At 38.9% G+C, this 127,318-nt stretch overlaps 3 protein-coding genes across 3 annotated transcripts; 1 reads left to right on the plus strand and 2 right to left on the minus strand.

Annotated features, from left to right (window-relative positions):
• Positions 1–9,472: 9,472 nt before the first annotated feature.
• Positions 9,473–48,900, plus strand: LOC146331931 (protein phosphatase 1 regulatory subunit 1A-like). The gene is made up of 7 exons (XM_084745355.1): positions 9,473–9,886; positions 27,348–27,408; positions 37,867–37,904; positions 38,072–38,135; positions 40,506–40,688; positions 44,180–44,308; positions 47,483–48,900. The coding sequence occupies exons 1-7, from the start codon at positions 9,806–9,808 to the stop codon at positions 47,560–47,562; spliced, it is 636 nt and encodes a 211-aa protein (XP_084601481.1). The 5' UTR covers positions 9,473–9,805; the 3' UTR covers positions 47,563–48,900.
• Positions 48,901–54,721: 5,821 nt separating this feature from the next.
• On the minus strand, positions 54,722–81,741 carry LOC146331932 (dual specificity calcium/calmodulin-dependent 3',5'-cyclic nucleotide phosphodiesterase 1B-like). The gene is made up of 14 exons (XM_084736994.1): positions 81,530–81,741; positions 78,694–78,807; positions 75,539–75,721; positions 74,980–75,046; positions 74,730–74,846; positions 74,207–74,347; positions 73,045–73,145; positions 70,249–70,374; positions 66,516–66,617; positions 66,164–66,284; positions 58,321–58,402; positions 57,231–57,348; positions 55,421–55,557; positions 54,722–54,952 (listed from the first exon to the last, which is right to left on the minus strand). Exons 1-14 carry the CDS (start codon positions 81,580–81,582, stop codon positions 54,855–54,857), a joined length of 1,560 nt encoding a protein of 519 aa, XP_084593120.1. The 5' UTR covers positions 81,583–81,741; the 3' UTR covers positions 54,722–54,854.
• A 7,982-nt stretch (positions 81,742–89,723) lies between these two features.
• Positions 89,724–126,783, minus strand: nckap1l (NCK associated protein 1 like). The gene is made up of 31 exons (XM_084737004.1): positions 126,597–126,783; positions 124,382–124,492; positions 123,255–123,347; positions 122,560–122,616; positions 120,081–120,223; positions 119,288–119,378; positions 117,743–117,880; positions 116,874–116,922; positions 115,179–115,335; positions 113,570–113,626; positions 113,360–113,456; positions 112,962–113,071; positions 112,593–112,725; positions 111,616–111,697; positions 111,427–111,485; positions 111,178–111,323; positions 110,963–111,095; positions 109,959–110,078; positions 108,072–108,211; positions 107,186–107,317; positions 104,493–104,711; positions 102,524–102,654; positions 99,640–99,737; positions 97,643–97,736; positions 96,678–96,760; positions 95,064–95,144; positions 94,030–94,123; positions 92,934–93,050; positions 92,236–92,345; positions 91,194–91,283; positions 89,724–89,981 (listed from the first exon to the last, which is right to left on the minus strand). Exons 1-31 carry the CDS (start codon positions 126,684–126,686, stop codon positions 89,865–89,867), a joined length of 3,372 nt encoding a protein of 1,123 aa, XP_084593130.1. The 5' UTR covers positions 126,687–126,783; the 3' UTR covers positions 89,724–89,864.
• Between the last annotated feature and the right edge of the window lie 535 nt (positions 126,784–127,318).

Below are 127,318 nucleotides of genomic sequence, written 5' to 3' on the forward strand. Positions count from 1 at the left end.
GTATAGTGAAGGACAAACAAGAGGGGATATTGCAATTAATTTAAGAAACATAACCATGTTTAGAAAAATACATCATTAGACATAGGTTTCTTCACTTTCATCTCTACGGCCAACAGACAGCCGTGCGTGTGCAGGATTATATTTTATGAGACGTGGGTGGAACACGTTTTATCCAGCGATCATCTGTTGTAATGTAAAGTGATGCACCACAGACCAGCAGTGGCTGTTTGGTTTTGTGTGTGGTGAATTTACAGGCCACCTGGGGAAGCACTGTGCAATAAGCCTCAGCACTAATTAAAACACAGCAACATGCAATTACTCCACGCTTTCACGGTTTCCGCAGCCAATTACTGGGAAGGAAAGCACGTCAATCCCTCTTAGGAAGAGTCTTTTATTAGCCTGACCTCCCATTTCTCGTTATGAGTCCAGAAGACAAAATGAAGAATGACTATGGACACTATTGACAGACGACCTATTGATTTTTTACTTATGTAACTGCTAATCTGTATGTCTGTGTGGTTTGTTTTTCTGACCATTAACGGTTTAATCAAGGTACGTTGTTGCAACGTGTGCATCACTTTAACTTTTGTGTAATTTTAGAGTAATTTTTTGGGTAATTATCAGCAATTCAACATCTAGAGTACTTTTTACAGTTACAGCCTATAGTTCTTTTTACTGACATATCTTCATCATCATCACCACAAGAAGCAGGAGAAAACCATTTAATAAAATGAAAATATACACACACAATAACAACAAACATGCATACAATTTAATATTCCACATCCATCTACCAATAGGAGTTGAGTTGCACTATTTGTTGCATTGCTGTTTGTAAAGTGCTTTGTACATTTTTTTTAGCAGTTGCTAGTTAGTTTCACTGATTTACTAAATTGTGTTTCACTTTTAAAACGTATTAAATGTATTAGCTAAGACCGTAGTAATTTGTGAATCGGTTGCTAGGGAACATCTTTAATGCTGTTCAATCAAAGGAATCAACAATGTAAACAGGAAGTCACTGTACCTTCAAAGGCTAATATAACTTGCAAATATATTAGTTTTACAGAAGAAAAAAAAAATGTTTTAAAAGCAGAGCAGCTTCTCTGTGTGTGTTTAAGAGGTAGTAGTTTTCATGCAGTTCACAATAAGCGAGAAATAAACAATTATGCTAACATGCTCAACACCATTTGATCACATAGTGTGTTGTGTTTTTTGGGACAATCTTCTGTTTACATTATTGAACAGTATTTTAATCAGGTGTGCAGTCATATACTCGACCTTTTTTGCGACCATAGAACCAGGTCATTCTTCATTAACAAGCTAATGTTAGCTTTGGCAGTTGATTCAGCTAACTAAGCAACAGGGTGGTCTCTCAAGTGAACTCTGGACTCACTTCTAGTGTAAACACCTTGGAAACCAAGCACAGGAAGCATACCATTTTTTTGTGGTATTTTATTGGTTGAAAGATGTTTTCTCTTCTGTTGTGGTGACTGGTGAACTAGCAGCATGACTGCTATCAAAACACTGACTGGCAAGGGACAAACCTGGACTCATGAGATTTTCAGTGTTTCCCCTACCAAACATTTTATTATTTACCCCATGTAGGTGCATTTGTTTCATTTCAGCCCAGTGTGAGAGCAGTCAGTCACGTTTCTCTGTCCTCCTCTGTGTGAACGTAGCCAGACTGTTGACAACAAAACATTTTTAAAAGCTTTTGTGTGTTCAGCTCTCAGTACTTTTGTAGCTTCTAACTGAATCTCTGCAGTTAAAATTTAGTTTCTCTCCTGTGTTGTCATTTCTGCTTCAAAGGATCTGCTTTTTTTTTTTTTTTTTTTTTTTTTACTTTATTCCATGTTTGCTTTTAGCTGAAACGAGTTGTGTCAAATTACTGCTGTTGAAGACAACATTCCCTGTTTTGACTGTTTCATAATAAAAGATTTAAAATAACAAAACAAGCAGGACTCCTATTGTGAGGAATTTAGAGGAAATGAAACGTCCAACGTTTACGGCCGTTTGACAAGTGCTTCATGTATGGGTCAGTGTATGGGTTTACCATTTCTGGACAGTTTTGCTTTTGTGAATGCAAACTTGAGCAGTTGGAAAAATTTATTTATTTATTTATTTAAATTTATTTAGGAGGTGGACATTGAGGTATGAACCTGCCTTAGTCTAATTTTGGTAGGTTAACATTTATATCATAACTAATTTTGAATATCAGAGCAGGTCTAATCTGAAAATACCTGTGTGGGGAGGCAGACCTTTAATACATGATTACAGTCAGAGCTGTGTGTGCTGTGGTTATGGTTCCTAAGCAGCTAGTAAAGCTTAAATTCTTTCAGTGGTTACCATAGACTGTATCTATGGTAACGCTGTTACCAAGTGAAGTAGGAGTGAAGTACTAAACATAATTACCAAAATCAGTTGATAGTGAAGAACAAAATTTTAGCCAAGAAAATCAAATGTTAGAAAGATTATAGTTATAACCCTAAAATTCATAGGCATTATCAAGTACAGTCGCTTGGCTCAGTGTGACAGACAGAACAAAAAAGTGAAAGTTTGGGGGTTGCGGGCCTACTGTATTATATTGGAGAAATGGATGGATACAGAGTTAGCAGGCCAAAAAATAATGATGTGTTCAAATGGAGTCATGTGCATCGTTTTTACGAGATGATCTCATTTGACACAACATTGTGAACTGTAAGTTTTCTGTTAGCTCAGAGTTCACGACATTCAGTTCTGACTTCCATGTCGTAATTACAAGTTCATGACTTCCACTTGAACAGACCACAAGAATCACAGAAACCAAAAAGGTGCTAAAAATTGTTAACAGCCAGAGAAAATTTGTTTCAAAGGGTGTGTAAGAATGTCAAAAAAAGAATAAAAGGAATGGCACATAAATATCTTAATCTTAATCTCAATATATGTAAACAATATGATTTAGGCATACTTTAATAACTAAAAGTGAAAAAGGGAAAAGTTGGTAACTGTCACACTGAAGCATTGCTAATCTTACAAGGATTATTCACAGATTGAGTTCTTGTATGTGTATTTAAATTTGAAAACATATTTAAAGACTGATATGAATAGAGCACATCTACCATGGACATGTTTTAAAAGGTAAGGGTGGAAAAACAAGTAGGAATCAGGGTGAGCGAGCCTGCCATCACAAAGCTTGGCTGTCTAAAGCCCCATTTTAGAGCCAAATGGCCCCATAGAAAGGCTCGAGGAAGTGGCTGTGCGCTGCTCTTTAGTGGAGGTGGAGGTGGAGGTGGAGCACCTGAACTACATTTACCAAAACAACCATTAGCTTTCATCCTGAAAACCTGAAAAAAAGTTGTTTAAAAGCATTCCTGATAAAGCTTTAAGCTCAACTTTATCACTTGTTTAAGTTTATTTGTGCCGACTGGGTCCATTTTTGGTCCTTGTGGTCATTGGGGGGAAAAACTCCTACGCCAACAAGTACTTCCAGTTTTATCAGCAAAAAATAGGACCTCTGAATGTCTTGTTATATAGAACAACCTAACTGTCATTCAGGAAACACAAACATGTAAAATATATAAACAAAAAGAAATACCCAAAAGAAAATGATGACAAGGGAAACGCGTAATCCTTTGAGAGGGAGAGAAAGACGCTGTCAGCTAAAATATTCAAAGAGGGACGCCCCGCCTGGATGTCTGAGTGTGCTCTAGGTGCGTACTTAAAACAATACGATAAAATGCGCAGCAACAAGGACAATGACAGAGAGATATGAGAAATAAATATTTTGGTTACAAGAAACATCCTTGAGACAAAAAGATGAGACAAAGAGAGCGATGGGGGCGTGGGCGCCGTTGTCCACACAGCTGTAGCCTGTGATCTGACAGCTGAGTAAAAGAAAGACTCAACTCATCTGAATTTCATGAGTCTGCAGGGGGCTCAGGCTAAAAGTCTGTGTGTGCAGCAATTATAACACAGACACACCAACAGAGAGCAAGAGGGTGAGGGAGGAGAGAGAGAGAGAGATAAAGGTTGATACTGTTTTATTATTGTTTTACCTACTGAATGCAGTAACTTCACAAGCAAAAGAACTGCAATTACTTTCCAGATACTTAGTCCTTCTTTATCTATGGCTTGCTGACCTTTCCTCGACCCCCTCACTCCCATTTTCCCCCATGGTCATCATCTTGGAAGGCAGCCATCTTGAACGGCGGAGAGGGAGGTCTTAGCCATTATCGGCCATGGTCATGACACAGCACAATTTGTCACACACAACAGGCTTTAATGGCTACAGCGTGAATGAAGGACCTTGTTCAAAAAAAAAAAAAAAAAAAAAAAGCAATGTCAATGTCAGGGGTAAAATGCAGGGCTGTGCTCTTCTGAATGACTAAAAAGCATCAAGAGGTATTTTACTCTACAGCTAACCATTATGCAAATCATGCTGATGTGGATTTTTCCTACGAGTCCAGATAGGACTGGCTGTTTTCCGGTCGTATATTGTCGTGACAAAAAGGTCGATTAGCAGTGTGAAGTGAAGCCTCCAGTTATCAGTGGCAGAGCTGATTGAACAGTTCAGTTGTTGACCAAAAAACAAATCTGGCACGGTGGTTTGTATTGACTTAAAAGAAATCATGTTTTTGTCACTTTGCACCCCTTAAAATTGTGTTTTCCCACCGTATATGTTGCTATGACGATTTTACTACCACTTGGTCAGGTTGTATTTTACACTTTCCACAAGTAACTAATCTGTTGAGCTGCTGAGGAGCAAAATATCCCAGTCCTCCTGTGAGATGCTGAGCCAGCATTAGGATACAAAATATGATGGTATCGAATCAGGGCAGCCAATATTAAAGTTTTTGCTTATAGATTTTTTTTTTTTTTTAATTGCACAGCTTGAATTTGAAAAACATCTTATGTATACACAATTGTAAAACTTGCAAATGACTGGTACATATGTGTCTTTAAAGGACCAGTGTGTAAGATTAACCCTGGGGACAGACAGGATGTGTCGCCCATGCACTGTTCTCAACTCCAGTGATTTTTTAAAATTAAATGCTTATTCTTAGAGAGAGTGAGCAGACACACAGAAACAAGCCAGTGGCCCGCTTGTTATCCAGGAATGCACAAAAAGCTTTAAATGAATACGATTTTTATCTGTGTATGAGATTAGAAAAGAGCAGAAGAGCAGAGGAGCAGAAGTGGTTGTTGACCAGCACTGACAAACTGTGCTTTGCAGTATTCTCATCCTCTGTGCGTCCTTGATGTAAGGGGTATTTATTGGCAGAATATGGCAGGAATGTAATATAACATTCCTAAGAATGTTGAAAATAAGAATTATTGTGTTTTTGTTACCGTAGAATGAGCTGTTTAGATCTACAGCAGATGCAGGTCCTGTGTTTGCACCAACATCATGGTTTGGTCAGTAACCCTGATGCACGGCCATTTCAGAGGTCCTGGGATGTAAACGACAGAATAGAAATATTCAATTACAGCCAACTTCAGGGTAGCTAAGCCATGGAAAAGTTCAGGTAAATGTGTCAAAGCTACTAAAACTTCGAGGGATGGATTTAGTCAGTGGAAAAGGCCACAACATTTCGAGAAACTGGTTAACTGGCGGTGGAGAGCCATATGAGCTGAGTCCCTCTTCTTGCAATAAGAACCACAATATTTATATAATATCTATTTTCTGTCTCAACATAGTGGACTATCTTTTTTTTGTCAAGCCCAGTTTAGGAGCTTAAATGTTATATAGGTTTCATGGTGTGTGAATAATGAGAGAGGCTCAGTATCAACTCATCAGTGACGTGTATTGTAAAAGCCAAGGTAGGCGATCAACTGATCTTTAAGGTGTGGACATTTCATCAAATATCTAAATAAACTACTGAACTAAAATCTTTAACATCATAACAATCTTAAGTCTATGAGCCAAGCAGGAACTCGCAGGCAGAGGCAAAGGTGGAAACATCACTGCACTTATCCAGTGGGCCGTATAACCAGGAAGTAAAACCAGAAACATATATATATGTGTGTATATATATATATATATATATATATACCATAGTTTCTCCTACGTGCTTGAAAGGGGCATTCAGTTGGTTGTAATTTACAACCTCACCACTAGATGCCAATAAATCCTACACACTGATCCTTTAAGGGAGCAATGAAGAGCTTTACTTTTAAGGAGATAACTTAACCAAAACCTAATATTATGCAGCACACTGACATTTACTGTAAAATATAATTAATTGGATAAATAATGGCAGTTGGTATTAAAGATGCATGTACGTGGGCGGTTTAGTTTGATAAATCCAAGTAATATTTTGGTCTGGTTGTTGCTTTTTATTGTCTTCTCTCTGTGACTTGCAGTGATTAATACTTCAGCACAAAATAACACAGAAGATTGTGGTTCGGGTTCAAAATGAGAGAGGATATCATTGCTGCATGATATGATCTGATGGAAGTCTAATAAACCAGTGGCAGGGACTGTAAAAACATGTAATAATAAAACAATATGCAGCATTTTATTATTAGAAACAAACAGGACCTTTACCAATCTGTAGGAGACTTCATGCGTGTGCTGTGGGCTTCTTTCTTTGAAGTTTTCTCAACCAGAAACACCAACACTGTGCTGGTATTAGAGATAACAAAGACTGTATAATTTTACTACTGTTTCCCCTTCAGTCACTGTAAACATCATAGGCTGTATAGGAAAATATGCATCCAGCTGTTGTCAGCTCTTTCTCTCTCTTACACACACACACACACACACACACACACACACACACACACACACACACACACACACACACACGCACACAGCATGTGGTCTCTTATTAACACACTTTTCTGCTTTGATGACAAAGACATAATTTAGGCAAAGCTCTTATTACAGTGGCAGCGTTTTATTATCACTCGCACTCTTCCACACTGAACTACAAGAAAATGAAAATGTTTCTTGTGTGCGCGGACAGTTTGTGTGCAGTTCAGGCCGAGTTAAAAAGAGAAAAAAGGGTTCTGATGTTGTTTTCATTTATTCATAGGTGAATATAGAAGCAGTTTGTTTTTCAGGTCAGAGGACCTGGTGAGGGAAAATATAGCTCTTTATCCATCCTACTGTAGCTCATCCCATTCAGTTACTATAAAATGGGCAAAATAAAAACTGCCCCTTGACTTGAAAGACATAAATTTTGAGTCTCCCTGTGGACTTGTGGTCTGGGGCTCGTGCCATATGGTCACACTGTCCTTGGTTCAATTCCAGCTGGGGGATCTTTGTTGTTGGGGGACCCCTTATCCCCCCTTCTCTTCGCCTTTTCTCATATTTCCTGTCCGTCTCAACTGTGAACTAGCATACTAAAGGTCCAGTGTGTATGATTTAGTGGCAGAATAAGATAGAAATGGAATATAATAGTCTATGTTTTCATCAGTGTATGAAAATAAGAATTATTGCATTTTTTGTTTAGAACCAGAGGTGGTAAAAGTACATACATACATTCTTTACTCAAGTAGAGGTACGGAGTACAGTGTAAAAAAGACTAGTGTAAAAAGTACTAGAAGTAGTCCTCTGAGGGACATTTCTACCAGCTGCTTCTGTGATAAGCTAATTGAACCTGGCACCTATTTTCTACGGTCTTTCTACAGTCTCCTTTTATCTTGTTACATCTTACTTTCTTTTTTGTCTTGTTATGTTTGTCTTGTATGATATTCGCTGATGGATACCCCAAGGAATTTATCTTTTCTACACTGTAAAATTGTACAAGAATCAACTAATCATTTCTCATTAACTTAACTTAAATATATAAGATTTATTTGTTCAAGCAGTATTTATTTTCAACACTTCAGAACACAAAGCCCTTCTAGTCTGATGTCTTTTGACTTGAAATGATGTTGAATGAATAAGTTCAATCAACTTATTAAATTTAGTTTTTAAAGAAATATGATCTGTATATTATCTGACTTCCCAGCATGCATTTTTTGAGAGTCAAACTCTCCTGAGACCCTTTATTTTTTAAAACATATATGATGGAAACTTGCCATGTGGTTTGTTTTCACAACAATGAAAACCCTGCAAACAATTGTGGTTAGTATTTAATTGTTAAAACTGAATAAATTCACTGGGGGCTGTTTCACACACTGTCTTTATGCAAATGCTGTACCAAGGGCGCTCCAACAGGATCAGCTGACACTTCATACTGAGAACTTTTAAAGGAGAAAATCAAATTTGTTTGCAGTGTTTGTTAGTGTCACTGGGGAGCTGTGTGCAGTAATGTAAAACAAAAATAATAAATATAAATATCAAATGCATTAATGCAAAAGTCTGTTTTTAAAATGTGAGGAGCAGAAGCAGGTATTTGTGTCAAAATGTAGGTTGTAAAAGTAAAAAGTCATCAGAAAACGGCCTTTCATGTTTTGCGCAAATTTCATGGCCACCGTAGATTTTCTACATGTTCAGAAGGGGAGGGTGAGACGAGTTGTTTGCAATCTGCAAGTTGCTATTAAGTCCTACACACTGGTACTTTCAGGCAAAATGTCTTCAGAAGATGTTTGTTGTTGGCACAGTCACAGTGCATAATGGTCTAAATGAGAAGAAATCATCTCTTACAGTTTAATGTCTGGAGGAAACTGAGGAAATATCTGTTCGTCAATTTCCAAGATGAGTTCTAAGCTTTTTAATGAAATTACATTGAATTAAAACATACTTTAAAGTAACTACCATTCAAATACCATATGAAATGTGAACTTCAAGTTACAAGTTTGCTTGCAAAATGCTAATACTTCTGGGGATGTATTTTCCCAGATTATTTTTTACTACCCCCACAAAATATACTGCAAATCTGGAGCACCACAGCTCTCATATTCCTCCTGGCTGGTGTCAAATATCAGGGCCCAGTAGACGTGTGATGTAGGGACACTTAGGCTAAGAGGCGATCAATAAAGATTGTGCTGGCCAGGCGGCAGCAAGGACAAGCTTGGTCAGATATGGACAATGCTCAGAGGATCATTTCACAGCTTTATCTTCAGTTTGAGCTCAAAATGAGCCATTATGTGGCCTTTGTGTGAAATATACTGCAGTGATCTGGGAACAATAGCTGTTATTTAATAAAACATTTGTCTGTGACTCACAGATGAAATTTTACATATAACTTAAGCGTGAGATAGAAAGTCAACATGTATATGACTCATTCTGAGTGAGCCTCTTTGTATTTGAAATACCATGTAGGTTATATTTAAGCACGTGTGGGAAGGTGATTTTTTAAAAAAAAAACTTTCTCATAAACCAGAGGATCATGCATCTTTCCTACCCATCCAAGAGATAGATGGAGAGAGAGAGTATGTCTTTGTCATCCTCTCTCTGCCGTCTGTGCAGGGGCTGCTGCAGAACAGCCCAGATCTCAGACATCCAATACAGACAGAAAGAAATGTGACAGGAGGGCGGGACTTACGTGGAAGGGAGCTGGGCACAGCGAATGAGAGTGAAGGAGAGGTGTTCCTAGCCCAGAATGCCCTTGCCTCAGTGCTGAGAGCCGGGAGAGACGGAGAGGAAGGAGAGTGGAGCCTGGGAGGAGACACCAGAAGGTGCTGAAAAGAGAAAATAATTAGAAATTAGGTGCCAAAAAAGCTAGTTAATCAGGGAAAAGTGTGTTAAAAGATACAAGAAAAATAGTGAGAGAGGAACTATCATACAATCTTAGTTTTTCCTAAGCTGGAGCACACTTATTTTCTTTCTCAATCAGCCTCCTTTTCTCTACGGATTCTCCTTCCCTTGGATCATCCCCTCCTCCTCCTCCTCCTCCTCTTCGACCTGTCCTCCTCTTTGACAGACAGAGCCACCATGGAAACCGGGAGCCCCAGGAAGATACAGTTCACTGTCCCCCTGCTGGACACCCACCTGGACCCAGAGGCAGCCGAACAGGTGAGGAGGAGGGAGGAAGAGGAGGGGGTCTTGGTGATTCAAGGGTTTTTTTTATGCATCTGTGGAAAGAGCATTGTGGAAAATGTTTAAGAGAAAATCATGGTTTGTGCTTGTCACTTTGCAAAAAAATTAAACAAAAAAAATGGAAACATTTATTCTACTCATCCAAGCAAGCAGGTGCACACACAGCTGATCAACTCAAGAGGAATTAAAAAGCGCAGTGTGCTGTGTCTGAAACACTAGAGTACAGCCTGTCGACAAATCGCTGCTCTAAAGAAACCACATTTCCAGTTTATTATTTATTGCTCCCCTGCACCTGATTAACAAGCCATGTCTTTTGAATACAGTGCTTAAGTGATCACGATGAATTTAGGATTGATTTTTCCTCCTCCACTCAGAGACACAGTGTCTCAGCAGTGTTAGAAAGGAGTGTTGCAGTGTATGGATGTGTCTCCAGGGGGTTTGCTGTTGTTTTGGTTTCAGTTACTGGCTGCATGCACTGTACAGCAGTGAGATGTGGACAGAAGTATGGTCAGTCTGCTCTCTGTAATCTGATTATTTCTTCACGTCAACTGCAGATATCTTGCTGGATTGTAAAAACATGACTGACATGTTTTAAAGCAAATTGTCACAAGAGGGAGTTACATGCAAGAAGTATTTTAATCGCTTCTTTTTGGGCGTATAAAGTCAACATCACTTAAAGGCGAAATGGCACAGACTTCTCTTATTAGTGACTGAAAAAACCCAGAGGGTGCATTACATGTGCCTTAAGAGAATATAGTGAAAAGACGTGTCCCATTTTCTGGTTTTTATAAATATAACATGAACAGGACAGGTCATTCATAATGAATGAGCCTCGAGTAAAACCGGCAAAGATTTATGAGTCTAAGTCTCTCTCTCATTCTGCTGTTCACTTTTTTTCCCCACTGTGGCTGTAAGGCCTTAAAATGTCAGGAGTGTGAGTTTGCCCTTGTGAGGACCTTTTATTGGATAGTTAGAGGATATAAGGGTCAGGCTGAGTTGGAGCTACCGGTATGACCGAGATTTCTAACTTTGCAACACTCAGATGTGAGGAGCTGAACGTGAATCATCTGCATTGTGTTGGTGTGCACTGTGACAGCTTGGTGGGCGTCACATACATTTCTGTATTTTCAAGGTTTGAATGAACTAACACAAGTGATATACAGGTTATAAGACTTATACAAAGCCTGCAGACTTTTCATGTCTAAAATGCACTGAACCATAATGCTCCATAATGTCCTTTGATGCATAAAGCTCCACTCGGCTGGAGAAAATTACCTGTAAGTGAAATAACTTCCATCATACAGAAAGGAGAAGGAGAACATAGAAAGGAGAACCAGTTTCAATGCACGCATCATTTTTACATTGCATGTTAGTAGTTTTCAAACTGGGGTCCAGGGACAAAAAGAGGAATAAGTTTTACTACATTTTTTTGAAGGTGGGAGTTTCAGTTTTTCAAACCTAAAAATAAAATTTAAAAAAATACTTAAAGGGATTTCTTAAGACAAAATCCTCTAAATTTGGTGTTCGGTGGTTTAAAGTGCATCTACTGTGAGGGTCCTTGATATGAAAAAGTTTGGGAACCCCTCTTTTATGTCATGGTTTGTAATCTTTAGGTACAAACGACTTGATGTTAATTCAGTTTCTCTTGATACTTATTTTTTCCTCGTAACATCAAACAAGCTTGTTTTATGGTTTAACAAGACTGAATTAAAGATGAGTTAATGTGTTCTTTTTTGACACAGATCAACAACAGACACAACTTAAATTCAAAACAGGCAACAGATCTCTTCAAAGTGATAATAATCACATGATTGTTTGAATAAGTATTTAGCCCCTTTCAAAGGATAAATCTAAATCACTGGTGCAGCCATGAGGCCTTTTCCCTGCTATGACGTGCCAAAATGGGTGCCATGCCATTGGTCAGATGGCCCATTATTCCATCAAGCTGTTATTCCAAAAACATTCACCCATTGCTGTTGACCCCAAAAGACAGAGCCTGATATCTCTAACCTACTTATATAACTTGGTAGTAGTGACAGTGGTAGTTGCAGTGTAGCAGACGTAACCAAACTGCAACCATGTCACAACATTAACCACGTGTTTATCATAGTTACCATGATGACAAAGATCATCTGACAAAGGTCACATCACTTTGTCCTTTCCAGCACATCCAAATACACTAAAATATTAAGGGCAACAAAATCCAGGGCGTGTGTATTTTTTTAATAACAGGCCTTTAGGGCAGTGGGCTTGATAACAAGCTGTCAGATGAATGGGCTTTTCATCCAGTGAGACGTGTTTTGGACTATTAGGGTTTTGGAATAATGGGCAATTGGGAAAATGGACAATACCCCCAAAATGTTCACTGTGAAAAAGGTCAACTGCTATTAAAAGGCACATAATGGAATTAAAGAGAGATTGCCTGTGTGTAGTCAAAAGGTCCCAAGGCAACATTCCTCAGCTTATAACCTCCAACTATAATAACTGCAGTGTGGAGGGATGTCCTGTGCACTGTGCACTGTGAATACAGAAGAAATACACTTCTCACTACCCATGCAATGCTTCATTGTCATCAAAGACTTTCAATAGAGGAGAAACGTAACTCATCCTCTCATAAAAGGACTGACCAGTAGAAAACTGATCTCAAATATTCTGAAATGGAAAAATTTTCGTGGCTTAGCCCACTCATTCCCACAGACTGTGTCAGGACCCATAGGTGGGTCACAAGAGATTTTAAAATAAATATAGAAAATATATTTCCTATTTTATTATTATTTCTAAAATATTTAGCATGTGAATGTTTTTTAAAATGGCCATGAAAATGGCCAGGAATGGTTTGTGTTTTTTAAAAAGTGCCCCCCCCCAACAAAAGAAAAAAAAAAAAAAAAAAGGGAAACACTGGCATAGACATTGCTTTTGGCTAACAATCCCACAATGCAATGCTCCACATTTTACAGATGAAAATAACTATTGAGTGACTCTACAGCTGTCACGGATGGCACAAAATGATGATGACTGCTATTGTCCAAAATGTCCATTTAGTGCTCTGTATTGAGTTAACTACTCAGCGTATTTTATATAGGGAGTAGTGAAAGTGTGAATGAGGGAGTGATTTCAGGCACTTTGATAACGACCTCACTGTTCAGAGTCAGAGAGAGTCAGAATCAATTTGTTTGCCATTTGCAGTAGGTACTACATTGGAAATGGGGGTGCGAGAGCCTTTAAAACACAGGGAAAAAAACAATGCATCATGCAGATAGAATATAAAACCAAAAAAAAAAAAAATGAAATAAAAAACACTACATAAAAAACACAGCATAAAAGGAAAAAGAGAAACAAATGCAAATGCAACTCAACAAACAAACAAACCAACAAACAACCCAGCTCAGAAATAAAGTGCACAAATAGTGATGCACTAATCAAAGTACTTATGCTTATAAGTTGAAAAAACACACTAAACAGACAGCATAACAAGCAGCAACATCATCTTGATCTTGTTAGCTTTCACTCTGAGTTGTTACTGTTAATGGAAACCCAACATTTCACACTGCTGCTTCACATTATAACTACTGAGCTGGCAGAACACAAGTCAAGCAATCAAAGGAAATGATATGTATTTGTCAAATTTAATTACATTCCAGTTTGTACCATATCTGTTGTCGTGCACCAATATACAACAGCCAAGTAACTGTATGTGAAAACCTACCAAAACCAAAAATACTAGGACATCCTACTGCATACGGTTGCATTTTGCAGAATGCAAATTAGCATGCTTTTCTGGCTGTTCTGATTCACAATTCTCTGAGGAAGATACGTCACATTAATGGAGACGCCAAGAGAGCACAGGCAGATGACAACTCATTCATGTTGTGTTTCACATTGCATACCTTTTTTTCTTTTAAATTTCAGATGTCATGCTACAGATTGCACATGTGAGTGAAGGGTCAAAGTTTGAGGTGCAATGTTATGATGAAGTTGTATGTTCCAGTTGTAGGTAAACTGAATGCAACACTTTGTAAGAACAGCTGCATTATGTACTAAATGTAGCAACAGAGGTGCTCATGACGTGATGGAAAAAAAATGGTTTGTTTGGCTGCACTGTAAACAGATACACCTGCTATTGTATTACCTCTGCTGGTGTGTTTCTGACCACGTAGCTGCTCAAGAAGTGTTTTCTGCCCCCAGACTACTGCGACCTGTCGTGTCAAATCACACTCGTTGTTCCTATGGTAACCACAGGTGTTGTGAAAACAAGTGAAGGACTGAAAACTTCTGGTCTGTAACTTTAATGAAACTGCGGCAGATGAGCATGACACACTGGATGTTGTGATTATCCAGGCCAGAAACTTATTAGTTAGTGCTACTGTGGAGCTCATTATGTTTCTGTTTAACGAAGAATCATTATTATATGTGTAATTGGGCGACTGATATTAGAGACACTGCCTGTAAATTGATGCCCGTGGTAAATTTGCAAAAATGAATGTAGTTTGTTGTGTGAGTCTGTGTGTGCATCCATACAGTGCATTTATCTTACCTTTTGTTCTTCCGCTCATCTGAAAGGTCCAGATGTATGCTGTAATTAAAGTTGCTCAGGTCTGCCTGTCTCTTTTGTTTTTGTCTTGAGTCGTCTGTATTTATTTAGCCACACGTCCGATCTGCAGCCATTTAATAGAACCTTAAACACCTACAGCCTGGTGTTTACCGACTCATCTTCACCAGCCGACAGATCTCCTTTTAAGCTGTATACAAGAAAAAATCAGTTTACCCCTTCTGCAAAGACTCAAGAGAGTTCTTAGCTCTCAGTCTCAATAAACATGGCCAAAGCCTGGCTGATTGCCATTGAGACTTCACCCTTTTAGGCTATTTATTCTGTGACCACTGTGAGTGGTCACTGAGCCTGAATAGCCTGCTGGGCCTTAAGTGTGTGGTTTTATGTGTGTGTGCAAGAAAGACAGAGGACCCGGCCAGACAGCCCAACAGCTAAAACAGTCAGACATAAAGGAAAAAAAGGAAAGGAAATCTCAAGATGTGAAAAAACAAAAAGTATGTGCTTGTTTCCATGTTTGCAAGCACACTTATGAATGTCCCGCCAGGGGGCTTCACCCATGGTTCAGTAATCTCTGCAACCTGACACCTCCCAGCATGATGAATCAGCCTCCGTGGAGAACTGCACGTCAGTCAGAACAGCCTCCCTGAGGTCTGACCCTCACAACAGCACACACATACACACACACACACTCATCCTCTCTTATCCACACACACAGATACAGTGTGTGCCACCCTTGTCATAACCTCACATTAGAACTCACTGTGTACTCATGAGTACAAACTGACTGCACCTGATGAAGGCTGAGACCTGATAGTGTCAGTGGATGGCTAAAAGATATTATTTGCAGATTATTTTTCTTTTTTTTTCTGGAAATATTTTATTCTTCGCACTATTAGTTATTATTAGTTTCTAACAGGTTGTATTGTAGTTTGACAGTTTGATGGAGCAGTTTGACGTTTTGAGCAATATACTCGTTTTTTGCAGAGACCTTCAAGAGAAGATTAATACCAGTCTCATGCCTCCCCATTAAAGATGCAATATGTAAGAATATTAGTTTAAAACATTCAAAAACTAAAGTAAATAAAATTATTGACAGAATTTGAAGAAACTGAAGAAACAGTTTTGACAAATGACATTACACAAGCTCTGTTAGCTTTTTTTTTTAGTCTTATAAATGAACAAATCAAATATCAGAGAAGGAAATATTCTTAACCATATGACGCCTTCTGTATTCAAGTTTCTCTCTTTTACCAAATCAAGGCAAGTCTAAATGCCTTGTTTACTCATCTTAAAACAAAAATAAATCTCAGCAGCCTTTGGTTAATTGTTCTTTTGACTGTTCCATCAATCATCAACTCTGGTTTGGTTGAAATAAACCGTTAATTCACTGAATTATGTATTTCTGTCATTTCTGGAAGTCAGAGTTCTCGTCGGAGCAGTACATCACTTTGGTACCGGCCTCTGTCGATCTCAGAGGCTGTGTTTGGTCCCAGTCTGGCTGTGTTCACTGGGAGGCTGCTTAGTCTAGGTCTGTTGGCCACTCATGCAGCTCCGGCTCTGGTGCCCATTACAGTGTTATTCTTTGCTCAGGACCCCAAGCTTGAAAACCTCCTCCTCCTCTCCACAGTTCAGAGCTCCTGTGCACGCAGCGTAAACACCTGGACCTCTGCCTTCCTCATCCAGGCAGAGTCAGCCACATTACTACACTACTAGCACCACAAACACTACTAGCTGCACAGCCGACTCGCTCAGGCAGGCTAACTGTAGCTGCTGTTACTCTAGTGATATGCTGCCCTGGATTTGTTTTAAGTACGCATGTGACAGAATTCTGCAATTCGTACATATATAACCAATACATATGATCTATAGCTATAAACTATAACCTCCTGTAATCTAGGAGATTATAGTTCAGCATAAAAGGGGAAGTTAGTCTGTCTTTGCCCCCCGAAAGAACCCAAAACAAAGAGATGGTTGCCTGGTTGCCAAAGAAAAATTACTTTTTAACTTTGAGTGTCCTTGCAAGACTCCAGGAGGTTGCTGTGCCTGCCCATGAAGCAATCTGTATTTTTGTATGGATTAAACATATTAGAAAGAATATGATTTAACATGATCTTTAGAGGTGCTGTTATATTTAACCGACAGAGGTATCGATCTTCTCAAATAACTCACAGCATGAAAGCCTATGTCACAAAATGTCAAAGTATTCCTTTAACAATACACAACAGAGGCCAACAGAGGCTTGAAAAAGCTCGATGAACATGACAGGGCGCACCACCAAACAGCGAACTCCTGCTGAATTGTGCTTTGAAGGGTCCAGTCCAGTCCAGAACCAGTCAAGTGTATTGTCCCTGTTTCCAGTCTTTGTACCAAGCTAGGTTAACTGGCTGCTAGCTGTAGCATAAAAGTAGTAGCATGAAAGTCTCAGCAACAAAGTACATATGTATATTTTCCAAACTGTCAGGTCTACATTCAATTCAACATACACACACTAATGAATCCATTATTATGGGACTGAGGCAGTAGTCTGATTTACTAATAAAATGGAGGATGTAAATCATGATTAACACAGCTTGTTTAACCTCTCATGTCGACCCAAAATTTACCTTTATTTGCGTGCAGCTTTGAGTTACCATCAAAAAACACCGGCAGACACTTGAGATTGAAGTCCTATATTACATTACTATTATTAGGCACTGGCCTGAGAAAACCACATTCAGAGCTGAAGGAATTATTCTCCTCGCTGAGATGATGAATCGTGACATTTCGAGGTGATGTTCTTTTATTACAGACATTTCAGGGCTGACAGTGTCCTCACTAATATTCCCTTTGCTGATGTGTTGGACCATCTTTGTCCTTCACTGAGAACATAACAATTACTCTGTGTTGCCTCAGGGGGAACATTTTCCAAGAAGAACTTAGGAGTGCAGTAGATTTTATTTATTATCACAGTGTGCGTATCTTCTGCACATTAAACCAATTAAGACCCTTTAAACTGAAAATATACGATTTTATACAGGAGATAACTCATTACTGTTTTGTACAGTTAGAAACTATGGTTTTATTTTTAACTGCTGATGCTGTTTGACCCCTCCCCAGTAATTGTACAAGGCACGATGACAGCAAACCTGATGGGCTTTGGATTTCTTCACATGCCAAAGAAGCATCTTGCATGGGGATGTAATGAGCGTTATGTTTGGATGTTTTTTCCTTGTGTAAAGTAATGGATTAAAGGGATATCTATTAACATCAATTGCAAACATTAACATGTCTAACCCGCTAGCTGCCTACACTTGTAACCAAGTGTTATCCAACTTCCAAAGCCAAGGAGAATTAGCCATGTAGCTAACATTAACCCTGGTCATAACTACCATATAGATTGTGTGAAGTATTGAAGTATTTCTTCAATGTGTGGAAGATGGTCCTAGATTTCAGAGGTAGCTTGACTTACATGACTTGACTCATGTTGCAAATTTGAGGTGTTGACTTTGACTTGATTTTCATGACTTGAGACTTCACTTAGACTTGAAAGAGATAGCTTGAAATGAATTAATGAAATTAGCAACCTACTGAAATAGGACATACCAGCAGATGCCAACGCACAAGGTAGCCATCATGGAGGGAGTGAGTCCAAAAATACTAAAATTTGGTTTCAAGGATTATCTTGTCAGTGACTGTAGTGAGAAGAGAACAGCTCAAAAATCAGTGACGTGACCACCACAACTTCATCCACCAAAAAAGCAAAGAAAGTGAGGCTACTGGTTGGTCAAACATTAGCTAGAAAGCAAACAATAAATTTAAGCTATGTTGGACTTGACTTCAAATCAGTTACATTTTACTAAGAAGACTAATGTGTGTAAAAGACCACTGAGGGACTCAGTCAGGGCCATTTGACCAATAAACATATGCAGACATGTTACTAGCTAACTTGACTTAAGACTTGTCTTGCAGAGCAGGGACTTGACAGCAACTTGGTAGTGACTTGTTGTACCTAAGATGGATGTAATCAGAAAGTAGAGTGATGATCGCAGACCTGTGCTGCTCTTTACTTACAACCAGAGATGGAGTTTTTTAAATCAACTCACAGAGCTATTGCTGGCTTAATTAGCTAGTTAGCTACAGCTGATAAGATCTGGCAGCAAGGGTTTTTGATTCATAAAAACTGACAACTGCTGGAAGGAAATCAGAAACCTGCTTTTGTCTTCTTCTGTCTGAGCAGCCATTGATGCCAAAATGAATGATTTTCAGGTGGAAAATCTTCTGCCATTATTATTATATAATGCATATGCACATTGCAGCAATAGGAAGGCAGGGATTAGCAAAGAGACAGTTTCTATCTCCTTGACACATTTGGTCCTGTTTAGTCGGTCAAGGCACACATAGAGTGCAGGTTCACAGCTGCTGCAATAACAAGCCCGAGCAGATAAGTTCAAAGCTACAATCAACGAAAATATAAGGTTTAGCCCTCGTTGTCCCTAAGTTGTATTTTATGATAAAACTGCTGCGATTTACCTCTGTGATTTTCAACCAAATCGAAAATGTTCTTGGATCTATTACAGCTTGTGAACTGCATCTAACCCCTGCTCCCCTGTGAAGTGGCTGAGTGATATTCAGTGAGATAAGACGATAAAGAGGACTGTTACCGGAGGGGAAGACAAAGGATTGGTAGAAACTGAGAGGGAAGCAGAGGACTGAAGAAACTGAGATGAAAGTGGAAGTCGATGATCTGGGTTTTTATTGTTGTGTGAATGCAGTAATTCAGAGCCAAATGAGACCACAGTTGGAGAGTCTGTGAGGATTTCTAATGGCTGAGCGCTGATTTTAGCCTGAACAATACCAAGATCATATTTCAAATGACAGAATGGAGGAAGAGGAATCTCATCAATCTCGCCTGTCTGTGGATTGTACTGAATCTCTGACAGCTCAGTGCAGCCTCAGCCTACCCACTAACAAGGTGTTGGGAAAGTTTTCTCTAACCTTTATTTCTGCAGCAATTTACTGGGCGTGCCGTGGATGCCCTTTTTCTGAGGGCGCTGAGCGGCGCAAACACATTGTTCCCGTGAAGGGCACAGGGCAACTCTGAAAGTGCAGGAATCACAAAAAGTACCACAGATTTTCTCAAAGGCAATCACAGTTAGGATATAAATGCTTTATGACCTACTGCAGGATTTCCTAAAGTAGATTTTGAATCAAACACCTTTTTTTCTACCTCTGTCACCTCCATTAGTTATAAGTTTGGTTTTTCCATGATAAGAAACAGGTTCCCAAGCAATAAAACCTGAACAATGATTGTAGCTGTAGCTGGAATTGCAATGTGTTCATGTGACAGGACAGTGGGCATTCAATACATGGACAAAACCAGCAAAATACTAAATATCACCACTGAGGCAGCACCACATTAACAGTAATGCCATGTGTGGTGTCATGTAGATCCTCGTCCCTCTCTAACAGCTCAAAAAATACGCTTTACGTTGTTTTGTCAGCTTGATTTTGAAATGATGCCATACTTCACAGAAGCGATTTTTCAGGGAAAACTCTTAAGTTGTGGCTTAGATCAATAGCTGTAAATTATGTCCCAAATGGCTTTTTTATAGTGTTATTTATTTATTTGTTGCGTGTAGGGTCTATATTGTTTGCTGTGTGCATGAATGGATTAGGTGGTGAATGAGTTCCCCACAGAGGATTTATAAAGTTTTCTAATCTAATCTAAAATGGCACCTGAGCTCTGTTTATGGTGTCAGAGACGCCATATACCATATTGGTGTTGACAGCAGTTTTTACTTTGCATCAATCCCAAATTCTATATATGTCCATATGGATTTCTGCTATTAGAGTTTTATAACAGTCTGTTCATAAGAGGTCTAACTACACCCCAGTCTTGACTGCAAATGATGTGTCTTTTACTCAGACGTCTCACTCAACAGATATGCTCTCATTTTAATCTATGCAGCTGTCTGCCCCAGCTCTATTCAGGCTTGTGTGACAGCTTCATTGCATTGGCATAGAACTGCCACCTGAAGCATTTATTTAAGCTTCAAAACTCTGTTTTAATACTTTCATAACTATGAGGTTGATGCCCAAAGAAAAGGCACTGAATACATCTTTTTGTCTACATTTCTAACCTGTTCTCCCTCTCCTGTGACCTTGTCGTGGTCCTGGGTTATGCTGCAGGTGGGTCTGTGGCCCCTGGTAGATTTACCAGATTGGTCTCAAAAGAACTGTTACAGAAACCACAAACTCCATTTTGTAACCTGAACGTGCTCCTGAGTCAGAGAGCAGCTATCTCTGCTCCAGTATGAACTCCCAGACTCCTTTCACTTTACCAGCAGCTGGGAAGCCAGACACAGGAACATCTTGAATTTCTTCCATTGTGTTTATGCAAGGGCAAACTGTAACCTTCTCTGTACATTTACTGCCACTAGACATGCTCACTGCTAAACTTTCACTCTGCTCTGATGTCCAACACCTGTCTGCCTGCCTGCCAGTCTCTTTTTTTACTAAAACACACTCACTATGCACATACACACACACACTGCTGTGCCTTTGCCACAAACATATGCATCATGTTGATAGAAAAACTGATGAATATCAGTGGAAAACTGCACACTGTACAGAAGGTTTGGCTGCTTATGTTCTGCTGACGCTTTGAAATTCATGAACAGCAGGGAAGCAGTATAGACAGACACTTGTCACATGAGCACGTTACACCAAACATACAGTAAGAAAATTCACTATGCAGTATATGAAACAATTTCCTAATTTCTCTATACATTAGTTTTCTGCAAACAAAGGGAACATAGAAATGGAAACTTCCAAGTTCTGCTCCAGAAGTAAGAAAACTTCCTCTAGCCTTAGATGGTACAGAGCTTTTCTCAACAGTATGGTCTGTGCCTTTCTTCTTTTGTTAAGATAATGACGTAGTTCAATGAAAAAGGATATAATTTCCCATAACCTTCATGGGAAAAACATCAGAAAGACCCAGGCTGAATGAGAGACTGGACTGAGTTACAGATGTGAGTGAAACAGAAGCTACCCCAGACTTTGTCTCTACATTTGTATATGCACATATTCCTAATTTTGGGGTAAAATATGTTTTTCATGGTCCTTTGTTCAATCTCAGTTTATGGAAAAGTTAGGGTAATCACTTAAGTCTTTTCTACGTATTGGGTTTTTAATGAGGTCAGAGGAAAATAAGTAATATTTGAGGGAAAATAACTGGTTAATTTTGGAATTATTGTTCCTTTTTTGAACACACACCACTGTGGTCTGTGAGACCACAAACAATTATTAAGTGTAAAACCAATGTCAACAAAACACAAGGGTTAAATATGAAAGACTCTGACTCTGCTGTCTCTTGGCCTGACCTATATTTCCCAGCCAAGGGTGTTTTGTCCGCTGCCCCCACACAGCAGGAATATTAGGCATGCAGGCTTTTCCTGCCCACCCATCACTTTCGCAGGCTGTTTTTTGTTCATTGTTGTGAGAAGTGACAGAACTGCATTTTAAACGGACCGTGGGTTGAAAGGCAGGCATGGAGGTTCGAGGGGTGAGTCTGTCCAGTAAGCGGTGGTATTTGTGTGAGCGAAGGATCAGGGAGTTTGCTCTGCCGCCGGGTGAGGAGAATAACAATGACTCTGGGCATAATCAGTTCTACACAGCCATGGCTTGTTGTGTTTTAATGTGGGCTGGGTGTCGGATTTTCTGGAATGGCAACAAAACACACATACACACAAGGCCGAAAGATTTGTAGTACACACAAGAGTACTAAACAAAATTAGATTTTTTTTGAAATTTTTCAAAACCTGAGCCCCAAGGTGTTTTGCAGAAATATACAGAACAAATCAAACCAAACCTCAGCAAAAAAAAATCAGTAAAATGCCTTTAAAAAAACAGGACTTACAGTTTGATGTGATTTAAAACTTTCTCGCTTACCTAACCCACAGGGGGAGACTGTTCAATAAGCAAAACCATGTAGTCTTCAGCTTTCATTGTGATACAGTTTGGAGACTTTGCTCAGTGGATCAGTGGTACCACAGACGTAGGGAGCATGTAGCATGGAGCCTTATAGATTTTAAGTTGACTTGGCTTTTTTTGTAATCAAGAATTCATGAATACAAAGTGTGTTTTCTCAACCGTCAGACCCTTCTAAAGCTATAAGGAATGACGGTGTCGTGCGCTCAACAACAGGAAAATTCAGATCGTTATGTTTGTTTTTCAAGAAGAAAGTTTTGAATCAGTCACTGATTTCTGCAAGATATGTATGCAAATAACTCTTTCTCAAAAGTAATTAAAAGTAATTTTGTTCAGACTGTAGATTGCATGGTTCAGATCATCATTCATATCCACACTGAATCTAAATGAGTCTAAATTAACTGGCCTCAATTCACACCTGGTATCACAGTGTGACTCAAAAGGAACTTAAATGTTTGGATTTAGCTTCCCCTGGATTATGTTTCTTTGAGTGAAAGGAACACTGCATTTATTTACCACACTTTGGTCTCAGAGAGCTGGTGTGGGTGGACAGCGTGCACACGAAGAGCAGGACTGTGACACCAGAGTCCAGGGATTATGTCCAGACCCTGGTCTGTGGTCTTACCCAAAATGTCTTCTCCAACTCCATTACTGTTTTTCAAGTTGCTGATCAGACTGACCGGTGCACAGAAGTCCCAGATATCTGGACATTTGTTGGCTACACACTGTTTCTTCTATCTAAAATGACTGTGTATAGTTGTTGTAGCTTATGGCATGCTAACATTACCTGTGACTAAATTAGCATGGCTAATAGCTGGTAACGGTCTGGACCACTCTGTTTATGAAGGATGGTAGCAAGATATTGTGGCAGCGTTCACAAACAGGAAATTTTCCTCTGCAGCATGAACCAAGTGCACAATCTTCTAACTTTCGGGCTGCAACTTGAGCATCTAGCCTCTAGCATCTAGCCTCACACCTGGATTTGTTTGTGGTTATGCACCAATGGATCAGTATCAATGACACAAGACACAGTTTTATGCATAGAGAAAACTACCTGTACCTGTACTGTGTTCATGTCAGCTTAAACCCAGTGAGAACATATGAACATTCAAAACAGATGCAGAAAGGAAAAACAGTCAAATCATAAGCGCGACATGCATCTCAGGATATAAGGTCAGCAATTTTCTTGGAAAAGTGTAAAAAGCTGTCAAACATTTCTGCCTGCTATGCAAAGAAAAGAAAATTCACTCCAAGCCTCTTCTTATTCACCCTGCCTTCCTGTGCACCAGGGCTGTGATTTGAAAGGTGACAAAGATGAAACCTCTTCAACTCTAAATACCCCATTAGACTGTGACACCGACACACTACTGACTGCTCATTCTTCATTACTGCACATTATTACTGCAGTTACATCTGTATTCTGTGTCATTATAATGTAGAGCTAATTAATTTAGGTCTAACACAATTCAGAGAATGAACGGCAAATGTGTTTTTTGGAGTGTGTGTGTGTTCAGGGAGATATTGTACTAAGGTTTGCGGAAAAGGCTGCAGAAAAAGAGTCTGAAGTGATGTTTTGTGCCTCAAACCGTTTTGTGTTATTTTATAATTTCCTCACGCATTTTGCTCAGCACAGCAAAGCCTGAAAGCCAAACCTGCACCATCCAAAGGCAAAGATACAGTTCCTCACTCTCCTCAAATGTAACTTTGAATGCACCTGCAGAGAAAATCGTGCCCTATTTTTTTTTTGCTTTCATTTGTAGACTCACAGAGATGCTCTAAACTTTGGGGGTCAATTTTTACTCAAACTTTGATCTTTATTTCTTATCTTGATAGAAAAGATTGTAGCTGCTGGCTGATTTAAAATACTTTGTGATGCTGCAGTGTGTAGGCTGAGGTTAAAGCTACTCTGACTGACTGGAGTCAACTGCTCAGTTCTGTAAGTGCACAAGCAGCAGTTAGAAAATATGCAGGGAGGACTGGGGCTCACATGACTTCCAGCATTAGTCAGCAACTCCATCAGCTTCGTGTAAGGAGTGTATCTGTGTGTGTGTGTGTGCATGTGGTTGTGTCTGTGTGAATAATTGATTGTCTATTTAAGTTCCTATATCACAGCCTTTAAGGTTTATGGAGCAATAAAATGGAGGAGTAATGACCTGCTTCTGGAGGCGACTGAGAATTAATCACTGCGCTTTCCCCAAAAAAATCTTCGGTTGCACAGTTTTGGAGACATAATGCAGCACTGATTATTATTATTACCTCTGCCAAGGAGGTTATGTTTTCTGTGCCGTTTGTCTGTTTCTCTGTTTTTCACCGTGATTATGGAAAAACTCACTGGACAGATTTTCATCAAACTTGAAATGGTTTAACATGGGCCAAGGAAGAACCCGTTAGATCTTGGAGCAGATCCTAATCATTTGGCAAGATACACAAATTATTTTTCGCTTTCGTTAAAATTGTGAGACAGAACTTTTGGCCTTGGCGGAGGTCTGTGGTCTCAAAGTGCCCCTCTAGTTTCATTTGATATTTGCAGAACCATCCAGTACATCTTTCACTCTAAAAGTGTCCATCAGCCCTGGGATAAAAGACATATTTTTTTATCATGAGTGCATGGATTAAACTCCAGCAAGGTAATATAATAATAAGTGAAAAGCAGGTCTATTGTTTGGTCACCAAAGTGTGAAAAATTCTGGTTTCACCCAAAGAAGAATGTCTATTTTGCATCATTTTACCAAAAAAAGCAGTTGCACATTTGTTGAATATATACTGTCAGACTAATACTAAATCTCATGGTGGCACACCAGAGCAGTCTCATTTCAAAGTGTGTAATAGACCCACTGACCTACTAGATGGACATCGTTAGGATTTTATTAATACTACTACTACTCTTCTTGATACTGCTTATTGATCCGGTACTTTAACAGTACTCTTATGTTTTTTTAATTGGCAAATGATTGCTCTTAAAAACTAAACCATTTGAAAAGTAATTAATTCAGAACAGGATTAGAACTGAAGTTTTTAAATGTAATGAAATGTTATTTTGAGAACAGCAACAGAGACATCAGTCGGTAGGTCTCTCCTCCTCCCTCTGCCGCTGGTGTGATTCACTGCCTGCAGGTAGCGCTGTAGAAAGAGGAGGGGCTTCTTTGTCTCAACCAGCAGCTGAGGTTACAAGAATCTGATATTTTGTACGTGGCAAACTAAGCTAAACAGGCTACATACAGACAAGCTTGTGTGAAACGTAGCTGGTGGATGAAAGATTGTGAACAGGGCAGATTGAAATGTCACTTTCTACATGTTAAGGTGGCCTTTTGGCTGTTTACACTTATGGCTGTTTTATTGCTTTTGCATACAGAAAGAAGCTTAGCTGTTGTAAACTCAAGTAATTTTCAACTGGTCCACTTCAACGTCTGCACATCAGCATCTGTCTAATCCTAACCAAGTTGTAACTGTCATCACCAGATGGTGTATTTATATTATTGCTAACTTGACCCCAGAATGGGACATGCTTTGGTTTAGTCAAGGTTTGCATACATACAATTTTAACTGGAATTAATTGTTGTTGCTCACTATTAAAAGGGTGACTATTTATTTTCTCCCCTGGGGTTTGGTTGACAGTCATTTTACAAGTTTCTAGCACTAACACCATTCCAGTTCCAGCATGCATCAGGCTCAAAGGCAATCTCAAGCTCACTGGTTAAAAATAAGAAAGGTTGTACATTCTAACTCTAGCTTTTATATCTTCAGGCAGAGATTTCTCGCAGTTGCACTGGTGGTTTGGACTCAGTGAAATGTGCATGTTCTTTCATGTACTATCCCAGACTGCTCCATAGCTGCCACACACCACCAGCCATGAGCCAAGAAGCAAGTAGGTGGTGGCAGGCTGCCCTGCTGATCTGAGTGCACGCTGCACAGCACTGTGCGATCCAGCACTGCTCAGACATCTTCAAAGTGTTCGACAACCAAACCCAAAATATCTCTCATGCAGGCTGTGTTACGAGCTGCCATGAGAAACAGTGGATGCTGAGTTGGCCATATGACCTCAACTGAGGCAGCAGGGCTAGACTCTCTCTGATTGGCTGAGTGTGGAAATACGCAAATTTCAGTGCTCTGCTCAGCATGTTGATTAGTTGAGCCAATATAACCCAGTAGAGGTCCAAGAATGTGTGAAATTGCAGCCCAAAAGTGCTTCAGATTTATTAGTCAACATTTCAATATTTCCCATCAAATTCAAAGAGCCAGTCCACCCCAAAATCATGAAATACACATTTTTCCTTTGGCCAATAGTGCTATTTATCCAGCCTTACTGTTTTGGTGTGAGTTGCCTAGTTTCTGAGATATCGAGCTTTGAGATGTCAGCCTTCTCATCAGTGTAATGGAACTAGATGGCACTAGTCCTGTGCTGCCCCAAGTGCCAAAAAATACATTTGAAAAACTCAACAGCAATGTCTCTTTCCAGAAATTATGACTCAAAATAATCCACACTTCTTGTTGTGAGCAGTTTCATATAGGAACTACACTCTTCTTGAGAAACTGCTCAAGGTCTGTGAACTATCTTGAGTAACCAGTTCACGATTTTTGGAAAGAAACACCGGTTTTCAAATTTTCAAATGCATTTTTTGGTGCTTTGAGTGCCACGAGCTGAGTACCATTTAGTCACATTATACTGGATGGCAGACATCTCTATGTTGGATATCTCCAAAACTCTGCAACTCACACCAAAAACTGTAGATGGATAAACAGCACTTCAGCCCAGGGAAACAATCTTTTTTTTTGTGGTGAACTGTGCCTTTAAAGATCTTTGAGAACAGATGTTTAAGCAAAGGTTTTGAGATGTTTTTTAGATTCAAAAAGCTTTATAATGTGTCACACTACAAAATGTGTTTTTTTTCTCATTTTTGAATGAAACTGTTCTACTTTCAGATCAGAAGACGCAGACCCACACCTGCCACTTTAGTGGCATCCAGTGATCAATCATCACCTGGTAAGGCTCTTAACGCGCACACACACACACACACACACACACACACACACACACACACACACACACAGAGAGACTATTTTTATCACTTGTGAGGTCACTGTATTAATTCACATTCATTCTCTTGAGTCTCACCCTAAATTTAATAGATCATTCTGTTTTATTAAATCTTGTAGTTTTGGCTGTCAATATTTTTAATAACTGAACTCACTAAGTTAATCACTGAGATCTGTAGACGTGACATTAATCAAATGTGGGCAGATGATCAGAAGGGTTTAAAGCAAACCTCAGCCACTGTGTTTAAAAGGATGTAAAGAAATGTGTCGGTTGCTGCTTCACGTACAAATGAGACGTAGGGTGACCAGATCACAACAAACCAAATGGAACCAAATGGGACAAGTGTGTTTGTTAGGGACACATTATCAAGGCTAAGGTAGTATAGATTGTTGACATAAAAATGTCTATTCTATATCTGTTTTTATTCTCATCCTTAGCTTGTAACATCTCTGTGCTTTGCCCTCTAGTTGATTCAGTAGTACACAACAGAGAATAGATGAGCAGTTTCCCAGTTTTTGTTGTAGCTGACTTTCCTTTTCTTTGTGACAGTTCCCTTCATCTCCCGCCTAAATCTGCAGAGCTTGTGACTTTGTGGTGACTTGCAATTTTCCCCGTTAGTCTTAGGATAACAAAGATGATGACAGGTTAACCTCCACTTGACCCACGTGTGCACAGTTTGATTGACATCAAACACGATCCTGTGATGACAGTCTTCTCTGCTTTCAAAACAGCCTGAGTCCTGCAGTGGTCTCAATATGTGGGACATGGAACAAGGGATAAAAATCCTAAGCAGTCCTACATAAAGTGGGACACTTGATCATCTTAGAGAGACATAAAATACGATCCAGGAATTCCAATTTGAGTAGCAGTAGCAAGTAATATTACTCTGGAGAGTTGTCACATTGATAGCTAATTTATAAAAACATGTTAACAGTAGAAATCCGCTTTTCACATTACAAAGTATTCTATCGGAAATGTGCCCCAGCATGTTTCATTAGTCAACACAGCATCTTGCAGGATGATGTTGCGTTGCAGTCAGAAAAGGTTTTTCTAGGTTCAGCTTTTATTGCTGTAGCACTCTGCATTTGTACCCTTGTTGCTTCAGTGCCTCATTCAAATCAATGTGCTGCAAGTTTTTCATTCAGGGCAGGTCAGTCTGAATACAGCTGTAGCCAAACAGTCAGCTGTAAACAAACTAAATACTGGGAATGTGCACAATTAAGTCATTTACTCGATTAAAAGTTGCCAACCTTACTAGTCAGAAATACTAGGTTGGTTGGGGGATTTATTACTATTTTATTCATGTATAACACTGGTTGCCACTAAGATGTAACATAACCAATCACCACTAGACGGGGCTGCTGTCCCAGCAGACGGCAGAAACCCCTCTCGCTCATTAATGGCCGTGACCCAGTTATTGTTATCAGCAGAGTGGGACAGACATCTGACTTACATCTTGCAAACAGCGTGGTTCAGCAGTATTTTGTTCTACAAAATGAAAATAAGTTCATAGCTTCATCAGAATAAACTGACATAACCACTCGCAAATGCATGTGGATGTTAATTTGCAAGGACAGCAGGCTGTTGGTGCTAGCACTGCTAATGTTAGCAGCTACGTTACGATGTCATGGCATCGTTTACCTGCAGATGCTGTGATCCTGCTCATTCTGAAAAGTTGAAGCCTTTAGTGAGCTGTAGGATCATTTTCAGGGTTCATATTGCACTGTGCAAGTTCTACATTTCAAAAAGCATATAAAACACAGTTTGGTTGTTAAAGAATGCAATTAATGGCTATTCTTTTTCAGACAATGTTTAACATTATAAATTAATAATTTCTGCTCAACTTTAACTTTCAGACTCGTCAGCTAGTCTAAATTAACATTTGTGTTTAATCAACAGGGAAATTAGTCACTGAACACATCCCTAATTTAAACCTGGTTCATTTTAACTGTCTGTGCATGCAAACAGAAAAGTGAGGTCCATTTCTGTTTTTTCTTCAAAACAAAGTGGTTTAGATTATCTGGTTAAACTGCTGGCTGACTGCAACATGTCTGGTCATCAGACTGAACTTGCATTTCCTGCCCCATCTGACTTTGTTGCGGTAAAGGCAGCTCAGCTCGGTCCATCTAGCCTAAAACCTAAAAGTAAGTGTTAACACTGAAATTCACATTAAACCATGTGGGCACCAGCATTTTTTCCCCTACATGAAAGAGGATTCCCCACAATGTGACTAATGCAGGTACACAGCAGCCCACATGCTAACAAGTCACCGTAGTCTGAGTCAGTTCCTCTAGTTTCGTTTGCCATGATGTAGCATCTCAACTCCATTATGCACCAAATGAATCTTCCTGCCGCAGTAGAGCAACAAAAACAGCCGTGTGTGTGTCCTCTCGTGGGATCTTAATGATCAAACACAACAGAGCTCCTCGAGAGGGTTATCTTGTTCGATGACTCATCCATTGGCTCCCTGCTTCCCTCCCTGCCTCTGTGTGAGACTCCATAATGTGACCCAGTACAGAATTAAAAGATGATCAGCTGGGAATGTGGGGCGGCAAGAGTAATTTTCTCCAGGTGAGAACACAGTTGGTGGTATTCTCTGTTTGGAATGAATAAATAAAAGGTTGATGAGTCATTGAGGATATCAGCAGAGCCTGGCGGTGCTGCATTGTTTAAATCACAGCATTTCATCGCTGAGAGTTGACTTATTCAGTGTTTATATCTTCAGAACAGCTGTCTTTATAATTGGGTCTGATTAAAACTCAGAGCCTGTGATCTCTTTGCTTCGTGTTTGTCTCTCTTTGTGTGTGCGTACGTGTGATTTCGTGTGCATGTATCTGTGTTTGATTCAGTAATTGGACGCTGAGCATGTGGAGTGTCTCGGAGTCAACCTTGATCTCCGAATGAAAGTGCGGCGAAAACCCTCAACAGTCCTCCTACTTAGTGGATCAGAGGCAAGACGAGAGAAGAGAGAAAGACAAAACTTAAGAGGCCATCAAGTGGAGAAACAATTTGTGAAGTGAAGGAATGGGAATGTGGAACAAAACAACAAGTGGAAACTGAGATAAACCATGACAGATAATAGAAAAACAGGATTTGTGTTATTTATTAGATATTATTACAGAGTTCTCTGTTCTCTTGCAGTCATATTCATTTTACATGAATTATAAACTTTGGATTTGTTGGGTTTTAGGTTGTTTTGTTTTCATTTTATTGCCTTTTTTTAGGTGTATCACTTATGATTACCCTTTTCAGGTCTGGCTCTCTGACTGGCCATTTTAGAGCCCTAGGTGAGGTTAGGTTTTGGTTTCTTTCTGTTTTTATTATTATTTGTTCATTTGTCAGGCAAACAATGAAGAAGAAAGGCAGGGTGAAAATTCTTATTCATGTATTTTCTTTTTTACCAGCGCCCACCATGAGTTGGCGCCCTAGGCGTCTGCCGATATGGCCTATGCCTTTGGCTGGTGCTGGGCCGTTTATTACTTGGTCAACTGAACTCGCATTGTTATTTAATGGCTTGCAACCCTGTCTCCTAGGATTTCTGTCTATATGAAGGTAATTTTCCCAAATGCATTGTAATGGGAAACATAATTGCCTGGATTATGTTCACAGGCATTTTGACATGCTAGGCTTTATGGATGCCAATATCAAACAGTCCGTCTGTTGGTCCACCACTTTGGTCCGGACTGAAATATCTCAGCAACTACACGATGGACTGCAATGAAATTTGGTTCAGACTGTCATGGTCCCCAGAGGATAAATCCTGAGGACAGTGGTGAATCCCTAACTTTTCTCCTCATGCCACCAGCAGGTCATGTAAAATATGCTCGATGGATTGGTACAAATTTTGACACAGACATCCCATGTTTCCCAGATGATGGGGCTGATCCTCTGGGAACAATAAATTTCTGTATCAAAATTTGTGACTTTGGTGATCTGTGACTTTACCTTTCATAACTAGGCAGCGCTGCGCAGCTTGACACTTTTGTTGGACACCCTGTTTGTCTTTTCATCCACATTAAAATTACTGCAAAGCGGTCGATTCATGAAGTTAAAATGAGGAGTTATCCATATGATACCTAGTAGTGTCACTAGAAAAACCTAAATTAGGTTGCTATATAGCCATTTCAAGTAAACACATTTAAATCTAAGTTTCCCAGGATAAAACATGCATTTTTTTTCTGTTTCAAAAGAACAAATGTACAAAGACATCAAGTATTCAACCACCTTTTACTTGAGGGGTTAAAACTTTAGTCTGATCTTGGGCGCACGGCTGACAGAAATGTGGTTTGATTTAATGACAGAAGTGCATATTTAACAGATGCAGTGTGGACAGAGAGGGATCGATATTACACGATAGTCTGACGCTTGCATTCAGTTAGGATACATTGTGACAGATGTGTGGTTTTGAGTGAAATGTCTCAAAAACTACTGGATTGTTTGCCGTCCAGACATCCATGCCTCTCCATCCTGTTAGAATGGGTGTTAATAACTTTGGTCATCTCCTAACTTGTCTAAACTTTAATTTGTCCAATACTTTGCTTCCTGCAAAACAAATGACATTTCCATCAACCTCAGCTATACTTTGAGTTTAGTGACACATATCAAATATCAGCATGCTAACATGCTAATTTAAGCACTGCTTATTGTATTGCCTCACAAAGCTGTTAGTATGGCTGTAGATTCTTAATCTTATTTAATTTAGTGGCTAGTCTCCTCTGGAATTAAATTTTATCAAGTATAATCTAATCTATTGCCCTAATATTATTGGCTATCATGCCTTCATCACGGTGGTGACAATGTTTGGCAGATAAAGCATGTGTATTAGAGAATAGCCGTGCAACTTTGTTTAATTCTGATGGATTTGTATTTAATTTCACAGTAGGCTGCATCTTATCGCGCGTGTATGTGTGTGAGTGTGTGTACGTGTGTCTGTGTGTGTCCTCAAAATGAGAAATTATGAGAAAGAGACATGTCATAGAAGGACTTTAGACAGGAATTTTAAAAAGAGAAGACTTTGACAGAGGTTTTGACAGCAGAGGCAAAGACAGACGTCAAATCAGACAAAGAGAAACAATCAGAGCCCAAGACAGTTACAGTGTGTGTGTGTGTGTGTGTGTGTGTGTGTGTGTTGACAGTGCGATGTGAAGAAGAGGGGGATGGGGAGCAGTAGTTATGATGATGAGGGGAGAGGAGCTGTGCTGGTGCAGTAATGGTGTGCCCCACATCAGACAGAGCCTCCCTGCATTATTTAATGCTCTGCAGATTGCTCTGCCCTGTGCACTGTGAACCCCAGTAACACATGAGAGGAGCAGCAGCCACAGATGTTGAGACAATGACGGAGAAACAGGCTGTGGGCTAAATAATCAGGGAGCAGAAACTGTTATAAGAGTGTGCCTGATTTGAATCCTCCCTGCAGAAAAGGAGGCTTGTACTTTTTGGGAGAATTAATTGCTTTACTGATTCCTGGAGAGAGACAAGAAGACAACTTGAGTGAGACAAAATAAAGCTGAACAAGAGCAGAATATTGATTATTGTAGTACATAAAACTTAAAACAAATGCTTTTATTAACTTCTTTTTTTTTGTTTCCTGATAAGCTGCAAGCATTGTGTATGTCCTCTGAAGTACATACCCACAAAAATCTAATCAGTTACTGAATACAAATTGTATGGTAGTTTTTGTAACAGTAATATAATCCACTGGATTACAAAAAAATAAATAATCTAATATGAACACTTTTGGATTACAAACTACTTTAACAACTTAAAAAATATTGCACTTTATACCAAAAAACTGGATGCAGCCACAAAATTTTGAGTTCCACAAATAATCTTTTTTTCCTTTTTAAACATCTAAAAACATTTTTAATACAAGTAAAATGCATTTTTGCATAGGGCCTTTTTGGTGGGGAGGGGGGCAGTTGTCTGAGACATTAGTTCCCAGGTCAACAGGGTTAACCTCTGCTCTGAGGTGGTCAAAATTTGGAAAAAATGTAGAGTGTTATTGATAATCATGAGAAAAACTTTCATGGTTTTAAATGACCATATTTTAAAGATGTAATCAAAATGTAATCAAGTAATCCTTGACAATGTAACTGTGATGTAAACACACATCTTTAAAGTAATCTGTGCTGATTATTGTTACTTATTTTTTGTAATCTGATTACATAATCCCAATTACATATAATGCATTTCTAACCAACCCTGAAAACGATCATGTTACTGTGTGTAATGTCATTTAAATTAGATTCTTCATCTCAACAGAGTGTGTGCTGACACCTGGAACTCTTGTTCTTCTTGCAAATGTATGAAACCCTGAGCATGTGAAGAAAATATCTAAAAACATATACAGCAGATTGATTTATCTATTTATCAAGCCCTTTAATTAAACATACAAGCACACACATTACTTGCTGGGATGTTAGCAACAAAAACAGCAGCCCAGAAAATCATATTTTACAATATGTATACTAGTTTTCAAAAAATGATTCAGAAGTTTCAGTGATGAAAATAGGTTGGATTTTGTCATATTTCCAAATCTAGCACAAAATAAATGAAAATATTTATTTGACACTGAAAGCATGCTCTTCTATTTTTTAATCTAGAAATTGTACAGCCTTGTGTCATCTGATTGATGTGTTTTGAAATATATAATTTGTTCACTTTTTTTGTATTTGGGGGCATGCATGCTCCCACACACATTTTCTTCAGGAAATTATTTCTTTTTTCTGAGGAGATAATATTTGTTTGAATATAGTTGTTGGCTGGTTTGCTTCAACTCAAATAAGTGGGAGGTGAGGAGGAGGAACAATCTTTTCTTTGAAAAGGAGCTGCATGCAGCAGGGGAGACAGTCGTCTCTTCTCCTCCCCCACTTAATTTGCCCTTTGCCTCGAAACAGTAAACAACTGCAAAAAAGAACAAACATAAAACAGCCCTTTTAAATGCATGACAGACTCTGTGCAGACTTCTATTCCTTTTTCGTTTAAGTCCACTGGAGTTTTCTTGATTTGCTCGTTTTTCTTCATCAGATGCAGTACAGAAACTATACAGTAAATCAACACAAGCTGCAGTAGGCAGTTAAATTGGAGTGGCTCGGCTGAACAAAGTGGAGTCAGAAGAGTCGGCTCTGTCTCGTCTGGCTTTGTGTCAGACAGCCAGTCAGCAGGGAGTTGCAGTGATAGACTCATCACCGCCTCAACGGCTTTTTTTTAACTGGCTTTTTCTCCCATTCTGCAGCACAGATGGGGTCTATAATACACAGAGAAAATAATCTGGATATCAGCTGCATGAAAGACATATTTTATGTTCCTTGACCCAAATTATATTCAAACCATCACTACTACCACTGCTATTACTACGGATTTCAGCTTCAGTAAATCAATCATGTGCACCAATCTCAACTATATTTTAGTCTATCTTTAGTGTGCAACACAGTCTAATTATCAGCCCTGAAACTGCAGAATTTCACAGCTAATCTAAGTTCATCTTTTCATGGTCTAGACACTTTCAGCTTCTTTAATCAATGTATCTATTTTACCTCAAAAGACCAGTGAGGAGGTATCCTCACTTACAGTGTCAAGTTGTGTCATATGCCTCTCTAAACCAACCAAACTCCACTGGCAATAAAGTTTTATCATGCAGAACGCAGGAGGTGCTGGTCTACTGCTTCTTTGATCAGTTAGTTTGTGTTATTGTGTGAATTTAGTGTTTTAAAAGCTTAGTTTGTGTTCACCAAAGTTACTCAATAATAAAAACATACTAACAGATCAAGGCAGCAGTAGGAGGTAAAATGACTGATTTTGCTATTGGAGTTTGGTTGGTTTGGAGAGCCAATATTTGGCTACATTATCCCATCAGCTCATTGTTTAGCTTTCTATACTGGTACTCCTGCTGCTTCTCCAAACTGGGAAGACAATCTACTGTAGGTAATACACTGACTATAGATAAGCACCTCAGCACCACTTCAAAAAATCTGAAATATCCCTTTGATGTTTAAAACATTGGCCGACATATTCCATTAAGATCAAATTTACGCTGACAATCTTTCTATTGCTGCACAAACTCTAATCTCAAATTGTTTGACATGTCTGTCACATAGCAGTTTATAAATGTTAAGCTTTACGCTGCAACTTGAAAGACAGCCCGTGACTGGCTCATTTCCTGGGATTGATTTGAAACTAAATCCATAACGGTTGTATGAATCTCCTAAAACTCCCGGGAGATGCTAAAAATAAGAATCCGTTTCAAGCACGGCTGTAAACACGTGCAGCATACAGATGAATCCGCCTTGAAACGAAATTTACTGTTTTTCATGTCAGGTTTTTATACACCGCTGAGTTTGTGTTTGGAGCAGATTGAAACAGAGACAGCGATGATGAATAAAGAAACAAGCACATCACTGGTATTTTGAACAGCCTTGCATGTACTTTTAAGTAGGAATAACGTGCACATGCTCACTGGCATACACACACACACACACGGACACACACACAAAGTGCCTCCCTACTGCCTGGGGATGCATAGGTTGCCAAGCAACAAGGTGGTGTCCTAGAAAAAACTTCCAAGGAGGAAAATCAGAGTTGGATGAGGGTTCAACACCCTCACTATTGATCACAGTTAATGGTTTCACTGTACTCTAGTCAACTGATTTTCTTCTATTTCAGTCCTTTCATGTAGTGACCACAGAGTCGAGTTTCACATATTGACAGCAGATGATGTAAAGCTTTTCTTTATCCAGTGGGAGACACATGAGCTTCATGTGAGCGTAGTATCATGTTGGAGTTTCCTTGTTCTCCTGAGCAAATATAACCTCTACAGCTATTTATACACACATACTGTAGTATTTGTAAAAAAGACTTTCAAAATTTTTTTTTTGCATTCTGGTGACTTCATAGGATGAAAATAACAAAATTATAAGTACACTGCAAAAGTATTTTAATGTTGAATGATTTTACTTTTAATTTTAATTCTCAGGAAAGAACACAAAGCAATTAATTTTTGTTGTTTTTGAGCCTAAAAGAAAACTGATGCAGCAGATTTAAAAAAAAAAACAAGAGATTTTAAAACTGATTTTTTTTTTTTATGACAATGTTGGTCTTTTAAAGCTGTGTCCCAGATTCCCATCCGACCTGTCAGATTTTTACAGAAATATGATTTAATCAGGCATAAAAAGGTTTAGCTATACTGTACCATGAGGATCCCTGTCTCAAACACTGGTTTAAAAAAAATGTGTGAATGCTGCTCAAGCACTGCTAAACTGTCCATTTTTCGACAAATTAATTAAAAAAACATTGCTATCAGTTGTGTCTCAACCATGACCTGTCAACTCTGTTGCTCATATAAACCAAAGTGAACAAAGAATTATGATTTTGAGTTATGACTCTGCTGTGAAATGAAAAACTGTAACAGCATGTCAACTCCTTAAGACATTAGAATTTTTATTAAATGCAATGTCAGCTCCATCAGATATAAAAACTGATGGAGTTGACATCTGCATTTAATAAAAATTTAATCGCAGGGAGGTTGGCAAAGAGTTTGATCTTTTAAAATCTATTTTCCCAACCTAACTGAAGAGTAAAAATCTTAAAAATAGTTTTGTCCCAATTCTCAAGAGTGAGTGATCCTCAACAACTACATGTCTGCTGCAGATGCATTGCTTTCACTTTATTACTGCACTCAACCACAGAGGAGTGATTATTTTACATTAATGCAACAGTGTTAACTTTCTGACCATAGAATAAAGCCCTACCTGACGGCTGAATCAACACCTCTCTAAAACAAAAAGCCAAACATCATGAGATGAAGGGAAGATTTATTACAGGAATGTTGTATTGAAGTGCATCGATTTCAGCTAGATGTACATAATAAACCGGCGACTGTAAATCAATTCAGCTCCAGCCTGCACTTCAGTATGCTGCACACTCACCTCTCTTCAGGGGTTTTGGATGAACAGTGTTTGACTGTTTATCTATCATCAGCAGTTGGCTGTATGCGGTGCTCTACTAGAAGGATGATGAGAGTGGATTAGTTTCCCCTTTGCTTGCAAATAATCATCCAGAGAGTCTGTTTTTATCCAGGAGAATAAAAAATAAAATATTACCGCCCACCATGCTTCATAAAAATTGAACAAACACTTACTGCACTGGCTTGTAGTGTGTCAGATAACCATCTGGCTGGAGGTCACCTTATATCCACTCTGCTCTGCGCTGTGGAGACACAGCAGCACTCCAGCTACAGTACACTGAACACATCAGCTGCGCTATTGTGAATAATGTAAAAACTGCACCGTGTGTTGGACCAGTTTAATTTCTTATATGCATCTCTGCTCATTCTGTGTTTGCTTCAGATCAGTTATTTTTGTTGTTTTGTTGTGTACAGTATTTGAATGATCATTTTCTTTCTCACAGAAATAGATGAAGATCGTCTCCCAAACCAGTTGTACAAGGTAATCTAATTCATGCTCTGTGAAAGTTAATTTTATTGATATAAGATTACAGAAATAGAATTATGTGAATTCTGTTTTTCTGTTACATTAGCTCCATCTCTATGAAAATAATCTCCTCCATCTTCATGCTCTCTGCCCGGCTGATATGTGATGTTACTGCTTTACAGGCAGCCTTGTTGAACTCCCCTCGACAACGACGAAAAGGCCAAAAGGGAACGCCCACAATGAAAGGTAGTGTCGGTTATCAGACCTGTTATCAACCTGTGTGTGACGTTGGTGTTTCATGTGTTAGATCACACGGCTGACCCCCATCAAACAATTGTAAAAAAAATTTCTGCTTTCTGTACGGCAATATTTACTGCTACACTGTACACCTTGCATGTGGTCATTTTACCCCCCCCCCCCCCCCATGTTAGGTATGAGCTAACATGATCACACCAGACCAACTGAGGCTGTAGCAGTAAAACCATGAGAGCACTGAACTGAGTGAGGGTGCTTCCCTTTACTTATTAATTAAAGTGCCAATAGAGCTCAACAGTGATTGCCCACTTTTCAGGAGGTCTGGTTCTGGAAGTGAAATTCCTGTTCATTCACTCCACAGACGTTTCAGAAAATCCTTATAAGCCTGGAACCAAACCAACTAACTATGAGACTAATCATGAGCAGAAAATCATTTAATTCAGAGCAAAAAGGATTGGAAAAGGGCAAAGAGGCAAAGGTACAAGTCTGTGTAGAAGGGGGTCAGGACCCCCAGGCTGGGAACCATGATGTAGTGTATAATAATGTCTGTAGCCTACTCTTCTAGCCTTCACACACATTATAAGAGATCAACCACAACTGCACTGACAACACACCTGAAGAAAGAGACCTGCAGAAGCTAGTGCAGGAGCTGGGAGTATTTTAGACTGAAGAGTTGGAGAAACAGACATCCGTTTGATTGGTTGACTGCTAATGCATTAAAACATCAACGGCTAAAAACTTCTAAACTTCTACTCTGAGTGGTTTTTGAGAATAATACGTTGTACTTTTACTTAAGTAGTTTTCTAACACCAGTACTTTTACTTGTAATTGAGTAACATGTAAGTAATGTAACAGTACTTGTACATGAGTACAGATTTTCAGTTCTCTTTCCACCGCTGCTGGTTGCACATTGCATGACATGACAGGAAATACCTGCATCCTGACGTCATCACCTCCATGAGCTGCGTCTCACTATATGTGATTTGATTTGTACATCTGATGTTTCTTTCTCTCTCAGAGTTTTTTTTTCAGCTGATTTTTTGTAAAGTTGTTGGATCAAATGTCAGTTAAACATTTGGTCTCCTCTTCTACCCATCTGCTCATTTTGCCTTGGTTTTCTGGTTCTGATGATATCTTGCCAGAACTTCCTGTAATTGGTCCTAAACTCCAAACAATCAAAAAAAGAAAAAAAAAGTTTTCCCACTAAAAAAATATGTTTCAGTTTGTTCTAGTCTGAGACCCAAGTTTAGTTGTTTGGTCAGGGGAGGTTTCACACTGTAATGTTGGTAAGGGTCGCACTAAACGGTCTGAAAATCAGGAACAAATGGGGCAAAGCTAGTAGTATGTTCAGCAGAGTCCAGGGTGTCATGTGTCAGGTAAGTTGAACATACTGTCTGAAGTAGCTAAGCTAATGATAGAAGTTTGTTAAATCTCAAGTGTCCTATTTCAACCACGGAGCCAATCAGTCCTGAACTTGCCTCAGCGAGGACTCATTATCCCATGTTTTCTGACCAGAACTTCCCGCAATTTCCATTTTTGGAGCTAAGAAAGTGGGTCTATGCGAGATTAGGGCACTGCACCGCTTAAAGAAAGCCTAAAGAACAGAAGTGAAACATGCAAAGACTGAGCCTGAGATGCGCTCTAAATGTTGGCTGTTTTTGTCTCTGCAACGAAATGATTTCCAATTAAATACTAACACAGAATGCAAATGTTTCTATGCAGAGAAAACAGAGGATATAATTCAATAAAGAAACAAAAGCAAGGGGACAATAATAATGAGAATATAAGTGAAACTTGGTGCTCGAGGATGCTTGTTCTTCAATTAGTTTCACAGCTCAGAGAGTGATGAGTCACCTCTTCGAGGAAACCTGGGCAATAATCGGTGTGCTTTAGTTTCCCACTACAAGGAGATTAAGAGTAATAAAACCATGGATGAAGGAAGTTGAAGACTGCGATTAACCTAATCATCTCCCAGTTCTGGTGTACCTTGTACCCGCCTTCTCACTCCAAACACTGCTGCATGATAATTAAATCTTGTTAGTTTATTATACATGCTTAACCTACTATATTCCTTTGAAGTGCAGGATTTCTTGTTGGATCTCCACCTTCACTGTGTACTTTTCTCTCATTGGTTCCCCTCATCTCACACCACTTTTCCTCTCTTGCTTGTCCTCCTTCTCGCTACATTTCCCCGGTGACTTTGTGCTTTTCACTTTGCGCTGTTTCCTCCAATCCACTCCCCTCCCCTCTCATCTTTCTTCTCCATCTCCTGTGAACTCTTTTGCTCAAAACCAACTTTTCTCTAACACAATCCTTTTCATCTTCTCTTCCCTTCGTCTCTTTCACCTCCGCTCCTCCCAGAGCTGCAGTTTCTCGTGGAGCACCACCTGTACAGGCAGCAGCAGGGAGCCGGGGACGAGTGCTCCTCGGAGAGCTGCCTGTCGGACCGCCCCAGCCCCGACTCTGTTCCCGCCGGGGAGGAGCTCCCACATGACGATGAGGCCACTGCAGAGGCCTTTGAGAAACTGCGCTGCCAAATGGAGGGTATGTTGGGAGACTGTTACTATAAGAAGAGGGGTTTATTTGCATGCTTGCAACATTGTAAGCTGCCTTCTCAGCAGCTCACATCTCTTCCTTGAAAACCTACTACTGAGGAGAACATCATCACTCAAAAACTTAAAATGAGACTCTACCTGCATTGAGTTTCCAAGCGTATGTTCATTTGTTTTCTGCTAGGTAATCTAAACTGATCATTGGTGTGACATTTTGTCACCACCCCTCAGCAGTGGTTTCCAACCTAGAGGTTGGGTCCCTCCGAAGGGTCATAAGATTCATTTTGGGAGGGAACGAAGAAGCTCAGATACAAAAAAAGATTTTAAAAAATGATGTAAGACATCAGAGGGCTAAGCTACTAATTAAACTTAAACTTGCAGTGCACACGTTTTGTCTCCCCCTTCTGGCAGTGTGAGTAATCACACACACACACTGGCCCACACTTATGCCTCCAGGCAGTGGTGTTTGGTGAAGCGAAAACTGAACAAATCAGTTTGCAACTAATGAACATGAACGTTAGCTCCCTCTTCAGCTCCGGCACAAGAATGTTGCTGCAGACAACAGATTTAAAAACTATGGTATACTGCAAAATACAGAGAGAATTACCTGCCAGTGATAGGCTTAATTATGTGAACTCATTTGGAAAAGGAGGTTGATTTATGTGTAAAATCCTTAAAACAACAATGTGTTATCTTACAACTTTAGCAAATGCTTTTTGGGGGTAAAATCTTAATCTGAAAGGTAATTTGGAACTACAGCTGTAAAATACATTAAGCAAATGTTTATAAGTCCTCCCTTTTAAATGTAAAATGGGTTAGAAACACAAAATAGAAAATAGCAATACTAAAAATAAAATGATAACAAAAAGAAAGAGGAGAAAAAGTGTTGGAAAAGAAGGAAAGCATGGACAAAAAAGGATATGAGGATGTTGGAGTGAAGGAGGAACGAGTGATGATAAGAAGGTCAGCGCCGTGGATGGCGTGGCTCCACGAGTGGAGAGGAAGATGATACTGAGGAATAATACTATAAAACTTATTTACATGAGGGAAGGGTGTAGCATTAGGATTTATAGCTTAGTGTGGAGGAGGGATAAAAGTAAAGCACAGAAAAAGGTAGGAAGCGTGAAAATGGCTGGAGGGGATTTATGTAAATGCATTACGGTGTTATGAAGAAAGAGGAGAATTAAATGAAGTGAAACAAAGGCATAGGGAGCGAAAGGGGAAATGGAAAGCAATACTTAAAGGAATAGTTTTACATTTTGGGATTATGATTATTGGCTTTCTTGCAGAGGGTTAGATGAGAAGATCAATACCACTCTCATGTCTAGAAGTACTGTGTATAGCTTGAGCCAGCAGCTAATTAGCTTAGCATTAAGATTGGTCCAAAAGTAACAAAATCCGCCTACCGAGTGTAATAATGAAAATTCACTTCATGCTAAGCTAAGATAACTGGCTGTTGGCTGTTGCTTCACTTATAGCGAGTGGTATCGACTTTCTCATCCAACTGCCTGTGAGAAAGTGAGTAACTGAACTCTTCCTTTGATGAAAACACTTACGTGGTTCAAAGCTCCACCTTGGCAGATACTGTCTCCTTCCTGTGCCAAGTACTTCACATCTGATGACAAAAACCAGAGGTCAGCTTTTCAGCACAGGCCGGATAATTTACTTTAATGGCAGGTGAGTAGCTGGTTTCAGGGTACAGCACATGCAGTACACACATTTAGTAATTGACCAGCACTAATGCACCACATGCGGACGGGGCTGCTTGTTCTTCTCTGTTGAAAATAATTTTTAATTCACTGAGACGTGTAATTTTTGAGGTGTAAAAGCCTGAAAACATACTCTAATGTAACAGGATGTGCATGATTTTTTATGGATTGCTCACATGTTCTGGGGGAGCTGCAAATCAAGTTCTCAGTCCAGACGAAACGACAAAAGAAGGAAGCCGAGGAGAACAAATCAATGACCATTAACACCAGTCCTTTGAATTCATTCAGCATGACTAAATAAAACTCTTAATGTCAGGTGGTATTGATTGATGAGACAAGGTGGTCAAGCTCTGTACTCATAAGTTAACAGAAAATGTAGGAGCAGAACACTGTATCCACTCTTCTATATGATGGAAGGTTTGTTTTTTCTTCTCTGTCTGGCAGTGGAGGAATAATGACTTTTACTTAAGTGATGCACTTAAGTACAAAATCGACCTACTTGTATTTTCTTCTCATGGCACTTTTCTACTCCACTATTATGCTTTTTACTCCATTACAATCATCGGGCAGCTTTACTTTACAAATTAAACCCACAGTATGGAACTTTTTTGTCTCCCCCTTCTGGCAGGGAGAGTAATTACACAAACGTGGTTGACGTATGCCTACAGTTTTACACCATGGGCTCCTCTGTGCTGTAGCCGTAGACTACTAACGTGATAATGACCATAATACCAGAATCAAGGCTTCAAAACGGCAGTCTACAGACTAATGGATGGTGTCACGGTGGGATTATATTTGACTGTAGCCCACACCTTCGCTATGCCCCCCCCACCCCTTCCACTTTGGCAAACCAGTCATTGCCTTGGTTGACATAAAGCATGTCATGACTGGTGCATCAGACATTTAAAAACTCGGTACACAGTGAAATACAGAGAGGTTTATCTGATAGTCATAGGCCTAGTTAGCATTGTGTGAACTTATGTGGCAAGACCTCGAATGTATTCCCACAGTGCAGGTTTACACTTATTTGATTCATTCAGTTGACAGAAAATTAAATATCAAGTGTTTTGATATTTAGTTGTTTTACAAACAAATATACCAGCTTCCCAAATATAAGGAGTTTTCTTTTCCTTTTTATTAAGTTTGTACTAAACAAGCATTATGAGTGAGTTACTTTGGGCTATGAGTAATTATAGCAGAATTTATCACTATATTCTGAATTTTCAGAAATCAAACAATGAACTAATTGAGAAAATATTAACAGATTAATCCATAATGAAAACTATTATTAGTTGTAGTTCCATGCAAAACAGTTTTTCAATAATAACTTCTATATAGCACATGTTAACATAGGTACAAACCGATTTGTAAATATTAGGCCTGCATACAGTTAAAACATTAAAATATTAAAAGAAAGCTAGATTACACAAAGCATTGGTAACAGCAAAGAGTTGTGGAAAAGTGAAATTAAAATACAAATAAAAACAGAAATAAAACAAAGTAAATGTAATGTTCACTAAAACAAGGATTTTCTACCAAAACAACTTATTAGACAAAATGTAAAAGAGGACAGCCTGAGGTGCTCCGTAAATGAGGGGTCCTTATCACAAAAGCCCTGTCACCTGAACCGACGAAAGGGTCCCAGACGAGGTTCTCAATCATGGACAGGCTTATAGGGGACAAGTAAGTCAGTTATATCTGGTGTCTGGTTAGTTCCGTATATCTCCCTGAACTTTTCTTCATCCTCGCGTCCTCTGTTCGTCTCTCTTTGCAGAGTTCTCCAGGGAGAGTCTATTAGAAGCTGCAGGTGGACTCGAGTGTCCCCTCTCCAAGGAGAAAGAGGAGCGTTCAGGCGTTGCCAATGTAGCAGATCCCTCGTCGCAACAAAACAACGCACAAGCAGGTACATGATGAGAGTGAACAGAGGCTTCATGGTTACACAGAATCCTTCCCCCCTCAGGGGACTCTTCATCATCCGTTCACTGGGCAGGGTTTATTTAGATATGTTAAACAGTTCAACTACAGGCCTGGCTTGGTGTCATGTAATCATGGCTTGTCAACAAACATCTGTGAAGCAGCTTTGATCCACACTTCACAGAGCTCAGCTACCCTGGGAGGCAGCTACATACGGAAGTGGAAAAATTTGTTAGGATGGCCGATGGGGCTGAGCTGATACTGTGGGTGTTCTGTCATTAATATAGATTTTTGTTTAGATTTTTCTGAATTTATCACTATATTTCTTTCTTGTCTCTCTAACCTATTCATTAAGCTGTAACAATTTATCGGTTAACACATAAAACACTGGCATTACGTATCTAAAGAGCTGCTATAAACCTTCATTATGAATGATCATGCCTTACTTTGTGTTTGGACCGAACAAAAAACTAATTTTAGAGGCAGCACCACAGGGGTACTGCCCATTGTTCCAAAAACTCCAAAGGCCCATTTGTCTGACAGCCTTTTATCCCAAAACAAACACCCATTGCTCTGAAAATACACACACTCCCTGCAGTTGTTAGGTTTAGTGTGTTACCCCTGGGACATTTTTCAGACTATTGGGGTTTCAGAATAATGGGCCACTGGAACAATTGCATGGCACCGAAACTGGATAAAAAGGTAATAGAATGACTCAGACTCTCTTTATTGCCAACCTATCCGTATACAAGTATGGATTAAATACCGTTTCCCAGGAGCGGTGCAGCTGTTTAACAGGTAAAGACTAGACAGCGAGAGACATAAATTTGTGGAATTTAAAATGTAAGGACATAAACTGAGCAAATCTGTGCATAAGATAAATATTGCAAGAGACTATACCTGTGCGTGGTGGCCACCTTGCCGATTGGATGCAGCTAGCATGCCTGACAGCATTTCTGCTGCAGCGTTGTTGTATCCAGTAAACAGCGTGAATGTTTTTCCCTCATTCAGAGAGAGAGAGGGAGGGAGGCAAAGACAAAAAGGAAACAGAGAAAGCAGAACCAGAAAAATACTGCCTTTCACATGATTTTTTCATGTCTGTTTCATACCTTATACATGCAGGCACTGGGCCTCATTCACTACTATCTTTTAAAGTTTTTTGTTAAATTTGTTCTTAAGAAAGGTTAAGAAAGGTTCAGATTCATGAAGGTGTTCTTAAACTATAGAATTGTTTGCACCTTCTTCCTTATGATGCTGAATCCTTGTCTTTGTAAGTGCCGACTGTTCCTAATTACAAACACCCCAACAATCTCCATATATGATTATCCTATAACATTATACAACTGTTGAACCGAAGAAAATGCAATAATAATAATTATTATTTTGCACAAACATGTCACCGCTAAATGTGCCCAAGTGTAAGTGGGTTACAGGTGGATTTTTGACATAGAAATTTCTTCTTTAGAGTGGTTGGCGAATGAGGCCAATGGAAAATGTAGTGAGAGGTGTCATGTGCTGGTATGATGTCAACATGACTATCAGCAGATCATTTCCACTGTGTATTTTCGTCAAGATGACATGAAGACATGGGCTGTGTGGCTGCTCTGGCCTGCTAATGTGGGTGCCAAAATAAAAAACTGTCCCCCACGCACACATGCTGCTCATGTAGCTAGTGTCAAGTCAAGTCAAGTAAAATTTTACTTGTGAAGTCCAGTATCACAATTTTCTTCAGGGAGCTTTACAACCAGTGCAGCACCCCCTGTCCTGTAGACCCTCAGACACATAAAAAAAAAGCCTCCCAAAAAAAAAGTTTTAACAGGAAAAAAATGGAAGAAACCTCAGGGAAAGCCACATCCATCCCCCATCTGAGACTCGACAGATGGTGTAAGGCTGTGAAATATATTGAATTATCAATACTTTATGGATACTTCATGTCGAAGTTTAAAATTCTGGTGACAACTCTACAAGGCGAGTATGACAAAGACAATGGGCCTCATGCAAGAACCACTGGTATGAACAAATTTGTTCTTAGGTGGTGTGTACGAGTGGTTTAGGGGAACTTGGCGCTTTCACCAGTTTTCTCATATTTTGAGATTTCTTTCACAGACGAACACAATTTCTGAGTGGTCTGGACTGGTCATAGACTCATGTGCCATCAGCCTGCTGTTATCCAAAAAAAAAACTTTTTCATTAACGACTGTATATCTCATTAGTTTCAGTTTGAAAAATAAAGTACACTTCATAATTATGTCAAGATTATCCTATTTGATTGAATTACAAATTATAATATAATTGTAAATTTACATGTAAAGCTTATCTTCATTAATTTGATGATGCATAATTACTTACTTTCAGGCGTACTGGTTGTTCATATTCACAAGCAAGTTTATGAGGTTCCTGTCCAGGGGAACTTATGCTGTCCTCTAGCTCTATGATGGAAACTTCCCTTGACCCCCTCCCCCTGTTGCAGTCATCAATCGCTCCTCGCTGTGGCAAGGCGTTTTTTGTTGTTGTTGTTTTAGACAGCCCAACCCTCAGGTAGCACGGCATCATCATTCATTTTTCCTGTTTCTTGGCTTTAGTAGGTCCCTTAATTCCACTGTTGATGCTGTTAAAATGACAGATTTTCCTTTCTGGATCTCTGAAAGCTCGATGTCAAACTCTGAACTCATAAAATTCTTATTTTTACTCCTTGATGCCATTTTCATGAATGAACATGGAGCAGGAAGTGTAGCCTTATATGGTACTAGTGGGGAGTTAATTATGCTAATTTATATATCTTATGCATGTGCACTCAAATATGCACAGGTGCATCTTTTACACAGTTATCTGACCTTACGAGCATTTGTTGAATCTGACATGGCGTTTAATATCAGCCCTTTGTATGAAAAAAGTCAGAGAATTTAAGATAAGAATACAAAAAAGTTCTTGCATGAGGCCCAATGTAACTATAAATAAGCAAACAGTGCAAAACAAGACAACAGTGCAAAGATGAGATTGGAAGCAAATGTTTCAAGATGATTTGTGAGGATTAATAAAAAGTGTTGCCAAATATTTATTTGTTGTTTGGCTTAAGCAAGAGTCAATTAAAATCCCCACAGTCAGCCTCCTCTCTCTTTCTCTTGTTGTTTCTCAGTCTTTCATGTTTGTCTATATTTTGCAGACACAAAAGCAGCAGGACCCAGTGCGAGTAAGCCAGCAGAGGAGAAGACAAAGAAAAGCAGCGTGGAGAAAGAGAAGTAGAGTGGTCTTCTGTACAACACAACGCTGCTCATGTCTGCTCAGACCAGCCCAACACAATGACAGAAGATTGTGTCTGCAGATCCACGTTTTAGATACATCAGGGCATCTACGTTCCTCTACAGTCAGGCCTTAGTTACCATCCTGAGAACAAGAACAAAGGTTTCTACAAAGACCCTGTGTAAAGGGACAGTTATTTAATTATAATATATTTGTTTTCTATAGCTTCCCCTGCACTAAAGTGAAACTAGCTTAATGTATGTATGAAACAAACTGGGAGTAAATGGAGAGTTTTTTTCCTGTCTCAGTCACACATTCATTATCATAAACCACCACAACTCACGTGTATTATGTCCCCTTTAATGTTCAAAGGCAACAAATATTCTGTTTGCAATCCATTTAGACAGTTTCTGTCATTAAATATGTGCCATGACGTCTGCATTTATTGTTCCATCTCAAAGCAATAAAAATATATTTGTACCTCATGAATAACTGGGACCGAAACCATCACTTTTAAATTCAAATGTCATCATTTAGTCCCAGTGAGTTAGATGCTGGATCTTAAATTAGAGGACAGCACATCTGAATTGACTGACAGTTTAAATTACAAAAATATATTTACATGTTTACACTGTGGGACTGGACTTGTACTAATATGTTCAATAAGTCCAACTGAAATCAAATTGCAATTTTCTTTTCTGCTAGAAGATAAAGAGCTACAACGACTAGTTAATTGATTGATTGGTCAATCTACAAAAAATTAAACAGCAACTTTTTTGATAAGTGATTAATTGCTTTTATTCATCTTTTGACATGCTATAATCTCTAGTTCCAGCTTCTCCAGTGTGTACTATTTGCTGATTGTCTTATACAATTGTAAACAAAATATTTTTGAGTTTTGGACAGAAAAAAACAAGACACTTTAAGACATCATCTTGGCATTTTATAGGCAAAGAGATTAAATGAGAAAATAATCAGCTGATTCATTAGCAAAAATAATCATAAGTTGCAGCCCTAACAGCATACAATAACTATCTCCTCCATATACCAATTTTCCTGTGTTCTCCTTTGGGGAAAAAAATGAAAAACCAAAAGGGAGAAATTTATATTTTATATTTTTTGGTTTCATGATTTGTCCCATAGTTTTGAGTGGATGGAGCCAATCAAATCACTTCATTTTACACCATAAACATTTACCAGCAGCATTCAACAGTTAGACTGACTAACAGTCAGACAGCAGCTACACAAGAGCCACAGCCTGTGAACAACAACCCACATTATAGCTTTCCTGTTAAAGTCTCCTCCTTATTTAACTTACTAACACAAACACACGTCTTGTCCTGCGCCGAACGAGCGACCGAACAAACACACACCAGAGGAAAGTCAGCTGCTCAGCTAGAGCACATTAAACATCATGTAAATGTACCTGAGCTGCTGGTTTACTTTGTCTCTTCCTGTCCAGAGGTCAGTCTGCAATTAAACACACACAGCTGCTAAGATGAAAAGAAGCATTTCTGACATTTCCACAAATATTATTTTCCTTGAGCGATAATAAAAACTGTTAACAATGATGTTCATGGGGTACAGACCCACTTCATTTCTGACAGAAGGGCGGGAGTCAGAGAAATGGCCCTGACCCTTCCTAATTCCCACCCCAGAGCAAAACTCTGTGCTCCAATAACACTTGAGCAAGTTTCATAACCGGCATAACTTTGGTCAGCTTTTTCCTTTCTTGTTTACTGTACTTAGATATATGTACTATGCTCGTTCATGTTGAAAAGAAAACCAAATTTTCGTCTTTATAATGGAAAAGAGCTCACTTGTTTGTCCACTCTGCCCTTGCAGCAGTAAACAAACTGCCCTGCTGACATGTAGTCTGCTGGGACGTATGGATGTATTTATGGTGACTCTATTGTTTTTACCTGTATGTTGATGTGTTTAATATGTTATATCTGTGTATTTCTGTGTTGAACGGGCTGTGAAAACAAATCTCCCTGTAGGATAATAAAGTCTAATCTAGCATTACGTCAGCTAATGTTGTCAAAATGCTGGCTAACTAGCCAGCTAAGCTAGTGTTACATCATTCTTTAGCTAGTGAGTTGAATCTGATAGGTAATGTAAGCTAGCTTACACTAGCTAACTAGCTAGCTAATTGACATAAATAATTAGCTGGCTAGTTATCCGGGGTTTGATGTCTAAACGTGACTGTACAGTATAGGTGTTGCTTTTACTGGTCCCCCAGCAACATCTTTTAACCATCTTCAACATTTGATTTTCTTTTCATATCCTACCACAGAGGATATCTGAGTAGATACAGGGAACAGGAAAGGAGAGTGTTGACCACTAGGCTTGCTCAGCTGTTAAGGACCATCCACATAAAGAACGTTAACTATGACAACAGTCTAATCTAAATATGTTGTTTTACAAATTGTTATAACTCAAGTGGATGGCCACACCACAACATGTAGTCCACACTCCACCATCCACTTGAGTTATAACAATACGTTTCTAGTTATAGTTATAGTTATACAGTTTTTGGTGTGAACAGACCTTTATTGTAGTAGAGAAGGGTGGGAAGGATCACAAATCCATCTGCTATTTTAGCACCATGGACATGGATTTAACAGACCACTGTAAGACTGATATTTCAGAGCCATGGTCGGGGCCATAGATTCTCCCTCCATCGTCCGTAACTGCTTATCCTTGATGGGTTGCGGGGGGAACTAGGGCCTATCCCAGGTGACACTGGGCGAGAGACGGGATACACACTGGACAAGTCGCCAGTTCATCACAGCTGACACATAAACAAACAAGATAAAAAAAAAAAACACTCAAGCTCGCATTCACACCTACGGGCGATTTAGAGTTATCAATTAACATATTCTGTTGCATGTCTTTGGACTGTGGGCGGAAGCCGAAGTACCCCGAGAGAACCCACGCAGACACGAGGAGAACATGCAAACTCCGCACAGAAAGACCTTGCCTTTGCTACAAACTCCCCAACCCCCTAGCCAGTCGGGAAATTCAAACTCAGAACCTTCTTGCTGTGAGGCGACAGTGCTAACCGCTGCACCACTGTGTCGCCGGCCATAGATTCTGAGTTGTACAACCTCACTGAGACAAAGGATCAATGAGTCAGGCAGACTAGACTAATATATTCAACGAAACAACCCCTCCACTCCTGCACTCTCTCTGCTACTTGGCGATAGAGAGGAGGGGTGGCAGAGTAACAAGGGGGGATACATTTTGGCCAATTTGCTAACAAGGGGGATGCCCTCAAATCGCCTGAAGAAGTAATTACTTGTAATATCCCAATTAACAACGATACTATGTCTTTTTACAGGCATACACTGATAACCAGCCTAACTGTGTCGCTGTAAATCTCCAGTAGTTAAGAAGCAGGGTACATGTTTGCAGATGCATTTGCATATTTTCATTTAACAAGGGAAAACCCTATCTCCAGTGAGCAAATTGCACCCTCATATTTGACACTTGAATGCTTTCTGGCAATCTCAGTTCTGGTCATCAACCACCTTCCTGCATGGCACTGAATGTACAGTGACCTCTTTGTCTAAGCCAAGGTATTAATTGTGCATCATTTTGTACAGGAACTAATTTAAAAAGCCAATCAAACTTTTTAAATACTGGACACAAATTGTAATTACTGACATTCCCTTTTAATTCTACGGTAGTTTTGTATGAATCAAGGACATTAAAACATCATCACCACACCATTAAATAGTACTTCATCTGTTATTTGTATCACTTAAGTGGCATTATTATGTAGATTATGTGACAATCCTTCCATAACCTTCACATTATACTTATCATGTCTGAAAGAAACAAAACAAACAAGCCACCGTAGTATTGATGTCACTTGAGCAGATTAATCAGCCACAGTATGAGCAGTTTATTTCCCAGCTGCTGACAATGACCACTCCATCCACAATGAACAAGAAAGACAGTAAAACATTCCTGCGCAAGCTTTTATTTTCTCCTCTGCAGTGTATTTATGGACCATGTAATGTTTGTTCTGTTTTTGAATGGTAATAGTGTACTTTGAATTAAATCTGGGGAGTTTTGTTCCAGTTTTACTTGAATTGATTGATGATTACATCTGTAATCTAAATTTGTTTGATACAATAAAATGTTTAAATTGGTGATTGGCTGTTTTTTTTTTCTTTCACATGTGCTCAGGCACGTTAACTTTGCTCTCAGTCAAGTTAAAAGCATGTTTGACAATCAGAGTCAGCCTGATGTCCGTTCTCACCTATTTTTAGAGCTCTTGAATGTCCAAAGCACATAAACCAGGATCTGCTTCCCCATTAAAATGTCAAAAGAGAGGTATGTTAAGGGGAAAGTATCCAAAAACTTCATTGCATCACTGGTCATGTGTTTAGTAGAGGTTGGCTTTGACTATATCCTAAAAATAGGCACCCTGCCAATAAATAATTCAATGTACTCGGAGCCGGGAGCATAAAAACACATACATTTTTCATACACAGGACTGGTTCTCACAAATATATTTTGTACTGTAATGCTGCAGCAATTTAAGCTGCATGTGATATCCTCACAGAAAATTCAACTTCCAGTTGCCGTTAAAGGCACCCTGAGTGAGACTGATCACTTCTATTGCAGGTTTTTGCTTTGAAAGCACGTTGCAGTCATCACTGGAGGTAGAAGTGTGCAGGAGTTCTTGAGAGTAAAAGCCCAAAGTTTCAGTTATGATTGATTTTCTACATCCGGGTGAGAGACAAAGACAAAGAAGTTTTTAAATTGGCTTGAAGAGAGAATCTACACCTTAAGAAATGTAGGATATCATGCTGTAAATATACGCTTATTTGGCTTTTGATGCTGAAAATAGATCATTCACAATATGAGCATGTGTAAAGTACAACTTTTTTTTGTATATTGCACTTCAATAGCTATGGCTGTTTATTTCTGTTTGAGTTGGGGGTTCAGATTATGCACATTTAACAGTAACAGAAGTACAGTGAGTAAGAAGGTAACAGAATTTACAGAGACCCAGTTGGCTTGAATGTAGAATAGTCTTATTTGTCCTGATTGTCCTGAAAATGCACCGACAAACTGGCAGCTGTTAAAATATGAAACTGGTGTTTGGAGCTGAACTCTTAAGGTAAACCTGCAGCCACTTCTCTCACTTTGTTCTACAGCTCCTCCAGCTGGGAGAGCAGAGAACTGAAATCATGGGCCTACCAGCCATTAGACAGATTATTAAGGGGTATTTGACTTTAACCGGGTCTGTTAAAGTGTAAGGAGGGTGTAACAAAATATGCTTTTTTAGTTGCAGTGTGGGAAGTGTGGGATCAAGGTTTTGGATTGATCTGGTACTTCCATGTTCAGTTATTGTTAAGACTTCTCTGTCTAGCTCAGGTGTACTTTAACAGGACAGGACACTTTGGCTTTTGGTGGGTAAACATGGCCTGACAGCTTCAAAGAAGGCTCCACTTTCTTTCTTTCTTCTTTTTTTTTTCACTCCAAGAGCAACGTACTATGCAATGCATGCAGTTCTAACAAGAATCCTCCACTAAATCTGGCTTTAATGAAAAAATTCAGATTTTTTTAACCACCTTTTAAACATCCATTTATCAACACACTTTCATTTTGCCTGCACCCAGAGCTCCCTGCTCATTTGTCGGCAAAAATTGCTGGCTTTGTGTTGTATGACTACAGACTGTACTTCTGCATATTTCGTATGCCAGTCAGATCAAGAGAGGGGGCAGCTCCTCACTGATCTACAGTCAGAACATCCTGCCCAAAAGCAACTGGCTAGAACAACTACTGGAAGACCCTGGCAGAGGGCTATGTTCCAGTATGTATGGATGAAAACAATTGCGTGATGTTGGAATTAGACATTATACTTATATACACTACCAGAGCCAGAAAATAATGAGCCAGAATATGACATATGGAGGAGGAAAGGGCTGCCACATGTGAAAGTTGGGTGAGGGATGAGGATGGTGCGGATAGCGGTGCAGAGCTGCCCCATGCCAGGGACAACTGGAAACAGAAGTGAAGTCATAAATTTCACCGAGGTCTGTTTCCTTTGGATGAAGGTGCTGAATCTACAGAGGAAGGACGCTTTGGGTCATAAATGGACGAGGCGAGGGCTTGAAACATACTTGAGGATCCCAATAAGAAACGAAAGAAAGCCAGCAGGATGAAACATCTGAGCCAAAGTGTTTCTTTACCAACACGACGACATTATAGTGTGAAAACATACAATACACAATCTTTATGAGGCCCATTCAAAATGAGCTTCGCATATAAACTGCCCCAGTTTGTTACCAGGCAAAGTTATCAGAGTTTAGCCCAGTGAATTCTGGTTGTTGTAGGATTTCTACCTTTCGAGCAAAAGAAAATACTCCAGCTCTTTCCTTCTGTTTTCTCTGGTTGTGTAGCACTAATTCCAAAAATATTTGTGTCCATCTATTGTATAGACAGCCCAGTTTTGTCTAAAGACCATCTTTTCAGCCGTGAAATTCCCCTTTAATAGATCCAAAAAGGGTGAAAAAATTTGCACATTACAAACCTAATTTCTTATCATCAAACATAAACTACTTAAAGGAACAGCAAGTGGTTTTAACAGGGGTTACATATCAAGAAAAAGAGGGAACGTCTCACTTTAGTTAATTAATCTTTGTGCAGAACATTATCTGCTCATCATTTACAGTTACTGGTTTGCTAAAAAAAAAAAAAAAAGCTACTGAATGTGCTGGAGCTTCTTTTGCAGACTTGGAACTGAATTAAATAATATTAGTCATTTAAGCAGGCGGTACAGCTGAATCCTTGAAATATTTTAGCTAACAACAACAACAATATCCCAGAAGGCTGGACTCACAATGAATCAACACCAAACTTCATATACAAACACTGACATATTCTCAACATTTATTGCATGGTTAAATGATTTGTGTACAGTTCAAACTATTAAAGATAAAATGTTCTTTACAAGTGTTTAGGTGACAAATTAAATTAATAACATGCACTATACTGTATAACATGACCAGCATGTACACTTTGCATTTAAATTATCATAGTATGCTACACCTAAAATAAGACATGAGGACGTTTCTGTGAATATATACTGCATCTTACCTTGGGAAGATGATGTTAACCTTAAACCACCCCTCCCTCCTCTTCCTCCACCTCCTCCAACTCCCTCAGTCATTGTACAAGAAGGCATTGTGGTTTTGTTACACACAGTGACTCAACATTAACCTCATTTTGTAGATATTGAAATCAAGCACATTATATCATAAATGAAGTCCTGTCTATGGTTTTGTGTCTGTAGTGGGGCCTTGCAGGGATTTTTCTGACAGCTCTTCTTGCCTGGATCGCAGCTCTTTTGTCACGCCGGGGTCTGAAAATCCTGCAGGATATAAGAGATTGGAAGAGGCATTGGAAAATGTTGTTAAGCTGAAAGGGAAACAATATCTGTATCTGTTGATCTCCTCATGAGATCACTGCAAAATGAATGTAGATAACAAATCAAATCAGGGAGACTGAGCACATTCATGGAGCAGAGAGGCTTTGTCTCTGCCAAAAAAAAATCAGTCACGTATCTAGAAAAAATATCTTGTATTCTGAGCTCGTCAGACTTTCCACAGGTGATCGTTTTAATTCTGAATTGTTGCAGAAGATAAATGTAGAAAAGTATAACTATTTCTCAAGATTTTTAAGTTGCTACAATAATTAAATTGGGATACATCTTACTTTTATTTACTTATTCAATATTTATTTTATTTAACGTCATATTTATGACTTTACGCAGCAGATGCAGTACATTCATAATATGAATGAATGAATGAATGAATGAATGGATGGATGAATGACGTACCATTGGATCCACTTTCCTTCCATTTGAGCTTGTTGTCTTCAGTGTGTCGTGTCCAAGTGGAGCGAAAACTCACCAGCTCAGCTGTGATATGAGCGAGACTCCACTGCAGACCTCTGGAGCTCTCCTTCCACACATTACTGTAGAGAAATAACAGGGCTGTCACAACAGCACTTTGTCTGCCTGTTTAACTCTCATCCACCTTTCTTTCTTTTGTGCATGGTTTTGATCTCCTTTGAAACGTAACACTCTGAAGTTTTTTCAGTCAGAATCACTCTAAGTGCAGCTGACACTGAGTAATAGAAGTCTGAACACAGTGAAGTAGAAGAACTTTATCTCCACCTGTCTTTTTTGCAGAAACATGTCTGCTGATGACCTATAGCTGTCCTAGTGGGACCACAGTTTTTAGCCTTACCTAGTCCCAGTAAAAATCCCACAGAAAATGAACATTCACACATGTTTTTGTATGGGTATGTCTGGGTGTTTTCAAAAAAGACTTTTATTGTCAGAATATTGTTGATGTGTGGATTACAGGAAGTCTTCAATGGTGGCTCCATTTTGTATTTTGTTTGGGTTTTTTTTGGCTGGTTTGTAAGACAGATTGCACCTACAGTTGTGATTGTTTCTTAAAATGGTTGGCTCCAATCAAACACAAGAATCTCAGCTTTCTAACTGTATGTTGCATGAGTATACATGTTACATGGTACTTGTGTACTTTGACCACCTCTCCAATTAACGGTGCAGGCTGTCGAAGCTCAGGGAGGTAAAAGAATAGTTTTACATTTAGGGAAATATTCGCATTTGCTGTCTAATACGATCAATGCCACTCACATGCCTGTTTTATTAGTAAGATGCTACTGCCTTTAGCCAGCTAAGTTAGCTTAGCCTAGCATAAAAACTGGAAGCAGGTGGACACAGCTAGCCTGCCTCAGACCAAAGATGATAGACATGCTGACCAGGACGTCACTGTCCCTGTCCAAGAAATGCTGTAACCCTCTGAAAACTGTAACTTGTTTTTTAACATAGTTTTTGTACGGATAGAAAAGATTTTTGTTTAAAGTTTGGACAGAGCACGGCTAGCTTTTTACTCTTGTATCCAGCATGTATTTATTTTAAGAACTGGGTACTGGAGTTGTTGGTGATGCCTATTCATTTCAACAAAAAATGCTTCCTGAAAGGTTTTTTACAGGTTTGCCTTCACATTGTGCAGCCCACTACACATCTGTGTTTCTCCCACTGGTCCTGTAGGGCTGCTTGGCCCAAAGACTTTACAATGTTTGCAGGCTGAGGTGTCCTGTTAACAGTTTGACAGAGGTCTCTTTTATAATGGTAGACCGTGGAGACAATGCTTTTGGAACCATAGGGAGCTTTTCATTGCAATAATTGCACGATGACTGGTGGTGCCTTTCAGCACTCTTAAAATCTATTTTCCAACTTGCACCCTATTCTCTCATGTTTTTGTGTCTAAGTGACTAATGGGGGAAACAATTTTTGAAATTGGTCCACTACTGAGCAAGTCCGCTGCAGCCGTAAATCATGAAACCGGCTGCAAAGTAATCCTCAGTCTACGTCCGCTAAAACTGGACCAATTTCAAAAATTGTCACTTAGACACGAAAACATGAGAAAATCCAAGTCCAAACTGAAAAGTACAGATTTTTATCCTTTAATAAAACGACTAAAAATTTTCAACAAAATCAAACAAATGTCCAATGAAAAGTTGTAGCACAGTGTACACTTCGAACAAGTACAAGCCTTGTGTGTGTGTGTGTGTGTGTGTGTGTGTGTGTGTGTGTGTGTGTGTGTGTGTGTTACCTGTGTCTGTTGCAGGGGTCTGGTTGACCCGGGTTCTCCTCCACCAAAGGAATAACAATCTTCTCTGCCATGTCCGTCAGCAGAGAGAATGTAGGATACACAATGAAGTCTATGAAACCTGCATGAGCAAATATCTCCATATTAACATGTGAAAATTAAATGTTTCTGAGCTGTAATAATGTGATTGTCTTTTTGTTTGTTTTTACACCAGTAAAGTAATTCAAATGTAATTCAGTGACTGGATGTAAAATGCAATTAAGTGTAAAATGTCATATATTGCAGTGCTGACTGGTTAAAAATCAGCATAAAGAAGGCACTGACTGATTTGTTGTGCCTGTGAAAAAAGACAAAAAAAAAAAAAAAAGGATGATTTTTAGTTGGTGGGTTCTACATAGCACCTTTGGAATATAAATGGGGTGGTTGGTAGAGCCACCTGAGTGTGTTCTAGATGAAACTTTTGGGATATAAAAGGGTTCTCTGTAGAACCTCTTGGGTGGGTTCTTTTTAGTACCCTTAGAAGGTTTAAGGGTTCTGGATAGAACTCTCAGGGTGGAGTCTAAATGAAACCTTTGGGATATAAAAAGGTTCTTGGGTGGGTTCTAGATAAGACCCTTGGAATATAAAAGGGGTGCTTGGTAGAACCACCTGGGTGAAAGGGTTCTAGGAACCCTTGACCAAGGAACTTTGGCCAGGTTCTTGTTAGCAGGTTAGAGGTTTTGGCTAGAACCCACAGAGGGGATTCTAGGTGGGACCATTATGCCATGTAACGGTTCTCTGTTGATGGTATAACCTTTTATGTTGGGTTCTAGGTAGGACTCTCTGAAGTGATTCAAAGTGGAACCGTTAAAAAGGTTCTACCGGGGTCCAACAAGGGGTTCTCCTATGGGGACAAACTGAAGAACCATTTATGGCTCTAATTAGCACTTTTATTTCTAGGAGTGTGTGGGAACACCTTTATATGTGTTGTTTCACAGCAGCTTCATGACTTCACCAACCAGAGGTGTGAGCGTGAACCAGATGTCTTTTGTGGAATATGAGAAGAGGACGGAGTGAAAGAAAGAGGTTTTTGAAAGAGTTCTGTGAGACATACCAATCTGGGACTCGGCTACCAGGGTACTTTTTCGATCACACAGCGGAGAGAAGGGCAGGCCGAGCTCCGCCTCTCTATCACCCTCACAAAGATAGAAAGAGACAGAGAAGATATCTTAAAGGGCATCCCACACAGCGCCTGAAAATAACTTTTAAAGGTTATTTGACTCCAACACTCGCCGCCTGAGACGGTTCAACAATACGAGTGCTTTTGATTTTTTTTACAGTAACATAACAAACATTAAAGAGCTTTTACAGAGAAAGATTTCTCACATTTTCTTTTCAAAGACAGTGGGGCTGCCCAACACCTCCTCTGTTCTATTTCCTCTACAAGTCCAGGCAGTGAAGACAGAGGAAAGAGGATGACAGCACATAGCAATTTATTGTTTCATTTACTGGAAATCCACCCAGCATCTGGCAGGGCTCAGTAGGACTTTGCTTGGAAATAATGGCATTTTAAGCAGTTTGTAAGAGTGCAAGATTGACAGTTTCCTTATTATAGTAACTCAGATGTCAACACTTTCTATACCTGATTGAATTTTGTTGAGCAGTCACTGCTCTGAGAAATCAGGCCAACAGGTCTGAAAATGCTGCCAAATGTATCCTGAGCAATAAACCAAAATTAGCTTTGAAGTGAGTATCAGGGGAATTCATTTGATATCTATAACACTTAATCTAAACGAGCTGTCAAACTATCGCTCCTCAAGGTCCAGTTAGTAGTTGCTCTGGTGTTTTACCACATAATCCTTATCAGAAGATGGAGTTTGAAACTGTAGATTTTAAAATACTTACTTCTTTTCTCATCAGTGTTGGATGTAAAAGTATGTACATAGTAACCGCATCTAATTCCATGACGGCTCGATGTGTTGATAAAGGTCATGTCGTATTATCGTAACCGCAAAAGCAGCTACTAAATGGACCATGGAGTGAGTGTTCTTTTTCTATTGCCAATAATTCACGACTTCCAAAGAAGTGTGAAGATCAGTTCATCTGGTTTTGATGGTTTATTAACATCCAGTTCCCTTCAGGTTTTCAGTTTCCATCCAAAAGTTAAATTTCCCTGTGGCTTCTCTCGAAAGAGAAACATTTGAAAACACTTAACCTGCTATTTCATGTTGTCATTCAGTATATTATAATGTCAAAAACCTTTTTTGTTCCACTCTTAGTTGAATTTCTTGTAAACTATTAAAGTTGGTTGGCCTGGGAACCAGACAAATCTGTGAGCTCATGTTTTGTTTGCTCTGGCAGGGACGTTTCGCCGTCCTCACATTCAGACAGACCTCCACCATCCTTGGATCTCTTCACACCAATCACAACCATTTATTTTAAATGGGATGATTTGATACAATGACTGACAATGCGCCAAGCTCACAAAACTAACATGAACCATTATTACATCTCAAATGTTATCAGGGACACTTTTTTGTGTATTGTGTTTTGTGTTTAGCTGTAATTTGCAGAATGTTTGCAACCAGGCCACCATTTTTTTCCTGCTTGAAAATGGACAAAGCACCACCGCAAATTGCATTTGTCAGTGCACAGCCACGCATGCTTGGATTTCTTTGCTTTACATGGACTTTGGTGCACTACAGTACTTTGGTGAACTCTGACTGCCAAAGTCTGAACCTCAACCAACAGCAAACATGTGTCTGAGTCTGTCCCCTGAATTTGCACATGTCACCATGCCATCACTAGAGCTGACTATCAGTACTCAATACCTTTAAGGGAAAGAGGACAGTTTTTTACACCCAGCCTTATAGCCATCACACATGCAAAGATGCAAATTCATGCATGTGTGATTCTACAGTCTATGGTGTGCCCTCACTCAGTACTACACTCATTTTATTGCTCTGATTGGTTGTACATCTATCCGGTTGCATCCAGAGGCAGTACACTCTCCTGGTTAATGACGGCCCTTGTGAATCAAAAATGAACTGAGAGATACCAGACTAATTTGCATTTGTGAATTTGTCTGTTGATGCCAGGCTAGAAGTTCTTAAGATGAACTGCAGGTTTACCACTGTAGTGCTGCAGGTTATCTCATTAACTTTAATTCTCAGTACACCAGATTGTCAGAACATGAACCCACTGTCCAAACATCAAATTTAAAATTTTCACCATAACAATAAACAGTTATCATGATAATTCAATTCTTATTCATTTAGAACACTGTGCACATAATAACAAACCCAACTATATTATTTGTAGTCAATTGTAGCTTGTTGTAAGATTGTTTTGCCAAAAAAATCAAAGAGCTTAAATTATCTTGTTACACATATTGTTCCCAGAGGTTAAGAATGAACTTCTAGGCTCAGTGTTTTGTGAGGTTTGAAAGGCAACATCACCATTTCGACAAGATCAAATGGTTTGCTACATATCTGACTGTATTGATTCTCAGGGAGTTTCTCCAGACTTAAATCTGCTATAAAAATCTGAGCTTGTAAAATGCAGTGTGGCTGCAAAGTAAGTGTTCAAAACCAAGTTTCAAGGAGACTCTCTGACGGTCTCTGCTTCATACCTGAAGGGCTATTTATGTCGTTTTCTTTAGCTCTGACGTAATAAACCTCTTTGAAGGTTTCCCAGTCTCCCTCTCAGACTCCGATGAGTCATTTACAAAACTGTTGGGCTGTTATTACGTGTCTAAGCTTTTGACTCATCAATCATGCTAAGATAATAACAGATCAAACCACGCAGATAAGAACAGAAGAAGTACGTGAAAGAACAACAGAGGAAAGAATTGAAATGATCTGAGTGTATGTGAAGGGAATTCTTCTCTTTAAAGTACTTCAGTGGAAATGTTACATGTCAATTCTCACAGTGAGACTTGACAATACAAACAAACCACACAGAGATAAAAACAACACTATAACTTCAGCGCCTTCCTAGTTTAACTGGACCGTTAACGCCAAAATCAAAAATACACATATTTTTCCCTGGCCTTTAGTGCTGTTTATCCATCTAGATTGTCTTCTGTCTTTCCAAAAATCAGTGACCTGGTTACTCAAGATAATCCACACACCTTGTTGTGAGCAGTTTCATGTAGGAACAACTTTCTCTTTAACAGAAAGAAAGTAGTTCTGCTAGATTCTAAATGAGTTCTAGTATATTCTATTACAGAAATAAAATAGTTTTCTACATAAAACTGCTCACAACAAGGTGTCTGGATTATCTTGAGTCATTTGGACGTTATACTGAAGAGAAGTTAGACAAATCTACGGCCAATATCTCCAAAACTCAGCAACTCAAACTAAGAAAATCTAGATGAAATAGCACTATAGGCCAGGGGGAAAACCTATTATTGATTTTGGGGTGAGCTGTCCCTTTAAAAGCTAGCTCTACACTATATTACACACTCTTATATTTATATAACTTTTAGGACATTTATGCCCCAACATGAAGTTTTTTTTTAAGTCAATTCAGAAATTAGCTGTTCCAGAAAGAAAATAACAATCATGATTACTGTGTTGTCTTTTTGCCCCAAGCAAAATGGGTTAAAACACTTTTCTGGTTCTAGCTTCTACAATGTGAATATTTTCTAGCTGCCTTTATTATGTGTAAATAAATACACAATAAATACATAAACTTTAACAATAAAAATGATTTTACCCACTTTCTGTGGTCAGATTAATGTTCCCATTGCTGTAAGATTCATGACTTATTGGCAGAATATGGCAGAAATTGAATATAATATTAAGAACTATGCTTTCATTAGTGTATAATTACATGAAAATAACACTCAATGTGTTTTCATTATGAGCCCTTTATATCTACAAAGGCCGCCATGTTGCACAGCCATGTTTCTACAGCATCCCAGAACAGACAAACCAAACATTAGCTCTAGATATGGCCTTTCACATTTTTCATGAGTTTTGCAGCCCCCACAGGTTCTCAGTGTAGATGGTTGCAATCTACAACTGCTAGATGCCACTAAATTCTATACACGGTTCCTTTAAGTATCTCTGGGTTCTACTTACTGATGATATCTCATATAAAACACAGTAATGCATCTCTTTAGACTTAAAGTAACAGTTTGACAATTTGGGAACTATGCTTATTTGTTTCCTTGCTGAGAGTTCGATGAGAAGATTGAAACCACTAACATATCTGTAGGCCACTCTAAATATAAAGCTGCCACCAGCAGTCAGTTAGCATAAAGACAGGAAACGGGGAAACAGCTGGCACGGCTCTGTTGGAAAACAACTAAAACAGTCTGGCACACTCTGCTTTTATGCGTAAGTTGCTTGACTTTATAGTTCATTTCAAGATAGACAAGATAATTTCATTAATTAACATTATATAATTAACATTAATTAATATTATATCTCTTCTGTTTACTCTTGGTGCTCATCCAATCAGGGGGCTTCCTTTTTGTTGGCTCATCCAATGAATAGCAGTCAATAAGTACTGTTTAAATGACAGTAACAATCAAGGTTGGGAAGGTTACTTTAAAAATGCACTCTGATACAGTTGCAGTTAGCAGTTAGTGGTTGGTATGACCTGTAAATGTTTCTTTTAAATTAGATGTTGAGTTCTTGGATGATGATAGCATTGTCACTGCTGAAGGCAGAATGGTCAGTGTACTGTGGTGTTGTGCCTCTTTTCTGATTTCAAGACAAAATAATGTCGAAATTTCCACCCAGTTAAGCATTTTTTTCATTAGAGCCCATGATAATACATTGACAGCTGTGATGAGCTGTGGTTTCACTGAGACCAGAGTGGTGTTGTGAGACTGGTGAAATGTTGTAATGTGTGCGCACTGCGTGTGAAATGTTTTGAAATGCCTCTGTAATCTGATTACATCTTTTTTTCAGTTACCTCAATTTTGTATACTAATTACCTAATCCTGATACATGTAATCCGTTACTCCTCAAGCTAGATAAAATAAAACAATTTGTTTACCATCTGATGATGATAGGTCAGATTTTTTTTGAGTGTCAGTGAATGTAGCAAACGTGACAAATTGCGCGACAGCGTCTCTCATTCAGTACACAGCACGCGCAGTGCATACAGGGGAATAGAGGCCTACGTTTTGTTAGCTAGCTGCTTTTCATGCAAAGTCATGGAGAAACAAAGCAATTTGCTGACGTTTGTCACAGAAAGACGTCGTGAGGAGCAGGAGGAAGAAAACCATCATTCTCAACCGAGACAAGAACTCCTGCGACAGTTTCTCCTCAACAGGTGATACGTTCAGGTTTATAAGAGCTGCTGCTGCTGCTGCTGCTGCTGCTTTCTTTTCTCAGTCAAACACATTTGTCGACAAAGCATTAATGCAGCCACAGCAGCCAACACACTTTTCCATGAGAAGAGAAAGTTCACAGCCGGGCTGCAGGGCCTGCCATCACTTGTTGAGGTGCTCTAGCGACTGCATTTCCCAAAATGAATCTTCTCCTAAGGGCCTTCGTCACCCGCCATAACAAGATGTACTGTTGAAAGGCTTTTTTTCAACTGGCAGCTGGATTAAAAACTGGCATCAGAGCATCAGTGATGACTGAAATCATTGTCCCTGCTTTTCTTTGAAAGAGAACTGACTGGACTAATGGAATAATTTAAAGGCCCATCGTCTCATCAAAAGTAAGCTAACCTAACTTACAATTCCTTACTGTTGTTGTCTATTGCCCATTTCAGTATTGTTCTTTATTGGTTATAGTTTTGTTGGGTGTACAATTAATGTGTGCTGGGGGGTATACCATCATTGTGGATAAAAGGAAGAGCTTGGCTTATTTTGATAAGTCTGGCTAATTTAAGTGAGAGATCCTCTCCATTGCTGTGAGAAACTAGCTTGCTGCATGGCAGGCTAACTGTCAAGATCAAGCATGAATTTATGTTTACTTTTGTTCCATAGAAAAAATTCTAAAAACAAGTGACACAAGAGTGAATCTTTTTATTTAAAAAGTTAACATTTCTAATTTAAGAAGAAAAGTGTGCCAAAGTTGTTTGGTCAAGCTGTGGGACAATCAACCGTTCATGCACACAGTGCATGCGTATTTAAGCCTGGCTTAAATTAGCGTTGACTATAGCCTAAATTTTGTTAGTGGAATAGCTTAAGCCTTGAGTGGAAGTCGACGTTAATTCAATCCAGGCTTTTTCACTTAAGCTTAGATTTATGCATCATCCTTGATGGAATACCCCCCTGATGTTGCTGTGTCTGCCAGCAGCATGTTTGTTTGTTTGGTGTTAATGTAGCCGCTGTGCCAGATATATTCAGGTGACATTTTTAACATTACTATGCATGTTAGTGCTGGAATGTCTTTCTGTTGAGTTTTTCAGCTGTGTGTGTGTGTGTGTGTGTGTGTGTGTGTGTTATGGTTAAGTGTTATTTTTGAGATTACTGAGCATGTTGGTGCTGGTGTGTCTCTATCCATATGCTTGATTAATGATGCTGTTGCGTTTTTTAGCTGTGTGAGTTACTTGGCGGCCGTGCCATGCTATTAATGTTGGTCTTGGTGCCTGTTTTGTAAGAGTTGTAATGGCATATTTTGTTTAACATATGTGTTTCAGAACCCATTGAGTATGATTGGACTTGGATGAGTTGGGCCCACCTGGTTTTCTCTGTGCCCACCCACACTGACATTTCTGCCTATGCTTCTAGTTTAATCCATACAAAAAACAAAGTTTGAAACTCCAAGTTGTTGTTTTACGGGGATTGTGTGTCAAACAGTATCTGTTTGGTAGGCAGATTTCATTACCTTTGGGAGGAGCCAGGCTTTTAGCTACATTGTCAACTTGTTACACTTCATCTCCACATTCAGAGAAACAGTGAACTTGATGGAGTGAGCAGATTTGAAGGTCTGGACTCAGGCAACCAGGCTAGGTGTTTTCCCTTGTTTCTAGCCGTAATGCTAAGCTAAGCGAAGCTAACTAACAATTGCATGCAGCTACCCCTTCCAGATTTGAGAGTGGTATTGATCTTCCCATCTAACTCTCAGAAAGAAACCAAATAAACATATTTCTTAAAATGTTGAACTTTTCCTTTAACCAAGATGAAGTTTTTTTTGCATTGCATCATTCTAGCTTGTTTTCTGTTTCGAACATATTAATGTACAACAATCTAAGCATGATAACTCTGACTTTTATTTCCTCCTGAATAAATTATTTTCTTTATTTGCAGTTATCACATAATAACAGAGACTTCATTTAACTGTCATGTTTAATCTAGGGCTGCAACATCTATAAAATGTCAGAAAATAATGAAAAAATGTCCATCCCATCCAAGGTGATCTTTAAATGTCTTGTTTTGGCAGTCCAAAACCAAATGATATTCAGTTTAATATGATAATAAACAGAGAGGAGCAGCAAATATCCATATTTGGGGGGCTGAAAATGCATTTCTGCCATTTTGCTTGAAATGTTACTATAATCATTAAATACTTATTTATTTAGTTTTTTACCACTTGCTTGGTTGGGAAAATGAGTTTGTAGATATACTATCCAGAGATGACATTTTACTTAACCTGGGCAAGTTGGCAATCCTTCTTTTTGAGCCCCTCAGTGTGTAGGATTTAGTGGTATGTGTGCAGATTGCAAAAACCTTGCCCAACTCCATCCAAGTGTGTAGCAGAACCGTGTAGAGCGGCCATGTAACTCACGCAAACTGTGAAATTCAATATCTAGAGCCTGTGGGTCCATGTTCTCTATAAACATAAATCATCATTCTAAGGTAACAAAAAAAGCTATATTTCAGATGATTATACACTAATGAAAACATAATTATGAATATTATATTCAATTTCTGCCATATTTTGTCAATAAATCCCCATAAATGTTACACTCTGGACCCTTCAGAAAAAGAGAAAAGAAGAAAAGACACAGTCACTTTGTGAGTTCAGGTCTATTAGAGTTCCTACCTGCCTGAAAAACTCCTCCATCAGGGCTTTGGTCCAGCGAGAGTGCAGCGCCCAGGGCTTGGATGGATGGCTTATGTCAGCCGTGTGCAGTAACAGAGACAGCGCTTTGGGCTTGTCAATCCTGTTGAAGAAAAAAAACATGATGCACTTTGTTGTTTTGTTGTAGCTGTGCTGTGCATCTCAGACATGCATCCTAAAAAGCAGACTTGACAACAGCAGCCAGCACGACACTAATGTGCCTGTCTGCCTCTGTGTGTGCGGTACATTTTAATCAGCTGAATCTGCTCTGAACATTCATACGATGACCTCTTGATTACGCAGCACAGTGGGCACAGCAGTCCATTAGAGTTACCTTTCTTGTTGTTGTAGACAGGCCTTCATCGCTTTGACTTGGAGTAGGTGGGAGGACATGTCTGTGGACAACACCATCTCTATAACAAGTGACCGCAGCTCCCTGTAAACAAAAACGCACACAGTTTACTAGTTGACCTTGGAATTATGGGAAGGATCTGTTTGGAGTACAAACGGTTGGCAGGAGGACTCGATAGGGTTGTACCCTTTTTAGATTTCCTGATGGATTTTCTTGTTCCCATGGTAACACTGACTGCTAGAGAAACCTGTTACAGTATGCTGCTGGTGGTGTTTATCTTTGGTGATATCTGCAGAGCTCTCCCATGAATAACACAGTCACATGTGATATATGAAGCCTTCATGAATATTAAAAACTGTTTATTTGATTTTCACAAACTGTTCAAATGCAGAAATGGGTTATATATGGGGAGAAAGTGAGCAGATGCCAATTTAGTTTTGGTCAATCCATCCACCATATTGACTTTATTTTTAGTTTTAAATGTTTAAGTACATTTCATATTATTTAAGTTAACATGAAACAACTAGCAGAATGCTCATTGCTTACGTTTTTCATGTAAAACTGGCAGTTAGCGAGGGAGTTACTGCAGACATTGATTGGTGTTTACAGTAGTCCATAGTGCTGTGTGTTAGGAGGCCAGTTGATGACGGGGAATAGACTACAGTACAGAGGTTTTCTTGCTGGGTTTGGCTCCCAGCACCCTGGAGCTGAATCAAGGCTAACGAAGCTGACAGCAGTTAGCAGTTGGCTAACTTAATTTGCAACAAGTAAATGTATTTTTCCATCAGGAAACTCAGCACTGTATTCCCCGTCAGTCTCGGAGGCTGATGAGCCCAGTTTTTGCAGCTCACTAACAGCAATTATCAGTTATGCATAATAACTTTAGTAACAAGTAAGCTAAAGTCAAGCTATCTGTCCTTTAGGAAACTGCATAAATGACCTTGGTACTGTATTCCTGCCAGTCTTGGAGGCTGTGTTTGTTGGGAGGCTGCTGAGCCCAGTTCTGTTACCTGGTATCAGTGCTAACAGTTGCAGTTAGTGACTGTAAAAAAAAAAAAAAAAAAAAAGCATCTGGAGGACATCAGAGGGGAAAATATTTTCTCTATAAAATATGATCCACTTTCACCCAAATCAATAAATTATGTTATGAAGTTGCGGTTTTTGTACAGTGAGACGTGGCCTCCAGAAAGACAGTCTGCTCTGGTGGACAGATGTATTCTTCTCCCATACTCTGCTGTGTCATAGGCCAGAATAACCACAAATTCATTTTTTTTGTAATTCTTGGACCAGATACTGGCTTATAAGTGATTTTTAGGGCAATGCAAAAACACTTAAATATCCATTTTAACTTAATGGGAACTTAAAAGTTAATGATAATATGATAATTTTAGCTCACTGACCACATCTCTGAGTGTTAGTCAGTAGTGACTCATTCTCTGTTTGGCTGCAGATTAGTGAATGAGTCATTAAACATTAATAGTAACGTGATCTTTTATTGATGCCTAAAGGACAAATTTTATCTGAAGAAGTCAGAGGTCAGGGATGAAGTTGGTCAGGACTCAAAGTCTTATTCATGCTGGTCATATAATTGCCCTCTGGGGTCTTTGTCCTCTTCTGTCTCCCTTCTGTCAATACAGTATGTCACCCTAATAATACTAATTTGCCTGTCTGCACATGGGTTTTTTGAAAACCCAGTTTAAGTAGCCATTTTAAGTCCACCAACATGATTACACCACTCTGTTATTTATATTTCAAATGATAAGGCTGGAATTATTCAGTATTTTTCTCATCGTCAAGCCTTCCCTACACACAGCCCCAATTTGAACAATTTGATTTTTTTTAAAGGCTAAATAATTTAATAAAATAACTAGGCACTGTAGTTTGTAGAAAGAAAAAACTCAAACAGGAATAAATTGTTCATTTGTTAGGAACTGTTGTAGAGTATTATGCAGCAGCAGGACGGTGTTTGTGGGACTGATTCATAATAAAATTCAGTGTCTATGGTACTGAAGGAACATGAGTTTTGCAGTTTTTGACAGAAAGCACAAAATCAGGAGTGTAATAATGTATTTGTTATGGGCTTTTTTCAGTTGTTGATTAGTAAACATTAATGAGTATTTATGACAGCAGGACAATGAATGTGGTACTGACTAAAAATAAATTACAGTGATGGTGATTAAGGGATGTAGCTCATCAATGTGTTCAGTTTTTTGGACAACGGAGGTCAGTGGCCCAAAGGAATCAGCAATATTAAGCTTCAGCTACACAGACAATACATGCTAATAGAAACAATTCGTTGTCTTTTGTCTTTTCATAGGCTTTGTTGACAACATGAAAAATGCAGAATATTGCGTTGTCCTTTGAAAATAATGTTCTTGGATTCTGGTGAATATCTTCCATTGAGCTCACTGCAGAAAGTCTTACAGTTAAACTGGTTGTTATAAGAACCTTGAGAACATTTCCGATCTCTTTCTATTTCAGTAAGTGAGCCCTCAGATTGTCTTTTGACTAAAAGTGACAGTTGAGAACTCTTAACATTCAGCTGTGTAGTTATGTAGGTGGAGAGCAGTACTGCAGGGTTTTTCCCAGAAAAAGAGCTCTATATGCCATTTGTTCAAAATGTATCCTCGTCTAATATTAGCTTTATTATCTCTGCAAGAAAGTCTGCATTGGGCAATATCAATATTATATTGATATTGTGATGTGAGGCTAGATGTAATCTTAGATTTTGGATATCTCTATATTGTATATATATACAAATATATTGTTATTGTCTATATTTTGACTTTTATTGGTTTTAAAGTTTTAAACTTACCAGGCTGTTTTATCTGGTCTATCATTTTCCTTTACCCACTTAGTCATTATATCCCAATGACTGATGATTTTTTATCAAAAATCTAATTGTGCTAATTTTTTGTGAAAGCACCAATAGTCCTACACTCAGTATTGTTGCAGAATTAATATTGAGGTATTTGGAAGAAAATGTGATTTTTGATTTTGTGCATATCGCCCAGCCCTATTTGAGAATTTACAGTGTGTTATTTTAGAGAAAATGTGTATATCAAGTCACACAGACTTTAACACAGGAGATCAGTCAGAGTTTGATTCCTGTGTGACACCAATCATCAAAGTTGATTTGTTTTTAGGAAGCAGTTACTTTAACTCCAACCATCATGTTTGCCTAAACCTAACCAAATACTTTTGTTGCCTAAACCAACCCCAACTGCAACCATCAACTGAAATGTTTCTCGTCCAAGCTTTAGTTTGAAAGTCTAACCAATGTATTCAGTATGTGTTGACCGCAGAATGAGAACATGTTTACTTTTCACACCTCTGCCACACCATTGCCTTGTTGAGCAGTGTGTCCATTACACACTTAGGCATGATGCTTGGTTGCTTATTCACAGCTGTGCCACAGCCGACTAGTCACATACAATTGTACGTAGGTATGCAGTGCAGCCATTATAACTTTCTTGAAACTACTCTACTCTACTGATACTCTCATGCCAAGACTGTTTTAGTGGTGCGGCTCTCACCCAGCCTCCCCCTTATATGCAGAGTTTTGTATAATTTTGAGTTAACTAAGATTTAATGTTCATGTATGTGTTTATTAGGGCGGTGTTTAGGTCTGCCAGCAGAGTCCGTGTTGTTGTCTCTCTATCTGAAACAACAATATGCAACACAATTTTAGATGGTAAAAATGTTGCTGTCTTACATCCATTCCTCTCTCGTCAAATTAGTGAAGATGTTCATTTGGTCGTCCTGCAGCAGGCGAAACGCTGCACTCAGGTGATGACTCTCCTGTACCGACCGATCGTTGTAGATCAATGCAAACTCTGACCTGCCAGACAGAAAAGCAAGAGTGTGAGTAAAAATGTAGCTGTGTAGTTTTGTCGTGGTGCAGGGAGGAGGAGGTGAAAATGAGATAAAACAAGAGTCCTCAGGGAATAATTTAAGCACTATGACCGTAGGTCTGTAATGATGAATTTAAAGTGCTGAGGAACTGAAGGAGTGGGGTGTGATAAAAACTGGCACCATTTGGGTATTAATGACTCAGTATAGCAAGTTAATTAACTAATTTCTCAATCAAGCATCCTGTGTCCACTCATTTGCATAATCTGCTTTATTAGACTGTTAAAATGGGTAACAAAGTATGCTGAGGAAACTTTTCCAATTACTGATTATTTTGAAGCTTCCACCAACCCATCACAGTTAAACCAAACATAAAACAGAACACATGTGAAAGTGTCTCAGAGACAACATTCAGTTGTTGGTTAAAGTAGTCCTTTGGGGGCTCTAAAATGTTTGTAGTCTCATCCTTCACAGAGAATGTGGCCACAGCTTGAATTCATGATGGTCACATTAGTTTTTATTAGCATCAACATTTCGGAAGGTATCATTCACTCTGCCGAGAAAGAGATTGGCTGCAATCTGCCATCCTTCCAGGACCTGTATGCTTCCAGGATGCTGAGGTGTGTAGGATGGAGGATTGTGCACGACCACCAGACACAATTTCTTTGAGTCACTCTCCGCTGGTAGGAGGCTGCACCACACACCACAAGAACAGGTTTTTCCCCCTGACTGCAGCTGGCCTCATCAAAAAGGCCAGTGACCCTCCAGCATGGACATGACAACATTTGATTAACATGAAGTCTGTGCCATCTAAATAAATGTTTAACATTAACACACATATTTGTCTTTGGATTATTACAAACCCCAATTTCAAAAAGTTGAGATGTAAAACATAAAGTGTAAAACAATTAAAAACAAATCCTTCGTTCAGTTGAATGCAGTGCAAAGACAGGATATTTAATGCTCAAACTTAACTTTGTTGTTTTTTGTAAAGATACACTCAGTTCGAATTTGAATTTTGAATTTTGATGTGAACTCTTTTACTATGAAGCCAGGCTGTTGTAACATGCAGAAAGCGTCTTGGCATTGTCTTGCTGAAATAAGCAAAGACATTGTCTGGATAACAGCATATGTTGCTGCACCACAGATTCAAATATTTTTATACTTAACACTGTGAACGTTTACACATTTCTGAATACTTTTCAAATTCTTGCACAAAATCTGTGTAGCTCTTTCTGATCTCTTTGATATTTTTTTCATATTTAATTTTCTATTTGAGCTTCTTGACTTGTAGTACTTGCCTCTTATCTTTCTTTAATATTTTCTACTTGCCATGCATCAAAACACTGAGGCAAATTTGTACTTGACATTTGTACTTTCCACTTCTACTGCCTCTTCTTACTCTAATGAGGAAACGCTTTGAGTCAAAACTGTTGCACCTTCTTAGAATTAAAAAGCTTTGAATATAACAGCAAGCTCCATATCTCATCTTAACAGGTCCAGTTTACAATTGTTTGTTGAGTTTAGAAGGCGTTGTTTATTTCCAGAGGAATATAAACCAAAAGAAGTATTAATTATTTATTTGTTTTTGGAAACTTTATTCTTCTTTTTTGAGAAATTGCTTGCCTGTAGACAAATTTAACATGATTGCCAGTTCAGCTGAGTTGCTGTGCACTGACTAAAAGATTTACGCTAGCAATTATTTGTAATTAATGAGTTCATTGGAAGTGTACCAATTGAACACTGTTTCCTTTAAGCCTATAATTACCATGAAATTACAGGTTGATTTTACTCATATGAATTCACAGTCGCATATCAATCTGTGGGAATTTATAGGAGACTATGGCACCAATAAAATTAAGCATAAAAAACAGGCATGAAAAGCACTAATCATGAAGGCTTTTTTGACTTTTTTGGAAATTAGTTCTTCATTTTGGTTTTCATACATAGAAATTTCAAATGCTATCCAGTCTAATCCCACAGCAGCGTTATTCACAGCCTCAATCAGAGCTTCAAAGCTTTGAGACCCATGACGCTGCACAACATGAAGCCGTTTATTTAGTAATTTTTTGGCAAAATGTTGAGTGTTTGGACATTGTTAATACTCTTTCATCGGGAAAACTTGGAATAACCACTGGAATCAGTTGAAGCCAGCATGAATGCAAGCTGATCCGTAGCCAGTGTTCTTCTTCGTGAAGTAAGAAACAACAAAGATATAAAAGCCAGCATCTCCAGCCTACAGGAGGTGAGTGTTTGACACTCAGAAGATATATTTTGGGTGGAGTACAACTTTAAGGTTGATACTGTTTAGTTTCTGTAACTAAGACATGTTCTCTTATTGTGGACAATCATTATTCCCAGCAAACAGCATGATGATGATGATGATGGGTGCCAAGAGACTGCGTTCTTCAGCCCTCCTATGTGGAAAATCAACGTCTAAAAATACTGTGTTCCCTCCATGAAGATGTGTTTGTTTTAGAGAGCTCCCTCTCTGTTTGTCTCTCTTTCTAAAATGGCACAAAGGCCTTTAAGACACACCACCTTACTATTTCTACATTCCCTGACATCTTGTACTATTTTATAATGTCACAACAGGATGCAGCATATACATAGCTTGACAGGGTTAATAATAAAACACGTTTTCAGAAACAGGGCTTACTTTGTGTGGATGTGAAAGTTGTTTGTGGTTCCTGTGTGTTCATAGTCATGGATGGCTGCAGCAAATAGTGACGCCATCACCTCGAGCTCTGTCAGCCAGTGCTTGATAGACACAAGAGACAAAACAACCCAGTATATAAACATACAGCATGTGTAGCAGGCTGCACATTCTGTACCGTGAGAGGAACAGCTTGTACAGCCATATCAAATAATGTCAGTATACTGACAGGGGAATATAATTTATATATAGTAACAACAGCTCAATGTCATGATATTCATGAGAACAAGCAAGTCATTCTTCCCCTATGTGTAAAAACAGTTTTACAAGGCTTATTTTTTCTTACGGTCACTAGATCCTATGAACAGGCCACAGCCAGTAAAGAACTGATCCAACAAGTGTTACCTGCACAGCCAAAGCCTGATATAGCTTATTTTCATTGGTATGGTATGGTCAGAGCGCAGTGGAAAGATGCTCTGTCACTCTTTTCTCCGAGTGAGGAAATCGAATATTTGCATCCCACATAATCTGTTTGATCTGTTTTTAAACAGTTGAAGATCAGTCACTCAAGAACATGTCATGAAAGAGAGCCAATAACAACAAATGCAATGGTTAAATTTGTCACTGACATTTAAGGTGTGATTGATTCACGTCGATTCATGCATTGAATAACATGACAAAACATTCCACCTTAAAACTTATTTTTTTCTCTAGTCTATAGTTGGCTAATGTTAACTAGTCAAGATACAAAGGCCGCAAAATATTCCTTCATTCAACAGTCACTCTTTTGTCGGTTTCTTTATGTATAGAGGTTCTATAGATATTATTTTTATGAGCACACTCCACATGTTGTTTGAGTTTCTACTGCATTATATATGTTTAAAATGAAGACCTTAATGTATGTATCATATGTTTTATAATGCTGTCAGAGAATATCCAATATTTTGCTGTGGAAATAAGCTTTGATTGATATGGAAAAAACACATTTGGTATTGTTTGGTATGTGAAAAATCTTTTAAGTAATAAAGATTGATTGTTAATGTTAACAATGATCAATTAAGGAGTTTGCAAGATCATTGGTTTTGGTATTTGTTGGCAACTGGAACAATATAGAACATCTAGCCTTATACTTTAAAATGTGAGTATTCAGGTGAGCTCAATTTACCACCAGTCCAGACCGCAGCAGCAGGCAGTGCAGCGTCTGAGTCACATCAGCAGCATGGACGTGGCTGTGGTAGGGGTTGTTGTGTTTGCAGTATCCTCTCTCGAGTGCAGACAGGAACTCGGTCAGGCACGAGATGGGGATCTGCAAAGTGCATTACATAATCACTAAAATAAAAGTTGTGCTTAAAAACCCCACAGTTCTCAAAGTTTGTGTCAACAATAACTTGAATGTTGTAATAAAGTTGTGGTTAGGATTGACACAGTGTGATGAATGTGATTTGCACACATAATTTGGCAAACCATTGTTCCTTCAACAACCACAAATTGATAATAAAACCCATATGCCTGATTATAGTTACAAAACACATTTCCCACAAAAGTTTAGTCTATGAGGGCAGTAATGATCACAGTATTGTAATATTGTTTTATCCAAAGCAAAGCAAATAGATTCTTTAATTTCTGTGGTAAGATTGTACGCAAAGTGCACTGTATCTACTATGCAATGAAATCCAAAGATAAAAGACCTTAAAACGGCTGTTGAGTCCATATCTGGTGATCAGCTCAAAGAACAGAGTTTGTAGCGCGTGATCGGAGCTGGCCGAGTTCAGAGCAAACACGTCAAAACTCCAGCGGTCAACATCCTGAAGAGAAAGAGAGGAAAGTGACTGCGTTATTGATGCGTACTTGTGCTGTGTATACGATCGCTTTTGTGATGTCCAATTTATTGCACAAACACACGACGCACAGTGAGATTTACGACAAGTGGAGGCTTACCCTGAGGCAGTTTACGACCGCCGCAGGTTGGTCTGGCATGGCTGCCGTGTAGGCCCTCTTGAACATCCTGGAATAATGCAATGTTTATGTTGAGTTCAGTTAAAGTTCAGATGTTGACACTGTGCAGCGAACTGGTCTCAGGAGCTGTTTATATAAATCCTCCAAAGTCCCTGTCCCCTTTGGAAGGATGTTTTAAAGAGAAAAGGAGGCTAATGTTTCACAGCCCAGTGCAGCTGTCTGTGTTTTCAGTGCCTATGATTGTAACAACAATATATATATATATATATTACAGGCATTGAAATCAGTCATTTACAATGAGAATTTTATTGTATGTGATTATCGTTACCTTATTTTATTGGATTTAAGTCTCATAAATATAATATATAGTTGTCTGACTTCCTGTATGGCATTTCTGCACCGGCTGCATTGTTACGGACAAGAATCAAACATCTTGATGAATCATACAGGCCACGTTGAGTAACCATCCAAAATAACACTGCGAGATAAAATGAGAAATAAAAATAGAATAGAGAGAAAATATAAACATGTATCATTTTACCTCTCCACAAATATCCCAGCCTGCACTGCGTGCACAATGCTGCGGAACTTGGGTTTCTCATCGGAGCGTCGCACAGGCCGCCGAACCCTCTGGGTAAAGGTGGACGCCAGCCAATCAGTGACCTCTGAAGGCACGCCATCTGACTGGAGCTGCTGGAGGTCATCCTCAGAGTCCAGACACTGCCTGAGAGAAACAACACACATACGCACAGATTCACACAAACAGGCATTAACAGAGAGATGGTGTGAAAACAGAGAGTGATTGACCAAAACTGGATTAAAGCACCACAGGATCAGTCTGTGTCCAAAACCACTTCCTGTTTATTAGAGCACTTAAGTTATTTTTAGTTTGTTTTTTGCACTAAACTTAATGTCAATTTATTTGAGAGTTAGACTTTGTGCAGACATTCACACCATAATCTACCCCACAATAAAAAGTAGTGTCCAGTCCATTACGTGACAATTATAAAGGGAGTAGTGATGTAGTTCTAATGTAGTGTATTAGCCCTCTTCAGTAGAACATGTCTCGGTGGTCATGTCCTCAGTGTTGTTTTCTGGGAATTTGGGGAATTTTAACAACATAAGCAATTATTTATATTATCCACACATTGTGTCTTTTAAAGGCTGATTATGAGATTTAGTTTAGACTCAGTATCTTTAAATTTGACAGTCCCACACTTCAAAAAGAAAAATTGTTGAGTCATTTGAAGTATTTTCTAAAATCAAGGTCAAGTTTTCTTAACTGTCACAGAAAAATCTACATTATCCTTTCTTTCTTAAAGATACAGACACAAATTTGGGGGAAATTCTAGAGAAAAGTTATGCCTTTTTCAGCTCAGTTTAGAAATGAATTACTTCATAATGTGATTTTTTTGTGGACAAACAAATACATAAATGTTTTTTTTTTTAAGGACATAAAGGCTTTAGACTATTTTTTAGGCTAACAATTTTTTAGGGAAACTATAATTTAAAGACAGTTAAATTAGTTATTAATTATGAAAGAATTTATAATCATCAGAAGCTTTTAAAAAATCTATTTTGGTCAAAAAAGGGAAATGTGGGCTCCTGGCTTCAGTGTATCAAACATCATGACAACAGTCCTCCTCTGTATGATGACTTAACCAGAGGTCATCATCAAACTGTATTTCTGAGGTCCAGTGATTTTTAAAGGGACAATAAAAAATTAAAAAACAATAATCACAGAAATATAAATTTTTTAAATCCTCTCTTATCTCTAAAGATACATAGCTGAAATCCTCGGAAACTAAAACTAAGCTGTAGAAAGATTGTACCATTAACACTGATCACCATATGAATGACGTTTCCTAACAAAACGATCATGTAACACAAATCCTCTCTGGTTACAGTGATTACATGTGTGATCACATTAGCATCACAAGGTTGTGCTAATTAAAGAGCGACTCCATCTCTGTTCTTTTCTGGGTTTTTAAAATGGAGACTACCAATCAGCCGTTGGCAAAAAGCAGTGATGTAGGTTACAGCACTGAAGATGCCCTCCCCTCCTTCAAGCTCAGGGATTTATACTGTGTGTAGCAACGTCATCATGTAGAAACCTACTTAAACCTAAATTTGATTGCTCAAAATCGAATGCATCGGGAACAACACTGGGAAGTTGCAGAATGATATAAAGACCTCAATAAATGATGCAAAAAATAATGGCCTCACCCTTTAATGCTCATCAAACAGCAGAATAGTCAAATTTCATTGGGGCTGTTTTCTTGAACTCCAAAAAGTGACTTATTTTAACAGTTTATAGTTTGCGGGCCCCCAGACAAAGAAGAGCAGCCCTTAATTGCTTTTACTTTTCACTATATATGTGTTTTCAAAAAAAAAAATTAAAGGTAAGGTAAGTGAGTTTGGTGTGGTGCATCGTCTCACAAACATCTGCATGACTCCCCTCCCACAGTCCAAAAATATGCAGGTAAGGTCGACTGGAGACTCTAAATTGCTCGAGTGTGAACATGAGAGTGAATGGTCTGTTTATGTGTTAATCCTGTGACCAGCACACTGTGTGTGACCTGGGATCGGCTTCAGCCCTCCCTGCAAATGATGGCTGGGTCTAGATACAGTACTGGAGAGGACATAAAAAATTAAAATGGAAATTAATTTAATTATTTTAAATTAATGAGTTATATGTGAGAAGTTTAGTTTAATGCAGCAGGAAAGAGAAGTGGGAGGCGGGCCTCTCCAGGGGGCTCTAAACAGCTTTGGGCGAGGCTCAATGAATGGAAGTGGAAAATATTACAGTAGTTATCAAAAGGAGATCACACAGGAGAAAAATGTGTGACTTGGTTAAAGAGATAGTCCAGAGATGCAGTAGTGTTGGGGAATTTCACAGTTTTTTCCACTTTCACAGGGTCAGAAACTAATAAACACCTTTGGACCGACTTTTTTATGTATTTGATGTAGTTTGAAGTTTTATAAAACAGCAACATTAGGATATCTTGACTCAGTAACATAGTTATGATCCAGACATCCAGGAATTGAGCGACACTAAGCAAGTAAGCCTTGACGTCTTCTTTAAAACCCCGGTTTTGAAACATTAGGAACTGACTAAAATTATCAACAGAATGTGAAAAAATAACAGTTTTTACATTATGTTTTGCAGATATCTACTGAACTTAGCATGTTAGCCAGCTAGCCTCAGTCCTCCATGTCTCATTATACCAGCTGGCACCTCAAGAAGCAATACTGAGTCACTGTAGCATCCGAGCTATCCAGTCAATCTACCCAATCAGTGGCTACGAAAGAAATGACAGAAATGGAAGCAAAACAAGAGTTAACTTTACCGTTGGCAAGTAAAGAGATTAAGCTGAACTCGCACTGTTTCTTGTGGACTGGTAAATAGGCAGCTTTTAATGCTAACATTAGCTTAAGGTAGCTGAGTGTATAGCCTAACATTACTGACCGTCTTAATATCAAGTTAACAGTTTGTTGAAAGACAGAAAGACTTAAGGGAGCAACTGTGTATTTTCTTGTTTGTCGCGATAGGAGTGGACACCCTAACTTACTTGTGATATACTGCCCCAAATTTATTTAGAGTATGAATTCAACTCTTACATATAGCTCCTTAAACTCAGCAGAAAATGTCAAAATATTATCTTTTCAAAATCATATTATTCTACTGTATTCTACCTTGTTCCATCGAGGTAAACGGCCTCTAGCAGCGACGCTGTGAAATCCAGATTCTTTTTGATTTCTTCAAAGTCAATGTCTTTCTCCTCCAGCTGCTTCAGCATGCTCCTCAGCCTGCGAGGAAACACACAAGCATTTATTTGGATGTGATCACAACAAAATAAAATGGTCGATGCCCTTTCAAAAAAAAAAAAAAAAAAGAAAAGTACTGGAACTGCTGTTTCACCTCTCAAAGCAGCAATCACTGAGCGGGAATAGGGGTGTGAAAATGGATGAAGGTTACAGCTGTTTGGCATCAAAGCGTTCACATTAAATCACACTAGGCACAGCAATAAAAGTTATAGCTGCAGAAGAAAGGTCATTTTGAACATAATGGAGACTTTGTGTGATACAAGATTTTAAAGCGCAGCTCTATAAATAAATTGACAGCACGTGTCATGGACTTGAGTGAATAAAACAAGGTCGGAGGCTACAACAGGTTGAGAAATCCACAGGAAAGGAAAGAGTTCATTTCAAAGTGATTTAAATGCCAGAGAAAGCCAGTGGCAAAAGGGCATCATTAGTGCCAAATTTTCCATGAGAGGAAAACTTCCCATGGTCAAGGTCTTACGTAACCCACACTGAAAAAATCATGTTTTGAGTTTTTAAGTGTTGGCCACATTCTGATCTCGTCTGAGAACATGTTGCTCATTCTTGGTTTTGAAACTTTTAATCAAATTATGGTAGAGAGCTGGTGGAAATGCGTTAATCTCCTGTGGTGTAATAAAAAGCAAATGCTTGGAGCTTGTGTCACCTACAGTGTAACCCACCTGCAGTGTGCTAATGTAATCTCATCTCAAGAGCTTTCGTAGCACAATAAAGCTCTGATAGAACTTGAATCTTTATTTTCTCTGTGGTCTTTTTCAAAGAAAGGCTTATTTGATTTAATAACACATTCCTGTCTGAGATAATTTCTCTAAAACATTTCGGTGGGCTGCCCGTATGGTGCTGCGACCAGAACGATTGTGTTCAAACTGCGCCAGGCCACACCGTGGAGCCAACTCCTGGGGATGAGACGCTCACAGCTTTTCAAGTGTTTATCACGCTGGCAAGGGCTTTCAAAAGCTGTTGAGTCATAAAAATAGCATGCATCTGAATGCCACCGCTCACTTTCAATCTCAAGTAATCTTTCGTGATAACAGTCTTTTTTGCTTCGACTGTTCGCAGTAGAAGGAGAGCTTCTGATGGGACGTTTACAGGAAATTACTCGTCAAGTGCACTCGTGAAACTTTGTTTATAGAGAGAAATGACAAATCTTCCTCTGGCTCAGACTTTGTTGAACCTACACACTACACACATAGTGTCATTCTTACTAGGTGCAAATCAGCACAGCAGGGTAGAGGAGTTTGAATGGTATCAGCTTTGTCAGCACAAATCTTAAAATATGTTCTGGATTCTATGTTTTATTGAGAAAAAGAGGAGAAAAAAACGTCAGATCACCATAAAAGTGCTACACTGTAAAAAGTGTATTTCATGTCATGTTTTCAAGAAGTCTCATTCAGCTTTCTGCTTTAGTGAGGACAGTCTACACTTGTGGATTATAACAACTTGACATTACACCCCATACTCGTAAAGTGCCGTTTTTATTTCTGTAAAAGTGCGTCCATTGGGTTTCTGTTAGTCTTGTGTCTGACATCTTTTCCTAATTTTTAACGTCTCCAGTTGAGCCTACATTTTCTCTCGATGACTCTAAAAGAAGTCTAGTGCAAGACAAATTATGTTTTGTGATCAAGTAATATGTTATATTAGATATATGATCCACCTGAAGAAATTGTTGTTTAATGTTTCCTTAACTCGATGAACCAAACTAACTACTGTAAAATCAAGCTACTGTTAAGTTGTGCCAATAATTATATTTTACAAACTAAAACATCACACTAAAAACAGGAAAAGTATTTTACTTTTGGGTAAAGCAAAAAATTGTGTTGGAAAACTGGAATAGACTTGCCCTAAATTTGAATTATATTAATGCAAACTGCTGACTTATAAGCAATCACATTATTAAGTCCATATGACTGAAAGCAGGTGTTTTCATCTCACTTGGTAATGTGACTTTAATAAACTTAATTCGTTGAGGTAATTTATGAAGTTGGTCCACTAAATCTTTTTTCTCTGGATGAACTGTCACCTACATGTTGATTATTGTGACATCAGAAATGTGCAACTTTATGTCAAAAAATAACCCAAAAAACACCTGACAAGTTTTTGAGCTGTGAACCCTGTAGACACTTAATACATCAGTGTGTTAACCAAAACAAAACCACATGACCCATCACCTCTGCAGCACATTTTCCTCCCACAGCTAAAGCATGAGTAAGATGAGTGTTCACACAACCACTTCGAGTGACAAGTGTCGGCTCCCTATGCTGCTAAGTATAGGAAATCTTGATGAAAGGGTAAAATATTTCAAATCCCCTGTAAAGTTCAAAAATAAGAGGGAGAATTCTCTTTTTAAAAGTATACATTTTAAGGTAAGGATAAACATCTCATTGTTTGCTTTGCAATCATTGCAGTCTGCAGACAGAAAATGTGTCAAAAAAAAAAAAAAAAAAAAATACCACTGAGGGTTGCTGTTATCTGTCATCGGTGTATTTTTGACTCACATATTTCCACTGCTGCAAAACAAGAAAACTCCAGACAGCCTTACTGCACCAAACAGTCATTAATCATGTTAATTTTAAAGATGTAGCAAGTTTATTAAAGTCATTCAGCCTTATTTCTGCAGACAAAGAAACACTAGGTAGTTTAGGTAACTAACTATGATATAATCAACAATGATTGTAGCCCCCTGTCTTACCTAGAGATGGGGATCTGCAGCCGTTTCTTACGGATTCGCACCAGTTCAGCCATTCCACACTCAAGCTGTGCGCTAATGGACCCCAGAGTTCAATAAAAAAAACAGTAACAGGATGAAAAAGTAAAATTATTGCAGAGAAGTAGTAAGCAGAAAAGTTCTCCAAACCACCAACGCAAAACTTTGTGTGTCCTGAGACAGACTTCTGTTTCAACAGCTCTCCCACCCACTTCTGGGGGGACCTACTCCACTTCACTCTGATTGGTTAGGCAGACCCAAACTGTGTCAGTGTGTGCATGTATCTCTCTGTGTGTGTGTGTGTGTGTGTGTGTGTGTGTGTGAGTGTGTGTGTGTGAGTGAGTGAGTGTTTGTGTATATGTGTACACCCGTTGTGTGAAGTGTGAGTGAGTTGACCTCACTCACTGATGAAGTGTTGACTGCGAGGCTTTCAAGCCGTGTGTACTCAAATCCCAAATGAGAATTTTCCACCGCAGCCGCAAATTAGGGAACTACACAGAGAGTCTTTCAGTGAAACCCACCAGAGTCACCCAAACCAAAATACATAAACAAAGCTTGTCCTCGAAAGCCACCCACAACAGCCCGATAGGTTAACTGCTGCCCTCCATAGAACTGCCATGCACAGAAAATTTGAGAGGCCGAAAAAAGGGCACTCTTACAGTTAAAATAATATTTCTTGATGCCTATTTTTTCACTCCTCTGTTTTAGCTGAATATTATTGTCCACAAAATTGACCCTCCCTAAATCCTTACCCGTTTGGAACTTCTTTGAACTTTCTCCTTTCCTCCCTGTGGGCTACTTAAATATGCTATGCACTAGGCTCGTCTATGTTGCTGGAAAGCAAATTTTGGAGACGGTTAAAAGATATTGTTGAAGAACATGTAAAAGAAACATTTACACGATAAACAGCTCAATAGTGACTTCCCACTTTTTGAACGGCTCTTGTTTTCCGGAAGTGAGTTTCGCATTCATTCACTCTTTCGACGTTAACAAAAATCCTTATATAAAGAGTTTTAAGCCTGGAACCAAGCCAACCAACAACGAGATGAATTGTAACGATAAAACATTTGATTTGAGAAGAACGTAAAGGTACAAGGTAGTGGAGTATGTATATATTATATACATGCTTTACAACCACTCCATGTCATGATTTGGTTAGCTAATGTTAGCTACCGAAGTGGCCAACCTGCAGAAAGGGTAGCAGAAATACCCAGTCACAGGCACAGTAATTGTTTGTATGGTAACAACGAGGCCAGCCAATCAGAGACGTTGCTGTAAGACTTTAGGATTGTGGGTAGTGTAGGACTTGTCCATGATATGAATAAAACATGCTTTTCTTAAAACAAAGTCGCTATCACATGGAAGTGTGGTGTCTGGAGGAGAATATACCATCACTTTATGATTGTATATGGTATGGTATTTGTGTATATTTAACTTCAATTGTGAGATAGTTAGTTAGCTAGCATTTTGCTAACATTAGTTATATCTGACTAGATATATGTTACTTTTACAGGTCCCCCAGTCTTTTAACCATCTTCAAAATTTGGTTTTCTTTTCACCACAGACGACCCTAAATAGCACATCTAAGTACAGGAAAACAGGAAAGGATAAAGTTGACCAAGGTTCCATCGGGTATGCATTTTTTTCCCAGGGTGAAAAACTCTTGTCCTTCCCAACACTGACTCTGATTGGCTAGTATCCGTTGCCTTCGTTGGTTCAGGTCATGGGTAGGTTGTGATTAGGTTTTGGCATGAGGAGTGTTATTGGATAGGGTTACGCTAAGAATATCAGGGTTAGCCAATCAGGGGTAGGGTGGGGCGGGACATTCCTTTCGCCTTCTTGGGGAAAAAAATTTTTGCAAGGAATTCCAAGCTTGCTTTACCTTTACTGGTGCACAGAGTAAAAAGAAAAGGGCGGGACACAGAAAGGGTCACTTCGCCATGCACAAAGAAAATCGGTACATTCACCAACGTTTTTACAAGATACAAATGCTGCAGTGACAGATATAGCAGCTTCAGTCAATAGCACAGGCATTCAAAACATAATTAAGATCAGTATTTTAACAAGTCAAAATATTTATACTGAAAATGCCACATCAGTAAATGTCAGCTGAGTGTTTTCTGAGGAGTAATAAGAGTAGAAGACAATACCGATAAGAGCACACAAACGTACAAAATCAGACAAGACAATCATCATTTCGAAGCACTTGTACAGATCTAAGGTCCTAAACGCATTTACTAGTCTTTATTTATAGAGTATTGTGAGAGCTGTGCAACAACGTGGCTTGGGAAAACCCCTTCCTGCAGTCTGCCTCCCTCCTTGCTTGTCCTGCTTTGGCTGCTGGGTCAGACTGACTCTCATGCTCCCATGCTCTTTGACATGGCACAGCATATTGCAAAAAGTGACGAGAAGTAATGTAACGACATATGATTCTCCGTCTCTTGTGTCACTTTGAGCTGTTTTAATTTCATCTAAAACAATGTTGAATATCATGGAGACAGAGAATCAGCATGTAGGAGTAAACAATGCTCCTCATAGATGCTCATGTTCATACTGTAATGTATCTACTGTCACTTATAATCCTTAAAAAACTTCTTTCTCTTTGTGTGCTTGCCAGTCTTTTGCTTAATACTATTTTGTTTTCCTCCATTCGTTCGTCATCCTCTCAGTCTCCCTCTGATGATGACGAATGTACACCCTCTGATCTCTCTCTGTCCACCCATAGAGCTGAGCCAATTATTACTCAAAGGCAGCTCTACACTTCAGAGAGAGAAATCTGACTTTGTGGCACCATAAATCACATCTAAATGTTGCATGTGTCTGCATGGGAACTAGATGTTCAAGAGACTGAGGGTGCTGAGGGGCACAGAGAGTGGTCATTTTTGTTTTTACAACCATGGAATCAAATAGATTCAAAGAGTCAAAGACTGACTGATGCAATGGTCAGAGGGTCAAAAGTTTATTATCTCAAGTTTCTTTGGTCTCCAGGATGAACCTCACACCCAATCCACCATCTGGGTTTGATTATTAAAGGGTTGGCTCATCCCAATTCCAAAAAGCGTATTGTCTCCCTTGTGGTATTTAGCCATGCAAATAGTTTTGGTTTATTTTGTTTTCTGCCACCACCCTAATACAAAGTATGCGGATGGAATTTTGTTTTTGTGGTGCTCACAGCAATGAGAAATCACATTTTAACTTTCAGTGTAATCTAGGCTGACCATATTTTGAACCCACCAAGCCAGTGTGATTAAATGTACAATATATAAATTCTGCCACAAGGGGTCTCTCACACATTAAAACAATAAAAAAGACTAAGTTTGATGGCAATGTGAAATAGCTTGGGATTGTTATTTTCATTGTTAAACAACCATTGTTTCTGATGAAAATCTGGCGTGACCAGTTTGTCCTCACCAGAAAATTATTATTTATATAAATTATTATTCCAACTGATGTCTATTGTTTTTAGGCGGCGAGCCCTAGTGGATGTAATAAGTATGACAGCAGAGGTATAAGGAGCGGGAAAGTCTTCATATGGAGGAGGTGGGGTGCGTGGATGTTCAAACACGTACAGGACTGGCACCCAGGAGACCGGGGTTCATGTCCTGTGTGGAACGAAAAGTAAACATTGAGTTACTTAAATTGTCCTTATCGATATGATTTCTGTCCGGTGACTTCCGTTGTGTGCTTGACATCACTTCCTTCAGTTAACATACGTAATGTAGTTATTTTAACCTGAACCATGATTTTTCCTCACCCTAACCAAGCGGTTTTATCGCCTAAACTTAACCCAAACTGTGGCCATTTTACAACATAAAACACACGTGTAATGTCACGTGACTTGCTGTCGCTGCCTGTACTCTCCGCTGGTAATATATGATGTTTTTGGGGTAACTGGTTGTCAACCTACTCTGTCGTGTAGGTGGAAGGATGTGTTGGACATGACTCAGACAGATATTGTTTACCGATGGGGTCACATATTTTTTATTAACGTCACCCTCACCCACATTTTCTGACTTTCTTACTCACTTGCTGACATGATATGATGTGTCATGTGTTTTCCTGGAAGTAGCGACTAGCAGGAAACAATAAATGACCTTAATTGCACAGAATGTGATTTACCTTGAATAAATTTTGGATGGGTTGGAACATCATTGGAAACATAACTTTAATGCACACCTGCATGTATGTGTTTGTGCATATACCATGGGCGTTTTCATCAGGATGAGGGACAATTATTGCAGTGCTCAGCACACCTACAGAGTGCACCTCTCAACACCATGGACACCATGAACGCAGCATTTTTGTTGCCAGGTAATTTACAAAGAGGAGTAAGTAAGCCTTGTGGGGCTCTTTAGAAAAGATCGACTTCGTCTTTGACATGAGAGCTAACGGTTACTGACAGGTTCTGTAGGAGCCGCAAGATGCTCGCATATGACTCAGGTTAGCAACACCACTGACAATTACAGCTGCAACTAACAATTTTTCTCATAGTTGATTAATCTGTCGATCACTTTCTTGATTAATTTATAGGTTGGTTGGTTTATAATGTGTCAGAACATTGTGAAAAATGTTGATTAGTGTTTCTCAAAAGTCAAGGTAAGGTCATCAAATGTCTTGTTCTGTCCACAACACAAATATATTTTGTTTACTGTCATCGAGAGGGAAAGAAACTGACTTTGATGATCCACTGATTTTTCCTTTACTGCCACCCTAAAGTTGACACTTTTGGTTTTAGTAAAATGTCTCAGCAACTCATATTGTGTGTATAAACCTGAGCTGTTCTAAGTTTCTGGTTTGTTTGTTTTTATTATTGAGACACATTTTTTGAATCCTTCTCATTTCATTTCATAATAAATTCATATTCTACTTGTTGCAAAGGTGAAAGCTAAAAAATATAGCCAAATGCCGAAGAAATTTCGCAGCATCTAGGCTATTAGTTGGACTTACATGAAATTTGGGACAGATATTCTTGCTTCCCTCAGAATAAACCTTGTAACTTTAAATCGAGTGCCATCATCAGCTCAAAATGTTTATTTGTCCAATACTTTGGTATAAGATGAAACACCAGCAAATTTCTGTCAGTCTCAGTTGTACTTTTTGTGTTAATTAGCAAATGTTAGCATTCTAAACTAAGCCAGTAATCATGTTAAACATTTTACCTGCTAGCTAAACATCATGTTAACTGTCATCATTGTAAACACATCAGCATCCTGACTTTAGCGTTTACAGCCTCACAGAGCAGATTCTTAGTTTTGTTAATAGTTTTTAAGATGAACTGTTGTAACTTTGGCGATGCGGTGAGTTTTCCTCGAAGCCATCAGCAGGTCAAAATTTTTGTTTGTCCAAAATGCTAACACGCTAAGATAAGAGAACATGATAAACGTTTGTCAGTATGTTACAATGCTATGAGAAAATCTGTTTGCTGTTTCATTTTAAATTGGGAGAAAAAAAACAACTTAAAGATCATTGAATTGGCTGTGAAAAAAACAACAACTTTGCAACTTTTTTTTTGCAACACGCAGACAAACTTTGTCTGCGTGTTGCAAAAGAAAATACGGTGACACCTCACCGCACAACACACCATTCACTGAATAAACAGTTCAAACCTTTCTTGAGTTTTTATGGCCCACAACAGCCCAAGAATGTTACTGAAAACTGTCCAAGCAGCAGATTTACAGAAATGATGATTGCTTTATGTCGTACGTAATTTAATGCAAGAAGTGCAGAGTAAGAAAAATAAACCATGAAAGGCAGTCTTACCGTTCCAGTGTGGTCCTCCATGTCACGAGACTGAGATGTCTATCAGCTGCTCTGTGTATCTTGCAAGTTGGTGTCATGACCTCTGAACGCCGCTAAAGACCACGTGTGTGTGTGACTGAAAGCTTGTGCCTGTGTGCGTTACTATAAATCCAGCATGTGTGATTGTCTTCTGTTTGAATGTGTGTATATAGTGCAGTAGTTTATGTTAATCTATGCTGCTCTGTGTTTACACTCTCAGATACGTCTAGTAATGTATTTATACTGTAATTTGCAGTGTGTGTATAGTACGTGTGAGTGTATGTGTGTGTTCATAATCCTCAGTGTCAGCAGGAGAGGAGCTCTGTGTCACCAACACAATCAGCAGAGTCTTTATATCAGGACCAGAGTTTCCACCATTAACTGTCCTCAGTGTCTCGGGACAGGATCCACTGAGCTGCGAGGGAATAGTTCATGTTGCATGCAAAGCCTTAAAACACAGACACATATAATACAATTTATCACTTCTTCTACTACCACTAATATGAATACTATAATATTATTTGTATATGTAATTATTTTACTTCAACACACACTATATAGGTATAGTTTCTCATATTACAGCTAAACAGTGCACTAAAATACGTTTCTGAACACATTTTAGACGAAAAATAGGCGACGTAGGAACAGAATCTTCAGCCATCTTTGATCAACACTGCCTAGTTTGACAGTTGTCGGAGGGCAGAGACAAAAGGACGGTCGCCTGAGTACAATATTCCTTGTATTGCACCTCAGCGTTACTGTAAAATATTTTTGGGAAAACATTTTAGGAAAGAAATAGCCAATGTAGTAACATTATCTTCATCCATATTTGATCAGCACTGCCTAGTTTGACAATTTCATCTGAGTTTTGCACTTACAATATTTTATTGTTTTACAGCAGAACAGTGCACTGAAATATGTCATGAATGCAATGCAGTAAATGAAGCGTTTGCATTTATTTTGGGTCTGAGATGCTGATGCTCAACTGTGACCTCTAGATGAAGTAAATGTAGCATACAGCACCTTTTAAGTATTTGACCATGTATAATATTTGCCAACAACTGTAACTTCTCTTATGAAGACATAATTTATATTATTATAACTGTGTTTTGCCATATTATTATCTGTTTATACACCAGTCTCTATTTATGGGTGCTGCCTTTAGCCAGTTAAATCTGCTTACAATTACATTAGTGTGTTAAAAACATTTATTAAATTTATACTGCTTATAAATTCTAAATAGTGAGCAGAAAATTTCCCATTAAATCTTTAACAGTTAAGAAAAAATGAAAGAAACATTAAGGATCTCACAAGACAGGGGCAGCTTGAAAGTCTGTAATGGAAATGATGATGAAATAGCAATGAGCAAACCTCCCAACTGATATCTGGCTGTTTCCTTTGCACATAACAAACTTTATAGATGAAACAAAATTTCAATTTAATTTTCAAATTGGACCTTTTCTCTACATCTTTTTGTAGTTTTAGACATTATTGGCTGTAAATCTGTTTATTTTTTTCTTTTAATGGCACATTTTATACTTAAATATCTCAATAAGTATTTTTTTTTTAGTTTGTCTGACATTAATCTTTTATAAACAAGCACACACTCACTCATACGGTTTTACTGTATTTGTGATTACGCATTAATTATGTGATCTGATGATGTGCTGTTTTTAGACTCTGTCATTTGTTTATGCATGAATGCTCATGTGTGTATTCACATAAGTGTTGCCTGCAGTGGGAATTGAACCTCTTGTGCTCTTGTGAGAAGGCACACACACGCACGCTGTACGCAAACGGATGTGAGCATCCATATCTCCAGTGTGGCAACCAAGCAGATCGAGCTGCAAGGTATGCTGAATAGGGAAGAGAGGGAAGAAAAAGGAAGAAGAGGAAGAAAAGGACAGTACTGGTTGCAAAATAAAATCACTAAAGAGGGCGTCTAAAATTAGCAGCGAGCACTTTGGGTTCTGCAGAACTGGAGTGCATCATTTAAATTGTACATGAAAAATGAAGAGGACAAGACTCTCATCCAGGGAGGAAGGATGGGAGGGTATTGAGGGTGGAGGACAGACTGGAAATAGACAGGGACACTTGTTGAATATAGACCAAAAAGAAAACAAATAGTTTATTATTATCATCTTTATTCGTGGAAAATGTTTTACACACACATTAATACAACAGTCTGTTAAAAATATTCATAAACATGGTTTAAAACAGGTTTTCCTTATGGCACTCATGGTGTCCAGCATTTGTGTAAAATATAAAAGGTATGTTAGATAATATACCTGATTTGCATTTGAATTATTGAAGCTGATATTAGTAAAAAACACATCAGTTGTAAATCTACACTATAATTACTGTAGACTATCATTAGACTACCATTATCAACACTAACTGGGATGAAATATATCCAGGGTCATGGTTAACCTGGTGTGAACCTACATGTATGAATAAGAGGTTAAAAAAGAAAAACACTGATGCACGTTAAAATAATCTCTCGGATAAATAAAGGTTAAATTAAAAGTGTTGAGCCAAGTCTTCAGCCCAGAGTGACGATGAAGGACCGGTACACCTCTCTGTAGGCGTTTCGGAGCAGAACGTACGGGAAGCAGCTCTCCAGCATGTCTTGGCTCAGAAACGGAGATTCCTCCACGATCTGAGTGAATCAGTGTTAAAAGTGTTAAAAGATAAAACTGGGATTATTTTCTGGTTTCTTATTGTTAACAAATCACATTGAAAGACAAAAACAAGCCTGCTCAAAGCCCATTCAACTTTACTGATGATTTAATCTTTAAAAATCACTCATATACTGTTTAATTTAAAGACTAAAATTACTACCTCGTGGTTTTATGCCTCCACTGACCAGTCAGTTGCAGTTTACATCCATGTCTGTCCAGACTTATATAATAAAGGTAGTGAAGAAATTTTGGTAGTGTGAAATTTTGTTATAATTAAGATATCAATTCTTGAGTTATGGCCAAAAATGTGTTTTGTGAGGTGTGTGTGAGGAGAAAATAGTGTGCTTGTTGGGGACTATTTTCAGCCATATTGTAATTATTCTTCGAAAGACTGCAGTTGCAATATGATTCATGATGTGTGGAAAGATCATTTTTGTGTTACGATTTTCAATTTCACTGATGAAATCTATTACAATCATGATGATGTGACCTTTTGTTGGGGTCCGTTTTCTTACATCTGGAGAACATTTGTAGGCCAGAACATCTCTGCAGCACTACAGTACTTCATTAAAATGCTGGTTTGTCACACATTTTATCTTCATCGAAAAAATGTGCAGCCCTAGTTTTTAATTGCTTTTGGACAAAGGTCTATTGCACAGATCTTATCAATAGTTCTTCAGTTCCTTGCTAGTTTTGGTATTTTCATGGGACTTGTTAACAATATAGAAATACTGAAAAACACCACTCATGTATTTTAAACACATTTTCACAGTAATGATTTTCCAAAACAAAAAAATACCTTAATGTCTGTTGTTTTGATAAGGTTGTTGATTAATTCCATTTATTCTGCACCTGTACTTTAATGTGGGCTCAGATCTGTTTATTCTTGATGTTGGAAAAACCCTCCACATTCATTTGAAATGTCAGTTCCACTTTAAAATTTGCCCACTCATTATAAAGGGTTTATAGGATGTCCTTAATGACTTTATTGTTAATGATCCATTTAGTAGCGCTCTAAAGATAAGGAATAAGCCATTACAGAAGACCCCGCAGGCGTGATGGCTTACTGCAAAGAGAAAAACCTCAATTAATGTAGGGTCAGAGGTTTTTCCATCAGTCAGTTTATAAACCCACTTATGCCTTATTGTAAATCTGAAAATACATGATTAATATTGTGCTGTCAGGCCTACCATGTGTAGGAGCAGGTAGATGGACTCTCGGTTTTTGCTCTCAATTCTTTCCACGTTTTGTCCCAACTGCAGAAGAGTGGAAGAGGCCAGCTGTGCAACAACACAAAGAAAAAAAAAAAAAAGAGGCAGATCAAACAACTGGAACGTTTTTTCACTGGTGGACTCGACCTCAACTGGGGCAAAGGTTGGCAGAGTCTTGAGAAAGCTCTTAAACTGAAATATTGTCAGAGTAGTTTGCCCAAGAAACTATTCATCTTTTGTCAAGATCCTCCTATTACATGTATAGCTTTTCTAAAATTCTTTGCACCCAGCTACAGTCATCTGTGTTTTCTGTCAAACTCTTTATTCAATCAGTACTCTTCAACCTTTCTGCTTGCTCCACAATACAAAGCCACGTCTACTTTAGTCCCCATGTCAAAGGCACAGTTCAGTTGAAGATTGATTTTCCTTTTTAAGGCTTCTTTTTCAATTTTTAGAAGCCTGAAAAGGTAAAGCTATTAAGTATTTCACACAAAAAAGGAAAGATTAGAGAAAATTCTGAAATATGAAACACAATATAAAGGCAGATATTCTCATTTCTGACTAAGGTTCATCATGTGACCCCTAGTCTGGACTGTCTACCTTTTCAGTTTGGTTAGTTTTTCTGTTAGCAGGATTACAGAAAAATGAATGTCCTGAAACTTGGTGGAGAAGTGAAGCATGGACCTCTCCACCAATGGCTTCAAATGCTTCAAATGGCTCATAATACACATTTTTCAACAATGTTTTTAAATGCTAATATAAATTGTGCCCACTGAGTTTTCTCTTACTTTTAGACTAGTCGACTAGCCTAAATTAAAATATCTGTTTAGTCGACAGGGAAGTGAGTTGCCAGGAACATTCATAACAGTTGCATCATTTGAATCTGACCAATCTATTTTGTGTGTAAAAGGGGCAGGAATGAGGCGTTAGAAGTTATTGTGAGCTGGGATAATTAGACTTGAGTGCCCTCTAGTTTTCACATTTAAATGGTAAGAAGCTTAATAAAATATTTGCCACTCACCAGGAGGAACTCTTTGAGGTGCTGCTCGATGTTCTTGCCCTGAACAGTGAACATGGCAGCAGCCAGCTGGTTGATGGCTGTAGCTAAACAGTGGATGTTGTTGTTGTGGCCTGAGAAAATAAAAACAGTGAAAAATAGACTGAATAGAATAGCATGTCCTGTAACTTTAGCCACAGAGAGGATGTTTCCGTGGTCTGACAATTAGAAAAAATCTACTTAATGATCCGTAACTGCTCACGGGGTTAATCTATTTCAAAACATGCCAATGGAAAATAGAGACAAAGAAAATAATCTGAGACAAACGCCACCCTGCGCTTTGATAGAAATCTGGTCTATTTGCTGCTCTTAATGTTGCAGTCCAGGCTTGGAGCCAAGTGGTTAGGGTCAGCAGGGCCACATGCCAAGAGTAACTGTATCGATGCACGTCAGCTGAAGTTATCTGTAAACAAAAGTCTCTCAACAGAAACGTGTTTCTCATTAACCAACATACTTTGCTTCAAACCACGTCAGTCAGACTGGAAAGTATGATACACAGAGATGCTAATAAGCCTCTTGTTTCAGGGTGGAGTACCTATTTTAGACACTATCAGCAGCTGGTAACTAATGGCTGGAAGAAGCAGTGATTAGTATTTGGTTGAGGGCCGTCTGGAGACTAATTACTGTTTGTAGCAGCTGGAAATGAATGAATGAATATGCACCTCCATGCTCTCGGCTGTAGAAGGAGTTGGGGTCCATGGCTAGGGTCGGCAGGGACACAGCGATGTAGACCAGCAGCAAACAGGACAGCTTGTACTCCTCATCAATTGATGTGTTATCTATGAAGAAGACATTAAGAATGGGTTGCATCGACAAGGATTCATTTCAAACCTGATTAAATCATGGCTTAAAGTGATAGTTCAACCAAAAATGAAATTTCGCTCAATATCTACTCACCCCTGTACTCACTGCTGAACCATCACGAGTAAGCTAACTAGGTGAACTGACTTTTTTGCGAGCTAGCAAACAATTATAACTTTTTTCTTTGTAGCTATCTAACAAACATATATGATATTCAGTCAACTGTTTTAGCTAGGAAGCAAACAATATAACATTTTTTTCTTTTACTTTTTAGCTAATATACAATATACCATTTAGGTAACTTTGCTAGATCGCTAGCAAACAATATAATGTCAACTTATTTATAACATGTAGTTGTAATTTTTTAGCTAGCAAACAAATAACATCATGTTTAGTTAACTTTAGTTTGGTACAAACAGTTTAACTTTGAAAGATATTTTAGGTAAAGTTTAGTTAACTTTTTAGCATGTTAGCAAACAGTGTAACTTAAAAAAAAGCTGGCTACTAAGAAATTCAATGTTTTGATAACATTTAGCCAGCAAACAATGTGACATTTTGTTAACGTTGTAGCTAGACATTAAAAAAATTCAACATTTAGTTAAGGAATACAGAGCAGCTGAAAGTTAACTTTTCCTGCCAGTTTTCCTCTTTTATACTTACTGGGTCACCACAGCACTCAATTTTATTTTCTGTAAATTTATTAATGTGGGTAAGCAAGCATCTCCATATTTACTAAACTCTATTTAATTTTGGTTTACATAACAAAATTTGGATTTCCAAAGCTGTAATCAGTTTCAAATTGAGAAAAAAAGCTCTGTTTAATTTAAAATCTGGATTTACTTTGAATAGCACTGAGGTTAAATTAATCTTTGTTGGTTCAGCCCAGTCTAAGACATGAAAGAACATTCTGATGACTAAGCCTGTCTACAAAAGTGGCACTAATGGATTTAGTGTTACCTGTTTGCATGCTGCCAATAGCTGTGACGAGGGCCGGATCAATATCGCATGCCAACCCTGCAGCAGAAGCCAGCTCAAAAACATTCAGAGTCACCTGTAAGATCAGAAAGCATTAAAGGAAGTGCAGCTAAAACAGTTTCTGCATCGAGGGGTTGCATAATGCCAACATGAAGTGCAATTTAAATTTAATGCACCATTTAAATTTTCATCATCTTGTTGCCTTTTATTGCCCCATGCTGAGAAACAAGCACAGCCAGTGGGGCGCTGATCTGTGCTTTGGATTTTACTAGCAGCCTCAAAAGTGACATACTGTATGTTCTCTGAGGAGTGACACTAAATCAGTGGTGGGTGTCTTTGTCTTGACACAGAGGTTCTGATCTTGCCCTATTTCTGGTTTCATGCATGGTTGGCCTGTCTGGGCAGAATGTTTCCACTGATGTGGTTTATAGTGCAGAGCTGCAGCAGTGATCACAGTCTCTCTCACGGAGGCATGAGCTGGCTGCTGACGTCTTTGGGGTTATCCTGGCCCCGGCTGTGGCACGGCTGTCATGCCTCACTCAGGGGCCAGACGTAAGGAAAGGAGGGGGGAGTTCATGAGTCACACAGATTGCTCCAGAGGGAGATAAGGAATTTAATTTGGTTGGTACTAGAGAGTATAAAAAAATGTGTTTCTCTGGAACTCTCCCACTCAGATCCACTGTTGCACACACTGTCTTATTATCTAAATAAATTATATTCTGCCACAAACTGTGCTACAGTATATTCTGCATTCTTAACCTCTGATCGGCCAACTCCTCAAAGTCTCAAATGTAAATACAATAATATGCTGTCAACCTAAGTTCTCCCACAATAAGCTGGCCCTGTGAAAATAAGCTGTTAATATACTGTTGATAAACTGTGATGGGATGATTCATGCACAGCGGAGGCTGATTATTGCACTTCAGTTCCTCTGTGGGATCTCAACATATGGATGTCTTTTTTCTTTTTTTTTTACAGTGTATCTGTCATAGAGTGGTATAAGAGCTGTGTTTTACCTTGATGTCATCTTCAGGAGAGATGAAGTCTCTCAGGCACTCGAGGGGTCCCATCAGGTACGGACAATGCTTCATCAGGATCTAGATTACAGGAATAAATAGCACAATATTACTGAGGAACATGTTTATATATCGGCAGGTCAAGGGTGATTTTCTTCCAGCTTCATACAGTAGAATTAGACATTAGCAGTGAACAGAACCATGATTCACCTGTCATGTATTATTCTTTCTTATTCAAACATTATATAATATAATGTTCTATAATATTATATATTGAGACGGAGGATAAACGAGGACACCAGAGAGTAAAACTAGTTTTAACTTTTTCAAAGTAACTAACTCAAGGTCCATTTACTAACTTTTTTCAAGAGCTTTTAACATTATAGCATAGAAATAGCTCATTTGTCATCCCACGACTCAGGGAAGGAACTTAAATGGTTGTATATAACTACTGTATATAAACTAACTATACGTTATATTAAATAATGGATGGGCCTTCCAGGTCTGAAAACTGAAGTCAGTGTGTAAACACCTGAAACTTATATTCTTGCATTGCTGCTCCACTGATGGCAAAAAGAAGTCAGATTGTATGTACTCTTATGGAAAAATTAGCCTTCTTCTGTCTTGATTTATTTCCTCAGTGAACAGTTTCCTAGTGAGTTTGTGTCGCAATTACTAGTTTACAGTCTTCTTCAATACAGGAAGATGTTCATTTTATAAATTATAGTTCTATTAAGAGTAAAATAGACAGTAAAACAGGGTTAACCATGTGATTGGCAAATCATTGTCAATGAGTCTGTTGAGTGTAACGCACAGGGCTCATGACACTCAGATCAGAATGTCAAACTATGCAGTGTTGATCAAATATGGATCAAGATTCTGTCATTACATTGCTTATTTCTTGCCTTACAACGTATTTTAGTGACTGTTTAGTTGTAATATGTGAAAGATGGAGACCAGGCTGGCTGCCATTGTTTCCTGCTGAACAGATGAGCCAAAACCACACAACGCCCAAGTCGCAGTACGTCACCCACAGCTCTGCGCTCTTATCAGTACTGCACACGCTCTGGTTGCATAAAATCAAGGTGACAACCCCAATAATGCAAAACTCGAGTCTCGAAATCGTAGCCCACAAACCAGTGGGTGACATCATGGATGTTTCACACTATAACTTCCTGTGTATGATAATGAAAAAACTCCAACCGCTGATGAAGACTGTGAGTTGCAGTTGAAAGCTTTTGGAAAGCTACTAATACCTCTTTTCTATCAATATGGAACCAGTTTCATTCCCGTTCCCGCACCTTATTTAGAACCGTTCATCCTTGAGTACAATGATTCTGCTTAAAAGTAGTGGAAATATGGGCTGGTTGTCTAGATTGTACAAAGGTTCCAAGAGCCTTTAAGAACCAAAGCTACTTTTGTGGAAGAGGGGTATGAGTGAACCTCAAGCTACAAGGTCAAGAATGAACTTTCACTCTTAATTTCAACTTCTCTATTTTCTAAAGAATCCCTCCCTCTTCTTTGTTGTACCTATACACTGTGTTACAAGTGTGTTCATCAGCATGTCAGACATCTAAGAGTTTCATATTATCATAAAATCTTGTTGGACGTTACATTTTTCAGACAATCCTGTGCCATTGATCTGAAGGACAGGATCACCCCGATGATGGTCATCCTCTTCAGCACATTCTCTCCACCTACAGGTTCATATGAAACACATCAAGAGTAAATTAGAGTACTGTTCTAAAGAATGTGGCAAAGTAATGAGGTTTTACATTATCATTCATTTTTTCTGAGCTTTGTAAGCTAAGAGATCTAGAAAAATGTTTGATTATATGCTCTACAATATGTCCATAAGATACATCCATTCATTTACTTATCTAGGATTTGCATGTCTCTTCTTACATATTTTTTTAAAATTAACAGTTACATTCAGAGACATTTTGGACTCTGCCAACTTCAGCATCCTCACAGACTGTTGCTAATGCAGACAAAAGTATGAAGCAAATTTGTGACTGTAAAGTCAATGGACTTTAGCTCCTGACTGACAAAGGATTTTAAGAGATTTGATATGAAGACAATGAGTAGAGCCTGTTTCCTCCTTTGTTTTACTTAATTTGTTTGTTTTGCACAGGCCGTGGTGGCTGCAAGTGCTGAGAGGATTTCCCTCAGACTGTCTTTACCGCATTTTAAAATGACCATAATTAACTCAATTTTATGCCTGTCTCTATATTAAAAACCTCACAGAATTGTCAAGATCCAGATCAGTTTTCATTTCTCTACAATAAATGTCTTAAATTAAGGAGAAATAATAAGATCATTTAGTACTAATATCATCTTACCCTTCAAAATAAAATAACTGTCATGAAAAGAACAGGGTCCTGCTGGTCTCCTGGTGAATTTAAGATATGTGTTTGTCAGTCAGTATGGAAATTATCTATAGTAGGCCTGCTCCTCCTTTGTTTCTTGTTATCACTTGTCTTCTACTGTCACATTTTTCACTTTGTATCTGATCTCCTCCTGTCCCCTGCAGATCTCCTCCTCTTACATCTTCCCACATTCCCCTCTCCACTTCTCACCTGTCAGCCTCTTTTTAAGACTGACCATTTCCTCCGGCTTATCAAAGTTGCTCTTCATCTGTACCAGGATGTCCATGTTCTCGATCACCAGTTTCTAGCAGAAGAGAGGGAAGTGAAATAAGTGTTAAAAGTATCCTCGGGTGGGAGTTATGATGGAGAGAGGTCATAGCTGTGACAGATCTGTCTCTCAGCAAGTTCAGAGCTCCTCACTTCAATCGTAAGTGTCAAAGTGGGGAGTCTGTCTGACACTGTACAGCCTGAGCTAACTGGTGCCTTATGAGGATCAACTAATTTTAAGAGATAGACAAGAAAATAAAGGAAAAATCAGGAATTGTGTAAATTCACTAGGCTACACTAGACTTACTGATGCTTTACTACTTGTGCTCATGAATTTGACTATTGGTTTGTAAACACAGTAATTACTTAAAGTGACTTTTTGACACATGCAGGTTGTTTTAGTTGACAAAAAATATGTGATAGAAATGTATAATATAGAAATAAGTGTGCAAAATGTATAATGTTGTGTTCACTCTGGCTTGGTAATTTGTATGCTAGAGAAACTACTGCCACTAACACGCTTTCTGCCACAGAGAAACAGCAAACACAACAGCGCTAACAGAAACGTGAGCATGTTAGATAGCCAGGGCTAGCCTTTACTAAAACTATATCTACTTTCAGATTTTTCTCCAGCTGTTATCTGTAAATGGAGAATATCAGTTTTGATCACTTTACACCTTTATTATCCAATTTGTCATAACTAAAACAAAAGGGTAAATCCAACACGATTTGAGAAAATAATCTAGCTAAACTCCTGCTAAAGCTAATTAGCTGGGTGGCTATCACCTCAGCTTTTGACTGTATGGAATTCCAATGCTTTTTGTGGTTAAGCTACCTTTAAATCAAATGTTTAAATGTATTACATTGTACATTTATTTGTTATGTTGATTTCTGTGTAAACGTCAATAGCAGGCAAAAACATACAATACAGCAAACAACTCAGTTTGTTATAACTAAGACATGGTGCTTAATCCAATCGTGACTGAGAAACTCCTGCTATTAAAGCTAATGAGCTTCATCTCAGCTTTTGACTTTAATGAAATTTGCTTAAGCTATATTTAAATAATGTATTTAACGTACTGAATTGTAAAATAATTTGCAATTTTAATTTCAGTCTACACATCAATAGCAGAAAAAACAGCAAACCACAATTCATAAGCTATAGATTGAAAATAATAAAAATAAAGTTGTTAACTTTATCTGAAACTAGTTAAATGAAAGCTGAAAAGAACACAAACTAGATAAATGATAATTCCCCATGCATTAATTTAAGACTATCCAAAGACAAAGTGCAGTAGCAACTCTGCATAATTTAGGCATTATGTATGTTATATGGCAATGATTTTTTGGGGTCATAAAATAGTCAGTGTCTGTTTGAATCTGAGTTTGCACGTGAGTAATACTCACATGGCTTTGGCTTTATACCCCCAGCTCCCACGCTTAGCTTTTAAGAGTGAGTCCTTGTAGGGGAGAGGTTGAGGTGGTCGGTTGATCAAACACAAGACTTTCACTTAGGAAACTGGGGTTTTAGTCCCGTGTGAAGCAGTTCTTGTTTTTATTATTTTCAGCTTTCAGTCGCAGTTTTGTTCGCTCTAAACAACAAAACTACATGATTAGATTCAGGAAAGGATCATCATTTGTCTCTGTCATGCAGGTGTTTTAGACACACTGGCTTTTCCACCCTGGGTGCATTGTTGCATGCATTGCCGGCTTCTGACACCTGGGTGCTAATAGCATCTGCCTAAAATAATCAGGGCATAAAATGAATACATCACAAGTGTTTTTTCTCAGTAACTCTTCTTCTGATGTTACTACACCTTTGTAGGACAGTAAAGTCTCCCTACCACAGACAAGTAATACTTTGATCAAAGTTTATTTCATCACAGTTACCCAGATAATTCAGCAGGCAACTGATCTTCGTCCTTTGCATCATACTGTACCTTCAGCTCACTGACTTGAGAGGTGATGTGCCACATCAGGTTCTCACTCAGAAACTTCAGGCCATATGGACCAATTAGCTCCGCCAGGGCCTGCAACTCTGTTGAAAGGGTGACATGAATAATTTACAGATCAAGATTGGAGAGAGATGAGGGATCAACAGAAGCTAAAATTGATGTTGATGGTAATCAACGTGTTTATAAAAATGCCCGACAGGAACCAGGCTCAGGTGGAGAGGTGTTGTTTCCAGGGCAGTGGTTTTACATGAACCTGGCACACGAAGCTTGACTCTGTACCAGTGACAAAAATACAAAAGGACACTGATTAAATTAGATTTGTGTGTGTAGCTAAATCAATGAAAGAGAGACCACTGCAGCTATTAGACCTTTCACTCAGCTCAACAGCTCTCTGTGAATATGGATGGATCAGGTCATGTGTGGTTAAAATAGTAGGTGGTTAATGGATGGGCGGGTGAGTCACAGTGAGGCAAGCGGATACCTCACTATGGAGTAAATATAGACAACGAGGATGACGTTGTGAGGGGGCGTCTATTGAAGTGCAGTGGTCTCCAAGGTACTGTGTGTGTGCGTGCCTCATGAATGCATCTCTGAGTGTAGGTTTGTATAATGTTCACGTTTGCTTGTGTGTGTGTGAGCCTACGTTTGTAGTGGAGTGAATGTACCCTTAAAGGGATAGTATGGATTATTTGAAGTGGGGTTGTAGGAGATACTTATTGACAGTCAGTGTATAATCTACAGTAGATATTCGTCGAGATGCCCCCAGTTTGGAGTAGTGGCAGGAGTACCGGTGTAACAAGCTAAGCGATGTACTGCTGTGGACAGGGTCACCAGCAAAACATATTTTAGCCACCTAAAAAAGACCCCCACAAAAACCTATATCAGTTTAAGTGTACGCTATATTTAGAATATTTTCATCATTTTATATTGCAGTTAGACAAGAAACTGCCTTTATATTCCTGTCTCCAAAGCCACCAGACTCCATTGGGGAAAAAAGCAGTAATTTTACTGCACAAAAAAATGGAGTTGTTGGTCTATCGCTGCCTCCATTGGTTTGTTTGTGTATTATTGTGTGGCATCTGTGTTTTAAAAGGTTAATTCAGATACACTGAAGTCACAAAATATCACAAATAAAGTAACAGATGGAAGCAATGATGGACTAGGAATTCCTGTGCTCTGCAAGGTGAAATGAGAATGTTATTCCATTTGGGTCTGGCTGGTTTGGACAGAGTGATATTTGGCTTATATAACTGCATTTTCATGTGAGAAAAGGCTGTTTGATAGTGTCCACTTGAACTGATGACTTCTTTTTTAGGTGGGTTGTGTTTTTTGGCTAAATTTCATTTTGCTGCTGAGTTAAACTGTGCCACACTGATTTGGATTTCCATGACCACTTTTAACACACCAAGCTGTGCTAAGATTGCACCTGAGATTGACCATCTCTGGAGTGGAGCCAAAGCGAGCCCGACCCGCCTGAAATAAGGATGTGTCGTGACTCAGCTCATGTTTGCAGGAGAGCAGAGAGACTTTTTAAAGTCTGTGTGTTCAGCTTTCAGTAGCTTGGCTGAATCTCTGTGGTTTGAAGCTTAGTTTCGTTCCTGCAGCACTGTCTTTACTATATCTGCTTTATTTTCTGGTTTCATGTCACATTCAGCTGTAGGAGTTGTGCTAAGTTGCTGCTGATGAAAACACAACATTTCCTGGTTTTGGTGCTTCATAAAAACAGCTTTTAAACAACAAAATTACCAAGGACGTTTATTGAGAAGAAATGATTGAAAATGAAGTGTTTATCCACTGGTATACAGTTGCTTGACCACAGCTAAGATCACCTTCAGTCAAATACATGCCTTCAGGCAGGTAGGTCCGGCTATAATGCAGATGTAAATCCCTGACACACTTGACTGGCGTGCTGAATCCAACTGACTCGAGCCAAGCCAGCACGAGTGTATGGAAAAAGGATAACTGGTTATGGATAAGTACCTCATACAACCCCACTTCAAATAATCCAAACTATCCGTTTAATATAGTCACAAGGTGGATTCTGCTCCTACAAGGTATTGAGGAAGCTGTGTGTCGGGGAGACAAGTGATGCTGGACTAGATCTAAGACAGGGACAGATGACCGTGGGAGATGATAAGTAATACTGAACTTTACATTAGCCAGGCAGTGTCAGAATAAACTACATCATGACAGGCGGTGTGAAAGAAAACACCGCACACCAACACGATAACAAGCTCCACATCCTCTTGAGCAATAATTCTCCTCTGCATGTGGTGCCAGAGGAGTGAACAAGATCTGCAAGTTGTGGCTCTCAAAAAAGTGAGTCATCTCTTTTGGATCTGTGGGGCTGTGATCATTAAAAACTTAGAGTACAGGGGAACTTTAAGATTCTGTCAAGGGGAAGACCATGTGTGAAAATGGAGACCTTTCTGTCTCACTCATGCATTTTTTTTTTGCACTTGTCATACAAACATTCTCATAGAAGAAAATGTGTTGGCAAACTTTTCTTCAGATTACACCCACGCAAACAAAATTCTCTGCACTTTGCAGGAGCATAAATACATGAATTTAGTGTACAGCTTGGACAAGTTCATAGTTAACCTCTACCAAAAGTTAAACTTGTTACTATGGATACTAAGCTCTGCATGTCACTAATGATGATGCAACATGCAATAAAAGCTTTGTATTATTTGTCCCCCACTTCCTTTATCTCCTTCTTAGTGAAACACAGAGGTGATAATACAAAAATGTGTGAAAAGTGGCACCTCTAACTTTGTTATTAGAGATGTGAGCATTCATCCAGATGAAATGAGAGATGCACCTTAAGGTCCTACACATTAAATGGCTGTAATTACACTCTGGGGCTGACCTGATATATCCGAAAACTCCTCTGCTCTGAAACTCGGGTCGTTGTCAGTTGTCTGGTTGACAAAGCAGAGCATTGTGGGACAGTGAACGATGAGGGAGTTGCTGGCCTGACGTAGGAGACTCTCCAGGTACCTGAGGTGCCAAAAAAAAGAAAACAAAACATCAGCTTTTACACAACAGATGTTTGAATTAAATAGAGAGAAAATGTGAGACAGAGACAGGAAGCAAGGCAAAGAGACAGAGAAACCAAGAGGATGCACTTGTGAGTGCTACTTGCTGTACTGCATGCACGACGCTTCCTGTGTCCTACTGTGTATGATGGTTGTGCTACATGTCAATAAAGCAACAGTATATTTGGATATGGATATATGAGTGTACCACAGGGTTCTGTATTAGGTCCACTTTTATTCAGTATTTATAAGGGGTTACACGATTCTCCAAATCCACAATATTACTTTGGATTTTTGATTTCGATTTGAATTTTCATTTAAACATTTTTGAATGCCATCGTTGGACTATCAGGTTTTGATTTGCAGAGATCAACAGAGCACTAGTTTTATGCCTCGACTACTGTCATTTACATTTTCAAATTCTTCTTTAAAAAGAGACTCTGTATAGAATCAAGTGTGATATAACAGCCAGTAAGCTACGCTGTGTCGTCTTTGAAGTGTTGTTTTTTCTTCACGCACGTGTTGGATGCAGCAAGTAGGTAAGGTTGGAGAGAAAAACAAATACACTATTGGAAGAATTGCTGGTTCTGCCTGTCAGTTCTTGAAATCTGAAATGGATTTTTGATTTTATAATGAAATCTTGACCCCCTAACTATTTATATAAATAATCTGGGTCAAAACGTGCCAGAGGCTAATTTTGATTTTTATGCCGATGACGCTGTTATAAGCTGCTGTGTGGCAACAGGCTACTGAATACTTATGAAATGCTTTTATTTTTGTTCAGAATACCCTGCTTGAGCTTAAACTGATTCGAAATACAGATAAAACCAAGCATATGTTTTTTTTAAGTGATATTTTTAATTTGCATACCTCTGCTCAGTATCCTCATATGGGTGATACATCTTACAATGCGTCCTCGAGGTTCATTACGAATGATAAAGCTCTGACTCACCACTGACCTTTGACCACCTGTAGGTTCTCACATCTGTACACCTTTATATCAAAAGAAATTGTTGATCTGCTCCTATACTACTTACACGTCTTTATCCCGAAAAAAAAACAAAAAAAACACTGCTGACTTCTTTATGCTCTGTAGCCCAAACATTAGGACAGAAATTGCAAAAATGGCTTTTGGGTATTCTGCTCCCTCTGCGTGGAATTAGTTGCAGAATGACTTGAATCTCAAAGAATTGATCTTGTTAAATGCTTTAAACTGAAAGAATTAGAGGCAGATTTCTGAGGATGTCAGTGTTTTTAATTAACCTGGTTATGCAACTCATCCCTTGATATTCCTCTTTTTGAAATGTGAGTTTTAGTTTTGGATTGCCTTGGCTGTATTTGCCTTGAAAAAGAGATTCTTAATTTCAGCAGGACCCATGGTCAAATAAAAGTCAAATACAAGATAATGAAGATAAAAGCTACTACTTTTGTTGATTTTGGTGGTCCCTGTGGAAAAAGTCAGTAGCATTTCCACCATAATGACCACAAAATGTCCCGTCAAAAAAGAAAGAAAAATCTCCTGCTGACTTAATGTATTACTTTGCCTGGGAAAATGTAAACACAGACTTGTTTCATCTGATTTCATTTCCGGTTGAGTCCTTAACAATAACTAGGCCTATATAGGAATATCCAGTCTTTTCGCTCATAGTCTTGTTATCTTATGTAGATCATATAGAGGCATCAGTATTAAATTAAGTCTGTATCATAAACACTTAAAAACTCCCTGTTGTAGCTTTAAATAATCTGTTTAAATGGACCCTTGCATGTAGCATTTGGTAAATACACCATTATATTACACACCAGTTTGTGTAGAGGGTTGTGATGGTCTGCCCTCCTCGTGAGTCCAGTGGCTGCGTCTGCTGCAGCAGGGCGTTCTTCACCAGCCGGGTGACGTCGACATTGATGTAGCTAGAGAGGCTTTGCAGGCTGGTTGTATAGGCTCTCACCGCCGCCAGGAGGTCCGAGGGCCGGGATATCTCCTGGGTGGTCTGGTTGTAATTGGCCATTCGCACGATGATCCTGGAGAAACATGTTTAACCAACATCAGTTATCACCAGGCCAGAGTGGACAGATGGGGCCTTAAAACTGGTTAAACGAGCCATGGCGGCATGGTACTACACTCTCATTAGGTCAGCACATTCACTGCTGCAGGGCTTCAGTCCAGTTTTATTTATTTTTTGTCAGGTCCCTGCACCATCTCTCCTTCCTTCTCTGACTGGACTTTATTTACAATTTTGGCCATGGAAGGACCAGTTGGTGTGAGCGTGCTGCTACTGAAAGGCCGCTAATTTTAGGGTGACAGGGGAGATAATCATCAGTTCAGACAGGGAGACTAAGCAGAGCATATACACAGAAACATCAGGTTGCCCTGGTACCAATCCCTAATCTAAATAACAGTTAGCACTGAAATGACACAGAGCGAGGGAGTGACCTGATGGATCACTTCTTAGATTTTTAAGCGGGTGCAACACTGCCTGACACGGAGGATTCAGATAGTAAAAACAGAGCTCATTATAGTGATGGAGGAGACATTTCACAAGAGACAACTGCCAAACACTTCGCAATTGTCAGGAGAAGCCTGTCCAAAACTGGAAATGGGTGACAATTTGGAGAAAATACAGCTTGAGATACTTCTGAGTTTTTTCCAAGTGTTCAGGTTTTAATTCTCTTGACTCCCAGATTTCCCCGAGGGGATGTATAAAGTATCTATCTCTGGAAATTTGGCTTGAAACTGTAAAAATACATATATGATATCAAAGTTGAGTTCCCATTAATCATTCACAAAAATCTTAGAGAAAATAAGCATTCATAACTATAAGAAAAAAAAAGTTAAAAAGTTTCAACCACTCATAAAGCCTGTACAGGTATGGTATCTCCCTCAGGGGTACTGGTCTAGGAAACTAAGCAAAGTACTGCTGTGGAGTTGGCAGCTGCAAAACATTTTACCACTTGAAAAAGGCCCACCTAAAATAATTTTTTAAAAAATTGCTTTAAGTGTACGTTATATTTGGAACTGCTTTACTTTTCTGTCAGACAGTCTTCTCTGACAAGAAACGGAAGCCACGTTTCACAGGTTTGGTTTTGTGTCTCGTCATTTCTTGTTTCCTTTATGTGTTTGTTTACTTAACGTCCTGTTTCCTGGATAGAGTCACCTGTGTCTCACCAGTTAATTAGTGCTTTGTCTCTTTAGTCAGTGTGTGTTCCCTCTTTCAGTTGTCTGTTCATCTTCATCCTTTGTCAGCTGACTCTAGCTTCCAGTTGCTCATAGTGCTTGTCTTCGTTATTGGCTTTGATCTTTTCCCTGCTGAACACTGTGACGTCACCATTGACCTTACAACACACGAGTTGGTGGTCTACCGCTGCCTTTATTGGTTAGTTTGTTCGTGTCATTGTGAGTCTTTAATGTTACATTAGTTCAGGTCCAGGTTACTTGCTGAGGATCAAGCAGGAGTGGAGAGGATTTGTTGCACTTGTTTGGAGGTGACAACTGATGTGTTTTTTTGTTGTTGTTGTTGTTTGTTTTTTTATGATTGGTTCATGTCTCAACTGGCTTTGGCCAACTGTAGATGCCTATATGTAATGTTTTACAGAACATCATACATCCTGTAGTGAAATAAACACACAGTGAACATGATTATGTGCATTGGTCTAATTTAAGGGTCAACTTATCTGTCATATTGGCAGAAATGCTCATTCTTGGGCTGAAGCTGATGTCTAATTTTAAGGCTTTATCAGCTGATACGGATGATGTGCCAATATTATTGCGCGTTCCTCTTGTTCACCTTTTTTTTCCCCAAGTTTTTTCCTTTATTTCTATATCCTAATATTTCATTGTTTTTCATTACTCGGTCCTGTTTGTACTTACTAAAAAGTTTTCTTGCATAATCACATCCAATTCAAACCCAATTTCAGGAAAGTGTACAAAAACTTAAATGACAATATTTCCAATTTGGATTAAAGCTGATTTCTATTTTTTTTTTTATTGCCTACTATTATGTACATAAGAGCCCAAATTACATAGTTGGAAGTTCTGATGTGGATTTGGTTTTCCAGTGGCTTTAACATTTCTACAGCTCCTGTTCAAGATGGAGGTCAATCTATTGGACTGTATATATGTGAGCATTCAAGCAAGTCCAGCTATATAAAAACAGTGAAATGACGGCATTATGTTAACACACTGAAGAAATATTGTACAGCCCATTTGCACACTGGCAAACAGTACAACATGGACAAAAGGTTCCTTTCACAATGAATGTGGGCGCTCACGTCAGTAATTAGCATATTTCTGACAGTAATTATGGAGCTGCTGAAGTGACACATGAAAAAAAAAATCCAAACCCTTCTGGTGCACATGAGTTTCTAGTGAGCACAGAAGCCTTTAGAGGATGATGCAAATGTCACCTCAGGGACTGTTTATACACCTTCAGGACTCATTACATAATTTATTAAGACAAATTGTATGACAAAAAATGCCCCATCCCCATACAGCATACTCAGAGAGGCGTGTCTCCAGATGAGAGAGGAGGAACTCTGTGGGAACAACGATGTGGTCAAAGACAATGAAGTCGGTGCAGAGGCTGTAGCAGGAGCAGAGCTCTGTCAGCATCAGATGCATCTTGTCCACACTACAGCAGGAGACAAGGGAGACAGAGGGAGAGAGAGAAGGGAGGATGCAAGTCTTTAGGAACTTAAAGACAAATATTTTGACAATGACTGTGGTATGGATGTGCTGTTCTCAGACAAATAAGGTAATAGACATGTTGGAGGATTGTAAAACATCTCCAAACTGAGGAGGCAGCAGGGAGGAAAACTGAGAGGAGGGAGAGAAACAGAATTACAACTCCTCAGACTTAATTAGTGGGCTTTCTGCTGTAGCTATGATTGAAACTATGAAAATGCCAGAATAAAATGTGTTGCCAGTAAAAGTGTCTTTTTTTTAATATGCTAAGGCGTTTTGTTTCTTATTTTTAATAGCTTGATTTAGTACCCGTCAACTCTGACTGCTTCAACTCGAAGGGTAATAAAGTTCAGACAAAATAATGCCTCGTAGGCGAGAGCCTTTTAATCCCGTCTTCCTGATAACTGAAGGCAAGAAATATGTCACAGGGTGAAGGAAATCATTTGAAAATGTCAGAAGATATTAAAATATTTCTACTAACATCAACTGCATTTACCTAATTTTCACCTTTGCAAATCAGAATCACACACTGAATGTTTATTTAACTGTCCTTTGACCTGAACAAGTGCTGATAATGCTGTACGTCTTCAGAATTCAAGGTGTATTGATTACGCTCACTTTTCTAAACTTCTGTCAAGTCAGTATAATTTCTGAAGGACACAACGGTGTAATAAGGAGAGGTGAAAAAAAGAAAAGCTGACTTGGTGGCGACTGTCCGGTCTTTCCTCAGGCTTTCAGCGCCTGGCTTCTCTTTCTGGACCTCTCCTTTCTTTGGCAGTGGCTTCTTTTGCTTTCTGTGGCGAGCTGCGCTGATGGTCTCGGCACAGTGCTTGGGCTGCAACTAAGGGTTTACCAAGTGAAAAGAGATGGATGGAGAAGGACAGAAGAAGGGGGGAAAAAAGAGGAAGAGAAGAATTGAGCCCAGCAAATAATGGGTAACATGCACAAACACAGGACTTTTGCATTCACATTAGAAGCACTCAGCCTCGCCCTGAATTAGACACTCCTCCAGCACTCCTTGCAACAATTCACACAAGTTCAACCAATGCTCATACACAACCTTGCAATTATGTCCAATCACTGCAACTTTTCCACAAATCTTGAAAATCATTGTAGCTTCCAGCAATGCATTATCTATAAATTGCAACTTTCTTTTGTAATTTTCACTTGCTCCTGCAATTTCATGCAAAAATACATCTAAAATGATTGTAACACGCATCACTTTTTTTTTTTTTTTTTTTTTTTTTTTTTTTAAACAAAAGCTGGTGTTAAATCAGGCATTTGGGGCTGCAACTGTCCCCAAAAAAGCCTGCAAAATTCTGGAGAGACTGACTAGAAGAGTTGAAACTAGAGATGTACTGATTGCAGTTTTCTTCCTCTTCTTCAAGTTTTTATGGGTCTGACCTGTCGATTCCATCAGATTCTCATTATCAGTTTTTCTAAGACCTATAATTGACAGAATACACAAACATTTTTGTAACTTTTCTTTAATGTAAAAGTATTTCCTCTGAAATTGCTCTAGGTTACAGCCAAGCCTTTTTCTATCATTATATTAAGATTACGTACCAGAGGGGAGCACAATCTCGCGAGAGAGAGATCTCGTAAGAAATGTGATTTCTTGTGATCTCGCGTTAGCAGATTTGAACAAACCGGAGAGACTTGTTCGGCGCAGCAGTTTTCTGTCCTAAAACTTTGCAGTGAGTGAACATTAGCCTGAAGAGCTAGAAAGTTCACTGTTGTTTGATGACTCCATCTGCTGCTCAGCTCCTTAGCTGCCGTTTCCCTGTAGACTGCCTGTCCTCACGCAAGCGTTTGTCTGAGTATGTATGACTGTGACTAGCGCTGTCATGGCTGTGATGTTACTGTCTGTGTTGCTGCACGCGTGATCTAATCATTGTGCGTGTGTGTGTTAATTTGACAGAATTGGATGTATGACGCTGACCGGCCAGTCACCGATCAGGGCTGGTCATGCTGAAAACCAGCCAGTTCTGGTCTCTGGCCAGTCGATCGGTGCATCCCTAGTTAAATCAACAAAAGAGCGAATAGAATGCTTAATACAAACAGAGAATTATCATCTAAAGGTTTCCTAAAAATATCAGTATGCATAAAATCATCCACCTCATTTGTTTTACACTTCCTGCAGTTATTGCGTTCACTGTTTATTCACTTTTGTTATTGTGTATGCATTGAATATAATATGAAATATCCATAAAATATCACTTTGTCAGGGGTTGTCAGTTTACTCAATGAGAGAAAGAGGGAGGAAGAATTCAGCCCAGCAGATATTGGGTAACATGCTCAAAGACAAACACTGGGGCTTTGCATCCACATCGCAAGCACTCAAAAAGTAAACACGTTCGTCATATTTTCCTCCAGGGATTAGAGAAACAACAGAGCATTAATCAACTGCAGAGTTTAGACCTGTCTTATCATTTTTACCCAAATTCTCCAGTCCTGTCCTCGGCCTGCGGCTAAATCCACTGATGCCAAGTTGTGACAAGTCTGATTATATTTGGATATTGAGTTTGGCAAAATCAATCTGCACAAGATAATTTGTTTATTTTTTGAAAACCAGGAATAGACTTCACCTGGTCGTTGAGGTTGCACTGCTCAGCACATATCTCTAACACCACACTGCTGGTCAGCTTGGCTATCTGCTCCAGGAAGGTCACACACAGACGCAGACTCCTCTTCTCCATCGCCTCCATCTACACAAACAAACAGGTACAGTGTGTATGAGTGTGCATATACAGTATATACAACCACAGAGGACACAGTTAACAGTTTTTTCTCCTCTGGCCTGTAGTGCTATTGATCCATCCATCTAGATTGTTTTGGTGTGAGTCACTGAGTTTTGGAGATATCAGCAGTAGAGATGTCTGCCTTCTCTCCTAGGTAATGGAACCTGAAAGAACTCGGCTTGTGGTGCTCAAAGTGCCAAAAAAAAGAAATTTGAAAAACTCAACAGCAATGTGTCTCTTTCCAGAAATTACAATATTTGCTGTTGTGTTATGTCACGCCTCTTTTGATTCTGCAGTGCCGGTGTGCTGTGTTAAAGGACACACCGAGAGGGCAGCTTTATGCTGGTGCTGCTTGGTTCAGTGTAAAAACACAAAGCTGGTTTAAATGTGAACCCTTGTTGCGGTGATAGAGCGGGATTTTTGTGTAAAAAGGGCTTTAGACAAGCGGACTAGTCTAAATGTAAATTTCCCTTTAATTAACAGGAAAATAATCACGAGGAACGTCCCTACTGACAACAAGATCTGTGGATTGTCTTGAGTAACAGGGTCATGACTTCTGAAAAGAGATGTTGCTTTTGAATTCTTCCAACATATTTTCGGGGGCTTTGAGAACCACATCTGCCATTTAGTTCCATTACATCTGACAGAAGGCTGCCTTACTTGGCTGTGATTTACCAGCAAATAATATCTCAGTTTCTCAGAGTATTAAGTCAAAAAAAAAGGTGTCAGGAATTAAGAAAATGATACGCAGCTGGTGATATACAGGTGTAAAAAATAAAACTTTGTGGAGAGTGTAAACGGTGTATTTATCATCAGTGCTTCTGATGGTCAGCAAATGACTGAACACTGACCTCTTCTGGGCAGAGAGGGTGCCCACACTGACTGAAGAGGGAACAGACGGTCGGGAAGGCCATGAGGTAACGCTTCATTGTCACCTCCTCACTGCTCTGGCAAAACATCTTCTCAAAGATTCGTGGGTAGAAGCTAGAAAACAAAACAGAAAAGAATTTAACCAAGGAGTAGAGGAGAGGCAGGGAGAAGAGAGGAGAGGAGGAGAGAGACTTACCTGAATATGGTCGCCTCAGACGTCTCGTACAGGAGCTCTTCCACACTGTCCACCATCCTGGTGTGAAACTGAATCATGTTCATCACCTTTGCCAAGTCAATGTAGTCCTTTAATGGAAGCGGGGCCTTGTTGACACTTGTGTAAGCCTAAAACAGGAGACAAAGAAAACCTGAGGGTGGCATTCACTGAGTTATACAATGGGAATTGAATATCGAGTAATATCTGATATGTTCCAGCAAATGTTCTTACCTGCAGTCTCAACCAGTCCAATCTCAGTGCTCTAAAATCAAACTCCTCTTTGTTTTCCACTGCAGAGTAAAATTGAGTGCATCATTATTCAAATCAAATTCCTTGTGCTGCATCCTAAACAAACAAACACACAAAAAGACACTGGGAGTACACAAGCTAAGATAATCTGCAGCATTGTGTTGTGATTACCTTGTTTGATTGACAGAGCAGACAGGGTGGAGACAAATGAACTCATCAGTACAGACTCCTCCTCAGGACAGACATACATGTTCTGCAGAGGAGAAAAATGTTTTTAAGTGTACGTCAAAGGAGAAAAGGAATGTAGTCAGTGATTAAAAACGTTGTTAGTTTTCGTCTTTCGAACGCTTTATGTGCCTCAGTTTCTGAGCAGTGCCCAGGTGCATGAACCACCTTAAGTGTCAAACTACAGTTTGTCCCTTCAGCAAAATATTTCCCTCAGCTAAGGGGTCCACCTAGACCTGTTGCATTTGGCCTCTTCAGTTGTATCCTCGCCTAAATGTATAGACTAAGGCTTTTACAGCAGTTACTGTCATAATACAGCACATGTAACTTCAGTTGCCATGGTTACATTTTGTCAGTAGAGATGAACCAGAATGAAAATTTTATATCAAAATTGAAATGGCATCGTGTCCTTCGTGATGTCAGTGTTTTCACAATGCAAAACAAACCCACAATGCATGCTGCACCTGCACCGGCGAGATTGTTGCTGACTGTTGCTGTATGATGCAGGTCAGCATTTACTGTGAGTTTTTCAAGGCATATTCAAACATTGTAATCAGGATGAATAAAATTTGAAATGGTAATTATCATGAAACTGATTAGCATGTCATCCCTAATTGTCATTCGTTGGCTAGCTTAGCTAACACACTTAGGTAGCCTGTATAAGATAGCTTAAGCAAAATGAACAAAGAGAGCACCAAAAGAAAAAGAAGCCAAATAATACTGTTGGAAAACAAATAATCCAAAATAAATTTAACCCAGCCATGACAAATACGCACAAGCAGAAGATGTGACAGGAGGTGCAAGTTTTTATCTTGCACTTTATACTGTAAAGTGCACATTGTATATTCTCACCAGTCTGTGCACAACACACTAAACATACACACAGAAACACACATGCACATGCTCATGTTCAATGCAGGTACCTGTATGGTGTCATTGAGAACCAAGGCATCAAACTGTGCCAGGTACTGGACGTGGTAGCGCTGAACCACTTGGATGTACTTTCTCATCAGACCTCTTAACTTCTCCATGTGGAACAGCAGCTCTGCCATCTGGCTGGAAGAACAGAAACAAACAAATTAAAACCACAAATAATCACTGTACTATGACCTTGCATCTTTTTTTTTCAAACAAAATCTCTTCTGCACACTTAACTACACTACTGAAACATAATGTACTCAGCCGCTGCACTGTAGAGAGACATCTAAAGAGTGGAGTTGCAGTGAGAGACATTCCTAGTTTTGCACACTAATATGACTCTGTGGTTTTCATCCTCTCCACCTATGACCTACTTGTCAATGTAGTCCTCGGGCATCTTTATCTTTGGCATATTCTCAGAGTGCCTCACGAGCCACAGGACCTCGTCACGGGAAAACGACAGAGCCATGAAGACAAACAGGGCCTTGGGGATTTGATTGGCACACAGAACAGGGGAGGAGGAGGAATGTTAGAAGAGTCTCAGCCAAGATTGGTAAAAGTCAAGATCACTATGAAATGAAGGGTCATTCAGCGGAATTCCCTCCTCCTGACCAAATATTCCCAAGAGTTCAAGTTGTGTGAAAGCTGGTTCAGAGAGATCTTTTTTTCACAAGTCATGTGACCAAAATTTAATCTCAGACTTATAACTTGCAGTAATGAAATGATTTAAATTCCTCAAGCACAGCTGTTCTGCTCATTACTTCACTTCTACCTTTGGTCCCAGAAGTCCAGGTTCATCCTCCAGAACGTTAAATAATTCCTTCAACGCTCCTCTCAGATACTGCCTCCTCTCCCTGTGCATCGCTCCACTGGTAATAACACAGGAAATGGACATGGTCATTTAGTTCTCACAGCTCATTTCCAAGTAAGCAAAATGAATATTTATGACACAAAACTTTGCTTAGTTTCCTGCCAGCCTCACCAGTTGACTAGTACGTGCTCACGACATTCCTTGATGTCCGCAATTCGCTTGCTATATCTGATAAAAGAAAGAAGGAAAAAAACAAATGCAATTAAAACCTCATTAAGAATCTAAAGAAGTCAGCAAATATTCTAATATTCTATTTCTGAAACTCTTATGAAGAAAAACATCCCAACCCTTGGCATTACCTTGTAGTCCTGAAATTGCTGAAGGACAATTTAAGATTATTTTATTGTCATGCATATTCAACTGCATTTTTAGGGAAAGACATGAATCTGAGGCAACTTACTTATTGAGCAGTTTTCAAGACAAAGTTATAAAGTGCTTCACAGAGAAAGAAAATGAAATAAAATACCAAAATGATAGATGAAATACATGAGGAGCAAAAAATAAATGAATAAGAACGTAACACCAATAAAATAAACAGTCAGATTTAAAAGAAGACACTGAGTCAGATGGCCTAATTTCCTTGGGAAGGTTGGAAGGATCTCCAGGCGCTGCTGGTTAAAGCTTTGTCGCCTGTATTTCTGAGTCTGGAGGGGACAGACGACCCCTGCCCGAGGATCTCAAACTACATAAAATTGTTATGGGATTAAAAGGTCTAAAATATAATCTGGAGCCAGGCTGGGAAGGCAATCAATAAGATCATAAGGTCAGTCCTAAAAAAAACAGGGAGCTGATGGAACAAGGCTAAAATAGGTGAGATATGATTGTACTGAAAAACGTGGCAGCTGAGTTTTGTACAGTCTGTAGTTCTTTCAAAGTTTTTTGATTAAGACAAGAGAAGAGGCTGTTAGAAATCAGCATGTGAGATAAGAGCAGGTGCAATAGTTTCTGCACCTCTAAAATTTTAAATGGTAAATCCTATTTTTGCATTACTTCTGAAGTCATAAAATTATGATTGGACAGGCTTTGTGATGTGCTGCTCAAAACACACATCGCTGCAAGCAGGACACAGATATTTCTGCAACAGACCTGATGTGTTAAGACAGGTAACCAGTAGATGGCAGTATGATGTGTTGTGAAGTTGAAGCCCAATAAGAAGGATTTCTGTTTTATTAGAATTCAGCTGAAGAAATTTTCTATATATTCTTTTTTTTTTCAGTCAGTCCTGTAGGGAACTTGGCATCAATGTTTTAACAGGCAGGTACATCAACATAATGACATCATCCAAGAGGAACATGTATAAAGAAAACAAAACTGGACCAAGAACTGACCCTTGAGGCACACCACGCTTGATAAGGCATTACTTTAAATATGATAAAAAAAAAACAAAGCATTCACCACTAAACTAACTGTGCTGCTAACTATATTGTCAAGTGATTGTTTTAAAACATTTTTTCACTATAGATAAAGTTTTGTTTATTGCAGACATTCCAATATATTCCTAACATTCCTAACTAATGAGCAATCAAAGAGACCAGACAAAAGGTCCTCAACAGTTCAGGACTCTTTAATCCAGGGTAGTGATATAAGAATGGCTTAAGATGCATTTTTAAATTAGTTCCACTTTTTCTAAAATATGAAGGTGCTTTTTTTCATCTTGCTTTTAAATTTTTTATTTGAACAACCAGGACGGTTTCTCACTGCAGCAGTGAAGCTCACATACCCTTTGATGCTGTCGAAGAGGTCCTCAGAGACCTTGTGTATGTTGAGTACTTCATCTCTGGTGAGGGTGAGGTAGAGGCCGCTCCGCAGAGCCATCTTCCACAGCTCCTGAGAGGCCTGGTTTGTATTCAGGCTGGTGTGGCACAACAGGAAGCCGACTAGCACAGGACGAGCAGAGTCAGCAACTTTTATGATACAGTAGGCGAGATCACACCTCATTTCTGTCTGAGCTTTCTTTAATTAGATTTAAGAATCTTTCGCTAAAATGTGGCCACAAGATTTTGATTTGAGTACAAAGCTTTTTTTCTTTTGATATGTCAAAGTTTTCAAGAGGTTAAATACACATAACCAACATTGAAGCCGTTGGAAATGTTTTAAAGGTACAATATGTATGAATTGGCGAATTTGTATTCCAAATAAATAGGGGGCAGCATATCACCAGAGGAACTGTTAACTGCCATTAATTATGACTGCTGTTAGCTCAGTTAGCCATGAAGCTGCTGGCCCTGTTAGCTGAGCTTGGAGCACTGGGGAAGTGTTGGCACTGCTAACACAGGAGCCTTGGACCTGGAGGAGGAGGTTTTCAGGTTCAAGGCAGAGAGAGCTGTACCAGGCTGAGTGCCTTCCCCCGTAAACATGGCCAGCTTGACATGAAGGCCAGTTTGACAACAGGGTATAGAGTAGATTTTTTTTTTTTTTTTTACAGGAGGTCCGACCAGGACTCTATCTGAAGATACGACAGGCAGGGAGAGGAGAGGTGTGAAGTGGCAAAGGAGCGAGATGGGGGTGAGGCATCATCAGCGGGGAAAAACAGTATGTAAAGATAGAATATTTTCACATCTGACTAGAGGAATTAAGGATTTATTTCGAACAAACCAGAGTTGGTGATTGTTGGAACAGTAGAAAGACAAACCAAGATGGTTTGGGTGAGTTGATGGGTGATTTTGTTTTTCTCGAGTTTGAATAAGGTGTGTTTAACAGTGAGTTATGAGAATAAAGTGTCTTAGTTTGGTTAAATAGAGAAACTTGAATTCAGGAAGCTGTATTTTTCTGTTTAATGAGGAAAACAGGTGTAAGAGAACTTCCTGTCTTGGAATTTTGTGAGTTTATGTTTTTATTTTTATTAGCTTTTTCACAGCTTGCAACCATCTCCTACCTGAAACTACAGGGGGAAGGCCTGAGCTGTATTCGATTATAATCTCTTCTGGTACAAAATGGTATTAAGACGCAGTACAGGCCAGGACTAGCTGGTTAGCGTGCTAACTTCAGTAGACATCTTGACAACACTATACATTGACATCTTCGACATAATGTCAAAATGGTTATTTCTACACATTCTGTTGATAATTTCAGTGAATTTCTGAATGTTTAAACTGAAATTCTTACATTTCCACCTGAACTGTATTCAGAGTAAAATGTCAGACACCACAGTGTTCCTGCCATGCCAATGGTAATGAACATTGTTAACTGGCAGCAACTGTGAAGCTCGATTCTTTCACAAGTAATACAAGCCTATATATTTTTGTGTGTAGTTCTGCTCTTTAATACGTTTGCAGGATGTCAATATGTCTGACATGTGCTTACACTACAAGCTGCAGGCACTGATGGTGAAATACAGTACATCTCCATAATGTTTATATATCTGTAGAAAATGAACAGATAGAGGAAGCTGTCATTCAGGATGAGTAACACTTACTAATGATCCACCGCTCCATCACCTCCATGGACAGATATTCACATGCCATCTGTGATAAACAACAAGATTATTAACTGCAAATACAGACATATTCACAACAGCCTTAAATGTAAACTTATGGAATAAAATCATCCTGTCACTTCAACTATGTGGTAGCCATCAGTATATTCATTGCATCACCTTCCACCTTAAAAATTGGAGATTCTACATCATAAAACCGTCTGTATGTGATGCACAGTATTATTCTTTCCTGGAGATATTGAATGTCCTCTAAATGTGTGGAGAAAATGCATAAATGCACATATTCTAATGTCGCTCCGGAGACCCATCACTACTCCCCATAGACTTTAAATGTGGGGGTGTCCTCCTTCCTTTCAAATATATTGTATCTTTTCATAAGAAAAATGCCTGCAGGTCCGTCTCTTGGCCGGGCGAGTGATTCTTTTATGAGGAAGCCATGGGCAACAGCGATCATAACATTACATCAAAGGGGCTGTAATAGTGGTGTTGGAAGGCAGCAGAGAGGATCACAAAGGACTGAGCGGTGCAGAAAAGGGTGATGGTAGAAATAAAGGTTCAGGGAGGAGCAGAGAGGTCAAGACACAATAAAATAAATCATTTTCTAAATGATAGCTCTATAATGGGAAGACGGGAAATGGGACACAGAGCTACTAATGCTAAGAGGCTGCCTCTGACCTTCAGCACAATACATATACTGTTATTGCATCCTCTGGCTGCCACACCTCTCATTTCTGTGCCTGACATCACTGGAAAAACCATCTTTTAGACCCTATACCGCCCTTCCTCTTCTCTTTCTCCCTCTGTCAGAGATAAATATAGGCGGAGAGGTGACGGGAAGGCGGACTCACTGTCTCGCAGCAGGCCGGTTCCAGCATGGTAGCTGGAGCACTGAGCAGGCTGAGGAGCTGGGCGCTACGCCACTGCTCTGCTGGCAGGTTCCTGCGTGGGTAGACCATCCTCAGAGACAGCAACGCCGCCGTCACAGACTAGGACAAGGACAAAGAAAAGAAATCACTGAGTGAGAAAACTAAACAGAGGCAGAGACAGAGGGAAGATGACAGAGATACAGAGAGATGGCAACACTTTATACCAATTTATAGCAAAAACATGCTGCACGCTCACAAGCTGTGTAGTTTTTGAATCTAACCAAACATTTTGCTCCACCACACACATCCATACACCTGCTAGTGTTAAAGAAGTTAATAAAAGTGATAAATCATTTGTATTATTTTTGTATAATTTATATTGCATTATGGTTGTCATGAATAAAGCACTAGGAAGAAACAGCTGCAATCTCTGGCAGTTGTACATCCAAATACATTTGTGTATCAGTCTGGGTCTGCTTTTCATTGTTTAGACTAAGCCCCTCAGTTCCAATTAAGGGATGTCTTAATTCTTAACTCACAATATTATTTTAGACAATAGTGTGATAGTGGTCTTGTGGCTGAATGGATGGTAGAAAATCCCTGCACGCAGGTCACAAAATTATGTGGAAAACCTTCCTAAACAGTGGAGGCTGTTAAAGCTGCAAATCAGTATTAATGGTTTTGGACTGATGTTAAACTATTGCATGTGGGTGTAATGGTTGGGTGGCCATATAGTACTTGAACCCTTAGCTATAGTGGTGTAACAAGACAAAACAGTGTGCATCATTTAGTGTTTATGATCTATGTTCAAATATATGAACAGTAAGAAATTGTTCTTGTATTGATATCTTTGTGTGTATATGTATGTATGTCCTTCAGTTTTCTCGACTATTGCTCATCTGATCAACTTCACACCTAAAGGGTGTGTTGCTGAGGACCCAAGGGTCTTAATCTATCCATATAAGCCACGCCCATTTACATCTAGATCAATGACACTGAAAAGTTTTTTCAAATGTTGTAGGCAGGGCTCAAATTACAAAAATCTTGTGAACATTTTGTGATATTGCAATCACTTTTATTGTCAACCACATTTGTAGATATGATGTCAGAATGACCGTTTTGAGTGACAGATTTGGTGCCATTTGACCAATAGATGGTGCTGTGGCAGCAGCAATTAACTTACAGATCTGTCCGTCAGTATGTATGCAACTATGTATGACAGTTCTTTGCATATCTCAAGAACAGTTCATCCGATCGACTTCACACTTAGCAGATGTATTGCTGAGGATATGTGAGTGTGCAGTGTCAAGTGTGAAGTCGATTGGATGAGTGGTTCTTGAAAACAATGCAAGCAGCTCTCCCATGGGCCACACATGCTTCTAATGGGCGCTGCATTAGTTTGGACAAAGCTGAATTGAACTGAAGGTTTAGTTTACTTTGTGCCATCATCCACCTTTCAGTTAAAGCAACTCATTAACTGTTTATGTACCTTTGTACTGTTTATAAATGGTGACACTGTGAGCTTACCCTTGTGTGAGGGCCAAACTCCTCTGTGAGCTTCTTCCACGGATGCTCGTACTCCACAAACATCTGGCCGAGCCGTGGGTAGGAGGGGTCACTGCAGGATTCATTACAGTGTGCAATTAATCAATGCATGGACAAGAAGAAGGAAGAGAAGGAGGACACTCTAATAATATAGCACTGCCCATCCTGTGGCAGTCTAGCATTACCTACAGGGATGAATACAAGTCTTTGATTTCATAAATTCCATAATTTCATACAGCTTCGTTTGTAGGTGGCTGAAATAATGAAGAGCTCAGACTGTTTCCCTCTCAGGGGTCTAGCTGTGTGTGTTGTGCAAGTCAAATGTGACATTAAAATGTATGTGTTTGTGCTCCCTGCTCACGTCTCAAACGGAGATAAGCATCCTGCATTTTTTTCGGGAGAGTGTATAAATAAATATCATGCAAAGTGGGCGGAATCAAAATGTCAGAATACCATTTGGCACTCAGAAAAGGTTAGCCGTGAGCTGTTGACATCTGTGGCAATTAAAATTCTGATTAATTACGAGTATCAGAAAAATGCTTGTATTGATGGACGTGGAAACTCCTAATGGCATAAATTAAAGCACTTAAATAAAAAGTGTTTGTCAGAGGTAGAAATCCGCACTTAGCAAATACAACCCTTTGTTGACTGAAGGATGCCTTGATTAGTGCAGGTGAGAAAATGGAAAACAAATCCATCTTTCCATTAAACGACTTTGTACTCAGTCTATGATGAAGTTATTCAGCGTCCATTAAGCGGTCTCGTGTTTTCTCACCTGCTGCCGTTGGTCATCTCATGGGCACAGTTGAACATGCCCACCAGTGCCTTCTTGTCATCGATGCGAGACAGCGTGATGATAACAGATGTGTAGGTGATGATCAGATCCAGGTAGTTCTTGGTGAAGTCAAAGTTGATCGCCTGAAATCAAAATTTCAGTGGAGTCAGTGGCTCCGAAATTACTCACTGGCCCCATGAAACCACCTCAGTCTCACTAGGACATCTACATTATACTATCAGTTTGAAAATACTGTATCACAATCTGTTTTTAGGGTTGTTTTAGGTGATTTTTTAAAAGAAACATTTTGTATTGTCTTATTGTCAGCATATATATTTATAAATTTCAGCAAAAAACATTTGACTGTAAGAAACACCCCTACAGGCCTGTAAAGTGGCAGTAAAAGGTTTGAAGTTTTCTTACTGACAAAGAAAAGTGTTTGAACATGTTTGAAAGCTCAACATTTTGCCATATTTTAGTGTTGAGTGTCCCAGCTATGCTGAGGGAGTGGTTTGAATGACTTAGAACTTTTTTTCTCTGTTTTTTAAAAAACTTGTCTTCATTGGATTCCATTGTAACCGACTGTATTCAAATGCATGACCACAGTCATTCTCTGGTCCCCTTTCATGCTGAGACATGTAGGTAGAGTGGATTATGATAGACTGGTGAAATAACTTTAATACTGGTTGTCATTTTGAAGAGGAATTTCATCACAGGTCCTTTTTAAGGTGCAATACACTCACAGGAGTCCCTGTCTATGTGTGTGTGTTTATTCAGGAAGGTCACATGTGCATGTGATTCCCTCTCTGTCCACCCTGCATCTGTTTTCAACATGGTGGCCTGGTTCTCATATGACTAAAAAATGTGCTAAAATATGTTTGTGAAAACACTTTAGGTGAGAGAGAGCAAATTTAGTAACAAAATCTCTATCCGTATTTAAGCAGTACTTTCTAGTTTGACATTTTATAGTGGTTTTGTGAGTAGTGTGTGTTCAGATGTCACTTTTTACTTTCATTTCAACTTTATTGTGTAAATAAAGTGTGCATTTGTTTTGGTCTGAGATGCCAGTGGGTTACTGTGACATCTAGTGGCAGTGAATGTTAGGGCTGGGTATCGGTGACAAAATTATGACACCGGCACCAATACCAGTACAGTTAAAGTGATACCGATACCAATAGAGGTCTTCATTCGATTTTTATTGTACTTCCATAATTTCAAAGGTTTTGGTGACATCGCCATCAAATATACTTCACTCAACTTCACCACCACAGAGTTTATGTAGCAGCCAGCTGTAGCTGCAGTGGTGGGTCAGTCATTTAATGCAACGTGCATTGAATCAAATGCTTGCAGTGTTTGGCTGCAAGCGAAACCACACAACAATTAGCCATTTTTGCGAGATCTGACCACAGAAAGTATTGAATGCATATGTTGTTTGGCTGGAGAAGTTTTGATATAACTTGTTACTCAGTTATTATCGAGGACCAATACACAGCCCTGTTGAATGTCATATGCAGCACCTTTAAAGGTGTCAAAGGAGAATGCAAAACGTGTTACAGCTACATTAATAAGAATTCATCCAAAGAGTCTCAAGAGACTTTGTTGTTAATCTCAGGGATAAACCCTAAATTTTTTAAGCACTGGTCTCACCAAGCCTAACTTTGGTGTGTAAAAAACATACAGAGAATTTGTGTTGTCGACTTTTTCCTATGAACTGTGATTGTGCATCATCGTTATGTCTCATATTCTCACCACTTAAATTCCTGCTTCCTTTCACTCCTAAATTTTTGTTGCTGCTTAGTTTTTTTTGTAATCTGCCTTTTGTATTTCTGTTTCTTCTGACAGGATCAGGTTAGCAGTTTGAGCAGACTAGTAAACCCATACTTAAGTAGCTTCGACATATCAGTAGCTCTCAGCACTGTTTGCTGTTTTTGTGCAATTTTGAACTAAGGGGTGCAAAGGGATTGCAGTGTTTGGGGATGAGGCCTGGTGAGCACAGGAGACCACCTACATGAGATATTTGGTGGCCAAAGAGTAACTTTTTGTGGCTACGGGCCATCAGCCCTGCTGAGCCCTGGATCTGCACTTATATTTGACAAAAATGCGTTGTGTGTCGACAGATGCTACCCAAACAAATCCAAGCAGAGCGAGATGCATAAAATTTCCATGTTAACTGTGCAGATCAGATGACAGTAGGCACTGAAATATACAGTAGAATATACATAAAGCACAAGGGAAGAGGTGCCAGTTTAATTATGATAATAAAAAAACTGACAAACTGAGCAGCAGGAGGAGGCTGGGGGCGGTGAGGAGAGAAAACACAACCTGCAGTATGTAGCAGGACAGAGTAAACAGCATAGTAGCAGAATGATTAAAAACGGGAGAAATGAGTGGGAGCCTGTCAGATTATCAGCAGATGTTGTGTTCAACTTCAGAGCTTTCCTGAATTAAAACAATTAGCGGCCCCACATTAACTACTTACAATATCAAAGAAGCACTGACAGGCATCGATGGTGTTCAGCAGCTCATAAACGTGGTCCTGAATGAAGAGCATAGAGGGGGATTTGATTAAAAAACAAAGACCTGCAAAACAATACAGCAACTTACAGATCATGTTAACCCTCTAGAGTGTTTTCCTAGCATATTATCATCTTTATAGATTCCTGCATCCTAATAATCGTTACACATTTGCATATTTCTATAACATCATGATTGAGTTACTTCCAGTCTTACAAATACAGATGATGCACTGGCCTGGCTGTGACCTCCATCACAGCGATATGTAAATGTGAAGGGAGGTGTAACAAACTGCACCAAACCACAGTGTGCTAACTGGCCTTGATATTTGGAATAAATCAATTATTTTCCTGTATCAGAATAAACCACTCTATATGTAAATTCATGCTGTAAAACCAAAATGTCTAAAATAATAGGTGTGAACAGAAATGGAGAGAAAGAAAGACAGAACACTACAAAAGCCATTTGTTGTCTTCTATTTTCAGATTTGTGTTCTTCATATTGAAAGAAAGTATATTTATTCTACATTGTCATTGTTTTTCACTGTTTATTAATGTAGTCAGTTGTTATGCTTCTGTTTCCTCCTTTGTTTTTAGATATGTTCAAAAGCAAATCTTCTATTTTAAATTTCAGAAGACGGAGACAGAGAGACACACTCACCCTGAACTCTATGACGTCCAGGAAAGAGTCATAGTAGCTCGATGTGGCGGACAACACTTCAGACTTCTGTCGCTGGATGCTCGTCAGATGTTGCTGCAGTAAAAAACACGGAGAGCTTTTCATGACTGGTCAGGTAAAATGAGACTATTTGAAAGTGATATCATAACTGAAGTCCAGCCTTGATGAGAGGACTCACAGAGTGCAATTTAATGATGTCACCAAAACAAGGTAATGGCAGATAAATATAAATGCGATAGACTGGGTGCACCGTTTCACTTATTGCATTTTCCACTCTGCAGCAGATTAAGTCTTTCAAAATGTGCAAGACAATTACCGTTTCCATTTTCAGTTTAAAATTGCAAGAATTTTCACTATTGCTTGCACAGAGAAACTGTTTACATTGTTTATATTAGAAATACTGTTTTAAATTAGACTTAACATTTAATATTGTTCACTGTGCACCGGGGTATGACTTAGAAAATTAAATTTCATTTTAATATGGTCATGAAACACCCATATGAAAATCTGATTATTGCATTTTCATTTTAATTGTTTCATTTCATTTAAATAACACACACATATGTGTGAAAGTATAATGCTATTGTAAATTACATTTTCCAGTTTACACTGATTTTAACATGGTCTAGGCTTCCATACTAAACAGTCAGCCACACCAAAATGTCTAAATGAAATGAATAATAATATAAATATAGTACTGTTTGTATACTAATAAGAGATATGTATGTATCATATAGCAATACATGATATAAAGTGCCTTATTTTTTTAAAGTCAGATGTTTTACAGGCTCACAATTACACATTTGTTTGTTTGAGATCAGAAGAACGATTTTAGTTGTTATAACAGAGAAAATTGTTTGTCAGTCTTTAGATATAACTGTCATAACAGGTCTCTTGTGAACACTGACAAGTTATTTTGTCAACTCAATGTTTTCAGCATATCAAAGAATAATTAGTTATCGACTGAAAACAAACAAACCTTTTTTGTGTCAGCATCACAAAACGATAACTTCACGATCACAACAAACCAAAACATGTAAGTACAAGCATCTTGTGTAGAAAGAAGATTAAAAAAATGCATCTTGTGCAAAAGTTGTCATCATACTTACAATGTTTCCTCTGAAGTCAATGTTTGGGAATTTCTTATTGATGTACTTGATGGCGGACTCCATTCCTTTTTCTGTCAGGAGGGATGGCCGTGTCTTTGAGTCTCCACATGTCTGTAACAGAGGAAATGATGAAGATAATATGATCAGTTGGTACCAGGTTTTGTCATATTTTCACTTGGGGTTTTGGCAGTTAAAGGACCAGTGTTAAAGATTTAATGGCTTCTAGTGGTGAACTTGCAAATTCCAAACACTTCATCTCCCCTTCCAGGCTTGTAGGAGAAACTATAGTGGCTGCAAAGCTTGCACAAAATTTGAAAGGCCATATTTAGAGCCAGTGTTTGTTTTTTCTGTTCCAGGCCGCTGTAGAAACATGGTGGTGCAGCATGTGGGCCTCCATGGAAGACGACCTGAGCCCCCTGTAGACATAATAGGCTCATTCCAAGCCACCAAAAACACAATAATTCTTATTTTCAGAGTGTTCAATAATGAAACTTATGGATATTATATTCCATTTCTACCATATTCTCTCAATAGCTTCCTGTAAATCTTACACTCTGGACCTTCAACACATTTTCATGCCCTGTGGGTTCTCTTGACAGAATTTCATGCCTGTGTTTTTCAGGCAGTTGTTAGAAAAGCAAGTTTCTCTTAAGAAAGGCACAGAATGCTCAGACTACCTGGGAGGATTGTGGGCAGAATGAGTAATAATGCTTTCCCCACCTCCCTCGACAGCCACCCTGAAGGTGACCTTGGGCAGGATAGTTAACACCGAACTGCTCCAGTGGGGCTGTTTAGAAGCCGACAGTAAGACTGTGGAGAAGCTCCCAAGTGTGAAGTCAAAAATAAAAAATGCATGCATGTTCAGCACATCTCCACTGGGCAAGGTTTTAAAATAAGACTGTTTCACTTTCGCATCTCCTTCTCATGAATGCATTCATATGTACACATGCTCATGTAGGGTTACAGAAAAGGGGCAGTACACCAAATATACTCATGAGGAGAATGTCATTTCCTCCATGTTACATACAGAAATGTCTGCATTGTCAAAATAAACCAATCATACTTTATTTGGAGCCAATAGTTCATTACATTCTCTGATTTCTGCATTATATATTTGACTGTCCGATATCGATTATTGAAAGAAGCCTTGTCAGTCAAAATTTTGATACCATAGGAGTAAATTTCCAAGTTGTGGTTTACTTTTTATGTTGTTAAATTACTTTGAGTGGAAAAATTCTGGTGGGAAGGTGCTGAAACATAAAACTTAAGCGTTCAAACAGACAACATAGTTTTAATCACACTGCAGTAAAAAAGGTTCATATTTTTATTTAATGAAACTGCCTTGAGTGTTTAAAAAGGAGCTGAGAAATGAAACTAAAGATTTGCACCACAATGCGTAATGTAATTTTCATTTTGTTAAAACTGATTTTATAAAATTGGTAAGAGTTTCTTTCAGAAACCGGTATTGAAGTCAAGGTATCATCAATTTTTGAACAATACCCAGCCACATACTGCTCTATTTGCTTCTACTTTGTGGTGTGAGTTTCACAGCATTCAGTTCAGAATAACTGAAGTTTGAGGTGACTGACGGCTCAGACGGCTTCCTGTTTGCACTTCCTCTTTGGAGAAATAAACTCTGTTGCAGTTGGAGGACAGAGCTGCCTATTTTACTAGGCCAGTACACACAGAGCACTTGTAAACAGCACACAAGCTGTTAGAATTATCTCACGTCATTTCATTACCACAGTTTGCAGCTCCTGGAGATTTTTTTTTTAACTTTAAGAAATATTATTAGGTTATTATTGGTGGTTTGCAACCTTATAAGAATATGTACTACTTTTGTGCTTTATAGATAAACTATTTAACACTTTTGGGCTCTTATAAACATTTTTCCTAGTATTATTGATACAAAATTGCAGATAATTATGTGTATAATTCAGCTCTTATTTGCTTTTAACTGTTCAGTGGAAGATGAAAATAGAAACTGATGCAGTTCTAAATATGGTTCCACTGTAATTTATTCCTAAGCAGTGAATAACTATGTACCGATATGTTTACTTTTAGATGTGTTTTGTATTGTGTACACATATTTGTACGCATACAAATTCTTATTTAATTTACCAATTGTGTGAGACAAAAGTCAAGTTCCTTATTTCTGGTTTGTGTCACACGGACCTCTTACCTCTATAAACCTCCCTTCTCTCCCTCAGCTCACCTTCTTAATGTAGTTCATCCGTATGAGCACCCCGTTCCCTCTCTCGTTGAGGATGGTGAGTTTTTCAGCCAGTTTCTGTTGGTAATCCATGGCTCCAGATACCCAGCACCTCTCCCTCCGTTCGAGCCTTGGCCTCCTGTGTAGCCGTGTAGCAGCTGAACCCTCGGAAACAAGTGCACTCAGGGCCTCACCCTGACACCAGGTCACATGGGACGCATGGGTGGAGGTGGAGCCATGAATTGAGTTGGACTGACTGATCATTCACATACTAACTGTATGTCAAAACGTTGATATGAATTCATCGATTTAAAAAGAAAAGAACAGAAGAAATTCCAAATCAAAGCTTAAAAAAAGAATATCCTTAAATTCCAAAAACTTGACAGAAGAACGGCTGTTTTTAAAACACTTTGGTACATTTGGATTTTCAGTTCACATTTTACAACAGTACAGCCTTCACTATTCATTGTATTTTTCAACACTTTGATTGAAGGTGGAGAGAAAACATTATTTATAATATATTATCTGAATATACTGAATAGTAACATGTTTCCTGTCTGTTAAAATACCCCCTTTGTGTGTGCAGTTTCAGTTACTTCCTCTTGTTCTGTTAAAAAAAAAAAAACTGTGAGCATGGGTTGGCAAGTATAAACCATATTATATTATACATGCAGAGTGCATAGAATATATTACTTTTACAAAGTATTAAATAAGAAGTCAGTGAA

The sequence above is a fragment of the Lutjanus erythropterus genome, chromosome 2, assembly GCF_056507025.1.
Source record: "Lutjanus erythropterus isolate fLutEry1 chromosome 2, fLutEry1.hap2, whole genome shotgun sequence".
In the NCBI taxonomy this organism is placed as follows: Eukaryota; Metazoa; Chordata; class Actinopteri; order Lutjaniformes; family Lutjanidae; genus Lutjanus; species Lutjanus erythropterus.

Excerpts from the sequence above, each read along its gene's own strand:
- LOC146331931 (XM_084745355.1), top strand. The coding sequence starts at position 9,806 with ATGGAAACCGGGAGCCCCAGGAAGATACAGTTCACTGTCCCCCTGCTG. Across the intron at positions 27,409-37,866 it reads CAGTGATCAATCATCACCTG|AAATAGATGAAGATCGTCTC; the intron begins GTAAGGCTCTTA and ends TCTTTCTCACAG. Across the intron at positions 44,309-47,482 it reads ACAAAACAACGCACAAGCAG|ACACAAAAGCAGCAGGACCC; the intron begins GTACATGATGAG and ends TATATTTTGCAG.
- LOC146331932 (XM_084736994.1), bottom strand. The coding sequence starts at position 81,582 with ATGGCTGAACTGGTGCGAATCCGTAAGAAACGGCTGCAGATCCCCATC. Across the intron at positions 70,375-73,044 it reads AACTTTCACATCCACACAAA|GTCAGAGTTTGCATTGATCT; the intron begins GTAAGCCCTGTT and ends TCTGTCTGGCAG. Across the intron at positions 66,285-66,515 it reads TGTCTACAACAACAAGAAAG|GATTGACAAGCCCAAAGCGC; the intron begins GTAACTCTAATG and ends TTTCTTCAACAG.
- nckap1l (XM_084737004.1), bottom strand. The coding sequence starts at position 126,686 with ATGGATTACCAACAGAAACTGGCTGAAAAACTCACCATCCTCAACGAG. Across the intron at positions 113,072-113,359 it reads CTGGACTTCTGGGACCAAAG|GCCCTGTTTGTCTTCATGGC; the intron begins GTAGAAGTGAAG and ends CAAATCCCCAAG. Across the intron at positions 89,982-91,193 it reads TCTACCTGCTCCTACACATG|ATCGTGGAGGAATCTCCGTT; the intron begins GTAGGCCTGACA and ends TGATTCACTCAG.